Below are 141,582 nucleotides of genomic sequence, written 5' to 3'. Positions count from 1 at the left end.
GAGGTAGCCGATTGGCTGTGGGCGTCAGCAGGGAGAGACACGGTTGGCTGGCTGAGTTGATGGATAGTTATTATGCCGTTCTAATAAAAAGAAGATGCAACTTTGGGGCTTTTCAGTTCAATGATAGTTGTGGAGGGCTGTTCAACATTGTCAAATGGGATCCAGTTTGTGTGTGTGTATGTGTGTGTGTACTCATTTATGCATTTGTGCTGGAACATAAAGCACAATTGGAGCAAGGCTAGAAGACACAGTGAAAATGAGACAGCTGTAAGACCTGTGCATCCTGCAGCACTGATGTCGGCGAGCCCATCTCTGTTCTTGGATGACAGTGTGTGTGAGAGGCAATATTCAGGGTGTTCCCTGCGTCCCGTAGCACCACATCCATCAGGTCATAAGACCCCCTGACAGGGCGTAACTGGCACCCCCCTTCTCTCTCTCGCCCCACCCCAGAGGCCTGTGTCACTGACTGAATGGAGAGCTCCCTGGACATGGAATGATGGGATTCCTCGGTCTTGGCTGTCATCTCTAATCCAACACTCTCACCCACACAGCTGAATCTTCATCCCTTCCTCTCATGCTGTACAACACACACACACACACAGTGAACTTTCTCCCCACACTCTGGGCCACAAATAAATTTGCATTCACTGCCAATTCAGATGCTGTATCAACATCGCTAAATCTACATATCGTTGACGTGTCCAGGTGCTAAGTCACCATTATTTCTGCCTCCGACACACACACACACACACACACACACACACACACACACACACACACACACACACACACACGCGCACACGCGCACACGCGGGCAGGCAGGTCACTGTGGCCCCAGAGCACTGGACTGTGCTAAGCAGGTAAATATAGCGAGGACAGGCTTTATTAGAATAGAAAAAGCTCTGTTACTCTCAGGGGTAAGCATGACCGATCGGGATGGATCTTCCCTTCCATGCCAAGTCCAACAGTCGTCCTCGGCTAATCCAAGAAACCTTCACACCTCTTTTCTGTACTATTAACAAACCATTAGGATGTGGTGCTTCCCAATTTATTTCATCATAGTAATTTTATTTACAAAAGAATGTGTCTGAGGTGTTTGTGTGCACCCCTTTTAATTTACTACTAATGTCCTTGATCCATAAAAAACAAGATGGTGTGTGTCTGTCATGTCTTCCTAATGCAACTGCCCAGCAGATTACCACCTTATTGCCTCCAAATCAATACCCCCGAGTGGGTGAAAAATAAGGCTGATGTTTCATCTCAAGTCACCAGCAAAAAAACCCCCCAAAAAAAACGTAGAAATAGAGAGATGATGAGCGAGATGTGGAGCCCAGGTTGTGTAATCTCTCTGGCCTTGTCACCGCTAACAGAGCCTACACACAAGGAACCATCCATTCTGGATCCTCTAAAGCTCATTGATCCCCATCAACATCCAGATGGAGTAAAGACCCCCCCACCCCCACCCCACCACCTCCTGTCCCAACCTCTCCTTTCCCATCGCCCCACACTCACTCTATAACTGGGATCAATATTGATTATCATCTTTAAACTGCCTGTCTTTGACCATGTGCTCCAGGAGCTCCTCTACCCTGATAGTGTTGCGGAAGAGTGGAGGTTTGAGGATATGAAGAAACAACAAATAGGCTGCAGTGGGTTTTGTTCTGGGCTTATCATTTGAGGGTTTTGTGATTTAAAGGGGACGTGGACGTGTCAATGGAAATGATATAGAAAACACACGGGAAAGCGCCTGATATGGATATGTAGTCTTGTAGATTAGTTTTCCAGTTTGTAAAATGAGCCCTGAATCATGTGTATTTTCTCTCTCTGCTGCAGACACTCGCCACCAATGGCAGGTACATATCAGCATCAGCATCAGTGTCCAGCTCCCTCCTGTCCTCCTTCATCCCACTCTCCCGCCCCACACCTCCGACTCCATCCCGTCAATCATGCCTCTCAGATAGCCCCATGATCGCAATCGACACTCAAATGATGGAAGTGAATAAAACTCATTACTGACAGTCAGCGTGAGTCATGGTCGGGCTTTAAAAGTTGCGTCTGGCCCGCAGTCGTTCATCGCTCAGCCGTGCTTTATGATGGGAGACCTAGTCGGGTTCTCATCGCTTTTCTGCGCCAATCTCCATCAATCCACCCCCACCCTCTCCCTATAATGCACCTTGTGCTGTCAGACAACTGACCACTTTTATCCAAGTGGTGGGAAAGTTTTTAGTTGTGGGGTTTGGGCAAGTGGTGTCAAAGAAGTCTTGGTGTCTGGGGTTGCAAATGTGGTTATTGCAATAAAACAAATGAGCTACTACTTTTTTATTTTTAATGAAGCACCCTTTGGAAAGTGGGACCAATTATTCCCCACACTAGCAGGGGCAACGGTTGGACAAAAGAGACCTCTGGACAGCCCCACGCCTGCTTAACACCACAGCCATCAAGCCATTATACTGCTGCTGTCCATGTCGTCCACCTGTCTATACTAACCACTGCCTAAACAAGTCTTTACCTAATGTAAACTAAGTCAGAGCAGTGACTCACCCGTTGTCTTAGACCTCCTCTCCTCATAAAACCCAGTGCAGAGAGGGAGAGAGCAGTGTTTACAAAAACACAGGAGCGGCTCACCTCTGATCTGCCCTGCGATGGGGGGGGGGGGGGGGGGGGGGGGGACAGAGGGAGAGAGAGCGAGAGAGAAACAGAGGAAAGGAGACGCCAGGGGTTACATGATTGCAGGACAAACTCATAAAAGTTCCATTAACCCGCGAGGAGTTAAAGAGGCCCTGTTTTGATCCAGCAGACAGCCATCACAAACAGAGCATCACCATAAACCCTATCCTCCTTCCTTTCCTCCATCTTCCTCTTGATCTCCACAGCCCTCGCTCCCACAGTCTCTCTTGCCTTGTTCTTGCTCATCATTTACATGTCCTCCTTTCTTCTTCTCTTTCCTGGTCTTCAGTATTGCACTCGTGTTCCTCCCGCAGCACAGACATTACAAACTGGAATCTATAAAACAAGGATTCCCCATTCCCTCTTCTCCTTCAGCGTTTACACTCTCTTTCCCTCTATCCCCCCACCCCGATTGACTGACCAAAACAGGACTCCCTCGTTACGCCTTCTACCCCCTTAATCCGGGTTCCTGGTCTGTGAGTCACAACCTGAAGACGCCACAGGCCTATCTGTCAGCGTCAGTATGTCTGTCTTATTAAACTGGCTCACCATTCATCCACGTCTATTCACTAACGGCTTTCAGGCTGATCTAAAGAGAGAAAAATCTAAACTAGTCTGTTTACACAGTATAAGCTTTTGTGCTCAGTTTGCACACATACATTTAATTAATTAGTGACAAAATCAGTGTAGATGTGCACACACACTGAGGAGATTTCTTAGATTTAACAGTGGTAATCTGAGATTGCATTGTTTTTTTTTATCTCTGGTAATGAGCTCATCGCTTCACTTCACTGTAAACTCACAGTCCTGCTTTCTATTGTTCCAATATGCTGACTAAGCAGCTCTTCTTTGATTGAGCAGCAAACCACTGTGGCTTCTACCAGAAACAAAAGACCTCACTTCCTGTTCGCCAGGGGAACACTGGCTTTTCACTAAATGACGTAGGAAATGCAGATGTTTTCGTGAACAGGGTAAGAGCTGGAACATAACGGGGCTATAACAGTCAGTTACCAGCAAGAGTAATAAGTATAAACTGGTCATATTGTTACAATAGAAATCTGCAGAGTTTGACATCAAATTCAGTCATCTCATTGCGTTAGGAAGGGATCTCTCCATAGCCAGAATGAACAGGAGGAGCCGTCATAGCGACCAACAGAAAGATGAAAGAATGAATCCTAAAACCATAGAAATTAGTTAGCATTTTAGCACTTCTGGTTCCCTCGTCCTGAAGTCGATGGGTTTATGGAATGGCTCTTTGCTTAGATGACTAAAATAAGGTGTGTGGTTAACACAAGCTCAAGACATCTTCACATCTCATTCTATGACATAAAATAAGTCAGTAAATACCCCAGCCGTGATTTTTTTTTTAAAGCTTTTACATGCCTTTAAAAAAGGGCCAGTTGCTAACAAGTGGCTAAATGAATGGTTTTTGAGGAGGTTAAACGTCATCAGGCTGCACACAAAAACCGATCTACTAACCAGTCTGACTTTACAGCCTTGTTGTGTTTGTACTCACTTTTGCAAACTATTACTAACTTTGTAAGAGGAAATGCTTTTGTAAGAAGAGGTAAGCACTTGGTGTCCCGTTAGAGCGCGTACCATGTGCTAAGGCTGGGTCCTTACCGCAGCTGCCCGGGTTTGAGTCCAGCATGGGCCCTTTGCTGCACGTCATTCCCTCCTTCTCTCTCCTGACTTTCCTGTCTATCTCTATTGTCGCTATGAAATAAAGCAGAAATGCAAAAAACAATAGCTAATTTGCAATTTTTATTTCTGAAGATTGTATTTAGGCTTCAAAAATCTTAACGCTGTTCATTTCTGAAGATTATTGTGCTGAATGTGTAAGTATCAAACTGCTTTGTCACTGATCTTATTTTCTGCTTTTTGTTGAGAGAACCAGGGTAATGCTAACTTCTGGGTTGACCTACAAAAATACATCATCCTGCAGCAGTCTATAACTCTTTCAGTGTTTATATGGGTATTATATTAAGAAAGATTTTTAAAAAAATATCCTTCAAAGCCCCTCAGAGGGGATGAATGTCTCTGGCTGCTTTCTCTGGAAGATGTTTACTGTATACAAGATTCTGACATAAAACAGACACAGTAAAATTTGATCATAGTACATCATATCATCAAGCTTAGTAATTAGGCATCAAGCAACAAATCATGATCATTTCACCCTTAATCCTACAACCACACAATCTATCGACCTAACTTTAATCCTGCAGATAATGTTTCTTTTTTCATGGAATTGTCCTATGGAAAAAAAAAAAATCCTGGAAAGCCTGTTTGTGGAGACATGCGCACACACACACACACACACACACACACACACACACACACACACACACACACACACACACACACTCTGACCTCTACCTTTTCAATCACCAGAGTTTTTATAGTCTTGTGGAGGTCTGCTCCCGGCCAAACAGTGCGAGTGTTCTTTCAAATCATCCATTAAAGCACTAAGCACAGGCTCTTAGCTCCTCTTCTGATGCCCTCACTATCTGGTACCACTATCTCCCCTGCTCCCTTTCCCATGGTGTAACCTTACCTCCCAAACTTATCTTTCCTCAGGACACACACTCGTACACACTGGCACTTGCATCACAATGCACATCTTTAGTATGAGCTGCTCCTTTGGGAATTGACCATTTGCCAAGCCCTGATCCCTGAGTTGCTGTTGCTCCTACACCTGTCGAGCTTTCCGTTCTTGCACAATGCAGTTTACGATAATAGAAGGAGCTGTCTACATTTTTTGGTGGGCCTCTCATCTCTAGTTGGTGCCCATCGATTTTTGCCAACTAAAATGAAACTATCGCGGGCCATTAGCTCTGTGAGTTGGGCGACTTTTAAATGTCTCCAGTTGAGTTGTTTTGGTTTTAGAACATAAAGGTCTTTTGAATATCTGGATGGGTATAAACATACTTTATACTGTGCTTAAAGACTGAGGCTTAACAGATCCTAGGAAAAATGATTGATGATCTATGTACAGGGAAATGAACAGCATTTTTCCAGCAGCTTGTATGTTACTGACACTGACACTGCAGTTGAACCCATTGCCGCATTAGACTTTATTCTTCTTCTGCTCAAATCTTTATTGTGAAGTCACTACACATGACCCTCAGTTCAGCCCACAGTACGTTTGGACATTTAGGCTTTTTATGTACAGTTAACATCACCATACCACAGCTATTGGTCAGCAGTAACAGTCAGAGTTCAGCAGGACGACTCAGCATTTCACACTGAGTGCAGGTTGGGGGATGGAGGGGGTTCGGAGTCAGCAGGACAGATGGGGGTTGGGAGATGGAGGTGTGGATAGAAGGGGAAGCCCATGCAGACAGCCCAGTCCCCCAGGAGAGGACCAGTAGGCTGAGTGTGACGGTCATGGGACGGGGACATAATGAGGATACATCACTGCAGCAATGAGATGCTCCATCTCAGGCGCACGCACAAATACACACGCACACACACACACCAACAGGCAGGCATACACAAGCAGACACACACCTACGGTGCAGCCACATAACCAGTCGCCCACACAGACGTCACACTGCCATCAAACTTCAGCTCTAATCGTGGCAGAACACGTCAAATGAGTTTCAGTTGCAGCCTGTTCCCACTGTAAAAGACAACATGCTGCATTTTGAGTGATGCAAGTCCAGTAAGACTGTGGGAACGGGCTTTTTCTTACACTCTGCTCTGGAGTCTGTTTGATTCTCTGGGAAAGACAGGGCACAACTTTTTCCCGTCGCCCTCAGCCACCGCCATTGCCGAGCAGTAAAGCGGCCAGCGTGCAGTAAAATAAAATGAGGTGTGGAGAGAATTGGACTGATCTGCAAAGCCATTGGCTGCCGAGAGGGTCGTAAAATAATAACGCTGCGTCGTAAAACAAAGTGCTTATTAAATCATTTTAAACAATATCGCACAATGTGGCGTGCTCTGTGAGCGGTTCCTCAAAACAGAGAAGATCTCATGGGGAAAGCAGCTGAACAATCAAGTGACATTTAATAAGTTGATCATCATCACAACGCTGAGTAAGACTTTTGGGAGACCTTGGAGGCTTAGTTCCTACCAGCACTATCAAAGTGACACTTGGCCATTATGTGGCCATTACTTGGACTTTAAGTGACAACAGTACATCACACGTGCAGAGGCATATAGCCTTTTCTGTGTTTTTCTAAACCAAGTCTGTGATGGGTTTTTTTTCCCTGTGTGATGGTGGGAACTCCATACACAAAGAATGTACATGTACAATTACTGTGTACAATATATTATAGGCTATGTGATACTGAAGTTCGACAGACTTTTCTCCTGGTTGGTGGCCTATAGGGCATGGACACACAAAAAACACACGTCTTAATCTATATAATATCTACAATCTTTCTTTCACACTTGCTGCCTTGTGAATTAAAACTCCTCCTACATTGACCTGCAGTGATCTGATTTCTGCCACTATCAGTGCGGTGGAGGGCTGATAAAGGAGTGGGACCTCTTGAGTACTGTCACTCTGACAGCAGTTGTTACAACATGGATGTGAGCATCAGTACCAGCAGTGAGAGGCTTTAGAGTGGTGCTGTTCAGGAAGAGACAATATGAGCAGCATAATGGTTAGGAAAGCAGCACTGTCAACTACAGGGCGCCGCATGCAATTAGTTCATGATGGAAACTAAATTAAAAAAAAAAAAAAAAATTTGCTGCTTTCTCATGCTCTTTTACTTTGGTCACTGGACCCATAGTTTTCTTTTTCTTTTTTTTAGTTTTTATATTGCATATTAACCACTGTGTACTTCCATTTAAAAAGTCTACTTGTTTAATAATCAATTAAACCATCACTTGATGCTATAAAGTGAATATTTCTATTAGCCACTCAACAACAGTGTACTTTTGAGTTTCACTTGATTTTGGCAAAGGGAAACATTATATATTGTAGAGGCAGATGTACTGGGCTTATTATTCCAAAAAGTGTGCACTACTGCATAATAATTTCAAAAGTAAGATGGTGTTAGTTATGCATGTGGCTCAGCTGACTGAGGCACATGTCATTTACTTCTGGTATCACAGATTTAAATCTTGCTGTGAAACTTTTGTTTCCGGTCTGTTGACTTCTCAACGTAGGAATTTAAAAATAGAACCTCGCTCATTGCTCGTTGGGACTTTTCTATTCCACAACCAAAACTGAAAACTAGAAAAATTAGCATGTTCAGTTTTCTCATCTGTGGATTTTAGTATTAACGATCATAAGAATATGCAACATGGTGTCATAATAATAAACTCCTTTGTGTAGTTTAGTGAGACTGGACATGTAAACAAATATGAAGATGATCAATTTGTAGAAATAAATTGGGAAAAGTCTAAATTCCACCCCCACAAGTAATAAACTCTGAAAACACCTGCAGCATCACAGGATGCAGCATCTTCTCTCAACACAAAAACATATTAACACCCATTTGCATTCAAGAGTGTGCCCACATACAAAGGAGAAGTACTCTCCCTGACATGATGGATGAGCATGATTTCAATCCTTTGAAGTCACACCCTTGTGCTACAACAAAGGACGTCCAACCTTGCCTAGTTTTTTAAAACAACAAAAGCCATCCCCTAGCCCGAAATGGCTCCAAGGATGAGGATGGCAAAGAGGATAAAAATGAGGAGATATCAACACTGCAGCCCAAATTAGGTTCCCCAGGAGACTGTTCTGGTTCACTACCCATCACCCCAACAGCTGCTTAATAAGAGGTGACACTCTAACCAGCTCTCTTTACACCTTAAACATTTAATTTCAGTATAATCAACAGATAATTAAACTGTTTTCTCTGATATATTCATCATCTGCTTTACATGTCTGCACAAAGCCTTGCCACCATACCTGGTAATTCTCTGCCTCAGAAAGGGATATTTTCCTGTACTTACATTAGGAATCTCATTGTACTCTGTGTTCTGTCTTTGGGTTTTCTCGGTACATCAGTGGCCCACTGGACACTGATAGAAGATGGCGATCTGGAATATGTCACTCAGAGCTCCATTTCTGCTCAAATACAAAGGGAAAATAAAATGAGATAAAAATGTTCTCAGCACTTTTTAAATGTCTTAAATGTTTAAAAACCAGGGTGTGGGACCAAGGTAGAGCATTTCAGAAAAATCTAAAACATGCATAATAATAGCCTGAAAGGACTACAGCTCATCGTACAAATTTTAGCCAAAATCATGGAAAATAACTTGGGTTCAGTGTGGGTGTCTGGACAGGGTTCATTCCAGTGCCACCATGCAAGTGATACAAAAAGAAACACAATTACATCCTGTCAGTGCAGACAAGTGATTGTATGTCAACAACCTTAGGTGTTTCTGAACTTGCCAAAGGACTATTTCCCCCCACCTTTAAGAGGATAGCTAATGTCCGATATACAACATAAATCTGATGACATTATCTCATATATTTCCACATTCAAAAATAAATGTAAAAGGTGTTGATTATTTGTCACAACAGCAGCCTCATAATTTCAGTTGTTAACACTTCAATAGAGAATAAAATATGATTCAATGCAATATGTGTTGTGTACCTATATTGAGCTATAAACGGATTAACACAAAGATACTGATTTTCACTTATTTTAAATTTTACTTAACTACTACTATAAATATCACAATTTTTACATATTGATATTTGACTGTTTGAGGTCGCAGATTGTGAGTATTTGTCATTGTGAGAACTGAATGTAAAGCCTGCCATCTGTATTGTGAAAAACAGTGAACACCTATGGGTGTAGGCCAAATACATACCTCGGTCGTATCTTCAAGTAGCATGGCTTGGTGGCAAAATCCGTGCGCAGGTGCACACACCTGCTTAAAAAGCTCCTGGGGCAGACCATATTAATTAAAGAGGGGAGTATGTGGCAGAAATAGTATCGATTTGTGTGCCTAAATTGGTTAATTTATGTCACTGCATCACTTATCACATATGAATTTCTGTTTATGTAGGCTATTCATTTATTTATTTTAATCTGAAATATATATATATATATTTGAGTTGCTTTTAAGCAAATCTTTACTCTTTTTGTTTCTTTTGTTCCACCTGCGCTGTAATGTTTCCCGAATCATTACCTGCAACCAGGAAGTAGGCTATAAAAAGTATCACTCAGGTGACTTCTGTTTCGGTGTCTAAGTCAGTTTTGTCACAAAAGACGATAAAAATGTCGAAGTCGATCCGTTTCAGTTTCTATCGTGTAAAGTTGCAGCCGCCAAAGGTCAACCCAACAACCTCTGCATGTGTAAGCATATATTACTTTTTATTATGTTCGAGGGAAAAACTTGGGAAAGAGTTTGTTTCATGTAGCCGCCAAAAAACAGTTTTGGCGCCAGTGAGATTTTGGGTGTAGGCCTACCAAATGAACGTGTTGGCGTGTTGGTGTTGCCATATACTTAGCCTGGTGTGTAGCTAGCTATAGGCCTAGTGTATGCTATCTGCTCTGAAATAAGTTTGGTTTGTAGCCCAAATGAATCACTCCTCAAACACAAACAGCCTATACATTCAATTCTGAATGTGCGAGTATTTTTTGCCACCATTTCATTTTCAAATTCTACCTTTCCTTCAACGAGCTGCCATGTTCCACAGAACCTATGTTACAAAAACCCAACATTGTGAGTGTATTTGAATTTAAAGATATTAATTTTCAGTCCTCGTGGAGAATTTTTAGCATGGTTGTGCACAGAAACCTCTAGAAACACCTTCGGCTCTACTGAATTTTGAACAAGTAGGCCTAAATGAGAGGATTTAAGGGGGTCTCTTTATATCCTGAATCCATGCTGCTCTGTTTTTGCTGCTCTTGTATGTCACATACGCACGTAGCAGCCGGTCCATTTTCCTGCTGCATATAGCTGTCTCCGGTGCACCGTAAATAATGTTGATAAAGACGCAGCCGAAAACGACTTTCACGCGTCCCCCAATTGATTTAACGTGACCTCCGTTTCCAAATGATATTGGAAGCCTATTTAAACAGATGAAGGCTTAAATTGTCTTTCTTGTATGCGCATTAATCTCCCATTCATCATCATTACTGTGTGATTGGTCCGTCCACGCCTCCGCCAGCCCCTTGCGTTACGACAAGGGCCTGTAAATTAGGATGTAATCCAATTTAAACAGCAGTTGCAGCAGCCACAGATCCATTTGGTGTTTTTTTTTTTTTTTTTTGAATTTGCTGTCGGTGGACAGCTGCACTGCACCGCCCCTATCAAAATGCTTTGTGCTAGTTGTGGGAGCTGGAGAGCCCTGAGCCAATTCGCACTAATAGGATCTTACAAGCCTGATGTAATTGCTGTTATGCGCGCTGTCTATGAGCCCATCATATCTTAAAGCTCAGTCATACGCAGTCTTTTTGCGATTAAATGGCATGTTGGTACTGGATTAGGCCTGTGAGGATTGAGGGGAGATGGAGATCCATATGCGTGGCTGGGTAAATGTGGTTGTAATTTGCCTCACTTAAATGTGTCATTCTGGCACAGTGTGACGCTGGTTTAGAAGATGATCGTATAGTGCTGCTGCTCCTGTGTAACCAGATGAGAATCAGCTCCAAGCTTTTTCCAGCCTGTTAAAAATAACCCGCTATGAAAACAGAATTTTGGAGAGGCTGCGCCATTTGAGTGGCCTATTCAGCTATACCCGTTGATCCGTTCATCTTTATTTTATGGCACCATTTTATTATGCACAAACCAAAGCCATTTTCCTGCATGACCCGTGTCCCTATCAGGCTTAAAGACACCGCCTGATAGTTTACATAAATCTGCCTTGTGCTTTCGCCCCGACCCGGGTGGCTTAAACGGTGTATTATTCCAAACATATGCATTTTAATCAGCTCGGTCACACTTACAAGAACTCCAGTTAATAAGGCCATCAATCAAACGCCTGTGCGGGAGGGGGTGGGGGGTGCTGGCGTGTTTGTGGCGGTGTGTGTGGGTGCAGCACAGTCTGATTAGGATGAATCTTTTACCTCAGGAAGCATCAGAGGAGAATGAAAATCTACTGACTTTGTAAGACATTTTTTGTCTGGTTTTCGATTTTGTTCATGGAAGGGTCTAACTTGTGAGGATAAATGTGCGTTTGGGAATTATTCGTTAGTGCACAGGCTGAAGACAGTATTTCATCTAAAATGTCTTATTTTTGCATTCTTGCTCGTTAGATTATAGCTACAATTACGCAACTGGACTTGAGGGCCAATGCTAAATGCCAACCACTTTTCCGCACATTATTGTCCCCATCTACGACCTTATCTTGATTTGTGTGTGTCTCTGCGGGGCACAGCGCCTCGCCAATCCTATTACACTCGGAAAAACTCTTCTAATTTGCGCAGCCTCGGTCAAATGCGGCCAATTACGATCACCGCTTATTGGTTGGCGGACCCCTCTGAATCATCGATCTCTTTGCATTTCTAATATCTCCAGACAACTAATTCTGCCATGTCTATTAAGTGGTCGGAGAGAAAAATATGAGTGGCGTTAACGGAGCCCGGGGACCACTTAACTGTCACGGTCAATCTAGTGATCCCATGAGGAGGGATGGGGGCACACTCGGGTGTTTTGACACCGGCCACTTGAGAACAAAATTAGTGTTATTATTGGAGGGAGTGGTGGTGGTGGTGGTGGGGGGGTGTTTCTCCAGTCCAGATTATAGACAATCCATAACAGGCTACTTTTGCTGAACGAAATAACGAAATAAGATGACGTGGAACAAAGCTTGTTTGAATCTGATCTTTTATTTTGCTCTCTCTGATTAAAGTCACATTTCTTTATTTTATTATATTATTTTTTGTTTAATAAATCCTTATTGGCGGTTTAGACAAATCATAATGGTGTTTAGAAGACAGACAATCCAATGCTCTATTGATTCTTTGACAGTGTTTATTGCAAATTAGACGTTGAGGACAACCCAGACAAAAAAAATCAAAACGACCAATAAAATAAAATAGAATAAAATAAAATGGAACATAATCAGTTACTTGTTACTCCGCTTTCTCCACGAAATGCCACTAAACCGGTGCCACTGTAGCAGTGCAAAGCGAGACAAATATTTAAAGAGGCCTATAGGCAGAATTTAATCACATTTCATCCGCTTTAAGAACTGGCTCTTGTATCATCTGGGAGGAAACTGGAGGAGAGTGTGTTCGATGGCCTTAAGAATTTATTTTTTTCATTTTGATTGTCCCCTCTCTGTGTCTCTCCATCCTCTTCTGGGTCCTTCCTCCCCCTTCCTCCCTCCCTCCCTCCCTCCCTCGTCAAACAGTGCGGGTTGTAGTAGTAATCCGTTCCCTTGGCGCCTTGTTACCTTTTGGCAGCAACGATCCCTTCCTTCCTGCTATTGTCATTAATTCAACACTCAAAATTCACCGGGTCGTACATATACATCACTTACTAATTTCACTAGCATCTGCACATTTCGGCCCGGGCCGCCGTGGAGGGCCCCGGTGTGGAGAGCTGGTTATAATGAGACGGCCGCAGCCTGTTAACAAATCCCCTTGTTAAAAAGAGAGATGGAAAGCATCATTCTCGCGTAACTAACAATACATGTAGGTCGATTTGGACACGTAAAGAGACGACATGTAATGATAAAAACCTTAACGCCATCCATCACGGAGATTTAAACGTTTCTCTGGAACCCCTCCTCTTTCTCTCTCGCATCAAATTAATCTTCTAAAAATCAAATGTGGTTTTGTGTCCGTGGCATCATATTTCAGCCCACTGTCCTGGCTCTGCAATGGGATTATTATTTTTCAGTAATGGAAGATCTGTTGTGCGTCACATAGCTGAAGTTCTGGCTAATTGTCTTGTCCCAAGTTTAAGCTGGCTTTCACTGCTTACAGGCTACCTCTTCATGCTGTTTCAGTCCTGATCATATAATATGTTAGGTTAAAAAGCTTATGGGAAAGGCTTATATAGAACAAGAGTTGTTTTGGTTTTATCTGGTCAGAGGCACTTCTTCCCTCTGGTCTAATGTCACAGATGAGGATTTGCTGAGCACTGAAGGTGTGAAGGTGACAAAAGCGTCAGTCCTGCTAGTTGGGGAGCAAGCGAAGTCCGAGCCAGAGGGCCTGGTTGAGATACCGTTGGATTGACTGGAGTGACAGGCCAGGCAGGAGCAGGGGCTTCCTCCGGGACCGAGGCCGTGGGTCGGACCAGGGTAGAGGGAGGGGTGTCTGAAGGCGCACAGGAGCTCCGGTCTCTGGTAGGGATGAGACAGCATCCGGAAACTGTCGAGAGAGCGCAGGGGATTGGAGAAAGGTGTGGCGGCCGGAGCCGAGCCGGCTCCGACACCCAGGTGGGAGTAGTAAGGTAGCGGCAGGTGGGATGGAAAGGGGTAAGGCAGGTTCCCCGTGGCCGCCGCATGGCTCATCATGTAGGTGTAGAAGGCCGGGTCGGCTGGGTGAGGCCACGTCATGGCCAGACGCTGGCGCTTGTCTTTCATCCTGCGGTTCTGAAACCACACCTGGTACAGAGACACACCGGGTCAAATATTAACCACAACCCATATTTATAGACAGACAAACCACAGTAAAAAAAACAAAAAAACAACACATCTGTAGCTCATACAGTTTCGCTTTTACGCACAAAATTGCATTTGAGTTACAGTGGTGTTTTGCATGTTAAAGTAAAATTTTCCTAAATCCCATGACAAAATTAAATTAAAGCAGTTACAATTTGTACTTTTTATTGGTCCATTTAAAAAAAATTATGAAAAAAATTACTGCTCCCAGTAAATGTCAGTCTGCATGTTTTCTGCATGTCTCTTTTCAACATTTGATTTTAGATTATTCTTAGTCTCTGGATTATGTTTTGTTTCCCCCCTTCATATGATGTATAAAATTACCTCTCAGAATCAGTTATTTAAACACATGACCCTTTTTTTCTTTTTTTTTTTTTTTCTTTAACGAATACAAGCTCACACAATATGAGCTTGTATTCATGCCTCAGAGGCCTGAGTCAGCTCTGCTGCTTGGACATCATCCACTTATCTTACCTTGATGGTGGTTTCAGGTAGATTTAAGGCGGCCGCCAGTTCGCATCTCCGCGGCCTGGACACGTAGTTCTCCCGGTAAAACTCCTTCTCCAGCCGTGCAATCTGCTCCCGCGTGAACGCTGTCCGGTACCGGCGAATCTGGTCCGCTGCGTAGGATAGAGAGCTCTGACCTGGGACAGTCTTACCCGGGTCAGCACCAGTATCACTCGGGTGACCCGGAGAATCTCCATTTCTGCCTGAATCAGTGTACAGAATAATTCGTTATAGAATTAACATACAGTGTTCAGCAGAATAATATAGACAGAGCAAACACACACCGAGACGTTTCATATTAAATAAGCTATTTTCCTGAGAGTTGGCATGTGAAGTTGATCATTTCATTATTTCAAATGCTCTTAAAAAAAATTAAGGGCCTTCCTGACATTTAGCTCAGGAACCTCATGTCTTCATTTTGTGGAGTTTTAGTAGCCTACCTTTATGTATATAATATTTATTTATTATCATAAAAAATTTCAGAGTGTGTTGACGTGTTGAACCATAATATTAGTTCACTAAAATGCTGGTTTCATTCGTTAATCTTTTTGTCATCCTTTTTATTTTGGGGCAAACATCACCCACAAATTACTCAAATATTTAAATGTTTTTTTCATATGATTTCGTTACAGGATTTAACACATCTGCTGCAAGCAGTCTTCTGACTTTGCATCTTGGAAAACGCCAGAAAGACATCCCAGAAAATTCCCATGTGAGTGGCCTTTTTCTCTTCACGTTTTAGCTTGTGGTTTACATAAAATCCTGCATTCTTCCTCGCGCAGTAAATACACGTATAGGCACATTTGCTGTACGAGTGACTTCGGCAAACTCAGAGGGGAAAATGCCTGGTTAGACTGTGGGTGTCACCTCAGCGTGTTTCCAGCCACATTGGTCACTTGACAGAACAGCTGCGCAGCACCGACTGCAGTTATACTGTATTTCACTGAGGCTACACCGTATTTCATCGAGCACAGATTCTTATTTTCGATTCCCCTGTAAATTTTCAGATATGATGAATGTAATTTTTGAATGGTCCAGGCTGCATGTGACATTTTTGACTGGCATAATTCAGTCGTTGGCATTCAATCAACTTCATTACGCGCCACCATGCAATCACAGAAAACCTGCAGTGGCATGCAGTTCCCAGGCATAGCCTATACCTACCTTTTGCTGTTGGGTAGTCCATGCTTTCAGGCGTGCAGCTCACATCAATCTCCTCGTAGAAGTCCGACTCGGTGTCTGAGCTGCTGCCGTCTTTGTGGGGATGATCAGTCCGGTGCCTCTCTGCGGAGGAGGACGTGCCAACTGGCCTCATGTCGGCACACATATTCCTCCGTGCGCTCTCCTCCACCACCAGCTCGGTCCTGTCCCGGGAATAGGGCGCAGCGCCGGGGCTCAGACAGCTCCTGTGGCTCGGCTTCCCCTGCGGTTCTCGCACGGGGTTCCCGATAGCTTCCGACAAATTAGAGCCGCTCTTGCCAAGCTGACCTCCCTCCGTCAGCATCACCATTTCCTCTCTGCTTTCCATCACAAGCACGACTTAGAAATCTCGACTCCGCAGGAGAGTGCGAGTCGTCAAAACCAAGGCGATGATTTTCAGGTTGGAGGGGTGTGTGTATGTGTGTGTTGTGGTGGGTGTGGGGGGGCGGGGGGGATGAGTCCCAAGGAGAAGGAGAGGCTTCTCGAAAAGAGGGGATGCAATCCGGTCTGACCCTGAGAGAAGAGCGCTCCAGAGTGCGGAGAGGGAGCTCTGGGAGGGATCACCATTTACCCTCTCTCTCTCTTTCTTTCTCCAGAGCTGTCATTCTTAATAGGCCAGTCGTCATGATGGTCCCCCCCTGATGACGACACGCATTGATTGGATATATGGGTAAACAGAGGGTGCAATGCGTAGGGGAGGGGGTGTATCTGAGGGTACAACAAGCAGCAGCATATGTATCTATCTGTCTATCCATCTGCAGTTCAGTATCAATAGATTCCAGTATTTTTTTTTTTAAGAAAACAAATTCCACCAAAAACGAAGGGAAAAATTGCTAATAATAACAATAGACTAATAATCCAATTTCGATTTTCCAGGTAATACTTTTAAATACACTTTAATTGATTGCAACAACTGTGATGTGGAGATATGATAAGTTTTGACATTAACATTATAATAAAATAATAATAATAATGATGATAATAAAAGTGCATTTGGTGAATAACCCCGACCCCCATCCCATGCCTCCCTTATCTGTCCTGCCCCTCTCATTCTCGCCTTAAGTGGAGTCAAGTTAAGTTCTCAAAGGTCAAGCCTAGTGGTCAGAGTTTAGATAAAAAGCCATTTGACATGAAGTCTTAAAAGTTAACAGAGCATGGGCCAGAGCGACAGCTAGGCAGAAATCTCAATTCATTATTTCTGCCTCTGAAACAAGTTATAAAGCCTGTTATTATGTATGTAAATATAATATGTAAATGTATGAAGCCATATTTGGTATATTTTGACTTAATCTTTCAATTACAAGAAATAAATATGTTACGTATTTACATTTGTAAATGTTACATTTTAACAGTAAAAAATAAAATGTGGTTCGGTGCTGTGACAATGCTTCAGCAGGGAGCAGTGATGGGTGCTGCTTTGCAGTGGTTGAGGGTGGTGGCTGTTTTTTCTTTTAGCTCTTTGATGCAGTTTTATGCAGTCTTTAAGTAAAAAGTCAATGAAGACTGATAAAGGAAGACCTGCTATAGGCTATAAAGAGCTTGTATTTTGTCCCGAGGCCGGAGCAGGATGATTAACTTATTTGAAGTTAATGTGCTTCCAGGGAACAATGTGGATTTAACAGAGTTGTAGCAAATTTAATTTAATTAATGTTTGATTAACTGAAGGATGCAGTTTACACAGTGTGCACTGGATGTTTTTATGAAGCTTATGCCTCTTCAACTTGTGATTAAGTTCACTCCATCTGTATTCTAACTTGGCAACCTATAACAGAAATGAGTAGAGCAACTGACTGTGACAGGTGTTCACACATTTCTAAGTGACTCTATATTTTATACACCGTAGCCATAATCAGGAGTAGATATTAGAAAAGAGTTTAGCTTGGGAACTATAACTTAAAAAAAGTAACATCACACTGTTTTCCCTTTATTGGAAATATTTTGAATGTCTACACTTGTTAACACTAAGTTATTATAGGAATATTTCACCACTCTGTCCTCACATGTATTCAGTTAAAGCAAGGTTGCAGGTTTCGCTGAGAATGACCAGAGCCTGACATCCCCTGATGCGTCGACATAAAGACTTTTCATGTGATTTGTGAGGTCTGCAGCTACAGGGCATGGTGGCATGGCGGTGTTGACTTGGATTACGTTGATATTGTGTGGAGAGGTGGAGTCATGTGGTCTAACGGCGAGGAAAGGGAGGCAGGCTGCAGAGTGCGGAGCTCCAGCAGCCTCCGCTGTCCTTGTGCGCCCTCGCCTGTCCGAAAGAGGGAAAAGGCCCCGAGCAGCGGCCTCCCCCTCCCCCAGCCCGGCAACTGAGGAGTGAGGGAAATTCCTTTGGCTTTCTCCCCCGACTCTTTCATCTGGCCTGCCAAGGAAAAAAGTAAAAATCTCTCGCTCTCTCTCTCTCGCTCTCTCTCTCTCGCTCTCTCTCTCTCTCTCTCTCTCTCTCTCTCTCTCTCTCTCTCTCTCTCTCTGTTCCTGCTTTTGCCTCTATATCATTCTGAAAGTCTATCTGTCCATCCGTCTATCTGCTGATGTGAAGCTTAGTGAGTTATTAATGGAAATGTACTAGATCCATAAATATCATGTTGAGTCAGAAGGAAAAGGCAACTTTGAATTGTTTAATTGTGGTCTTTGTGGTCCAGACGCAAAAATAAAAGTGGCCCCTGTAACTTTTACATTTTAACTAACCCAGTAACTACTAGTGGGTTAGTTAGTGATGTATGCTATAGCCTATATAAACTGATGAGTTATGGTTAATCTTATACATTTAGCGTATTCAGTATTTGTTTGCCTGTTAAAATGTGCACAAGGAGGCTGTCGGAGTTAATCTGATCACATGCGAGGCTGCATGGGCAGAGCCTTTGGTCGACTGAAAATTGACTTTTTTCCCTTGGTTTTAGAGACGGGGTTGATTTAGCCTACTTCTACTTTCCAAATCATAAGGATGGGTTTCTATGCAGTATTTTAGAGGAACGCCCCAAGGTGGCAAAGATCCCATTGTTTTGCTACTTAAACAGGACTTGTGCAATGGGTCGTGACCAGGGCAGATGTGATCTTGTGATCATCAAGAGATAACACTTTTGCGCAACAGATGAATGACCTTGTGGGTTTACAGTAGTGTCACTTATATTGTGTGTGTTTTAGATAGTGAAGGCCAGTGGATGGGTTTGGAGAGCTGTTGACTGTGAAACCGTTTTTCCCCCTGTGCACATGAAAGAATGACCGTGCACAGTTTATCTTAAGATGTGTAAAACCTGCACATTCTTGGTGGCAGAAGAACAGAAAAGCGGTCTTGCAGTCACGGCTCTGCTTCAGTGTCTAGTTTTGCAAGGGGAGATCAAAGAGGGGGAGCTCCCCCCACGGCAGACACTGCAGAATGCGCCCCTCAGTTTTACTAGCCAGCCCAACTTGAACTTGACCATGGAGCCTGCGCAGTACGCATGTAATCCAATCCACGGCCCTGGCAGAGCAGACCTGCCAGAATACTTGCTTTTAACACAAAAAGTGTTTCAGTGTGTGATAGAATAGCGCATGAATGGGTCTGGTGGATGTTGAGTCTGCCGCTGGCTGAGGCGCACCGCGTTTCACAGAGGGAGTCAGAACCTGGAAGAAAATTAAAATCCAGCCTCTCCTTCATTACCGTGGCCCCTCCCGTCTCCGTTGCTTCAACTTGGCCTTGAAACAGGATGACGCAGCTACCAGAGAGTTAACTCGCTGACCTTGGGAGCGAAACATGTCCTGATGACTATACAGCTGTAAGTGCTGTAAGACCCGCTTTTATCGCTCTTCCCTGCTCCATTCTGGAAACTCCTGTTCTATTACACGAAGGGCTTACCAAGCCACTGAGATCAGGCCTGTATTACCCCATTAAGAGGGGGGAAACATCATGGGGTATGGCTTACCACCAATTCAGCAGTAGCAAGGCAACACACCAGGTGCAAAGCCCTGACGTTTCACAAGAGTGCATGTAATTCTTTAGACTGGTCTCTGCGTCCCTGGCATCTCTGGGGAAGGTGATATTTACAAGTCTGTCTGGTTGCAAATGGGTTTTTATTTTTAGAGTGTTGTTGTCATCAGTTCCACTGGAAGTACATGTCCCCATTTACTGTTTTTTCTATATGTTGTCTAGTAATTTTCAGCTGCTAATAACGGATTTCTAGAACTATCCTGTAATTTCATGGGTTTGTGCAATGAATGCAGTTCGGGTGCGGATGTTGTGTGGGTGCACTGCGGCATTCAGATGGCTTCCAGCTGATTCGCTTGTGATTGAAGGTGTTACAGATAAGCCCCGACAGTGAACTGAGCTCAGTGTTTCTGAATCATAGCTTTTCGGTATTTCATGTACATAGACTTACATGTTGAAGCATTTCCCACACCTAAGCTGACTAATATAAACAGTATGGCCCGCGGGAAATGGAGATAACGGACTTGAAAATGTGTTATTTTTTGAGTTTCTGTGAAACCGGCGAATGGTCGGATCTTTTTTTCTTTTCTTTTTTTTGCGTGTAATTTGGATTTAGTTTGTGTCCTGTGAAGCCCGCAAGGGTTTGAATCTTGAACGCATCATTGTATGCGCATTCAGTGTAAATGAATGAATCAGAATATACAGCCGCAATTTAATAAACAATTCTTTATTAAAATTATGAATCTCAAAACTTAATAAATCATAAATGCGTTTTATTAAGAAAAACATATGAAACCATGGATTATGTTTTTTTTTTTTAAAGGTAATCAAATCAAACAAATCATTCAAAAAATAATTTATTTGTTTAATTCTTCCACAAAAAAAAATCTTCAACAGCTAGTTGCAAAGTAAATGTTTCCAGTTGAGTTGCTTAGACTGATTAGAGCTGCCTTTTTCTCATATACATATTTTGATAATTGGTTGATCTTTAAATGTTGAATATGCTAATTAACTTTTGCGGCTATTTTCGTTTTGTTTTTGACTGTTTCCCTCGCAGAGCTAAAAGACAGCTAAACTGAACTCATTACAATATCTCTAAAGAAATGCAAGCGGCGCCATCACTTCACTGTATTCGCATCATTTTTTTCCTTAACTAAACAAAACGTCTGAAATGCAACAGTTCTGCTCGTTTAGCCTCAGCACACTGGTTTATTTGGTGCATAAAGTGATGAGATTTCATTTAGTTTCATTTGTAGCGTATGTTTGTGGAGCACGTGGCTACTAAAGCTCACAAATGTTATTTCACTTCGGCCTTGTTTAACAATACTGCCTGCACAAAGCCTTTTGTGCATTGGAAATAAAGGTAATTATCTAACCCAAAAAACAAACACAAAGAAAACAACAATAATGTTGATAATAATAATGATAATGATATTAATGATGATTATAATAATTATACTGTGACGATTAGTCTCATAGAACCACTTCCTCCAGAGAATAAATGAATGAAAGTGCTTATATGATGTTTTAGTGTTAATATGAATATAAAAGTCTCTTGCAGGCAGACCATTGGCTCAATGATGACATTTAAAAAAGTAGCCACTATGCTCCATCATAGGGGGATGCTCCATTACAGGCTACCTCCCAGCAGCTGCAAAAGCCAAAATACAACATATGTGGAACTGAGTACCGGCGGAACATTCAGTGAAACAAACTGCAGACCTTTATATTTACTGAGATTCTTGTATGCTAGTAAATGATTTCACGTGCAGCTTACAGGCTATGGCTTTAGCAGGCTGTTAACGCAACATTTAAGACTTCTGCCGGAGAAACTGAAACAGACCGAAAATTTGCAGCAAATGTGTCAGTCAAACAAAACACACATTAGGATCACACTGGGAGTGAAACCTTGCAGTTAAATGTAGACCTTTAGGTGGTTTCCAGTGTGTGTCCCAAAATGAAGTGTCTCAGTTTTTGTTGTGTTTTTTTTTTTTAATGCAATCCTTCATAATCACACCGCGGGCCAGCGTCCAGAAAATATGGAAAAGTCAAGTGTGTGACCGCCCTGTGGTTCACTGCTCTGACCACAAAAACATATTGGCTGTTATGTTTTGACAACTTTTTGACAGCCGTAAGCTTTAAACACGTGTCATCAACAAAACTGAAATTTGACTGCATGTACTTTGTCGCAGCAGTCCGTTTATAACACATTTTATGCTATTAACGATAGAAATTTATAGCTGTGCATAACTTTATATAGACCTTTGCTGACTTTACCCAGGCTTCAGGCGCTGAGGCCGCCGAATAAATGTGCTCTTTCTTTCTCCGGCTGCGTAATTTGGATGCCAATACAAACAGGGGGGGTTGAACCTTGATAATGACCTTAGAGAAAAGCCTCCAGGCCGTGCTGCCAAGTCCCAAAGTGGAGTCCTGGAACTTCCAATGATCCCTCAGATGGATCAGGGGAGGTACATATGAAAATGAGGAATAATTTCAGGATTACCTGGTGATTTCCATTGGAACGTAGATTACTTAGATAGTATTTAAATCATGCTTCCGCCTGATCACTGCCATGTTCTCTGGGGTTTCCATAGATGCTTTAACAAGAATTCAATGCTTAAGTGCATGAGTGTTTTCAAGGAAAATTTCTTCGCACACACAATGTTTAAGTGGAGGTCCATGGTGGAATGTGCGTCTATTTGGCGGGACAATTTGTGCGCCCCTCCTGTAGTGTGTGTGTGTGTGTGTGTGTGTGTGTGTGTTCATTGTACTTTGGGATGTCTCGTGTCTGGAATGACCACATGTGCGCGCCGGAGGCCACCTTGTCGGGGACACACGGTTGTTGTGACGGTAAAACTTACACAAAGACGCAAATGATCCACAATAGAAACACCTTGCTGCAGCATGTAAGAAACCAAAAGTGCTGATATGATGGTTATAATGCGGATAGATGTAAAAATCGAACTTGATTACATGACAGCTGCAACACATGGGCCGGTTATTGATTACCGCAGCTGTATTTAGGCCTATTTTAAAGCTTGATGCATCTACATCGAAGAAAACGCCACAGGGACAGTGTGCAACAGGCTAGGCCTCGTACAGTTACTCATGACTCATTGTTGTTGCTGCATGTTGTTACCCAATGATTTAATTACTTAACCTCTTATATGATAAGGTCAAATCCAGACTACTTTGCATAGCCTATTTCTAATACGTCCCTTTGCATTTTATCTTAGATTCCGCCGCATGAAGCTGTGAAAACAGAAACTCGGTCTCATTTTATTAAGAATGTTGCATATAATATTGATTATATATTGTACATGATATTGATTTGATTGAGTGCAAACTAGGGGATGGTCCCTGTAAAGTCCTTTAAAGCCTTAAATAAACAGACATTTTGAACGAGTATGGCCGCGTAATTCCAGTGTGGAAAGGAAAAAGATAGTTCTCATCCTGAACCCAGAACGACGAAACAATGGTCTTTGTTTACTAATCTTGCCTTTTTACGTGGTTATCATTCACTTGTTCCAATAAGGGACAATAATAAAACAGTACAAGTCGGTGTTTAATGAATGTTACTTTAAAAAAGCATTATCTTTGTTTTGTTTTTTTTATAACCATTTTAATTAAACTTTGAACATGATAAAAAACCTTTGAAGAAAAAAACACCAGGTTTCTCTTATTTGAATCAAAGGCGACACATTCCTTCAATAAAATGACACAAACAATCCAGTTAGTTCCATTTTATTCAACAGAAATGATGCACCTCCCCCATAATTTTTTGTTGTCGCATAGACTTTCATTGTTGAAAAGTATAGCCTAGTAAGTCCACCATTGTTTGCTCTTTTCGGCACTTTTTTTTTTTTAAATCAAAAGTTGCAAAGTATTGTTTTTCCTGCGCCACTATTCCAACAACGCAAAACCTAAACTGGTTCACATTATAAAGCTCAAGAGCCTATATCAATATCACAGTTAATTTGGGGCTTTGAAATCATTTCGTTTGTGATATATTTTTATAAAGAACCTGTGTAATTTAAAATGATTTGATGTGTTATTTAACTCAACATTGCGCTGAGATTTACTGCGTGGGAGTTTGGTATGTGATATATGCTATCAAAAGAAGCAGATGAGACCGAAGACGCCTTTTAGACTTAACATGAACATTATACGTGTATAGGCTGGAAATCAAACATCTGCATCCGCGTATTACGCACTTGAGTGGCAGCTTCTGTTTGGCTGATTTTTATTCTTTTATTGCAGATAACATACTAACACAGCTACACCAAGCCAGGCCAAAGCTCGTGCTGGATTTTGAAACTCTGGTAACAAATCTAGTGGAAGCTCGACCAGGTCCATTTCCTCCAACACAGAATAGAGAAAGAGCCACTGGTCGTAAACACAAAGCACCAGACCGGACACCCACACACGACACGTCTATCCCGTCCCCTCTTTTTAGAGATCAACATCATTTTCACACTTATCTGCCAAAAACACTCCCAAAGATCTGCAAAAAAAAACAAAAACAAAAAAAAAACCCCACTAGCATTCCTTTTATATTTCTGACGTCGGGTATGCACCACCCAACTGAAGCGGGTACAGACTAGCTCCTGAGACTGAACGGTGCAGAAAACAAAATGATAGTAAAAGTTAATGTCCTCCAATAGCTTTCATTGGGACAGGAATTCTCACCCCTCTTCCGCTCTTTTCAAGAGCTCAGACGGTTCCTTCAAAGCCTGAATAGCCCGACAGGCTGGATGGCTAGACAGCAACTTTCAACTTGACCTTGGCCTCCAGCCGCGTCTACCTCCTATGTAAAAACCACGCACGCACGGCCAAGTGGAGAGCTGCTTTCTGTCTTTGCATATTGTAAACATGTCGGAAGTCGAGCGCCTGGAGTATCCACTTTTAAACACGACGTTACGTTTGATTTTCCTTGGTTTTTACCTGAAACTGGTGAAGAGCTATTTTGAGGAGGCCGTTTGTATGAAAGTGTTGTGCAGAAATGTTTGCATGCATCTGAGTTACCAGGAATACACGGTCTCTCTATAGCTACTTCTTCATCCCATAGCCTATTGAATGCGCCGTTTGTGCAGAATACAGACGGACAAGTATAACATGCTACAGAGTATCCAGGCCTGTGCACCAGCGGGGAAAATAAGTGTTTAATTCCTTATAGATCATGTGCAACATCGGAATACAATACCTCAACATTATGTTTTTATAAATGGGGAATCTCTTTTGGTAAATGGCTGTGTAATGATACTTGGTTCTTACTGCGACGCAGACAAAGGCAGGTCAGTGTGCGTCCGTTAAGGCCACAGGCTGCATATCAGTTCATAGTGAATCATACCTGTCTTTAGAAATTCTCGACCATTATTGAATAATCAACCTTCTTTTAAACTTCACATATGAAAGCAGCCATGTAAAGCCATAATGGTCCTATTTTAAGCCTCTGGGATTCTGAAATGTAACCTTTTTATGAATTAAAAAATAAAATAAAATAAAACCTACACTAATATGGATCTTACTTTTTAAAAAATGAAGGTGCAATATCCATCTAAAAGGAAGTAGACACGATAAAAGCTAAATCTCTCGATAGGTTACGGTCACCTTACTTCGCCGCATTTTTCTCCATTTAATTATCTGTACTGGGTGATGTTTACCGTCCTCTTTGCATAGGCCGATCACGTGACAACATCTTGGCCAATGACGGCGCAATCTCGGCGCTCTTGTGCGCGTCAGAGTGGCTTTACTCTCTGGGAACCAGTATCTCCTTTTTTCAGTCTCTGGGCTTTTTAAAAAAGAGCCAGAAGCTTCAATGTTGGATGCCGTGCTATGACAACGTCACTGCTGCTCCGTCCTCGCTGGGTCGACCCGTCGGTGATGTTCCTCTACGACAACGGCGGAGGTTCCGATGAAGTGAGCAAGAACATGGAGGGTTTTGCTGGTGGCAACTTTGCTGCGAACCAGTGCAGGAATCTGATGGCGCACCCCGCGTCCCTGGCACCCAGCACGGCTTACTCCTCCAGCGACGTGCCCACCTCTGGTATGGGCGAGCCAGTCAAACAGTGCAGCCCTTGCTCTGCAGCTCAGAATTCATCCAGCGCGTCCCTGCCATATGGGTACTTCGGTAGCAGTTATTACCCGTGCAGAATGTCGCATCACAGCAGCATAAAATCGTGCGGAGCGCAGCCCCCCTCCGCGTATGGAGAAAAATACATGGACACGTCCGCCTCGGGCGACGACTTCACCTCTCGGGCAAAGGAATTCGCTTTTTATCCGACCTACTCTTCAGGCCCATACCAACCTGTTCCCAGTTACCTGGACGTTCCTGTGGTGCCAACTATCAGTGCCCCGTCAGAAGCCAGACATGACTCCCTGTTGCCCATGGAGAGCTACCAACCATGGACTCTCGCCGCCAACGGCTGGAACAGCCAGGTTTACTGCGCAAAGGAGCAGCCCCAGCCTGGACACATGTGGAAGTCCTCCATACCAGGTAGGATACATCCCTGTGAGTTCAGCCTTTACGGGACAGAGCTGTTTGACGTGCTTCACTGTTACTTCATAGCAAACAGGATACACATTCTATAGAATGGGGGTGAATGAAATGTTAGTTAGTGTGTCAACCTACAAAACAAACAGCCAACAGTATGATAATGTGTTTACAACAAAATAAGTGAAATAATGTAAGGAATAAAGTCAGCTTGAAAATTTCCAGTTTACTTAACAGAAGAAAAAGCACTACCCGCTGAGATGATTCATGATACAATAAAATATTCGAACACATTTCCTGGTAAATATTATCAGCTGTTATTATCACACAGTAGTCAGCACTTTTTCCTCTTGTTTTAGGGATTTAACTGTTTATTCTACACAGCAAACTTTGAAATATTTTAGTTTATTTGAAATCAAGTGGACACGTGTGAACATAATTTTATGTCTTGTAGATGAAGATCATTCTGAGTGGCTGTGGGGCAGAGCCACTTGTTGAGAAGTAGCTTATGACAGCTCCTTTTGTGTCTTATTTTTTGCCTCAGACGCAGTGTCTCACGCCGGTGGAGACTCCGGCTCTTATCGACGTGGAAGAAAGAAACGCGTGCCATACACCAAGGTGCAACTGAAGGAACTCGAGCGCGAGTACGCCGCCAATAAATTTATCACGAAGGACAAAAGGAGGAGGATATCTGCCCAGACCAACCTGTCCGAGAGGCAGGTTACAATATGGTTTCAAAACAGACGCGTAAAGGAGAAGAAAATTGTCAACAAATTGAAAACCATCAGCTAGTTTTTTTTTTTTTTTTTTTTTTTTTAAACGGACAATATCTGTTGGAGATAAAACTTCTACTACTACTTCACACACACACACACACACACACACACACACACGCACACGCACACGCACACGCACACACACACACACACACACACACTTGGACTCATGGATTGGAATAACAAAACTGAACATGATTTATTTGTATGTTGCCAAATGATTTCCCGGAGCTTCTGGAACAAAATTTCGGAGGCCCATGAAAGCTGGAGCCTCCATTTCCTGCCACTTGTTGTTAAATAATGTTTAAGGAGTCAAGTGGATTGAAAAGGGAAAATATATCTAGCTGCAGTATGTGTGACCTCTTTTTTTTTTTTTTTTCTGGCATGTTCACTCTCAACGCAGGAAAACTGACCCCAGTTCAGAAATGTGTGCGCCACCGAGCTACGCCTTTATCTGCAAGTTTAACGAGAGTGATAAAGACGAAGATTCACAGGAAGTGACGGTGATACGGATTTGGACCTTGGGAATGTTAAATATTAATCCTCTCCTGCCTTCCTTTTTAAAACCTACTCACATGCTTAGCTTGTCTTATCATATGAATCCGTGCTCTCTCATTCATTATCCAGCCCATGGTGCAATTCTTATTATAATGCTTAGATAATCGTCCCGGATATGTGTTCATATCAATCATAACTTTTATAATGTGTGCCTATTCATGTGGTTGTATATAAAGTAAATTCCGGCATGATATCCAGGTTATTTGTGTGTGAGTCCAATATGTCGGTGTTTAAAGTCCGTTCAAATAAAATATGGACTTGGTTGAATTATGTTGAAAATGGACCCGTTTGCTCCGTAGCTCAGTTTCAACCTCTTTATCTTTTGGAAGACATGACCCCTCCATTGTTGATGCACATGAATTTGAAATCCTCAAGGCCCACGCTCTCGCTGTATTTGACAAACTAGGTTTAAATAGAGAAGGTGTCTTGTAGTGGTGTTCACTGGGTTTGTAGTAGTTTTCTTTATCCAAAATTAGCCTGCTATATGGGCCTAAATATTTTATTTTGAAATTCAAACATTTGAAAGTATATTGTGAATCCCTGTGTGGCTCTGGGAGCAGAGGAAATAAGTCGGTCGAGGCTGGTCTGTGCTGAAATGTAGGCTGACATCGCCATCTAGCGACGACTTTGTGACATACTCACATGGATATACTCAGAGTTTAAACAATAATAATGAAAATTACAAAATAATAATAATACGATAGCCGTTATAAACAGACAAGGGAGCCAAGTTTTATAATTTTTAATAATTGTAATAATGAACATAAACACTCAAATTCCATCTTTTCCTCACTCTTGGTGCAACAGTACAGTGAAAACAATCGATTAAATATTAGTGATCACAAGGACATTTAATCTTGAGGGTCACACTAACATGAACATATGTATTTTTTTTGTGCTTTAATTTTGTGTAATTCATAATTGCACGTTAAATGTGAAATGCATACAGTCCGTTGTATCCATTCATTAAGTTACTGTAATATTTTACGTTGCCACAATATGTTGCGTTTTTACGCGTAAAACGTTGAAATATTAGAATAATTATAATCATACATTTATACATGTTGGTTGGTTGGTTGGTCTGTGGCTTTCAAACGGCGCAGGCGGTTGAATATCATTCTGTTTTGTGCTGCTGGTTTTTTTTTTTTCTTTTTTTTTTTTTAATTACTATCTTTTAAAGTGTAGGCATATATGTATAACGATATTAATAATCCCAGTAGGAATCGCTCTATCTTTTTGATTTTAGTTTTACAATTTCAGTTCACTTTCCCTGAAAACTAACGAGAACGAAGAAGCAAAACGTATCAACAGCCGAAAACGATTCTCGGGCAATGTAATGAGAAAATATAATTATTATAAAGGACAATGAATTTAATTCGAGCTTCCTCTGGTGGCTTCATAGACATGTGTGTTTGTCGTGGTAATGTCATATTTTAAAAACAAATATTGGGAAATCAATAGGCGGTTTTATTTAAGATGAATTGTAGCCTAGTTTTAATTTAAGAGATTTGAATGTGAATTGATTCTCCAAGTATCGTTGCAAGTTGTTTTGTTTGAAATGCGGTGCTTGTATGAGAGTGATTTGCTCCTGACGCAACGGTCAGTGTCGATAATTACTTGGTGGCAGAGTGTGAATGTTTACTTGTTTTTAAAAGATTTTCTTTTTGAGTGACTGTACAGCTGTAACGCAGCTGCAGCCAAAAACCCATCGTCTCAGCATGCTGGGTTTGGCTCCATTTAATGAATATGATTCAGTCTTACTGGCAGTCAAATGTCAGACATGAAACCAAATCCGTCCTTATTCAGAGCCCCGGCTCCTGTAGCTGGCCTTCCCAGCTGTTAGGCTGATATAACGGTTTTAGCCTGGTTTTGTGAAATGTGCCAGCTTTATGCATTTTATGTCTTGTCCCATTAATTTCAAGCACAGAGGCTTATACTGGACGTTACTCTCCCAGTAATTTGAAGCGCATAGATTTAGCCTATAGGTTAAGTAGTCTAAACGTGAATGGCCCTCGTCACTGAAATATTAAACGATTGATTTTCCGCGGTTTTCCGACTCTGGTTTGAATAATTTGGCAAATAACACAAGTGGAATTTGTTGAACCGATTCTCAGTATTTTACACACATGGTGTTCTCTCTTTCACCTTGCCTTTGCCATTGGGCCCCTGCCATGTCCTTTGTGCCCTGTCCCTCTCCGGGCCCTCTTCATATAAGCCTGAATTCATCTTTAACTGCCACGGTGGCAACTGCAGTGTTTATATAGTGTTTATATATTTGTTTATTATGACAGGATTACGCACACTCAAACAAAAATATTTAATTTCTATAAATCCTTATCCAGACCCTTGGCGCTACATTATTTTTGTCATTATTATTATATTGATTGCCGTTATTATTAGTATTAGTAGTAGTAATATTTATTATTATTATTTAGACTATTATTATCCTTCTATTATCATCATTAGGGCTGTTAGCAGCATCAGTAGCCAATAGTTGTAGTGGTGATGAATTAATAATGCTATTGTGGTTCTCAATCGTAGTTAAACAGTTTTATCATTTTCCGACTAAACTTGGTTTTATTTATTGGATTTATATTTTAAGGTCTAATAGCCTAATTTATCCTAATGGGAGTATTTTTAAAAGACATTTTAAAGCATATTTTTAGTAGTTACTCATTAAAGTGAGAGTTGCATTTACGACAGGATCGTTTGCAGTCAGCTAAAGGTTTGATTGTGGAGTAGCTATTTCTAAACAGTGAGTAGTCAGATATGTTGTGCTTATGACCCGCACGTGGCCAGCTGCTTGATTCAGAGAAATCTGATACAGTAGTCTATGTGCGCGCGCTCACGGAATCTTGCGTTGCCTTCTGACGTAGGGCAGAGCGCGGAGCGCGCACGTCTTATACAATAAGCTCAGAGATAGGAGGAAAGTGAGATGTGTGACTGCTCGGCGCATCCTGGAGTCCAAAAACACAGAAGAACGGAAGAGTTGAAGCTTTAAAGCGGAAGTTTTCTGCAGTGACGTGAAGTGAGCGGCAGCTGGTTGGCTTTCAGAGAGCACAGCAGCGTCTCATTGGTTTGCGCAGAAGCAAAACAAGCCTTTAAGTCCCGCCTCCAGCCCGAGGCATAAGGTGACAGTCCAAAGCTCACAGCGCTGTGCTCCGCCTATCCCTCTCTCCTATCATGAGCCATCTCTGATGGGACAGCCCAGCGGCTGGCAGGAAAACACAGGAGGCTGGACTCACTGCTCAAGAATTGAGTTCTGCTGCCACACTAAGGACAAACAGTGAATTACAGTTGATTTAATGCTTTAAAAAAAGGACGAATTAACCTATTTTTAAAGCAAAAAGGCACACCTGTACTTCCGTTATAATTTAATTTCCCTACTTTAATCACCAGCAGGTGAAGAAAATGAAGTAAAAAGGAAAAATATTACTACTATTACTATTATTCAAGTTTTCAAACAAAATATTGTAGTCTGTGCCGTTTTACAGTTCAATACCATGTTACACCAACACTAAAAATAGCCTGACTGATTTTAAAGAACAATCAGGTCAGGTGGTTTCTTTCCGTCGAGTTGATTGACAGGACTCGGCTCTTCGGGTCAATTTTCCACCCTCACAGACAGTAGCTGTCTCTATAACCGAGGAAGAAACTCCGAATCACTGAATAAACTGATACCATAGGCGGCTTTCGGATCAGTGAAGGGGTCAAACAGACCACATATCTAAGACGGAGCCTCGTCTGGTCTTGCATGTCTCTCGCCTGGCTGTCAGCCGCGGTTGAACACAGACAGGAGCATTGCTCTTTACATTGACCTTCGCTGTCTCCGTGCGTAATGGAGGCTAGGCCTACAACCTTCACTCATTCAGCAATATACCTCTGGTCAAGCCTGAAAAACACGAGTTTGGTTTGGAAGTTAATCTCGTAATACACCACAAAGACTGGAGCAGACATAAGCTTATCCAGGACCGTGACAGCGGTCAAATAGAAGCACTTGACCGAGATTATGTGAAAGCCTCCTCCATGTCCCAGTCGGCGCCTTATTCCCCCATAGTCCTGTCCTGATTTTCCTGTCCCGATTCCCCCCGTAGATCATCTCATTTGCTTTCAAATATAAATGCCACATAATTTACAGTGTTCATTTATGAAGGGTGTATAGACTGTTTTAAATGAGACGCACAAGGAGTTGGCTGTGTGTGCGTCGAATACGTGGCCTTTGTTTCGCATAGAAATTAAATCAATTCTCTCTACACAAAATAAACCTTCATAGTTCACGTTAAATTAAAGTTCAAGAATAAACCAGAATAAGAATAAACTTGCAGGTCATGTATCCGGGCCTATTTGTGGAGCAAACCTTTGTTAAATAGGTTGCACTTGGCCAGCACGCTAACCCATGCTTTTCTTTTGATTTTAAAAAGATTTTTAAAAAGCAAGATTGTAGAGTATATGGAAATATGTGTAAGTTTCAAAAACCACCTCATGTTAGTCGGATATGACAGGGTTACTAACCTATTTCAATCCAAAATAAACTTTTTAAAAGGCTAATTCCAAAAAATAATTTCACGTTTGGATCTTTTCAGATAACGGTTGTCTGATTATTTTGTGGCCATCCTCCATAAGAGTCTGGATCAGGTGGGATCGGTGATTCGCTCGTCATTGTTTGATCTTAGATGAAGCAAATGTGAGACACAATGGATTATGAAATATTACATGGTGCTCATGAGATGTACATCAAAGGAAAGAGCGAGACATTTAATTCAGTTGCGAAGTTTTCGTTCAATAAACTTGTTTATCCTGAGTACAAATAGACCTGATCTAAATGCTATATTTGGCGCAGTATCTGTGCTCGTTAACCGAGATTTTCGCATTTAAAATGAGACGAAAAAATGTCTCGGGAGTTATGAACACAATGCGAGTTTCTCAATTTCTAAGTTTCAAACTTTCTTATGTAAATAGTCTGCGAGCGTCGCACGGGTTTGACTTGAACATTTTCCAAATTTCATGTTGTCATCTACTGTTTAAATATTCTTTTGTATCTTGTTATATAAGATCAATCTAAAGCCGAATGTAGCATGAGATGATGAAAACTAAAGATCCAACAGTATATAGACTTTTCTTAATCAACGTATCCACTGGAGAAGACACCCTTAAAATTAAGTTTCTTTTCTTTTTAAAGTATTTGAAATTTGTTTTTTGGTTTATTTGTTTTTGAGCATCGGCACACAATTAGAAGACTTGGATCTAAGTGGAAATTCAATTTCTAATATTTTGTTAACGTAAAACACGGGTTTCTGACGCCATAGCCTAGTTTTTGCAGTGAGTTCCTTTTTTGTTGTTGTTTTAATTAAATTCAAAGCCATTCGCTACACTTGAATTGCGACCCATTTCTTTCTGTCATTGTTTCTCCTTTTTTCTCCTTTGTAAGATTTCATTTCTTCTCCCACTGAAGTCAATTTTATGTCCTTTTTTTTGTCCAGGCCCGCTCCTCCTGACGTCTTGTTTCCCAGGATACCCTCTGCAGGCTAATCCAGCATTGTGAGTCTCCACTGGTTTTTTCGGTGGCTGCTCCCGTTGACCGTGGAGTTGGTCAGTTTCCCTGCATGGCCCCTGTGTGGTCCGCCTGGGCCCCTCTGTCGTCGCCATCGCTGTCGGCCCACATTTCTGTCACCTGTGGATAAATCAACAGTTGTTCGCTGAATCAGGTTCAAATTTACTCAGATTATTCTTGCTCGTTCACTTCCTATTCAACTACAGTGCAAACTGTGATTGTTTCATGTTTCACTCTGATGGTTTTATAATCCTCAAGCAACTCCAGGCTTGTATCAGTGTATCCAGCAACATAGTAACGGCTGTGCCAAGACCGTTTAGCCTATCATTCAAGTTCAAAACCACTTTTTAAAAAAAACATCTTATCTGAAAACGGGCAGTCAAATAAAAACGCAACTAAACACGTAGCATATGTTTATATTTTTTTAACTAAATCGATTTTGGTTGAAAAATGATACATTTATTATTCAGCTCAGCCTGGTCTACATTTGTTGTGGTGATAGGACCACTGCTAACGTATCACAAAACTCCTGTGTGGCAAAGTTGTATTTTGTGACCTTTGAATGCATGTATAAGAACATGGCGCACACACAATTGGCACCATCTTCTTATAGTCTAATAAGAAGACTGCCCGTGTATCTTTTCCTCCTGCTCAGCACACTACAGTCGACTACACACAGTGTTCTCATTTTGATGCTTTGAGGCGCAGGTGTGGTGGCTGCTTTCTTTTTTTCTATACCATAAAATGAAAACAAAACAGCCTGTACTAAAACTCCGGGCTTTTTTTATTCCACTTAAAGACTCAAACTACAGGAGGTTTCTTTGCAAGACACTGAATGCGCCTATTTAGCCTCCTTTACAGCCTATAGGCCTACCTGACGTGGCGTTAAACTGTACTTTCAAATCCTCCGCAGGCTTGATTGTTTACTTGTTGTCTAACAAGGTTTTATGGCAGAAGGATGGGGCAATCTGTGTGTCGCATTCTCTTCCTGACTCAACCGCTGCACTTTTATCACTCTGGATTAGTAGTTCCTCTTCATTTAAAGTGAAATATATTGTGTTTATCAGTGAGGTCATATCATTTTCGATTCAAGTGCTTAATCCAAAAATGTAAATTTGTGTGTGTGTGTGTGTGTGTGTGTGTGTGTGTGTGTGTGTGTGTGTGTGTGTGTGTGTGTGTGTGTAAAACAACAAAACAATAAGACTTTAATTGGAAGAAAACCGTGTCAGTGTAAATACACTGCTTTGTCTACCTCGGTGCCACAATGTGAAAATATGAAGTGAATATTGACTTTGAGGTTTGATGAAAATTCTCCAAACTAAAATCATGAGTCGTCGGTGTCACTAGTTTACTATTTAGAGTTGAATCCTAACCCACAACAGAGAGAATACTGATGGCCCACATCTCTTATGATGCACTGTTAATGCGAAGATAGAGTTCATGTTACCTTTCCTCAGCCTACAGTCACAAGCGCACATTATCGACCAATCTTGTAACCTAAAGCCTGCGTTAATGCAACAGCAATTAAAGGAACTCCATCCGGGGCACAGTGGGCTCTTTGCTCTCTGTGAAGGACTCTCTCCCTCCCCCGAACTTGAAGTCGACCGTACAGACAAAGCTTTGGCTTTGAGGGCTTTTACGCAGCGCCAGACTGCAGTTTTGGTGAAGAAAAACCGCACAAGAAGCATAGTCAGAGAATGAGCAGAATGAATTCCTTTAATACAAAACACATTTGACCTAAAATAACCTTTTAATATTTGTTTCTATTTTTAGGACAATTATTATTATTTTTAAATTCAAGTAGTTTTTGCACAAATGATCAGAGATAGGGCTTAATTATTTATAAGTAGAAATCTTACCTTAGTTGTGTGCAGACATAATGTTTCTATGTTGTTGAAAATCCTCAGCTGCTGACTTTGAGTCCGTGTAGGTGGCGACTTCCTATCACGCTTGGCCAGTTTTGTGGTGTCTGTCTGGCCGGGGAGGAAAAAAAAGCCCTGCAGAATACTATAGCAGCTATAAAAACGCAGGTCTGTGCAGAGCTGGCTTTGGTTTTCCTGGGCATCCTGTGCTCAATTACAGCTTAAAAGCTTCAGCACAACTCGTAGAATTTGTCTGGATTGACCGAGAGGCGGAGCGTGTGGTCGCAGAGACACTAGAGTTGCTTGTGTCCCTGCAATTTATCCAAATAAAATGGCCTGCGAGCATAACAGTGGATAGCACAGAGGCTGCATGGTTTTTCCTGTTTTGATACACTCACGGGGTGTTAGTTGGTACTTGCACCGTCTTAGTGTGTGTGATATTTTAAGGTTGTGTTTCACATGTGCCATCAGGAGCCCCTTGGGTCCCAATGTGCACCAGCGGGCTGTGGGGCCAGGCCAGCCGCGACGGTCTTAATCCGAGCTCAGGTCTCTCATTCACAGCACATTAGAGTCAGGTTGCAGCCTCTCCAAAACCAGCTCCACGGTGGCCTCAGAGCAGAGAGCAGGGGAATGTGCACTGTGACTTGTTGACCAAATCAAATAGAAGAAATCTCTGCAATTCAAAATATTCAGCCTTCTGTATTTGTTGTCATAATTTACTTTAGCTTCTATGGAAAGTAAACTTTTGGTCCCCAATTATCTGCGTTTTCCTTTAGCCTATGTCCATTTATGGCCTCAAAATATTTGGATTATATTCACATTCAGGATTTAGAATAGATCTCTGGAGAAAGTGTTGCTAAGATATTTCAAATCACGACTGCAAAAGGCAGCTGCAGGCATTTCAAAATCCTACGCAGCATTATTCTTTTAAAACAATGTTTTGCCCTTTGAATTTTCTGTGTGTTGATTTTGATGGGATTTACAAATGTATCTATATATCAGTCATGGGAACAAATAGAAAAAAAACCCTGTGAACTGATGGAACTTATTATTCAACAGAACACAAAAGTGCCTGTAAATTTCTGAACGACGCACAAATGAATAGATATTTGCACCAAAACGTAAAGAAATAACCGTGCGTAAAAGTGGATCGAGCTTGAATATCGCGACTTTTTTGAGATGTTAGCGGAGCCATTAAATGTTAATATGGGGGGGAACAAGGGAAAGGGATCATTTTAAATATTATACGTTTATTTTTCTAAAGAGTCTCTAACATTTGACTATTGAGCAGACTGTTTTAATGATTGTAGGCGTCAGACTTTAACCCTCACTTCATGCGCTTTTTCCTCAATAAACCTGTGGTCTTTTCTGAGAAGAATCTGTCGGTTTCTTCTGTTGCTGGGACTAAAAACTAAATATTACAACAACAAAACGACAAACGACACTCTTAAAATTGCAATTCTGTGTTACTATAAAATTGAAGATTTTCTCCAATATTGATTTTGTAAAAAAAAAAAATTCAGTTTGGTCTTAGTTATACTGTCACTGAACACAAGGCTGTGGCCAGCTGAAACATTAGCCGCTACTTTGAACATGACCCTGATAACCAAATGCCCACTGGGCCAAATGCTCTGTTGTAAAACCACCAAATGATGATGACTAAGACATTTCTAAAGGAGACTTCAGAGATAAGCTGGCTGTCCCCATCCTCCAATTTAGGTCAGTGTTGTCTATGTACTGTTTAATACTAGTTTAGTTAATGTTATTGTCGGGTAGGGTTCGGACGAGTTAGCACGCAGAATCTTTTTATTTTCTTTTTCAAGCACTGTATATATCATTTAAAAACAAGCAAAACTAGAAAAGCTTAAAATACGCACACGTGTTATTCCAGGACAGACTGAGTGTGGACGCGCACAGAGCATCTGGGAAATAGTTATTGATATTTTTGCTAAAGCTTCGATAGAAATCCCTCTTCTCTATTTTAACTACCAGCATCCAGTTATAGTTCTCTCTTCTTCTGACTTCGTTGCATGTACAGGAATTCATTTTTAAGCCGACATGGCGATAAACCACCAATGTCAAGCTTTAGGGCACACAGCAGTCATGTCTCTTACACTCCGACACACACTCTTTCTCTTGCCTATACACACACACACACACACACACACACACACACACACACACACACACACACACACACACACACACAGAGGCAAGACAAGCACACACACAGCCTGAAAATCTGTCAATTTCTGCCGCGTGGTCACGTGACCTCCTCCTCCGTGGAGTGGATGGAGATGGCTCTCCACGTCAGCTTACGTCTCCAAATTTCTGTTTAGCGAACCTGCTTCAAAGAGGCAAGAGGCACGGCGCTTCAGAGCCATGTTCAGGGCGGTTATAGAAGAATCAAACCCCAACATAGAGTTATAGTAGAGGGTGAACTACGATGATGGATTTTGACGAGAGGGTCCCCGTCGGATCGAACATGTATTTGCCCAGTTGCACTTATTACGTGTCGGCGGGGGCTGATTTCTCCGGTCTTCCCTCGTTTTTGTCCCAGTCCCCGTCCACCCGCCCCATGACATACTCCTACTCCTCTAACCTGCCGCAGGTCCAACCCGTCAGAGAGGTGACGTTCAGGGACTATGCAGCCATTGACGCGTCCGGTAAATGGCCGCACCGAGGGAACTTGCCTCAGTGCTACCCCAGCGCAGAGGACATGGTGCACCGGGACTGTCTGTCGGCGCAAAGCGCCGTCGTAGGGGACATGTTCGGTAAAAACAGCCCTGCAGCCGCCGCTGCCGCCGCCGCTTATCACCACCACCACCACCACCACCATACGAGTGCCGGGTCCGCCGCCTCCAATTTCTACGGGAACGTGGGCAGAAATGGCGTGCTGCCACAAGCCTTCGATCAGTTTTACGAGACGGCGTACGGCAACGCGTCGGAGAGCTCCTCCACAAATGGCTACTCAGGGGACAAAACAGCGACCAAGCAGCCCGGCTCTGCGCCGGAGGAAGCTCCGTCGTGCCGGGACACCGAAGTAAAGGAGCCCCGGGATGAGACAAGCAGCCCGGAGTTGTCTTCCGGCAACAATGAGGAGAAATCCAGCAGCAGCAGTACGTATTAAAGTCAGCGCCTTGGTTATGAGAGAAAGTTTGCAATCTTGCGCGCTGCTGTTAAAAATTTTATATGCTGTTTTATAAGCATATAAGGTTTATAGAGGGCCTGTAGACCCCCCACTCCCAACAAAACTTTGTTATAAACTGCAGGATCACGTGTTTGGAATTGAAATTGGCCGTGAAAGACAACAGGCCGTGATTTTTCTGTAACACTCCCTGACGTTTCCAAAAAAGCACCCAGTTATAAATGTGAATTCCTACCGGCTGCAGACCTGCGTTAATTCCATCTATTATAAACGTGCTTGTTTCACGGTTTCTTAGCGTTAAAAGCGCATTTGCATGTAATGAGGGTGGCGCCTCTGGTTTAAGGTTTAGCACACACATGAGCTCTTGTGTTAAAGCTATCATGGAGGTTGTGTTCCCACTTGTACATTTTCCCCTTTATGTGTTCTATAAAACCAATATTTTCATATAAACTGTCTAATGTAGCACACTCTGCTTTTTCTGTAGCTAGGTAGGCGCTTGTATTTGAAAGTGAGCTTGTTGTTTTCATTTGCTAGAAAAGGTCAAAGCCCAAGTGTATTGTCTAGCGAACCAGCAGCGAATGGTTTGGTAATCTTTCCAGTGTAATATAATATCAGTATATATGACACTTGAAATGTTGAAATGGGAAATATGTTATTAATGCTTTATGTAGAGGAAATCCGCTCATGCGTAATCTGGGCAACATCCAGGGTGTATAAATCTTGTTGTTACATAGTCATGGCTTATTTGAAATGTTTATATTTTCTATGACCGATAATACTTTTTTTTTGTGGCTTCCAGATGGACAGAGGACCCGCAAGAAGAGATGTCCTTACTCCAAATATCAGATCAGAGAACTTGAAAGAGAATTCTTTTTCAGTGTGTACATTAACAAGGAGAAACGCCTGCAACTGTCTCGGATGCTCAACCTCACCGACCGGCAAGTGAAGATTTGGTTTCAGAATCGCCGCATGAAGGAGAAGAAACTGAACAGAGATAGATTACAGTATTATACGTCAAATCCTCTGCTTTAGAGGTCAAGACGACGTCGTCTCAGCTCAGATAGCACTCTGTTGTGGGACCGAGTGCGTTCACAGACTGACTCTCCGGCTGTGACTCTCCCTGTGTACATTGTGTACCACGATGGCTGCGGCAGCAGCAGCAGAAGCAACACTGCTCAATGGTTAATTTCAAGTTCGAGGACAACAGTATCCTGTGATCTGAATAACCTCAAGAGTGAGCATGAATTAAGACAGTCCGTGGACTTTGATATCGCTCTTCAGACTCTGATTTTTTTTTTTTGAGAGGGGGGGTGGGGGGTGTATAGAAACGGAAACTTTTTGTCCTAGCCAAGACTGTGCGTGCGAAGGCCCATGTTAATGTTATTGTGGCTCACAGACGCCTTGTTTGTTTGTTTTTTTCAAACGGGCAAAAAAAAAAAAAAAAATTTAAGTCACTAATTGACTGATTCAGTGTATTTTGTAATCAAAAGATTTATTTTGCTTTTTTCTGTTTTTAAAATCAGAAAAGTTGTGTATTTAGGATGATGGCGGATATGTGACTGAATCTATATTGGTGTGACCAAATGAGTCCGAACAGGATGAGAATGTAACGTGTTTGTTTTGTCAGCTTATTTATTTTGTAGCCACTCGTTTACTATCCCCTTTAATGCCACGTCTAATCAAGTCAAAGTCCATTATTACAGACAAGCCATTGGGATTCGTGGTGAGTCTGGGCTGACCTCAAAACAAGCTTTTGTCGTCTTTCCTGTGACCTGCAGAATATGAGGGCTGAGTATTTATATTTTGAGTACCCTTCAATGCCCAAATCCGTGTTGTCCTCTTCTTTTGATTTTTGGAGACTATCAGGCGAGTATTGATGATGCAGGCCAAACCAGAGAGATAAGCTCGTCCACTGGATCCGTGTGGAGTTGCACTGAGGTACACGCCCAACATGTTCACACAGGTATATATATATGCAGCGGCCCTCTTCGGTCTAATATCGATACGCATAACAGAATATTTTTCTTCATGACTTGTGATCCTTTGGTACTTGCAGTGTAAAGATTTAAAAGATACATTTTCAAGTGTGCAGTCAGGGCAAGGCTGGTCAGGGTCACCGCATTGAATCAACTGCTTGGTTTGCCCAATCTATTGTGTATTATACTATATTTCCAAATAAAAAAAACAAATGAAAAGGTTATTGAAAAAAAAAAATCAGTTCCTGCGTGGTCATTCGTTGTTTTTTTTTTCGCAACATTTTTTGTTTTATTTAATTTTTTTCTAAATGTAGGTCTGCTGAAGAATAATACGCACCTGACAATCATTTTACGCCAAACCAACACATTCAACTCACGCTTATGTGTAGAAAACAGTTAAGACATGACAGTGCGGCAGAGCTGAGTGGCTCGCATGCAAATTGTGAACAGTGCGACTTTACAGACGCGCGCACACACATACTCACTACTTCATGCAAATTAAACGTATATTTATTTTTTTGAAAATGAAAGTTCGTACAGTGACGAATTAATTATTAGAGCTGTCAGCTTTGTCAAACAATGATGTCACATAATCTTAAATGTTTAATTATGGTACTACACAAATGTAGATCAACATAAATATGCAAGATATTCTTTTTTTGTGCGGTGGTTAATTATGATTTTCAATAAAAAAAGAAAAAAAGAAATCCTGTTTTCATGCTCCCTTATTATGCTGCAGCTGCTGCGTTTCCAATGAATTTAACCATGTCCCACAATACTTTGAGCAATCTAAGATATTTTATTTTACAACTCTTCATTCCAGGTGAAGGAAATCTATTAGCCGTTTTAGCTATTGAACCAATGTGGGTAACTTATAGGCCCACACTTTGCCTATCTATCTCCATAACATTTAATGTTACCAAACATTCAACATTGCACTATCCACACTTTGTTTTCTATTTGTCTCGCGCTCTCTGTGTAGTGTGTGTATATATATATATGTGTGTGTGTGTGTGTGTGTGTGTGTGTGTGTGTGTGTGTGTGTGTGTGTGTGTGTGTGTGTGTGTAAACTGTCATTTCGCTGATTGGCTTTGGAAACACTGATCCAACAGCCTTTCTCCTTTGGCTAGGGTCGCCATATTTGCTGTTGTTATCACTGTGTTTATGGGAGCTAGCCGCAGCGCATTGGCGTTCATATATGACAGTCAAAAGGGCCATAAACGCGGGGAGAGAGGCTGAAGTTTATGGTTGCCTCTCTCTGCCATAGTCCGGCCTTGCCTTGCGCATCCTTTACTGCGCGCTGGAATTCCGTCCCTAATTACGGGACATCCTCCCCGTTGCCGCAGCAACGCGGCCATAAAAGCTGTCTGAGAGTCTGGAGCATTTGTACAATTGGAGTGCAGTGCAATAAACCGTCTGAGACCCAAGGTTATTAACTGTGTTACCAAGGAGGCGAGAGCAACGACAGGGAGAGGACGCACAGGAAAAGCTTCTGCTTGTTGGCTGCATCTACTTCATTTGAGAGGCTTTTCCCCCTCGTGTGGTTTATCCACCACGAATCGGTGTGGAGGCAACAGCTGCACCAGGATTAGACCCTCATCTACCACCAGGCGGCGCTATTGGGACCAATGTCATTGCCGTGGATCTTTTCGTCTCCAAGCTCACCTCAAATGCATGCAGGTAAAAGTTGTTGTCAACACAGTCTGGAGCTTGAATAGTTCGCTTTACTTTGCAGGAACCAAACTTCGGTAGATGTACGTGTTCAGTTCTTGGACTCTTCTCTTTGCTCGCGGGGTCTGATGGTTTGAGATAGGAACCGTTTTGTGTTTAGTTTCCACATTTCTAGCTCTCGTGCTCACTGGGCCGTGCGGTAGAGAAAGTCTTCCTGGGGGCCCTAATAAGGCAACACATCTGTGCCAAGCCTTCATGCTGCATGTGCTATTCATTTTGCTGAGCTTGAGCTTTTTAATGGGTGAAGTATAGCATGGCCGGCTTGTACCTGGAGAGATCCGCAACCCCTTCCAGTCCAACCACAAATGTTTTGGATTTGGGAAAGTCTGCCTCAATGTTTAAGAAAAAAAATGGATGCAGTTAGTATCTTGAAGATACAGCAGTATAAGCAATGGGTTCTGGGCACAAAACAAATGATTTCATTTTTTCAGCTCTTGGTAATGCAGCTCATCTTAAATCACAACAGCTGGCCTTGTATGCTCAATCTTCTTCGTCTTCCTCCTCCTCCATTCACAACATTTTGACGTCCTTCCAAAACACTTGATTCTCTGAACGTGCCAAGTGTCTAAAGGCAGTTATTAGAATAGTAGATTTGATTGTGATAAGGCAGCAATCCCTTCTCCCTTTTCCTTCCTGTCATAGACATAGATCTGCACTATGAGGCTATTCGGTGTCCAAGTGGCGAGTGGCTATTCTGGACCTTAATGCGTGTGGACCGAGTCTCTTTCTCTCCTTTGTCTCTCGTGAAAAATAAATGCTTCCGCTGGATGTAATAAAACGCCGCATTATTGTTCATAACTGCACTCGAGACGAACATGATACGACTCAAACTGCCTCTACGGCTACGATTATATGGGCCTGATCAAAGCCAGTGGTCAGAGTAAACTGTTTTGAGGATATGATAGCCGGGCAGCTGTGAAAATGAAGATTTAATAGCTACAATTAATAACTGTAACACAAAGATATCGATAGGCCTCCATGCCAGTACAAGACCATGGAGTGTGCAGGGCCAAAACACTTTAATACCGGGCGAACATAATTAATTGATGTATTTAGTTTCCTTACTGGATCATATGTCCCATAAGGAACAGGCCACTGTGGGGAAGAGTACACAGACTTTAGACTTATTGCTGTTAGTTTGTGTGTTCTTACTGGGCTGACATTGTAGTGAATTATTTTATGGTTTTTGGGAATTTCTTAAACAGGCACAAACGCTCGGCGTACGGCTTTTGTCTTTAAAACCCCTGCACTCCAGAAAATGCGCTTTATTTTATACATTTCTATAATATATCATTTTGCTATGGAAAATTGGTTATTGTGTTATATCCATATAGACGTAAATAACCTACGAGCAACTTGCAGTCATTTAAGTCATTTGAAATATGTGTGTTTTGAGCAGCAGTGATTGACAAATGTCCACCGTCGACGCGCTATCTAAGCCGGTGTACATAAATGAGCTGTCAATGACAGCAGCGGTTGAAAAACCTAAATGGGCTCAATTTATGAATTTTCCCCAAATTTGCTCATTTCAGTACAACAGGCTGCAAACAAACCCGGGGGGCTATGGCGGCCACCTGGGCCTGGTAATGGCAAAGCTGGCCGAGATTAACTTCAACCTGGAGAGAGCAATAGAGTGCACATGGCCAAGGACACTACGAGATGGAAGGAGAGTTTTATTGTGGCCCTTATTGCCCCAAATTGGACCGACAGGGTGACTTGTATGTGCAAGCTTTATGCCTGCTTTGCTCTGGCACACTGTGACTGTTCCTTCACAACACCGTGATCAATATTTTAGCAGTTGCACTAATTTAAATTTGTATACTGAGTGCAGTTTCTATTATCTGATGTTTGTATGAAATGCAGATTAATGCTGCAGTAAAACAAAACTATATGTTTGCTGTAATGGCCTTTGAACGAAAGTAAATGCAGATTTAACCTTTTCTTGCGTTGTGCGTAATGGCTCCGGATACAGATGATTTCCAGATAGACTACTGAGTTAGTGAAAATACACAGAAATACAACCACTAGGCTACTAATACAAATCATAATTTCAAATAGATAAATGAAAAACGATTTTCATGGTTTAATATGAAATGTAAAATTACATGCGCATAATTCTTTTTTTTTTTTTTTTTTTTATAAATCTTAAAGAGAACCAGTGTATAACACAGCCTCTAATAAGGTATGAATGTGCTGTCAGAGAATCTCTGTATTTCCTGTTAGGCAGGTTATTTAAGGCCATAATCCGTTCAACATTGACTGAATTATTTTTTGTATAAAGATTTTCCCCCTTTACTGTAACTTTAATTGCTTTTACTTGTGACAGGGAAATGTTCTGCCTTTTGTTTACGCGTGGGCATAGCTGTGCTAATCTTGGATTTTACATAATTCAATATTCGTCTAAATTGTTAAATTTAAATAGATTATGTTTGACGTAACACTGTATTTTTGGCAGCGCAGAAAAATAACTGTTAAATGGTGTAAACTTGATATTAGAGATTGAATTCCTTGTGGAAAATAAACAAACGAAAATCTTAAAATTGAACGAAGCAGTGTATTAGATATTACTCACTCAAACTCCAGACATCAGTCTTAACATATTTGTTTTTAGTGCGGAAGAACTCTGAATGTCTTCTGGCTAAAGGGTGCACCTTATAAAACGGCTTTTTTCCAAGGCTTTTTTGCCAAAGGCGAATTTTCCCCGCAGTTCAAAACACTTTATTACCACTAAGTTGCATGGCTTTGTTTTTTTATGTCTTTGTTGGTGGGTTTCAGCAGCCCTGTAGGCTACTTTTAAACTTGATTTGCCACCTTTAGACTATATCTGCCTAATGTAGGCTGTTTTTTTTAATCAATTTATTTTTTTGTATTGAAAAGGATTTGTTTTGTTTGTCATGTGTATGCAAATGTGAGGCCAGTCACTCATATGTCAACACATGGGTCTCAGGTTTTATAAATCTGATGCTTAACAGATATTTTTGTATGTGCTGTGATTGATTTGCACGTTGCAAAGGTACAATCAGGCATCATTTGGCAGTTTGCACAGTTGAGGTGTTTGTTTAAAGAATGCGTCCATGAATTGCAGATTTTTCACAAAAATGTATTTCTAAACTTTGTGTCGCGTTGGACCTTGCCCCTTGTCCGGAGTAGTGGTGGTGCATTAAGGCGAGGTGAGGGAACACACTGATTGCTGTGCTGTCCCCTTTCTCTGCCCCAGCTCCATGATGGATATCACTCCGTCTGCTACGTAGCCTCGGAGTGGGAGGGACTGCCCATCTTCCAGCATTTCCATTGGTTTTACAGTCCGCACGGCGGAGAGGGGGGCGCCTCTAATCATATCCAGCATGTTTTGTACAAGAAATGTCAGCCAGAAAGGGCTATCTTCTCCCTTCGCCAAAATACACCACAATAATGTCATGTTCGGACAGCCCGTCAGGAAATGCGTTTTTAGTGGATTCTCTGATCAGTGGCCGCACCGAGAGCGGCGGAGGTCACTACACAGGGAGCGCGGTGTGTGTGCCTCATAGCACCGCTACAGAAGTGCCTTACGGACTACACAACTATGGATACTTCCCAGGTATGGGTAAGCGGAGCGAGGTGGGTCCCCAGAACATGGTTTCCGCCTCAGGGGCGTACATGCCCAGCATGGAGATGTGGATGGACGCGCAGAGGTCATGTCGTATGGACCAAGAGCACCCGGTTGGTCCCCAGGTCGCGCCCTGCTCTTTCCCGCAGAACATTAAGGAAGAGAGCACCTACTGCCTGTATGAGCAGCCGAAGTGCCCTAAAGCCTCCACTGCCGAAGATCTTACATATTCGAGGTTAACAACGGCCGGCCTCGGGTCGAGTTCTTGTACAGTTACCGATGGCGGCGGCGGCGGGGGCTCAGTGCCTGTGCCGGGCTACTTCCGCTTGTCTCAGACGCACGCACATTCTCATAAACTTTACAACACCAACGGCCCCCAGCCGAACCCTTCCCATTCTCATTTTGGCCTACACCCCACTGCTCCTGCTCGCTTCCACACGCCACCAACCTCGACTTCTGCTCCAGCCACGGCGCAGGAAGGAAGGAACACCGAGGAGCCCGTGTCCTCGGCAAAAGCAGACGTGCAGCCTCACGCTGCACCGGGGGCCGAGGACACACGAGAGTCCTCGGATGCAGAAGCGTCCTCAGCTGACGAGGTGGAAGAGCATGACAAAGACAGGCCAGCAAAGACCAGTAAAGGTAATCACGGATCATCATAGGTGTGGTCCTGCACTGTTGTTTTGATTGCATGCAGGTAGAGTGGGGCTTTATTAATGACACCTGTCAAGTTTTATTTTACTGGTTTGGCTGCAGTGACAAGTCAAGAAACAGGTCTGAAAACTTTGTATTTACTTATCATTGTTTTCGCTCTAATAACACACGTTTCTATGGTATAAATGCATTAAAATAGTTTATTTGTGCACGAATAGGTCCGGACGTAGAATGCGTAAAATTTCAAAATGAGTCAAGGATTATACAGGGCTTTAGTTAGGGTTTAGTGGTCCATTCCTTTGACGTGATATGACACTAAGTAATTATTTTCAAATAATACAAAATAATAAATTTTAAATGTACTCTTAGCCAGTGTTTCTGTTGACCGCTGCGTAAAATATACTAGTACACAGGCCTATATGTAGCCTATTAATGTAGGCCTCCATATTTTTTCCGTGCCGTAACGTTTCTATAATTTGACTCCTTTTGTGACACTGAAATAATGTTTCACTGGACTATTGGTGTAAAATGTTAAATGCAGTGTTGTGTGATATTTTTGTAATTATTACTGACACGTTTCACTTATAAGTGTGGTGAGTCTGACAAAGAAAGCGTACTTTACGCATAAGACACACACACACACACACACACACACACACAATTAGTGTAATATGTACATAATAGATACACACACTCCCAGGTGACCTCTCCTTGTCTCTCCCTCACACATACACACAGCACAGTGAGTCATGTTGCAGTGCGTAAAACCATCTATCTGCCATTTTTTTCTTTAGGAGACACAAAAAGTGAAAACACAGCCAACTGGCTGACAGCAAAAAGCGGCCGGAAGAAACGCTGTCCATACACCAAGCACCAGACACTGGAGCTGGAGAAGGAGTTCCTCTTCAACATGTACCTGACCCGAGAGCGCCGCCTAGAGATCAGTAAAAGCGTCCACCTGACGGACAGACAGGTTAAAATCTGGTTCCAGAACCGCAGGATGAAACTGAAGAAAATGACGCGGGAAAACAGGATCCGGGAGCTCACCTCCAACTACGGATTTTCGTGATGAACGAGGTGATCACATTGAAATAGAAGAGAATTGGTGAAATCAATTACTGCACCCCCCTTTCCACTTCTCCAGCCAACCCTCCCCTCCACCCTCCCTCACCACTTTGTCCACATGACTCATTTCACTGTGGGGTCTACAACTTTCTTTTATTTCCAGACACGCTCAACGCCATCGTCCTCTGTGAGCTACGGAGAAAAGGAAAAAAAAGGCAAAAAATGAATGTTAGAGGTTCTATTTGATTGTTTTCTGATGTTGTGTTTTTGTATTGTCGACACGTTTCTGTCACGTCTGTCGTATGGTTGGATAGTGTCGTCAGTGGAGTTAAATCAATGCAGTTACACACACACACACACACACACACACACACACACACACACACACACACACACACACACACACACTATGCCCTAGAAGGTGGTTTAAAATGTCCACCCCCCCACCCCACCGCTGGAAAATAACCTTTTTTAAATTTAGTCAAACAAATATGAATCTATTTACTTTTAATTGGAATTGCATGATATAAAGTTTTCCTACATTTTGTTTTTTAGTAATTTGAAACCACCCTGGAATATAAATATAATGCCCATGTTTCACCAAGGGAGGAATAATTCATCTATGACCATTAGATGTAGTTCACCAACATATAGGTCTATTCTATGTATGAGCTAAATGTATAAATTGAGTCTTTATTCACGTTGAGGACGTTTACACGAAAACGGTGCGCAAAGTGTAGGGAGGAATGTTTTTATTGTATATTTCTGTGTATATATGACATTGTGTTTTTGTGTAATGCTTAATAAATTATCAGCTCGCATTAAGGACTAGCTCTTTGTATTTTTGTACCATGCGTTTATATATATTTTTTTTAGTCTTTTTAGTTTTTCAGTTAATATGACACAGAAACAGAAAAAGGCTTTGTTTGAAATTCAAAGTCCAAAATAATACATGCTCCTCCACTGGGGACTGGCTTGTTTTTTCATGGACCAGCTTAGAAATGTTTCTGGGGGCTAATGTAATGGCCATCGGAAATAATTAAGATATTAGGCTATAAGCCGTCTAGCTGCATGCCCAGCCGGCTATTGTAGAGTTTTATGACTGGCTGGTATATGAGGTTTCTCCCTCTCCTCTAAGAGCAGCTTCAGTCGTGGGAGAGCCTTTCAGACGGAGAGGAGGCCCGGCTCTCAGCTAGAAATCTGAACTGTACAGATACACTGTGGATAAAAGATTACCTTTGGCTTTAGTTTGGAATACTGGGATTAACATTTCTGGGATCGGGTAAGTCTATTCATCATTGTGAATTTGTCCATTTTGCGCCCTGTTGCAGCGGCTTCACTTTAGTGTGTACAACACACACTTGCACTTTCTCGGTACAGACGAATTTGTGGACACTTGATGACGGAACCGACGACCACGGTGCATTATGAATTGGCTGATTGTGTTTCACTTGAGGCCCGGATCGACTGTCGAGTGGTTTAGGTAGTTTCATGTTGTTGGGGTCCATTTCTAACTCTGCAACATGAAACTGTCTTAATTGCCCCAGTTACATACATCTAAACCAAACGGAAAGCAAATCGGGGACATAAAGATGATGGGATTTGTAGAAAATTGTGAAGAGGTGATTTGGAAGCATGTTCTAAACCTGCCTGGCTTATAAAGCGGGGAGGGGTTGGCTGGCTGGCTGGCTGGCTGTTATTGTGTATATTCTTCTCCTGTCTCCTGTGATGTTTTCTGTAGAATTCCACATTTGTTTTGTCTTCTGAGCCGGAGTGGGCATGTGTGCTGAATTTAAACATGATCAAAGCTGAGCTGCAGTATGCGTCGTGGACTTGGGATTAAGCCGTGAGTGTTTTCCGTGAGTAGTAGTGACGCAGACACGCCAGACAAGGCCTCGGTTACGACCACTGCAGTGGAGGGGAAGGGGAAGGTGAATGGGGCAACAGCGACCTCCGTGGGCAATGAGACCGGATGCTTCCGCTGCGCAATAGTAGGCTCAGACAAAAGGAGGGGAAGGGCTTTATGGCGATATTTAGATCCGCCAGACAGGCTGTTATCTGCAGAGGCAAAAGAAGTGAATAGCCCCTGCGGTAAACTGGGTGAAAAAACACCCTGATTTAGGTTTACAGCCTGAGAGCCATTGGCACAGTGGCGTCTTTTCCTGCTCTGAAGGTGTTTGCCTGTTCTAACTTTTAGTGCACAAATAGGAGCACAGCCGCCCCCCCCCCCCCCCCCCCCCTCGGCTTGTTTGATGTTTGTTGTCCAAATAATGTGCAAGTACCAGTGAGGTGATAGTCTGTCTGCAAGCAGAATGCACATTATGGACACCTTGTCTTTTTTTTTTCTCTGTGCTCCTTTGCTAAATGCTGAGAATAGCTGTGTGTTGAATTGCTTGTGGCCTTGTGGGGTGTTGGCCAAGCTCTCCGTTTATTTGCTGGTAATAAATAAAACACGCAGGGTAATATGTGAGAACTCAAGGTTGCTGCTTAGTGCATCTGCAACGTGGGTTCAGGTTTAGGATATAATGTGCATTTATACGCACTTAGCCTCCTCCCTTTCCCTTAAAATTCACATTGATTTTAAGTTATTGATGTTTTTCTCCCAGTGAATATACATTAAGTATCATCAGTGTGATTATTCTGTTCTCTGGTTGACAAAATACATTTTCGGCTGAATACATTTGTACTAATCGTGCTTCAGTTATAGGTTATCAAACATGCACCCTGTGTATTTATATATAAACCTTCTTATATTATACCGTATTAACGGGCAGTTTTCTTCTGTTAATTTATGCATTTATTTAATACATTTTAGAATCTAAAGCACCACCACATAGCCTACAGTAGCCTATGTTTAAAATGTGCTTGTTGTGTTTACCACTCCTCGCACCATTACATTTTAAAAGGAGGAAACCGCAAAGGCCACATTACGCTTATGTGTAGCAGTGTTTAGGTGTAACGTTAGACCAAAGCACTGGCTGCTGGCGGGCATTAGAGTTCATTTGTTAATGGCAGTGATGAAACCAACATATAGGCCTACACAAGTGATAACGGCTGTGCAAATTATAAACGGGTTAAACGGCAGGTCAGGCATCGAGAAACCGGGATCCGACATCAACATGTTATGTTGAAAATATTTAATAAATATTCGACTATGGCACTTCATGTGGATCAGTAACACACACAATTCATTCAGTTTCTTTGCTCGTTTTAAATTGATATTGTGCTATTTTCTATTGTGACAATTTTCTATCACACATGAGGCTACGTTATATTTCATATCACGCAGTCATAGGCTGTCCAATAAATGTTTAGTTATTTTATTTGTTATATTGAATCATGGTTTTTGAGCCGTAGTTAGAGCCACATTTAATAGTTTCAAACTGTAACAAACTTCAAAATAACAAACCTGTTTTTTTTTCTTTTTGTTAATCTGACTGAAATTTTCAGAATAAAAAAAAATTTCATAAAAAAAATCTCATGTTTATAGTTTTTTCGGATATAGGAAATGTATATAGTCCTGTTTTGTTTTAGATAAAACTGTATATATGCTGTAATGTGGATTTTCAGATCTTAGATATGTAGCCCAGTCCCAATTTATACGATGACGTGTAATATCTGTGTCTAAATCAAGAAGTTAGGTTATTGGAGAAAAATATTCCCATATGATAAACATTAGCATATGCTTTGTTTTTAACACAGTTTGCACAGGCCTACACATTAATGTGTTATTTATAAATATTGAACTGAAAATAACCATTTTAGCCTAAAACTATTATAAATATGACCTTTTGTCTTTATAAATTATGTTTGATATTTGAAGTTGAAAAGAGGAAAATATACGGTCTTTAGAAGATGTCTGATGCAGCAGAAACAGAGTAAAAATAAATACAAACGTAATTTGTACGGACGTGATTTGAGATCCAGATGTTGTTTGAGCTTTATGTTGCAAAGTTTTTTAGTATGGTGTTTAAAATGTGTTTTGGTGAGCAGCAGTGGTAGGGTGCTTACGTGTCCTATAAAGTAGCTCGTAAAATAAGACTTCCAAAAACATACTGTATCGTTTTGGATAACATAGGACGGATTTTAACAGCAACAACTGGCTGAGGCACTGTAAAAGTAAAAGTTTTTTTCTTCAGTCATTCATATTTCTCATCTCACAAACAGCAGATCTCGCTCATATCTTGATAATTCTTAGCTTTAAAAGTGGAGGTTGTTATAGGAGAGCGGGTGAGTATTTAATGACCAAAGGGATTGATTTATCCTTTATTGTTCAGCCTTTATGATCACGTGTGTCTGCTGCCCAATAGCATGGCAGCCTGTCTCCCCATTACTAGCCCACTGTAGTTCTCTGTGGGGCCAAGTTGCTACTTGATTTCTCCACATTGTTATTTTGTGAGGCTGGGTTTACTGCGTGTGTATGTGTGTGTGGTGTGTGTGCGCGTTTTTACTTTTGCATGCATCTGCTAAATGACTGCGTACATGTGAAAGTATAATTTTTCTGCCATGTCGACATCCGGAACACTGACTAGTTACTACGTCGATTCCCTCATTCTGCCCGAGAGCGAGGAGGTCTCCGTGCCGAGATACTCCTCTGGTCCTGGGCTCCAGCATGCCAGACAACCCGCCTCTATTAGCGACCACAGCGAGCTTGGGACTTGCACCTTCCCGTCCAAACCTCCGGTATTCGGGCCGTCATGGAGCCACGTCCCGACTCAGTTTCCAGGCACCGTCTCCTCTGTTTATCATCACCACTATGGGCATCCCCAAGGCGCGGTGGGTGCAGATACAGATGGCCGTTATCAGTCGTGGCTGCTGGAGCCCATGTCTGGTTCCCTGCCCATGACCGGATTACCGACGACCCATCACTACGGTATCAAACCGGAGGGTCTGGGGACGCGAGCTGACGGAGCGCTGCCGGGCTCCCACACGGCGCTGCTGCTCTCTGATTACGCCAACGGGACGGTGGCGACGACATCACCGGTTGAAAAGGACGCCCTGTCCGGCCAAGCAGGGGACATGAGCGGAGAGGGCGAAGAGAAACCGGGCCTGGATCCAAGTAAGTGGCTGCAGAATCCTTTATGTTTATAGTAGCCTATTTATACCGCATAAAGCTTTGAGGATTGGGGTGCGTGATGGGGGTGCGCGTCTGAACAGATGCCATTTACGTGCCATGAACGTGCCATTTCCTTATGGGGACTGTTAATGGCCCAGCTCTCCCATTGCTATATAAGATAACCTTTTGCAGCTTTTAAAGTGAACGTGAAGAGACAGAGAGAGAGGGAAATAGAAGTGAGTTTTATTTGGATGTAGCTGCCTTTACATTTGTAGCCATTTTCTTCTCACCAGTATAGGAAGTTATTTGGTTGTTTTTTTTGGTTTGAGCCAAATTATGAGTGATGCATGTTTTTTTTTTTTGTTTTGCTTTTTTGTTTTGTTTTTTTAAACAATTGGCCACTCAGCACCGGGCCCTCACACCAGTGTCGCACCCCACTCTTTTCAGATAACCCAGTGTCCAACTGGCTCCACGCGAGTGCCACGAGAAAAAAGCGCTGTCCGTACACCAAGCACCAGATCCTCGAGCTGGAGAAAGAGTTCCTCTTTAACACCTACCTGACCAGGGACCGTAGGTACGAGGTGGCGAGGCTGTTAAACCTCACCGAGAGACAGGTTAAAATCTGGTTCCAGAACCGCAGGATGAAGATGAAGAAGTTTAATAAAGACGGCGCACCGAAAGACGAGTGACTGAAACCGTAGATAAAGAGTATTTAGGCTGATGGCTGAGCTTTGTGTGTGAAAGCTCTGAATTCTGCTGGACCTTGTTTTTAAACTTCATTGTCTTATTGTTCTATATAACAGAAGCTACTAGGCTTAATTGTCTTGTTAAAAAAAAGCATGTTAGGCTTCAGTTTGATGCGACTACCTTTATATTGCACAATTTTAACAGTGCCCACTCGTTTTTTTTAATTTGTTCTTTTCTTATGTTGAGTTGAATTAATACCTCGTTAAAGTGTAGGCTGTTAGTTGGCCTGATCCCTGTGCTTGTTTGTGAATGGATGTTTCTAGCTGTGTGTGTTCTCTGGTTTGTAGCTCTATTTGTTGTCTATCTCTGGGTCACCTGAGCGTCTAGTTTGTAAACTGTGTTAATTTTATTGTTTCTCCCTTACTACTAGAACTATGACTGATGACCATGAGTTTGAATCTAACATTGGAACCGTAGAAAAACCGACTGATCGCATTTTGAAGTAGGTACATAAACCTCACACGCCTCTTGAAAATGCTTAGTGAATTAAAAGATGTTATAGAAGCTATATTACATGACATTGTTGACTACCTATATGTCTTTCAACTACCTACAATAACTTCTTTTTCCGTTGGCGGATTATATTAGATTTGCTTGCATTAGATACTGAACTATGTTTGAATTTCAGGGAGTAACATTTTGAAAGAACATAATGTTTGTTAGTGAGAGAAAATGATTTAAAACACTGTAGGCTACTTAATGAATACCTCACGGTCTGCTTGACCGTCTGACTTTTGGTTCACAAATGTAATTTGTACTTTATTTATTAAATAAAACAAATTATATCTGCGAATGCATGCACGTTACATCCTTATTTCATTTTGGCCTCATATCGAAATGTTTTCTTTTTAAATCACGAATTCTTGGTGCGCAAAAAGTCTTTATCGGTGCTAATTTGCATTGCAAAAATGATCAAGGTTACTGCTGTCAACCACACACACACACACACACACGAAAAAAATATGATATCTGGATACTTTACTAGGCATGAATAGTGCAAATTAACATTTCTTTTAATAGTTAAATAGTCGTTTAATAGTTTTTTTATAAATATAATATTATAACACACACACACACACACACACATATATCAAAATTCACACGCCTATAAGTGAATAATTGTGTGTGTGCGTTTGTGTTTGTTTGTTTGTGTGTGTGTGTGTGTGTGTGTGTGTGTGTGTGTGTGTGTGTGTGTGTGTGTGTGTGTGTGTGTGTGTGTGTGTGTGTTTCTGTTTCTGGATTGGGGACAGAGCTGCGTCTTGGCAGAGGATGTTGTTAGCTGTATACAGCCATAAAAGACAATTACCGCTATAACCTTTTATGGGGTGCAAAGCGCTGCGAGGCGAGAGGACACAAAACAAAAAAAGACACCGAGTGCTTCGACAGCTGAAGCCCAAAATAATGCAGCTGATGTGTTTCTGTTCAGCTCAGATATGACAAGGCCTCTGAGCCTAAAGCTCCGTCATTAGCGCCATCTTCACACAATTAACAATAACAACAAGCCCATTGTGACAGATTATGATGACATACAACTTTAGATTCAGTTAAAAGGTAAAAAAATAAATAAAACATGAGCTCAGATGGACAATCCAAAAGGTTTTTAGCGTAGATTTCGGTCAACTATGTCTAGTTTTAAAGTATGGTCTCCCTGCGTAAAACTGTTTCAAGTCTCTGCATGTTGGAGGAAATATTTGGCACAAAGATATGGAACATACGGCTTCAGAGCTGCAAATTCTCCTGCTCGACCAGAGACAGTCCCATCTCCGTCAAATGCAGCAGGTAGACCTAATTTAGTTCACATTAAGGGCTGTACAGAGACGGATACATTATTGTAATTAGAAGGTAGGCTAAGTCGGACTTTGGTCGAACTGGAGTGCTGTTGTGACGCGTTAAGGGACGCAGATGGACCCAAACTTCAAAGACTCGTACAGAGACAGTGCAATAAAACGCCTGGTCTGCTATACTGTCTGGCATTCCAGTTTTAATGGCTTTATGGCCGTCCAGACACAATTAGGCCGTTTCCAGAATGGCACCCATTTGTTTTTTCTTCTCTTTCTGTGGGACTGCGCTCTGGACAAAAGGCCGAGCGGAAATGATCAGCTTTATTGGATTCTCCCCGACGGGGACGCGCAGGACTCACGGTCATTTGGAGCGATCCTTTGTTCCTACCTGGGAACCTTCCGCCCTCTGCTCCTCTGCTGGGCTCGACCTAAAGGAGAAGGAGCAATAAAGCCTGCAGCAGAGTAGCAGGCCTTACTATATAGATGCTTATATCATAATCCATCTGGACAAGTCTGTTGGAGGACACCGTCGCCTTGCTTAAAAACAAACAAACAAACAAACAAACAAACAAACAAACACAAAGTTACCTTTGATAGTTATTTCTCTTACTTTTGAATTGTACCTTGTGTTTTCTCTCGGATTGCGACAGAAAGACAAAACACCCGCGCACTGCTGCCTCCCCATCCTGCAGTCCCTCTCAGTCACCAGAGAGTGGCGACACTGTTCCACAACATCACACACACATTACTTTTAACCAACACTCCTCCCTAATGAACCTGCACTGAGGAAAAACACTTTAGTAACATTTTAAGAGTCCAGCAGAATAAATTCACACCATTTACAGCCTCAGAGCAGAAGCTGCTTCTGCAGCCTGCGGCTCTGCAGAGAAGAGTGGAACAGCCAGCACACACCGTGACTGCTGCATCACTGCTTGTGCTCTCTAATAGTCGCTCTGTTCACCGCTGCCCCTCTCTTTGGGATGATTTCGTACGCTTTTATAGACGTAACAATTTTAAACTAGATTAATTTATTTGATAACAGAGTTATGACTAGCAGGAAATCTGGAGCATTTCCCCTCAATTTATCCACATAATCCACACGAATGAATGCATTATGTCCTATCGAGATATATTTTACAACAAACCACAATCGACACAGTCACTATCAATAATAGTTTTCCATGTTTACAAATAATTTAGTGAATTTAGGCAACAATAATAATGATGATGATGGTAATAATATTAATAATAGTTTTTTCTACGTATTTCGGACTATTCGCTTTTTCATCCTGCGTGTGTGTGCATTGCAGTCGCACTTTTTACTAGATTATTTCCCAATTATGGAGCAGTTAGCTAACACTGTAATACCAGAATGAACATTTTTTAGAGGATTTACTACTATTAACAGGCGGTTATTATTATTATTATTATTATTATTTATTTATTTATTTATTTATTAAAAATAATATATAGGCTTAATAAACCGTAGCCTATAGTTCTATAGAGCGTGGGTTAATTGCACTGTTGATGACTGAACTAGTTAAATATAATCCAAATACTGTTTGTATGTATATTTTATGACACGAAACTGGAGGTTTTGTTTTTAAAAGCAAGAGAAACGAACAAAATCACTTTCTGTTGGGACAGTATTTTTTATTTATTTATTTATTTATTTATAACTATTATAACCAATTATCATAGTAGTGTAATTGTGAGCTTATGATTATCATTATCATGTCGGTTAAAAATTCCATAAAGGTAGCTGCATGAAAATAAAAGAATGAAGCTCGATGATTAATTGTAAAACAGTTGTGGGCATGAAGTTAAATTACGCAAATTTGCTTTTTCAGTGGATTGTCTGAATTTCACTCGTGTGTGTTGTGTGTGAAGCGTTAGTCCCACTCTGCAGTCCTGCGCCATGATGAAATCTATGTCTGCCTGCTGATTGGATGAGAGCGGCCAGGCCTGTGTCACGTGGTGAGTTCTTTGGTCCAGAGGAAAAAATGGGGTTTGGTGTAAATCTAGGGTGTATTGCTGTCATATATCACACTACCTCGTAAAAACGACACTGAGGATTCTGGGCCAACAAATCAGAGAGGAAAAATATGAGTTCTTATTATGTGGACGGTCTTCTTAGCACATATACGGCGGGTAGTTCTCTGTTCCCAAACGGAGACCGGGCTTCTTGCGGTATTGGACCTAGTGGAGAGGACTATGGCTCGGCTCGGACTGCAGCGGCCATCGCGTTTTCACCGTCCCTGTCTGCAGTTTACAGCGTCAATAATGCAGTATTCCAGAGCCGCCCCGTGTTTACCTCGGGCTATAGCCAGGTGCAGGACGCACACACACTGCATTGCAACCCGTTTGACCAGAGCCGCCTGTTCACCGACAGCTGCTGCCATCCGGGGCCGGGGCCCCTCACCTCGCCGCCGGACAAACAACACCGGATGTACCCGTGGATGAGAGCATCAGGTATGTACTGATACTGTGTCTTATGTGCTATTTCTAAGCCCTCAGGTCAATGCTTTTACAAAACATTGGGATACTTACACTGACCGTTAGTGGTTCAATTAATTTCGTGAAGCCATTGGTGTTGCATGGAAAGAATCGTAAAACTTTTATTGCGCAACTAATGAGTTCTGCGGCCATAAATTCATTTGGCCAGCGCTTCTGTGTGTTCACTACGCAGAGACCTTGCTGCTGGGGGGGTTTCTCTGCACTCCTATTACTCTTATAGCCTCTTCTCCCCTTTGTGGTTGTAAAAAAAGCACCGGCCTGTTGTGTAAATCAGTTCTCTTGCAATCTTCAGCTACTTTCTAATTGGGTCGGCACAGCAGAGCCTCTGTTATTTTCTGAAACTCTTTCGCACACAATGCTGCATCAATATGCACCGGTATTGTAGGCTGCGTAAAAAAGTCAGGTGAATTTAGAATTCAAGCAGTAGACCTTAGTTATAATTTTGGAGGTGTTGGGAATTTAATTACTTATGGCTCCTTTGGTGCGCAAAACATTGCTGGCATTTAATTGGAAAGGCATGCAGAGTATAAAGGGGGGGCATGAGTCAAACCGGACTACTTTAAATAGACGCAGAGAACTTCCAAAAATAAAATAGAATTTGAAAAGATTTTTTTAAAAAAAGAAAAAAGAACTGTCTCTCCTACAGATTTGCGTGTGTGCCAGGGGAGTGTGTTCTGTGAATGAGTGTGTTGGGGTAGAAGGAAATGTAAAATATGAGCAAAAATTAATTGCGCAATCACAAATGAATGAATAAGACCCAGGATATTTCCTGCTGCAAGTTTTTATTGTAAGCACCACTGTAATTAAGGGTTTATACAGTATCATATTTCATGCACGAGGAAAAAAAGAAACAAAACAATTAATTTTCTGCATATAGCTCATGCATTGTATCTTCTCTCCAACAGATCCAACTCGAAAGCGTGGTCGGCAGACCTACTCCCGGTACCAGACCCTTGAGCTGGAGAAGGAGTTCCATTTCAACCGGTACCTGACACGCAGGAGGAGGATCGAGATAGCCCATGCCCTCTGCCTGTCAGAGAGACAGATCAAAATCTGGTTTCAGAACCGCAGGATGAAGTGGAAGAAAGACCACAAGGACGAACCGGTGTCAAACCCTGGGGAAAATGACGGTGACATCCAGGCGGTGTCTGAGGCCAGAGTGGGGGAAGCTGGAGGCACCGGCAGCTCCGGTTTGGAGTCAGAACCCGCTGCAAAGTAAAGCAAGGGAATTAAAACACTTAATTGTGGGTTTGTTATGATAAGTATGGGTTGGAATATAACTGACATACCATTCATGCACTACAGCTTGAATGACAGCTGAAGGCAGTTATAAACTAAGCATTTATCAGTATAGACTGTGAGATCTGCATTTCAAAATTAAAAACCCGAAATGCATTTTAAAAAAAAAAGCTCTGCATGAAAGAGCGATATTAACCCACCTATCCAAACTTTATTTTTATATACAACCACAGTATGTAATTTAACCTAATTATACTACTGAGCCAACATTCCTTTAACGAAAAGCTACCTAACTTTTTACCTGCTAACATCAAAAACACTGACGCAGCAAATTCAACATATGTTGAAATTGATTGTAAATGAATCTGCTCTACCTAGTTTTCTTTTTCTTTTTTTTTGTAGCCTTTTTCCAAAGGGAACAAACACCACATTCGTCGTAAATGTGCCTTATTTTGAAAATAGACTAATTAAAAGGGAATGTTTTGTTAGTTAAATGCCTCCAACTGTGTTTTAGGTGCTTATTTAGTTTTAATAGGCCTAAGTTTATCGTTATATTGTTTCTTTATAACCACTTTATTCATTAGAATAGCAATATCCCTGTTTTTATCTTATTGTTGGAAACCAGAGTGAACAGAATTATGTTTAATTTCGGATTGAATTTATGCAATCTACCTCAGACTCCCAGATGCTTCCACGTGCTTATTATACTGTAAACAGGAATACCCTAATGTAAATGTTATGAAGTCTTAGCTATATACTGTTATTGTATATTTCATGTTTCAAGAATTGCAGGCTCAGAATTTCCTGCGTGTTTGTGAACACCAATAGGCTAATAAATTAAATTTTATTTAGGCAGCATTACCTTTCAGTATCAGGTTCTTTCTTTTGACGGTGTAAAATGAGTAGGCTACTCCAATCCACGATGTGCAAATACTGTGATATATTTAGGCTCAGTGCCCACGTTTTCATTGTGAAGTAAAATGTGAACAAATGAATATAAACAAACCTTAAACCTTTTGAAATGTCTTAAATCTGTAAATGAAAATAAAATAATTGAATAAAATAGCTTTCACCTGCTGATTTGCTTGCATTTAATATTTGCGTTCAGTATTTGCGCACTTACTATTGTGTAACCTTCACAATCATGATGACAAACACTGTGATCAGGCGCCGGCTGATAATAATATGTTGTTCACAGTCAGCACTAAGTGCCGTTTGCCGTGTCCAGTATCAGGTTGCATGCAATGAAACATGTTGCGGTCCATTATGAGTGCTGTAGGTAAACACTGGAGTTGGGGAATGTGAACTATGAGGATGCGAGATGGGGCAGGCTACAGATGAAGGGAAATTACTGTTGAACTCTGCATTCCCTCTTCCCTCGGTAAGATGGCGCCTGACGGTGACCTGCCCCCTTTCCTTCTCTGCGCACCCCCCCACCCCCACCCCCCACACACACACCTCCTCCACCCCCCTCACCCCCTCCCTTCCAGCGCTGGGTCATAAATCCGTTGTTGTTTATGAAAATTTACAACATAGCAATACAACTTTACGACTCGACTCGGCCTCCTATTGGTCGCGGCTCGTCACGTGGCGGGGAGCCGTGAACATGAACTTTTTATATATAATTTCCAATAGCGGAATAGAGCAGCCTTCCATTTAACGGTGTCGAGCTTCCACGCGGCTGTTTTCACCAGCGACCTTCTACATTTTATCCCCCTCACTTCTCCCCCTTTTTCCCCTTATTTTATTATAGTTTTTCTTTGGAGTTTGGATTTCTTTTTCTTTGTCGTCGCACAGGAGCTTGTCTTATGTTATGGATATGACTGGATCGTTTGGATGCCCGGCTGTCTCACCCCTGACGCGTATTGGCAAGATGAGTGGAAAGAGCCCCGGTGCGTCACTGACCCCCGGGAGCCCCAGTTTCCGTCCTGGGACGCAGCTGGATACTTTTACCCCCGTCACTGCCCATCTGCACCTGCCAGCTCCCTCCCCTGTTTACAAGCAGAAACCTTAACAAGGTAAGACATCTGAAACTTGTTAGTAAGCTGCACGTGTTTGCTTTTTTATCCATTTCCATATTCGAAGCTCTTAAACAAATAATAACCAGCTCATTATTTAAACATTGGGCATCATTTGTTTCTGTTTAAATAGAGCGAGGTGGAAATCCTGTGGAGGAACTGGTTTCATGTTACAGATTATGTTGCTGTCATTTCAGGAGCTGCGTGGTAAATCTAACCTATGTGAATTAAAGAAATCATGAGTTTTTGTATACTGGTATTAATTTCGTGTCGGTCGTCCTTTTGGTTTTTGCATGTTGTCCAGACTTTTTTTTGTTTGTTGTTGGATTTAAATGAGGATGAGTTTTCGGCTGCATAATCCATTGGGCCGAATGATGTGCTCTTTGACGCCCTCATGTGGAGACACGGGGGTTATTGCTGTTGCAGCTCTGCCTGTTTTGCTGCAAATGTCTGTGGTGCAGATTAGTCATAAAACAACTCTGTTTTTGTACTTGTGTGACCATGCATAATGCTTTTGTGCTTCATATGTGTGAGTGCGGACTTTGACTCACTATACATTGCATTGATAAATGGGGTATTTGCGAGAGAACAAAAAGATTATTTCAGGGATTGAGTAACCATTAACTGTCGCTCAGGAAAGTGTCTGACATTGGAATTTAACAATTTCAAATATTTCTGTTTGTGTCACTCAGCGAAGCATAATTTACTGTGTTGTGACACTGTAGTTGTTTCATGTCATAAATTCTTAGTTGGTCAAGCAGGTTCTGTGAGGAGCTGTTCATTTTACTTATCCCATATCTGCTTATAGGATTAGTTCTTTTCATTTTTTTTCTTTGCTTAAAAAAAAAAAAAAGAAAAGTTGCACACTGACTGCGTTGACTGCTGTTGCCCCAGACACCGTGTTCTTTCTGTGGGAGCAGACTATGACTGTTGTTATATGGTTGACGTCGTATTTACACAGAATATCATAACTATCCTGAATGTGAGTGCTGTGAGTTTTAGTTGTGCAACAGCCGTGCGTAATGATATTTATGCAGAAAAGGAATAAAAAAAAATAACATGAGATTTTATCTGTATACTCTTGGACTCACGGGTGCTAGTGTGCGGGGATGCCTGCAGAGTGCACTGCCCTCCTTTTTCCTGCAGCAGTGACCCCCTCGCTCCCAGCCCGACATATTTGACACCACGCACACTCACTTCTTTCCTCTCCTTTCTTTTGGTCCGTATTTAGTTCCTGGGTGTGTCCCTTCCTTGGCTCGAGGAAATCATTTTCGTGGGAACTTTGTTGCCATTGGCCAGCCATAAATCAGCTGTTAGGAGCACGATTGTTAAGTCAACAGGGACTTCGTATAGGTCTTACTCTCCTCATTGTGGGCCCACTGGATGTAGTAGCCTGGTATTCACCCTTCCTCGCATCGTGCCTTCTGGGGGTCTGTGAGCGCAAAGGGCACACATACCTGGAACAGAATAAATAATCTCTATCTCAGTGTTTTTGTCAGTAACGCAGGATTGGGCTTGTATTGGGTGGATGTGCTGCTGTGGGGAAATTGCATGTGGGGGGAAACCAGAGGACAAGTCACTGCCTTCAAGAGAAGAAAGGTGCCATAAAAATTCCACAAGACGAAAAGCAAACGGAGAGCGCTGGAGGAGGCGACATTTTGAAGCTATGCAGAGTAGACGAGAGCTGATTTACACTTTTTCAATAAATGTATTGCCCAGGTTACAAAATTACGCAAAGCTGGACAGATGTCTGTCAAGGTTTTTGAATGTAGCAACGAACGACTTCTGAACGGGTTGCTTTTAACATTTGTTTTGCAAAATTTCTTATTTTTGCTTTTTTGTTTCTTGCTATGTAAATGACCGATTATACCATTGTTTTTGGAATCCTTCTCCAATATCACATATAATGTAATTTTATTCTTTTTAACAAGGGGAAAGGAGTAGAAAAATCACAGGGACGCTTCTACTTCTTTACAATGTTAACAAAGTTAAATACACAAAGAAAATGGCAAAATGCAATAAATATGCAGGTTTTTGTTGCTACATTTGCAACAAAAAAAAGAGAAAGTCAAACATATGAGCTACTAAAATATTGTAGTGTATTTTTCAGGCATTTCAAATACAATGGCTTTATTTTAACAAGTAATCGTTTCAAATATTTCCCTTTTCAATAATTTCAAATTTTATCTTTTGGCTTTCTTGTTTTGTTTTTTTTATTTCAAAGGGACATTAAAAAGCTCCAGGTCGTACAGCTGCTTGTCAAAAGAATGACATGTTATTCTCGATCAGAGTGCCTGTTTAAAAGTTAACATGACGGAGGATTCGCCGTTGAATCAGACCCGGAATAACGTCGGGTTACGTGCAAAAGAATTGCAATATCATCTAAATGCCTTGTTGTTTGGCATCGTTAAATTTTAACCATCTTATACAGGCAGTAAAGTGGGTGTATGTATGTTCATATATAGCCCATATTCGCAGTTATTAATTTTTAAAAGTGGCGTAGAGGAGCGGCCTTGAATGGCAGTCTCTGTGGCATCACTCGATAATGTGATGTTTAGCTTTTATCTTTCCCCCGAAACATTTATTCATTAGACTTCTTCCCACATGTGCGATTGTTCACTTGTTTTATGATTATAAGAAAAAAAACGTGAAAAAAAACGCAGCCCTCTTTTGAATGGGCTTTTATTCTATTAACTGCACAGACTATTTGCACTCATCGCCTATCATAACATGCATAACAGAGTCTGATCGAATTATTTCTGTACACTACCCTCGCAGAGATTGCACTCTCAGCATGTCACTTGTTGTATTGTTTAGGAGCCCGTTGGTTTTTGCCGCAATGGTCGTTAACCTCTGAATGACCCCGTGTTTGGAGCCCACGCCTCAGAAAGCGCCGCAGACGGGCAGTGCAACAGTTGAACCAGAGGATGGCGCACCACGACAATTCAAAACACCCGAGCCCCTACTCTGAGTTTGCCCGAGCCACGAGCGCATGGAGGCGCGCGCCCTTCTTATCCCACCCAGTATTTCCTGCGTGCACGAGTTTACCTCTGGAGGTCACCAAGCAGGATTTACGACTGGTCAACAAAAGCACGTGATTCTCCGCCGTACCCCATATTTGGGTGCCTACGTAAGAGAGAATCAAGTCCATGTCCCACTCATTTCCATAATTCATCATAAATTGTGCAAGGGTGCTATAGGACGCGCTAAACCATAAGAGCCACAAATCAAGCACACAGGTTTATGCTATTTTACCTCCAAAATAATAAAACAACAACAACAACACCTACAACGGGCAAACGGTGGAATTGTCAACAAATGAGCTCCTATTTTGTGAACTCATTCTGCGGTCGCTATCCCAATGGCGCGGACTTCCAGTTACATAATTATGGAGACCATAGTACGGCAAACGAGCAATACAGAGACTCAACAGCCATGCATTCCAGCAGGTACGGCTATGGCTACAACGGGATGGACTTAACAGTCGGGCGGGCTGGTACCGGACACTTTGTGGGCAGCGAGCGGACACCGGGCTACTCCCCGAGTCACTCAGCGGCGACGACACCCTCGGTGGAGCCGGTCAGGTACACTCAGTCCGCCAGCAGCACCGGGACCTCGTCTCTATCGCCACCACCTGACCCTCTACCGTGCTCCTCGGTCGCCAGCTCGTCCCCGGTCACCGAGAATCATTCTCAACAAAGAGCCGTGAAAAACTCCATAACGACCCCGTGCTCAACCCCGTGCTCGAGCTCGAACGGAGGCACGCTGCTGCTCGGCCGGGACTGTGTGTCCAAAGCTTCCCCCCTGGAGGACGAGAAGCCTGCGGGAAGTGCACCGACAACTCCTCAAAATGTCACCGACTCAGCACAGCCTCAGATATACCCGTGGATGAGAAAACTTCACATAAGTCATGGTAAACAGCTTTTCTTTCCATTTATTAATGATCCTGTATTGATTTTAGAAACCTGGCACTGTGTTATTGTTTAGAAAATGAATAATCGGATTTGTATCTTATCCTGGGACTTTGTTCCTGCAAGAAAAACAAAGCTAAATGTGACAATTTCGCCTCATATACTGAAAAGCTCAAAGTAAGTGTACTTTGCTATGCGCCTCTCACCTGTTTGGTGCTGTCAACATAGACCAGGTAGGCTACGGGATGATTTAGTAACATAACATATGATATTAAAGTTAGTTTAAAATCTATAGGATATACAGGGTGTTTGCATTTGCTTGTTTAATCTGTTACATTTTTGAGAGTCAAGTGTCCCACATTTTGCACCTTTTTACTGTCTTAATTCATTTTCGCAAGATGCAACTGAAATGATCAAAGGTGTGTATTTGACTTTGCTACTTGTTGTTTTGCATGATTTTGGATTCTGTTAGGCGCCATTTAAAACCTGTTTGAAATCATACCTGCAGAAATCACAGGCAATGTACAAAGAATTGCGAAATGTAATTTTTATTTTTTTATTTTTTTCAAGTAGCTGAACTGTATGTATTTCTAAATTAACATCTCCTGTATCTCACGTGTTTCTTGTTGTAAAAGATTTGTCAGGACCAGAGGGGAAGAGAGCCAGGACTGCTTACACTCGGTACCAGACCCTGGAGCTGGAGAAGGAGTTCCACTTCAACCGCTACCTGACCCGCAGGCGGAGGATCGAGATAGCCCATGCCCTCTGCCTCTCAGAGAGACAGATCAAAATCTGGTTTCAGAACCGCAGGATGAAGTGGAAGAAGGACAACAAGCTGAAGAGCATGAGCATGGCGGCTGCAGGCGGGGGAGGCTACAGGCCTTGATATTCACTCCTCTACCCTCCCTGATAACGAGCACTATGAAAATAAAAACAAAGATTGTCATATCAACTTCTCCTCGTTCTCCTCCTTCAAAAAGCGCAGAGACTTGTTCACGGGGCTGTGTGCGGGACAGGTGGACACCCCATGCAGCCCACTGTATGTCCAACAACAGTCCCATTATATTCCTTAATATTATTTCCTTTTTATTTCCACCGTGGTAATGCTTATGTGAGTAAAAAAAAATGCATTATGTACAGTTCATTCTAGATTTAGAGGAAAAAGATACAAAATAAATGTTTGTTTAAATTATTTCTTGTTCAGACGAAAAAAAAAAAACCCAAACAAACAACAACAAAAAAAAAAGTCAAAGCTTGAAATGCTTCCTAACTACCGCAAATAAATCCAGTCAAAGTTGTGTGATGCACTCGGAACAATAACAGCCTAACAAATAGAGGGTTGAGGTTGAGCTGCCTTTGTGTTTAGCCTTCGTTTTTTCTATGTATGTACTGTATATGTATGTATTTATTTGTTTGATGTATTGTACCAACTTGTCAGATAACTTGCTTCCAAAAGTAGAGTCAGCAGAGTATGTTTAAGCCTTGTGTGGTTATTGTGTGCGTTGTGAACACATGTATGGACAGCGGAGCCGACTCAGTCTTGTATGTACAGTAGCTGTGCCTTGTATCTTTTTTTTTTTATTCTTTTTTTTAAAAAATTTTTTAACTTTCTTTTGCAGGAGCTGCTGTTTGCGTTGTTCACCTGGGCGCAACATCTTAGTAAAAAAAAAACAAAAAAAACGTGTTTTGTCTTTGTTTTCTAGCTGTTTCTATGTGGAGGCTCCCACGGTAAATTCCATTGCCTATGTGTATAACTCCATCGTGATAAGCTTTTTGTAAATGTTTTTCAAAGACTGGAAGTCAAGAATATACTATAATAATGATAATAATAATGATGATGATGATGATGATGATGGACATAATAAACTTTCTACTGGAACGGCAACATCACAGCTGAGTTTACCTTTTTGTCAAATATCTAAGGTTTATTTGCGCTTTTGCCTCGACTGCTGCGTGGAAGAGAAGAGATGCAGTTTGCTCTTTTCTCCAAAATCTCTAAGCCCCACGTATGATCTGTCCAAAAAATGATCAGTGTCTCTTCAAGTTAAATCTTGAATTCAACAGGTCCCCCTTATATGAAAGCTTCTAGTTTTACTCACCTCTCTGTGGAGCTGGGGTTTTTTTTGGGGGGTCCTTGGCCACTACACAGGCTCCAGGGGCCGTCCCCTTGCGCACAGACTCCTGGGCTATTCCCGGGGAATCAGCTCGACTTTTTCAAGCTGTAAACTTTATTAGGGCCGATTCTGGCTCTCTGACATTTGGGTGCTAAATGAATGGGGGGTTTTGTCTATGAATTAGATCGTAAAAATCATCCGGAGCGCGGCCAGATAGGCTCACTGGCCATAAACGGTCACGTGGTAGCCATTAAAGTAAGTTTTATGGTTTTGGGGAGTTGACAGTATATTGCACATAACATATAATCGCACTGACGGCGAGGCTTCGTCTGACTCTCTCTTTGCAGGCTGTAAGTGTTACTTGACCGGTAGAGACCGTCTCTATTGCTCAGTCTGCCTCAGTATGGACCGGACGCTCTCCAGGATGAGGACCGCGTCTCTGGGTAAGTTTCTGCAGACTAGCCGGTAGCCTGAGAACAGTCAGCCTGTGTTAGACAGCCTTATTATTGTATTCGCTCCCTCTATCCGTCCCTATTAGTCCATTACACTAATTTGTCAGTTGTGCAGTGCTGAATACTGGTCTCGGCAGATGTTGCGCAGGGTTGGGTCCGGCTCATGGCTATTTAATTGCTTCCTTCCCCGTGTAACTTGTTTCCCTCCATCTGTGGTGTAACTCATAATCCATTTTTACATGTTGGATAATTATCTCTGTGTCCATTTCCACCCCCACAAACTTCTAGTTGTTGTCGTTTTATTACATTGGAGAATTCACAGACCGTGAGCCAGAAAGTTTCCAAGGGGTGTGTGGAGTGTGTAGATTTCCTTGATAAAGTTAAGCGCTAATGCAGGCCTACAGATTTACAGCTAGCTCCGTCTGATTGGATTCTGCATGTGCTGATGACTTTTGGAAGTTGTATGGGTCCATCTCTGGAAAAAAGTTGCAGTTGTTGTGTTGCTGCGCGCACGCGCTCGCGCTCGCTCGCTCCACACATTGGCACCACGTATGTGGCTCCAGGACAGGCTGTAAACAGTGTCAAGTAAACACAACATGGGAACAAACAACAGCAGGGAGACAGCTGAGAAGGAATTCCGTTTTGTGTCAGCCAAGTCGTTTTGTGTTTGGGGTTGAAAAGTTCAGATGACCTCTCAAAAAGTCACTCTCGCTTTGTGGTGACCTCTTGTCCGAGCAGAGCCGTGGTCAGAGCGGTCACCTCTGCCACAGGGTGCTGAACCCAAAAAATATCAACTGGAAATGGGACAAAAAAACAAAACCTCAGCTTTTGTTGGGACGCAATGGCCTTATCTTTTTCTTTTCCTGACCTTTTGCATGCGTGAAGAATTTGCATCAGTGGGTTTGTTTCTATAAGCGGAGAATTTCCAGACTAAATATGCTTGAAAATAACCAAATAATTTGACAGAGGACGAATATTTGTGTCTCACGAGTTTTGGCCTTCAATAACCCGCCTTTTGTAAACTTGCTGTTCCGTTGTCGGATTTGCAAAATTTGACGCTGCCATTTTAACCTAAATATAAACATTTCAGTTTTGGTGCGAAGACCTACATCACACAGTAAATATACCGGAACGAACTTTTCCAACCATTTAAAAAAAAAAAAAAAAGCAAAACAGGTTGTTTCTCACAACTGTGTGTCCCCATCACTGCGCAACTTTAAATAATTCATCAAGCCTTTTCCAGCTGCAGAGAAAATCTAACTGAGAGCTGATCACCTTTGACAATACATTCAAGGGAAACGGGGTTATTTTTTTTTATCTAACAGAAATAAAGTTGGCTGTTGAATTGATTGTCAAATTGTTTGGAGCGATACAAACCATTTTTCTGGCACCCCTCGCTTTTATTGCTGAACACATTTCGTGCATTGTTGTGTAAAGGAGTCACCAGTAAGACAAAATGCAGATTTATCCTCTTTCCAGTTTCATTTTAGACACATTCAAAATAAAATAAAGACACACTGAGGATGCAGATATTTGGAAATTAAACCCCTTTGCCAATATTTCAAAAGGAGAAATTTCGACAGGGCCCCATGTGCGGCATGCTACCAGGCAGAGAGAGAGCGAGAGGGAGAGAGAGGGAGAGAGAGGGAGAGGAGCGCTGTAGGTTCATCTGGAGGTCAGCCACAGCACCAAAGATAAATCTGCATCCTCTCAGAGCCACCAGCAGAGCTCGCTTTAGGCCAAGTTCACTGTCACCCTGCTGTATGGAGAGAGGAAAACCACTCACACATGCCCGCCACCGCGCACACACAAACACACACACATACGCCTTCACGTTAATGACACGTTTGCATGGCGTTGCCTATAAGCATAATGCATAGTAACAAATGAATTTACCAAAGGACGGAGCGCCTGTGGTAACACCCTGCACTGGAGGAGAAGACTGTGCAGCGCAGAGAGAGAGAGAGAGAGGCACAGTCTAACTTTAGGTGCTGCCTCCAACAAAGACTTTTGGCTGCTTTGGTTGCTCTATAAAGCTAATGAATGATTTGCATATTTTACGGCCCTATTAGTCTTGAGTGGGAGCCCGTTGGATTTGTCTTTTCACTCCCACGTTGGAAACATCACAAAGCCACAATTGCATTTTAGGTCCTGTGTTGGCATCTTTTCTAATTATGAAATTTGTGAAAATGATCATCTCGATGGCAAGAGGTGCACACTCTGTTACAATGATTTTTTTTTTTTTTTTCGTTTCAAGAGATAGAGATATCTCACTGGGCTGGGACTGATGAGAGCGAGGAAGCTGCAGAAGAGGAGGAAAAATTGGGGTCAAAAGTTTACGCGCTGAACAAGTCTCCGTCATCTGTTCACTCGGAGCTTGATGCCAGCCTTATAATAGCGATCTTGACTCTCCACACAAAAGAGAGAATAGCTTTGAATTACATATGTTGCACGGTGCACTCCAGGTGAACCCTGGAAGCGCGGTGACCTCGTGTTTGGAACCGGGGGGAGGGGACCCCCCACCCGTCCCCGGCAACAAGATTGAGTGGCTGGCGTTTTATTAGGGCGGTTGATTGGTGAATTTCTTTTGAATAAATTGCATTTGATATGTTTAGGGACGAGGGCAAAATTTGCATTTTGAGGATTGATACTCTCGACCCGGTCACAGGGTAATGGGAAGGCCCACAGCCCCCAAACTGCGCTCCCGGACCCCTTAAAAAACATTTAGCCCCTCTCTTCCTGATAAGCTGAATAGAAGCCTTTTAGGAAAACAGAGATGGCACAGATGTTTTTGTGACCCATAAAGAGAAAGTTTAAATGTATGTATTTTTGTGTCAACGTGTAGTCTATGTATTTCATTTTTCACCAGGCCTTTTAAAGCGCTACTGAAAAATAAAGTTATATCTTTTTGCGAGCTAAAATATTGAACCTTTAGTTGGAGGTGTAAAGGCGCACTGGAAAATAACTATAAATAAGAAAGAACCAAGAACAAAGTCATTTCGTCGACATTTTGCTTAAAAAACATAAAGTAAAACTGTGTCCCGTAAATCGTAAAACTCATACAATGGAAGCGGCAACACAGCAGACAAGATCCCAACAAGCTTTCTCTTTAAAAATCAAATGAAATATATTAATTTTACTTCCAACCAGAATGATAAAACTTTCCAGCTACATCTCCTCTGATGAAACGGACCAATAAAATCACAATATATTCACTTTCGTTTTTTAGAAACTTCTTTTTATTGTCATGTTGAAATGAAATCATTTGAAAAGAAACACTTTATTTCCCCAAATCACCACACACACACACACACACACCCCCAAAAAAAAAAAATCCAGGAAAATCAATTTGTATAGAAATTCAACACATTTTGTGGAAATTCACGTCACAGTGCGCGGCGTCCATGTGTGCAGAGTTTTCGGCGCTCTGCAAACGACACAAGTTTTAAACCAATCAAACAATGTTCAAAAAATTCAAAGAGAATAAATCACACGGTCGCTCAGTCACAACTTTGTTTGGTGGATTAAAAATTAAAGATAGTTAATGAAGATTAGAAGCGGCCGTATAAGCTGCTGAATAGCTCTGACTAAAGTCCCAGTGTTTCATATTATTTGTCTTATTTTTCTTTTAAATCGGTCACCAATAGTTCAGATGTTTTGACTTCTTTTAATGCAAATATTCAAATATTCTCCTCTTGAAATCCACAGTCCGAGTGATTTAACTTTCGGAAATGTACCTCATCCTTTAAACACAGCTTCTGCAGCAGCCAGGCGCGTATAGTTTTTAGTGTTTGGGGAACATTGGTTGTTTATGTTGCATCGCTATTGTCTGAAAATGTAAAAATTCAGCCTCAGCACTTTCAGTTGCGACGCTCTTCCCTCAGAGGAATAAGGACGTGGCTGCTCTTGTTCACCTCTTCACTCTCTGGCACTCTCTGAAGGTCACTGTATCATACGTCTGATCAAAGTCAGCAGCTGCAGGTCAGAGCTGGTGACCACTCTGTCTCAGCCTGGCTTCAGTAAGCAGGTGGTGTAAAGGACACTCACATGTGACACACTGTAAAAGAGAGAAAAAAATACTTTATTACCAGTGTTTACCTATATGAAAATATTTCCATAAAGCCATGAGAGGTGTTGTCTTGGCACATCTTGAATGCAGAGGGGATTTTTTATTCCGCCCGTCATGCAGGGCTCCGGATAGACAAGAGACCTTGTGAGAGCCATCTGCAATCTGTCACCATCGTCCCAGCACTTCTCTGATAATCTAAATTTACAGTAAACTGTCAGCATGATGTATATTGCTTAAATAGACCTTCACTTCACAGCACAGGCTATGAAAGGGAACACCATGGTCCGGCTTGTTAGCTGATTTCCCCTGAAATCAAAATGTCTAACACCATCCTGTAACGGTTTTTTTTTTCTTTCTTCAACATCAACAGTAAAATTGCTCTTTAAATTTTGTGGAAAATTACTCAGATAGAGCAAACTGGTTCAACATGGTTTCCAGATGCTGCCTCTTTTCTTTTTCTTTTTCTTTTTTTTTTCAAACCTAACGGTCAATTGGATGATTATGGTCCTATTATATTTTGCTATAAACGGAGGTGTTTGAGAGATTTCCAGATGTTTTATTACATCCAAACACACACAGCAGCACCTCCCAGGCCTCTGGTAGATAACATAGGTATTAGGCTTGTTATCTAAACCGCTTCCTATAGGTGTGAATCTTATTGATGTTTTAATAAAGTTATCCACAGTCGAATATGAAAGAAAAAAAAAAAAAAAAAAACTAGTCCACACAGCAACAAGTAGACTGACCTGTAAAAACAGAACCGTTATCCACGCTAGAATAACTTCCAGTAAGTGGATAATAGCCGAGATGACCTGGCCCATATTTATACAGGGACGATATATAATAGAATGGCAGCAGACTGTAAATTTAGATATCATGTGAAGTCGTCTTACCGCTGACATTATGTTGACATATTGCCTCTCAGGTGGTCTCTCGGCCATAGGGATACAGTGGATATATGGTAGACAGTACACCAGCTGCCATCTACAATGAGTCAGGCAGGCCTGTAAGATACACAGGACAGCAGCAGCTCTGCCTCACAGCAACAGTGTGCTAACATGGAAAAAAAAAAAACAAAACAAGAATGCATTTTTTTTTTCTTGAAGAGCAAAAGCAGAGGCCCTCCCTTCCTTCCTGTGGCTGCTGAGTAAAAGAAGAATTCACCTGTTTTAAGTCTCCTGCATCAGCATTTTCCCCCCCAAAAAAGTCGAATTTCAAAGACGAAGCTCGACGTAGTGAAAGAAAAAGAAAATGTTTTTAATATGAAATATATAGGCTGCCTCTGTAGCTGGTGAGATTTCCATTCTTCACAGATCTTCATAGTTTCACAGTTCGTGTGTTTTTATAGATAGTTGCAGGTTTTCTGCACATTTAAAAAAAAAAAAAAAAAAAAAATCCTCTGGGGACCTCCCTTGGATGCTGACCCCCGCACTATAAGTGTTCCCCAACAGACCCTGCAAAACTGAAGTCCAAGTCCGGGGTGAATCCCAGGTCACTGCGTCTAACAGATATGAAAATGTCGCCTCTTTGGAGAAGGGGCACGCCTTGTTGTTTAACAAAGACTGTCAATGGGCAAGATTAATCAGAAACAAAATGGAAACGGTGTCACTTTGGGGTCAGGCAGAAGTTATCTCTGTTTAGGGGAGAGAATAGAATAGAGGGGACCAGGGGGAGAAAAAAAAAGAGAAAAAAGAGTGCTTTCAATATTTCTGAAGTTTGGCCTCTTGTTTCTGCAGGCAGAGGCCTTGTTGACGTGGACAGTGTGGATCCGCTTTGTGAAGAGCTGCTGCATCTTCAAGGGACACAGATACAGTGAGCCACCTCGGACATGGAGAGGAAACAGGACCTGGACGTGACGGCTGGTGGCGAGGAGCACGGTCAGAGACTTTTATATTTATTCTACACCTTATAAACATGTAGTTCAAAAATGTAGTTTATTTAAAAAAATATATATATTTAAATATATGTGATTCTGACAAAGGATTATCCTGAATTTGCATAGTTTTCTCCCTAAAAAAATTCACGTTTATTATTATTATTATTACTTTATTACTTTATCGTTATTATCTCCAAAACATATTTTCACCGTTTCAGCACATGACAATGTTTCTGTGCAGCCTTTGCTGTTTACAGTAAAGTGATGGCTGCTGCAGGAAGCGCAGCAGAGACTCTCTTTACCAACATCTTGCAGATTTATATTGACATGTCGAGAGAGAAAAAATATTCATGGTAAAGGTTTTTGTGTTCTTCCAAATGTTTTCAAATTTGAAAAATTATTAGATGAAGTGATATGTATTTATTAGATGTGAGGTTATCTGTGCTGTACAGAGTAATTCTGACATCTCTTGCTAAATGAGCTGCTCTGGTTTCAAATCCCACTGTTTGTGTTGGCATCTGGTTTTAATGCAAAGTACATGTCTGCAAGTGTCTGTCCAGTTTTGTGTTTTTGGATGAGCCTTTCAAAGGCACTTAACACAAGAAAACTGATAATGCGTGATGACCGTGCGATCAGTGTCAGATAAGTTTCATGTGGTATCAGAAGACCAAAAAAAAAAAAGAAAAAGAGGCTTGAAATTGTTGCTGTATGTTCTGGTCGTTCTTTCATTTATATGCATGAAATGAACAGAGAATGGGCCATGTTCACGTGCACAGTGGTTCAACTTGAGAAGCAAATGGTTTGCGTTGTTCGTGTTGTTTGTGTGTTCGTGTGTGTGTGTGTGTGTGTGTGTGTCATGAGCGGGCGTGAAGCAGGTTTTTACTGATACACAGGTCATATGCTTTATATGCAGGCGTGGATGGCCGCAGAGCAGCGGCTCGTCAGTGCTTGGTTAGGAAGCTTTTCCTCTTCCACTATTTTCTTTTTCGACCATTTGAATAGGATCAATACAACCCACTACCTTACACTGTATTATCATATTAACCTATTTGTAGTTCTCTCATTGATCTCTTTATTAGAATTCAAACTCAGACAACATATTGATGTCACTGAGGGTCAGAAAACAGTCTTTTGTTTCTGGAAAATCAGTATTTTCTCAGGGCTGGATTTTCATATTCACTTTCTGTTTCAGAGCAGCATAATTTTTTTCCCTCACATGCAGGAAAGCCTCACCCACACAAGTTTGGCCTCATGCAGTAAACAAGTTAGTTGATTGGTTTTGCTTTATATACTGTGATTTAATAAGGAAAACACCAACGTAAGCCAGTCCGACCAGTGTTGGTGGTACCAGTGCCATGCTTTCCATTGGTTCCTGTTTACATGATGCCCACAGGACACGCGGTGATTGGTGGCGCTTCACACGTGACCAGGCAACTTTGTACATTTGACAGGGAGTAGGAGGGTTTTGTGGAGATCAGAAAAACGACAGCGCGATAAAAATTAGTATTGTTGCACTTCACAAATTAATGACCATGAGTTCCTACTTGATAAACTCCAACTATATCGAGCCTTCCTTTCCTCCATGCGACGAATATCAGCAGAGCGGATACATCCCCAACCCTGGTGATTACTACGAGCGGCCAAAAGATACGGGCTTCCCCCATCACGACGAACCATCCTATCCGAGGTCAAACTACACGGAATCGGGCTACGATTACGGTAACGTCCCCGCCACCGGACTCGATGATTTCGGCGATGGGCATCACGCACAGCCGCAGCCGGTTCCACAGAGCCACGGTCCTCGCCTCACCGCGGCCCCAGACGGTGGCGCAGGGGCAAATGCCAGTAAAGACTGCAGCCTTGCCAGTGAGGTATATCCCGGCGTAGCGAAGGGCAAGGAGCCGGTGGTCTATCCTTGGATGAAAAAGGTCCACGTTAGCACCGGTGAGTTATCGTCACGGTTAAATAGCAGAACCACTGAGAAACAACCACTGGAACACACGCAAGCCTATTGAGGCAGTACTAGTAGCAGCCCTTACAACAGCAATTTACGACTATCGAGCAGCAGGGTCGGTAATTAAGGACCCTCGTAAATTTTATTGCCTATGTTCGTCTGTCGGGGCCATGTGCCTTTGTTGCTTTTTAACCCAAACTACCTCCACCACTGGAGCCGAGCCAAACTGTAATATCCAACCCCGCTGTTTTGTTAATCATTTCTAAGCTTGATCTGTCCCTGGATGCGAGTGCTTGTTCACTCGGCATCTCCACATTAAGGTCATGTCCGTAAACTGAAACAAGACAGAGAATAAAACAAACAGAGCGGCTGCGATTTCCCACCAGATCCAGAAATGTTTTATAGTTTTCCAGCCATGTAATGTCCAGTGGAGGGACTATGTGGGTTTGGAATAAACGCTATCAGCCTGCATGTAACACCTGCTTGCTTGCCTGTGTATGGCTTTTTCCCCCCTCCAGTCAGTGCCAGTTACAATGGAGGAGTGCCCAAGAGGTCCCGCACTGCCTACACCCGCCAGCAGGCTCTGGAGCTGGAGAAGGAGTTCCACTTCAACCGGTACCTGACCCGGCGCAGGCGGGTGGAGATTGCACATACCATGTGTCTGTCCGAGCGCCAGGTCAAGATCTGGTTTCAGAACCGGAGGATGAAGTGGAAGAAGGAGCACAAGCTTCCCAACACCAAGATCCGCTCCTCCAGCTCGGCCTCGTCCTCAGCCTCGGGGGCCCAGCAGCAGCAGCAGATCAAAACAGGCCAGCAGCTTGTCCCCACGCCGTGCACCGCAGGTCTATAGTGCATGAACGAACCCCAACCCCATAAAAACCCCAATCCAGACTGAGATGGCAAATAACACAAGTGGAATTTGTTGGACCGATTCTCAGTATTTTACACACATGGTGTTCTCTCTTTCACCTTGCCTCTGCCATTGGGCCCCTGTCACGTCCTTTGTACCCTTTCCCTCTCCGGTCGTCCTCGCCCTCTTCATATAAGCTTGAAATTCACCTCTAATTGCCACGGTGGCAACTGAAGTGTTTATATATTTGTTTATTATTATGAAAGAAGGATTACGCACACTCAAAACGTAGGACTTGGATCAAAATGTATCATTACAGTTAAAATTGAGTGAGGTAAAAGTAAGTTTGAACTCATTTTTCTATGTTCTGTTTGATTATTGTTCTTCTGTTTTGTATTATTGCTCATGGAAAGTTCTAATATACTTGAAAGATATTTAGCGAGACTCTATAGATGCCTGTGTAGAAAACCAGACGGCTGTTTTAGAGGTATGGCATCAGTCAGAATAACAGTGTAGTTTGTGTGTTTGAGTGGGTTGGTTTACTGTTGAATGTAGTCCAGGTGACTTTCACATTTAATGTACATAGACAAATCATAATGAAGGCACAATAAGCAAAGCATTTCGTCAAGTAGAATTATGTTCGTTGGTGTTGTAAGGTCTAGTTTTATTTGTGCTATAGTGCGTCCCATGTTGTGCTGTGTTCTAAACTGTGAATATTTGTATGTGGTGTCTCAGTAATGACCGTTGTGATGTAGGCTAGTGTAGGATCAAATTGTCCCTGTGAAATAAATATGTACTTCACTTATAAGGCTGACATGGCTTTGGATATTTTCTCAATGCAAATACTGATTTGATTTGAGCGCAACATGTTTTCTTAAAGCCGTGCGTATTAACATGACCTTTATGTATTTATTATTTGATGCATTCCTGATTTTAGGAATTCCAATTTCAAACCCAAACGATATAATTTAGTGCTGTTTATTTTAATTTCATTAGTTGGTCTTTGAATTTTTTTTTATTTTCTTTTAGAACTTTTATTTGAAGCATTTGAATCACTTCCACATTTTTGGAGATGCGTGCGTAAAACCGTGATAACGTGTCTGACCAGTGGATAATTTACTGCGCTACACTTGAAAATGACTTCATAGATCTTTTTGACTTTATCTGAATAGGATAAAAGACAGTTTACAATATTTTATGGCATGTGTAGAGATGATTTGAACTTGTTAATCAGGGCGTAAAGTTGCGCAATTTCTCTTAAGATAAGATTTATACTGAGGGGAAACATTTCCAGCAATGATTATGTGCGATCTTTTCAGAATGAAGTTTTTTTTCTAAAAAATGTATCCCCATGTGCAATGCACTGCAGAAAGAGTGTTCATATGCTAGATTCCATTTTGTATTTCAGTTCTCAACTGGCTGAAATTCTCCGTAATCCGTAAAATGTGCATGAACGTCACGCGTATTTTCGTGGATTTAAATCAGAAGTTGTAGAAATATATGAGGCAGGGATCAGCTGTTGGCCTTAAATGTTGCAAGCCTTGCTACTGACACGGGAATTAGACCAAACCCAAATTGTTAAATGTATCCGGCCACACATATTGTTCTTACTTTCCATTGCAGGGAGATCTCTGCTAACCTCAGTGCACCAGAGTGTGAGTGTTGGTCACTACCTGCTACATCCAAACAATAGAGAGTTCAACCAGGGGACACCGTCGGCTCTGGCCAATCACCGGCTCAGAGCACTCCTTCTGACCCCTGACCTCTCGACACACACAATGTTCAGACCATACATCAGCTCTGAGACCTCCGCGAGCTTTTTTTTTTTCTTCTCATTTTAGAGATTTACCCAGAGACAGCACGGAAACAAAAACTGTGTTTAGGTGTGAATCCCAGCCACGAATTTCTCCCAAATTATTCTTAGAGACAGCTCCTCTGCAATTCATCACAGAAACACCCCTGTCAGAGCGCGTAGAGGGGGCAGATATGAACAGAAGCATGCTGCTATTGTGCACGTAATTCAGTGTGATTTTCAATATGCTTTGGCACGGATGTCTTCTTCACAATATTTATGCCAGTAATGGCGTAATAAATGGATTTACAATGCAGTTAATCGTAAATTAGATAAAGACTGACATTCACCAAAATCCCCAAAGTAAAATCCACAGACTGACACGACCCACATCTTGTGGTTTTGTAGTATTTTTTGGTGCATGTCAATAAATTTATTAACATATACCTGCATATCTAAAATGAAGATGACAGAATTTGCTGCAGAAACGTTAAAGCCAAAGCTCTTGAGCTCTGTGCAGCCCTCGCTGCAGACATGGCAGCTGTGCAGAAGATGGCGTTGAGGCTGATTGGCACCAGTTTTGCGCAGACTCCAAGAAGTCGAACTAGTTCAATTACAGATTTCAAGTCATTTGATTCGCGAATAGAGGTCACTTCCAATGTACTGAAATTTTAATTCGCCCGTTCACGTGACTTGTTGAATAATGAATGCCCCGGGGTCAGAAATAGATCTGAAAATCTGCCTTATTTTCATTTGAAGTGATCCTCTGCAGGGTGCGAGTCACATCTCTTCTCCCCTGACACAACTCTGTCTGCTGGACACAGACCGTCATGACTTGTGAGTAGATTTGGCTGATTTTCTCCTTTTATTTTTATTTTATTTTAAATGTATAAAATGTCCCAAAAGTGGAGTTGTATCATAATCCTGAGGCACATATTCATGGAAATTGTAACATTTATTGTAATATGATCTCTTTATTCGTTATTCTGAAGTTGCTGAAGTCATATTGAGTTTATTATTAAATTCAGATAATCTAGTTTCTCTATTTTATTGCCAAACATTTTAACTTTATTACACACGCGGATGTATTTTGTGCTGAAACATTGTGTCTTAAACATAATTTAACCTTATATCACAGAATAAATATGATGCATGACAGCAGCTGTAATTTCTTATAAATTCTTAAATCTTTGAAACCAAGACAACAATCAAGATGATAACACTCCACCTGCATTTATGAAACAAAGCAAGTGTGCAACTTAGTTTAAAACGAAGTGAAACTACACTACAGATGTGGCTGCAGTGGTGAAATGTAATAAATGTGCAGCTGGAATTATTGTAGTCACTTAAAACTGACATAAATAATAATCAAAAGAAACAGTGTGCAGCTATGTTGGCAGGGTTTATTTCCAAAATGACGAGGTTCTCAAAGATGCAAAAAAAAAAAAAGGAAAAAAAAGCTTAATAGCTGTCTCTATGAATTCTGTCAGTGAAAATTTGATTATTTATTTATTACCTGATATATTCATAAACGACAGACAATGTATTTAAACAACAGGAACAATGAAGAGGACTCATCTGTTGCTTCTAAAAGTTGTCAGGACAACTCAATGAAAGAGACTTTCAATGGGAGTGAACACAATGGCCAATCGACACAGGTTAAACATTAACATTAAGTTTTTAGGCTACGTAAAAATATGTATAATTATTGTTATTATTATTATTATGTTATCAATATTATATTGTTATTATTAGAGCTATTATAAGTAGTATTATTAATAGTGTTGTTGTTGTTATTATTAATTCCCTAATTTGCACTTACCTCCAAAATTCAGCTATTGCACAAAACCCTATTATAAATGATCTGGGAACAGTGACAAAGAGCCAGTAAATTCAACATGAAAATTCAAAATGTTTTTATTACAACCACCTATGTGAGCACAAATCCCCCAGTCTTAGTCCTCCGTCCCAGTGCTGCTCTGCGTCCATGAGAGATGGCTCCAGTCAGCTTAAGGCGTTGAATTTCGCATTAGCCTTGATGTTGGCCGGTGTAAACCTCGCAGAAAGAGTTATCTTCAGCTGAATGTATCGGTAACCGAAGCTTGGCTGTTAAGAGCTCCGAGTGTCAACAATGTGGGAAGATATGGACCCGCCGTCTGGCCAACATCCAGAGGTCTGCGCCTCTAACTCCTCCTCGCTGACAATGATAAGGAGCCTTGATTTGTGTAAATAACTGAAACAATTGTTTTATGCAAAAGCAGATGAGATTTAAAAACATGATCAATCAACTTCTACGTCTACCACTTTTGTGCAAAGGGCAAGTTTGGGGAAAAAAAACAGCAAAACGTGGAAAAAAATTAGGCTACCAGCTGAGGGCCTTCGATTTACGTCTTCTCCTTGTTTTTGTACGCAAAATGACATCCCACTCGACTCTGGATGCCTCTGCCCGGGTCAGGGAAAAGTTCAGGTGTGGTGGCGAAAGGCAAGGTTGGATCAGCCTCCAGTGCATGGTCATGTCGAGCTATATAATCCTGTGACAGCTCTGCATCTGTAGAAGCACAAAGAGAGAACAAAACAACATGTTAAAGACATTCCAACATTCTGTTTAAATAATTATAACCATGCGTCTAAAAGCTGTGCTTAAAAGTTCCCCTGTAGCCCTCAGCATTTATATTCCTCCTCTTCAGTTTTTGGAAGTGTTGAAGGTGAATTAATAAGAGCTGCTCTGCTTCTGTTCCTGTCTTTAAAAGTTTACCGCTCAAGTTGTAGTTTGAGAAGACAAAGGCTGGTGTGGGAGTGGGATGCTGTCCATGTCCGCCCCGAATGATTAATAGTCGTGGTGGGATTTTTCCACGCCCGCTGCTCGGTGTTGACGGAAAACAAGCGCCAAACGGTGCCGAGGAGAGAGAAGCTCTTCCGGGCTAGGGCTTTTGGCAATACCTGGAGTGGCTGAAGCCAGGAGTCTACCATGGCGCACGCGTGGCACACTCTATTAGATAGTGATTGGTTTATATTATTATGGTAAACCACTGTAAGATTATGTCTTAGTCGGCACTTTTGCCAGCCCACCCCCCCCACCCCTCTCCAAAAGCTCCAAAACTCTTCCTTTTGCACAAACCTGTAATTTCTGCCATCACTCAGTTGGTCATAGGAAACGCGTAAGCGCATGTAGGTCTAATGGGGGTCCATGTACTGATCAGTGGGGTCGAGCAGCCACTCTTAGGTTACCTCACCTCCACTTTCCGCTCACTGCTGACTGACACGCACCCCTCACGACCACCAGGACTCACACCCTCCGTGTGTAGGACAGGTAAATGCGTGACGTTTTGTTTCAGTTTAGCCAGCAGCAGCATGCAGGCTTTTGCTGATGGAGAATCAGAGGCTGAGTAAGTGGTACTACAGCCGAGGTCTGACAATGAGGACGGGGGGGCGATATTGAGTTGAGTTCTCTGTAATGCACTCCACAACCCCGGCTGTGCTGTGGAGAGAAAGGAGAGGAGGTTTATTGGTGTGATGAGTAACCATTATGTCACCATTAAGTGGTATTTTGTAGGGAAAGCTCTCTCATTCTCACATAGTGCAAATTGTCACGCTGCAGTGTGAAACACTCTGGTTTTAGCCTGGCTCAGAGCCGCGGCTGCACTTGAAACTCAGCATAATACAGCAGGATTAGCTCTTTCAGCCGCTAACAGGCTCCAAATATATGGCACTTTAAAACTGACAGAACAGTCTTTCCCTCTGAATGGGCGACACGTGGAAAAGCTGCTTCTCTGCGAGAGACTTGCTCCTCTGCCAGATACATTGCAGTGTCACATACCCCTCTTTTTTCTCCCTCCAAACTGATCTGTTTCTCCTCAGGGGCAATGACTGCCTCCATTAATGATTCACGGGCTCAAATAAAAGGGATTTAAGTTGACGTTGCGTGACGTGAGCGGGGCGCATAATACTGCGCGGTGTTATGGCACGGGGAAGAAAACCGGAGCCCCGGTCTGGCCATATGATGCTGATTATATGCGGGTTACCCCCACTTTCCGTGAGGGGAGTCCGGGCTGTGTAGTTTGTTTATCGAGGGGAGAAAAAAGAAAAGAGAGGCAGACTGAAAGACAGAGGATTCCGGGTTTGTGGATGTATTATACTGCTGTCACGGACGGATATGTTTTTCCACGCGGACAGAGTCAGAGCCCGAGCTTTGGGAGGATGGATTTTATTTTGAGGTATTTCCGCCGATTGTTCATTACTGTCGTGAGTTATTGCTGCGCGAGGCAGAGGTCAGTAAAAAGGGTCCAGGGTTTTCGCAGGGCAGAAATAGACAGGTAGAAAGAGGCTATCGATATTCTACTATCTGTTATTAGCCCAGATTCATCATAGTGAATGGAGCGAATCATAAATTGGCCTATATAGAATGTACACACACTATATATAGGTGAAGATTTAAGGTCTTGTCTGGGCCATTAAGAAGGAGGCATTGTTCCATTTCATGCTTCATATGCTATAGCATTACAATAAATCCATTATTAGTTTCTTATTTCTGTTGTGATCAAATATTTAATATCACGAGCAGCTGTTTGGATAAATAGGCCTAAGCGTTTGTAAATAAAGCGGCCATTTAAATATCGGCACCCAAGAAAAAAAAAAACCCAAACAGAGCGCGCTGCCGCTTCAAGGTGCAACCTGTCCTATAAAACAAACATCTTGTGTCTGAACGTGGGGGTTGTTTGTGCGCAAATGGTACATCAAGATGGGCTCCATAAAAAAAAGTAGGGGAAAGCGGTGGGGTTGTGTCGCTCCGCCAGGGAAACGAGGATATAATGGAAGACAGAGTGCCATCCAGGACCGCGCGGCCGCGCTGAGGTCACGGCGCTCCAGCTTGATTTATGGGCACGGGGACTTGGGGAAGATGGTGCGCGAGAGCTAATGACTATTCGATCCGTTTGTGGAGAAAATGCTCACCGGCCAGCAGGGAAACAACAAACACGTTATTTGCATAGGCCCATTTTAATGTTTTTAATGATATTACGCTGATAAGCCTCGATATTCGGCTGCGGTGTTGTTTTTCTGCCAGTATAATCTTTGCACCATGATATTAATTCATGGATTCTCTTCATTAGTGTTTGGCTTGTCTCGTGTTTTCTGAGGATTAATTTGTTGGGTGACATTTAGTTGCTAAATCTTAAAACGGATCTAGTTTGTTACGTTTCCTCGAAGCTGTGAATGTCAATTAAATACAAATACTTGCAGCATGTTGTTAAAATCTAAATTTTCATCCAAATTATTATATTAAAAATACTTGCATCGAATTTCACCTGATTTAGGTTAGCCTATTTTCTATAGACGTTTCTTTCTGCGCCATTTTAACACAAGGCCCAAACAATTACGCACAATAACAATAGCTTTGATTCGTATAATCACGTTTTCCAACTGCGGCTGTTTGAAAATAAAATTCACAATCATATGTTTTAAAGAACACTTTAAAAAAGGTTGTATTATCTTCTGAGAATTTGAAAAATATTTATTCCACTCCTCGTTGCAGAAATCCAGCCAAGTAAATTCAGGCCATCGCGAGGTCTCCGAGACACCTTGAACTGCCTTCGGTAAGTCCATACATCTTTATTGATTTGTGTTATGAATGCTTGATGGTGATATCCGTATTCAATTTCTAATAAGTACCACACACGCCCACCAAAGCACTCGCAGGGGTAGAGAAGCAGCCCGTGGCTTGTACATTTCCTCGCAGCAGCAATACGAGCAGCCCGTGAGCAATAATTCCTTCTCTTCCACTTGTCTTTGTGGTGTAATTTGTCACTATAAAAGTGACGAGGGGAATCGCAGCTCTTGGAGCGGTGCCTTACTCCTTTCAAAAAGCACTTTCTGTGGAAGCCATCTGCCTTGAGCCGCTGTAGTTTACTGCAATGAACTTTTCAAAATGTTTTTTTCTTTCATCAACATTTAAATTTTTTTTTTTCTTTCTTTCTCCCACATCATTTGTATGAAGCAGGGCAGCAGCACCAGCACCTCACTGACATTTAACCCCTCTGCACGGGGCCAAATTAAAGAGAGAGACGAATCAGCATTTTAGCAAAACACAAAGAAGTAAATAATTATACAAAGTGACTTCTCCAGTCTGGAAAAGAAAAAGCCGAGTTGGCTAAAAAAAAAATCCTCACGCGTGAATTTTTGTCCCACTCACCCTCCCACGCCGTCCGTGTCTTCCATCTTTTTTTTCTTTTTTTTAAATTGTCATTGAATTTTGTCTCAGAGCCTGGAACCAGCAGAGAAGCTGCAGCTCTGGACGTGTTTACAGCCCATAAGAAGCTGAGAGGACATTATATATTTTTTTTCATTCTTTCTTTTTGGCTGCAAACGCCAGTATTACCATGCAGAGGGATTCCCCTGCTGCCGGCTCCCCTCTCCCCTGCTCCTCGCTGCATGTCCTCCGCTTTGCCCTTTGGTGATGAAACTTCTTCCCATTTTGCACATCCTGCTCCTGGTGGGATTCTCCCTTGATATACTTCGAACACGGCTTTGATCTGAGGTTGTTGAGCTTTCTAATCTTTAAAGAAAAACAAAACAAAACAAAAAAAAAACATATGTTGTATTCTTCACACAAGAAGCCATGCAGGCAGTGGAGTAACAACCTGGAGCAGAAGTGCAAACGAATTGCGCGTCCTTGTGCCAAAAGATTGAGGAGCATATGCAAAAAATGCGGGTTAATGATTAAGCTGTGGATAGAAGCCCTTTATGTCCCATGGAAATAGAAAAGCAGCGTGCTCAGCGCCTGATTATTCCTTTGTATTCTCCCTTCTCTCCAACATCTCATCCACTGGGCTCATAATTCCACTGCAGGACGTGGAGTAAATAATAACAAAAAAAAAAAAAAAGATTTAAAACACTTTAGGGATGGACTTCCATGCTATTTGTAACGATGTATTTTTTTTTCTAGACACGCTGCCTCATTTGGTTGGGGGAGGAGGAGAGGCAGCCACTTGATTTGAACTGGCTTTCCAAGGCGCTACTTCATTTGCATAATTTTTCTTGTCTATGGTGACGCTCTGGTTCGGGGCAGTTCACTGGTGTCTGCATGGTACTGGTGAAGGATCACATAGTCCAGTATAGCCTTGGCTGAGTTTAATATTGGTATGAAGCCCTGGCTATTGCTCTATAGCATGACGATAAATTCAATCTTGGGGCCAGATAACTCTTATCTCGCTGACCTGACTGCTCACGCCTGCTTTCGTAATCTCGGTTTACCCATCCACGTCGAGTAGGAAAAAAAGAAAAGGAAAAAAGGAAAGGGGTTTCTCTCTGCTCTTCCTTTTTTTGTTGTGGCTGCTAATGCCTGGTTGTATGGCAGGGCGCAGTCTGCTGCTGCCTCTGCTGCTGCTTCACCCAGCCAGCCCTGCCTTTAAACTTTTCTCTGGATTACTGCTTTGATCGATTTCGTCGCTGAATGAGAAAATATTGCTCGGTGCTCTGCATTCGTCGTCAGAGGATAAGGTAAGCAGGCCAGAAATAGGCTCCCTCGGTTGTAAATGGCGGAGTTTGTGTGTCGCGCGGTGATTTATCACCGTATGACTTAGATCTCGGTTCAGGAAGAGTTCACACACACAGTCAGGCAGCCAGATTTCTCTAACGTGGAGCAGAGGGCTGCGCGCACAGCTCAAGTCTGTCTTTTGTCTCTCTTTCTCTGCCATTTATGACTTTCGCAATGGCTCGCCTGGAGATACACACCACACTGCTTTCTGATATCTTCTCCAGGTCATCATGAGAGCAGATACAGTGAAGACACCTTCTTTCAGTCTGCGGTTTAGCTGCGTTGAGATCAAGCTGAGGGCTCATTTTAGACTGATTTGCTTGCTTGTTTTGCCCGCCTGCACAGACCCAGTGTTATTTCGTCATTTATTTTCCTTTCACTTCACCTTCTGCTCATTTGATGAAAATACATAGTAGTTTAGCCCGTGTGTCTGCTCTTTGGCTTTCATACAACTATGGACCGTGAAATAAACAAGTAACATTTTTATTGCTGGCTACAGCCCTAACATCGTTATTGTTGGGCTCAGGTTTTACTATCAGACACAACGCCAGGGCCTTTTAGTTCCAGCAGTTAAAATGTGAAGTTATAGGTTTGCAGTCAGTTTAGATTGTATTTTTTATTTTTTATTTTTTATAAATGTTATTTTTCTATCTGCTCCCCTGTTTGGGGCGACGGGCAGTGCAGAGTGCAGACAAAAGAACTGCATGATTTCAGAAGCAAATGACTAATGAACAGGATGACCTTTCATTTGTACTGAGAATTATTTACTTTTATTTAAAACTATTGCTTATTATAATTGTTATTACTATTATTATCATAATTATTATTTTTATTATTACTACTATGCATTGAATTTTGCTATTTTTCGTGGCTTTGGTTAAAACACATTAATTATTTCATTGGTAAGGTCACATTATAAAAGATAAGCAAAGTGACCTGTGGCTCTGTGGCTACTATGGTTTATAGTTTCCCCAGTAATCTGTTAGAGGCGGATCCCCATGGTTACCTGCGTGAGTTATGGTGCTTTTAGCAGCAGGCTCTGGGTGTGCCATCCCCGGGTCTCTGTCCGCCTCGGCGTACAGCTCACCGGGTTTGGCTGCTCACCGGGTCGCTCACTCAGTGCAAGCCGTACCGGCCCACTGACCCTCCCCATATATCACCGCGACGGGCCGCCGCGCAGACAGCACCGACAGCAGTCATTATTATGGGGCCTGCAAGGAAAAGTTCACACTGTGGTCATGGAGATACACGAATGCCCGCCCGGTTTTTCAGGTTTCCTCTTGCCCCTTCCATTCATCTTGCAGCACGCAAAGAACAAAAAAAAAAAAAAAGAAGAGAATGCGGTTGTTTATGTTTTGCACCAGCTGGCTTTTACTGAAGGAGGCTGTTTTTTAAACTAATAATAAAAAAAAACAAAAATAGCGTTAAACTTTCGTGAGCCGCGGGGAATGTTTTCGTCTGCTACCAGGAAATCAGATCCACTGTTGACAGCCCTTTGGTAGAATAACAATGTAACAGAAATATTATATTCCTGTGTGGTAACCCGCTAATAAGCTTCTCCTACAGCTCCTTTTCTTACCCACAGCTTTTTTTCCACAAGTTTTGCTGTAACTGTGTATTCACTTTCATTGTTAATAGGCTCAGAGTTTTAAAATGTCATGCAGTTTCTTGTTAGGTCCTAAAATTGATTTGGCAATCTGAAATGCTTTTGAAAAGGTTTTTTTGTTTTGATGTTGTTTGGCACAGATGGTAATACAAGGTTAGTGCGTGCCTTTGTGCCCTTTGTAAGCCATAAGGTAAACGGTAATAGTCTACAGGACTGTTGGCCCTATCTTGCCTCCATAGTCTCCAGTGTCAGGCCTGTATTGAAAAGTAAGATGGATCGCCACCATTTCTTCTCCTCACAGTGCTTCTTGTAACCCTAGGTTCACCCGAGGAGGCCATTGGCGGAGAGGCGTCACGTGACCACGGGGTGCCAATGTTATTCTACAAGGGTGTCAAGACCCTGTCAGTTTCTGAAATAAATATTGGGAAACGGCGAGATGCAAAAGGCAACCTACTACGACAGCTCCGCAATTTACAGTGGCTACCCATATCAAAGCGCAAATGGCTTCAGTTATGATGCCAATCAGGTCCAATATCCCCGGGCCTCTCATGTGGAAAGTGAGTACCATCGACCTGCCTGCTCCCTGCAGTCTCCTGACGGCTCCGTGGCGCTGCAGAAGCCGGGGGAGATGGCGGAGAGCTGCGACAGGACCACAGCCATTCAGGCGGCGCAGTCTAAGGTTCATCCCGAAAGCAATCAACCGCAGGTGCCGGTGTCAGGCCCACCCCCTCCCTCACAATCCCCCGGTGCTATCAGCCAAAACACGAGCAACGGGTCCAACCAGCCCAGTGCCAAGAACGGCTCCCCGACCTCTGGCGCTCGCAAACACATCTTCCCCTGGATGAAGGAATCCCGTCAGAACACCAAGCAGAAACCCACCAGTAGCTCCAGTTCAGGTACCTCCAACCTAAACCTGCTGACACACACACACACACACACACACACACACACACACACACACACACACACACAAAACAAGATAGCCTCTGACCACAAAGTTACATAAGTTTTGTTGAGGGAGAACACACATACATAGAGGGTGTGGGTGGGTGTTCAGGTAAGGAGTTAAGATAGACGGGTGGGCAGAGTGCAACAGGACAATAATGTGCCTGGAAAGGTTATATTTTTTAGGTGCCAGTGTCAGAAAGGTGTTAATTTATCTTTAAATCAGTGGTTTCTGGTTTTATAATATTTTATTTATATTTTAGTTCACTTCGTAGGTTCCTAAGGTTATTCACAAAAAAACAAACCCAGAGTTTAATCAACTCCTCCACCACACATCTCAGGGTATAGAGTATCCACATTATATATTTAAAGGGAATGATTTCTCCTCTAAATGATACCCCATAACATGATTTACTGTAAATATACTATAAGGTTGTAGACTGTAGAAGAATCACGTGCCTCAACATTGGAAGTAGATTCCACCATTTGTTCCCTGTGCCCTGCAGCTGACCTGTCCCTACTGTAAACACGCATCTCCACTGATCACATAATGTTCCCGCAGGGACAACAAACAAACACGCACAACAGTTGTTCAGTTTGTCCTGCTGTTTTTATTAGAGCGAAGCTTGGTGGGTCCGAGTGTGGGGGGGTGGGGGTGGGGTGGTCGTGGGGTGTTTGGGTGTGTTTATTTACATAGAACAAAACCGAGCTAAATAAAAAATGTAGAAATGGTCATTTCCCATGACCTTCTTATTTTGTAAATGGTGTGGGTAATATTTCAATTAAGGTGCTGGTAGAAATGCAAAGTCATGTGGCTTCATTTTGATTTATGTTTGTGGAGGGCGTTTTCTTTAGTTTTTAACAACCCGTTAAAGTGCTAACATTTATGGAGGGCCATTTACGCACGTTTTACGCACGTATGCAAACCAGACCCTGCTGTTTTGAAGAGAGGAAAACTTGGTGGGTGAAGGTGGGGAGGTTGTGTTTTGGGGTTTTTATTAGAACCAACCTAAAAAATCAAGACATGCTCATCTTCCAGTTACCTTTTTGTTTTTTTGTTTTTTTTGTTTGTTTGTTGTTGTTTTTTTAAATAACTGAAGTTGGTAATTCTCTAATCATGTTACAGGTAGTTTCGTGCAGTAAAAGTTGAAACTCCAAAGAAAGGTGGCAACTTTCATTTAATTATTTCAAGAGTCGTGTTTAGGGAAGGTTTGGGTTACTTTTTGACAACAGGTCGAGTTGCTAACATGTATGGAAACCCTTTTACGCATGTTAGCAATCCACATCCTGCTGTTGAACTGGAGGAAAACTTTGTGTGTCAGGGTTTGGGGGGTATTTACTGACAAAAAAAATCACAGTTGACACATTATGTTTGTATTTTGTAAATTACTTTGGCATTTTAGGTAGTTGTGTAGAGTAAGAAATACAAATATGAAGCAAAATGGTGCCCCTTACTGTGATTTATGTTGAGACGGTGTTTTTAACAGTTTGAAAAGTGCTACCATTTATGAAAGGCCCTTTACGCACGTTTTACGCACATTCTGCTGTTTTGATTCGAGGAAAACTTGGACAGTTCAGATGAGTGGGAGTTGTGTTTATTTACACAGAGCCAATCCAAAGATTAACAGATGCTCATTTCCCATGTCCCTCTCATTTTGCTTAATATTAGTGTCCTAACTAAGTTATAGGTTAGTGCAGAAATGCAAAGCAGTGTCCGTGTGATTTATGTCTGGGAAAGTGTTTTCATTCGTTTTAACAACACATGTATGAAAAGACTTTTACGCACGTGCCAATAATCCTGCACTGAACACACGTTTCCCGATTCAGTCTATCTTATAAACCACAAAAATTAGAAAATGAATTCATAAATACAATAATTATTGTCATTACATATTGGTATCCCTCCCATGCCACGTGCTAACTCTTTCGTCTCTGTAATAACCTAATGGGGCTGGATATGTCATGCTGCATTCCTTTTGCTCCCTGTCTGGGCGGCAGGTAGTGAAATTTATTAAGTGTTGGCCGTGTGCCACGGCGGTAAATAGACCAACACCTTGCTATTCTGCAGCCAAGCTCCAGCTCCTCTTGGAAGGGGGGAGGCTTATCAGCGAGGTGAAGGCGAGCTGCTTTATACACTCCGAGGAATACATAATGCTTGTGTTTGCATTACGCGTGTGCTACTGTGTGACTACGGGTGAAGATGAGGGTCAAAATGTTTTAGTAGGAAATCTGAGGTTACCTGGTCGCATATCAGATATTGACCCAGTGTTCTCCAGTTACTTTTTCCCTTTGTGGTTAGTGTAGCGCGCACACAGGCGCAGTGTCCATACATTGATTGTTAATTGTCTTATGGAGCCCTGATGATAACCCTTGTGCTTGGTACTAGGGAGCAGATTTATCAAAATGTTGAGATGTTTGCAACACATACAGTACGCGCACACACACACGCGCACGTTAAGAAAAACAAGGGGGGTGGAGGTGGGGGTGCGGGGTGGATGAAAATTCCTCCTTAAGTGGTGGAGCAGGGCATATTTATCTAGTAAACTGTTCCCCACCCCCTCTTGATGGTGGAGAGTTTTGTTATCAGCTGTGTGCGTGTTGTCACGAGGTTTTGCTTCCACTCTCACTTTCCAGTCTCTGCCTCTGTACCTCTCTCTCTCTCCCTCTCTGTCTGTCTGTAATGGATTACTGATTGACATCCTCCTCTCCTCCTCTCTGACAGTGGAGAGTTGCCCCGGAGACAAGAGTCCACCGGGGTCAGCAGCATCGAAGAGGGCCCGGACAGCTTACACCAGCGCCCAGCTAGTGGAGCTGGAGAAGGAGTTCCACTTTAACCGGTACCTGTGCAGACCCCGGAGGGTGGAGATGGCCAACCTGCTCAACCTCACCGAGAGACAGATCAAAATCTGGTTCCAGAACCGCAGGATGAAATACAAGAAGGATCAGAAAGGCGTCGGAATGATGCCTTCCCCTGGCGGACAGTCCCCACGGAGTCCCGTGGGCCCAGCCTCCGGTGGTGGCAGCGGTGGAGGAGGCGGAGGATACCTCAACTCTATGCATTCTCTTGTAAACAGTGTACCTTATGAATCCCAGTCGCCGACGTCTTACAATAAACCTCATCAAAATGCATACGGTATGGCCACGTCATATCCCCCTCCTTTGAACAGCTCCCTCAACAACTGCCCGCCCTCCCAGAAGAGGTATCCCGGGACCGACTCGGCCACGCCCGAGTATGACGCGCATCCTCTCCAAGGCAATGGCAACTACGGGACGCACATGCAGGGCAGCCCCGTTTATGTCGGCGGAGGTTACATCGACTCAATGCCCAATTCTGGGGCCTCCGTTTTCGGTCTGACCCACCTCCCGCACCCGCCGCCCGCGAACATGGACTACAATGGAGCAATCACAATGGGCAACAGTCAGCATCACGGAGTGTGTGATCCGACACCGACGTACACAGACCTAACGCCGCACTACTCTCAGGGAAGAATCCAGGAAGCGCCTAAACTGACGCATCTGTAGCGGTGGCGCTGCCCGGATCACTCCGCCCATTGTCTTACCCACCTCCAGACACATTACTGCTTTGTTTCTGCGCCTCCTCACGGCTTCCACCTTCTCTCTGCTTTTGTTTATGTTTTCTATAGTTTGATGTGTGAAGTAGCGTAGGATAAATAATCACGACTTGCTTGAATTTTTCTCTATTTGCTCGTGTCATTGTCTCACAAAGACCTTTATCTGGGCTGTAGGACGTCTAGTGCGGGAGGGAGGGGGGCACAGTATATGCATAGGCCTATTTAATCTTTTTTTTTTTTTAATCTTGTTTTAATATTGAAACTCAAACAGGGTATTATGAACGTATGTTATTCATTTTAATGTGAATTTGTCCGTCTTTTATTTATCCGCAGTTGAAGAATTGTGTTTTGCATTTTGTTGCACTTGTGAAGCCACGAGCTTGGATTATGAGGGAAAAAAAATATTTTTCAAAAAACAAGGGTCATGAGCTAACACGCAACCTCCCTTGCTTGTGTTTTGTTCTATTGGACTTTCTGATGTTATTTATTTTTGTTTTGGTGTAAAGATAAAATAGTCCTTTAGTATTATTTGACACCCCTGCATCTTTGTGTGGGGAGAAGGTTGGTGCATATTAGCGTCTCGGCCCTTTTCCAGCCCCATACATGTAGTCTACTCTGCACAAGCTCCCAGCAGCAGCAGCAGCAGCAGCTCACCATGTTGCTATTATAGCCTATGTTTCCATATTTTTTCTTCTTCTTCTTCGAGGAGGTGTTTTATTTTCCCAGCGAATGTAAAGTCAATCAGTCATTGCAATAAGGGTGGAAAGAAGGACACACGTTAGCAGTTTCTTTATTGAAGAAAAAAAAAAGAAACAGACATCATCAATTTTTTTTTCTCGATGTCATACATTCCATGCTGCTCCAGTTCGAAGAAATAAATAAAAGAATTGAAATATAATTGTAGCACATCCTCCTTTTAATTTAGACACATCAGAGGCATTTCACAGAACTACATTAAATACATAAAGGCAGCTTCTTAAATAAAACAAATATGAAAAATTTACTTCTAGTTTTTCTATTATTACATTTTATTATTGTGATAAATTTCATGATGAGGAGGTGATAACATAAAAGTAAAAAAAAATGCATTTTAGACAACTGGCAGTATATTAGAAGCATAATAAAAATAATACTAATGAACCATGGGTGATAATTAGTAAATATATGTGTTTATTATCCATGCATACAAAATGATGAGGAATCATTGGCCATAATTAATATTCAACAACATAAAAAAAAGGAAATGGCCGCTGATGGAGTCAAATACACGGAAAAAACTACTTGATTTTTGTCTCCCTCCTCTTGACTCGACGTGAAGAAAACTCTCGGGTGGCCTCCTCTTCTCCTCTCATCCATAATAATAAAAAATGTCACACGGGCCCTTCTGGAGATTCTGCAGGAAAGACAAACAAGCTAAATGAGAAATCGTTTGAAAAATAATTCCCTGATATGTTCAGTCAGTCAAATGCGGTCAAAGAGGATACAGGCTGAACTGGAGTCATAACGGGGGTTTCATTTGTCTCATTATTCTGCAGATTTGCAGATGGCAGCGTTCAGCAGCAAGCAGCACCTCGGTTATGAGGATGGTTAAAGTAAAGAAATGATCAGAGGAGAGATGGAAAACCGACCGTGTGTGTGTTTGGATTCAATGAAAGGGTAGTACAGAAATTATGATACATTTTTTAAAGTGTATTTGTATTCATTATTTGCAGCAATTTCCTAGTATATAAATGAATTTTTCAAAATTCAATTCAAACAAACATGGAGCTTAAATATTGTTTTGTAATTTACTAAAATTTTCTCGAGGGAAAAAGCTTTTTCTTTTTTCTTTTTTTTTTTTTAAATTGAAGCATGCTCAGGGAGTTTTCTATCTCTCTTCTCAAATTAGCAAAAACCTTTTGTGCCATGTTCAGTATTTATGATTCTGTTATTATTTGTTCTCACTGATTTTGCAACAACAATTCATTTTCAGCCCGATATGATTGATATAAGAGGACGTGGACATTAGCAGCCCTGACATATGGTTAGCAGGGAAACCTAGAACAATTGAACCATGGTGTGTCAAAAAAAAAAAAAAAAAAAAAAAAAAGCTGATGCATTGAGCATTTCTGCATCCAACACAGACACACACACACAGACAGACAAATACACGCGCACACACGCACACGCATGCACAGCAAGGCACTGATTTGACCCATATGCGCCATACACAGGTAGCACATAAATAACGTTTTAACCGAAAAAAGGGGACGTGTATTTCTTTCACTGCGTTTCCATCCGTGGGAAAGTGCTCCTAAATCAATCCTGCTGTAAAGACAAGTGTGTAGGACAGGCTGGGGTCCACTAAATGCCGCCACCCACTCCTTTCCTTGCACACAAAGCCTGTGCGTAATTCCAAAAAAGCCATCCATCTCTTCCCCTAGCAACTCTGTCCTCCACCACACAGTCGGCTCCATGCACAGACCTGCATGTCCACCAAAAACTCACAAATACACGTCGGTGTGTAAATCGCACTCACAATTCAAAGATAAAAAAAAAATCCAGGTGGAGAAGCTGCTTCGCCATATACTCACCAATGGCGCATTATACACCTCCTCCTCAAAAAAAGAGAGGAAATGGTCGCATCTTGAGAAGCTGGATTCTTATTTATCTTTTAAAACATCCCTCCAGCGACAGCCCGGACACAACTGTGAGCAGAAACTGGTTCTAATCTGAGTGGCCAGTGTTTCTCGCCGCTTCCTGGCTGCATTTGATCCGGGGGAGAGTTAGAAACCTTAAATGTGTTGTGAGGGCACCGAGCTGTCAGACCTTTTGGCGAGTAAGATTGATCGCGCACAGGCTTCCAAGACTCTTTGTTTGGAATATAAGCAACAAACTGAGAGAGGCCTACCACTTCTCTTCTTCCTCTCTCTTACTCACTAAGCCATACATTTTTCTTTTTTTTTTTGAATGGAAATACAACATGTACACTGCTTGACGAAAAACATCCCAAATGGGGCTTTCACAGATTATTCTGGAAGAGCTATAAAACCAAACACTGCGGGGAAGAGCCATTCAATAACATTTCCATCTACATAATAACACTGCAAATGGATTCGTTGTAAATGGTCGATCGTAACCGTGTTGGTGTTCGCTTCATTGCAATTTCAGGTAGAAGGGGTCCAGCAGGAAGCCTTTCAGCAGTGTAGCTACTGTGCTCCCAGCAAACCCTGCCCCTGCCTCTTTACCATGAATATGAATATTAGGGTAGTTTAATTTAAAAAGGGGCAATAATTATGGCAATTTATGGTTATCGAATAATCCAACTATTAGCAATCACAAAACAAAGAGTGCCTGTGTGCTCAACCCGGTGTTTGTGGGTATGTGCACGCACATGGGCGCGCATGACCTCGTTATAAAATCGACCTTTTGTGGAATAAACGAAAATCTTTGTGTGTTTTAATATCATATCTACAGAGCCCTCATGAATAGCCTTTAATAATAACAAGCTAATAATAAAAATAAAAAAACAAACCCAGTGATTTTGAGTGCGCGTGTTTGCATGCTCGTGCGTCTATTTATAAGTTTGTGCAGTGCAGCTGTAAATGTTAAACTGCAGTTAGGGGATGAAATGGCCTGAACGTGTCATATCCGTCAGTATTAACCTAACGGATGGGCTTTTTATTGCAACACATGTCAATGGATGCACTGCATATTTCATTGTTATGCACCTTTTGAGGAATCACATCTATTCTGGAGTCAGCACCCTCACTGAACAGGCTGGACTGTTGGGGTTTGTTGCTGTCGAGAAGTCTCAATATCAGTTTTTGGGGTGTGTGTATGTGTGTGTGTGTGTGTGTGTGTGTGTGTGTGTGTGTGTGTGTATATGTGTATATGTGTGTGTTTTCACCTCTGAAGTCTGGCTCTTGCCTATATGAATAGCTACTGGCGTGAAATCTGTGTGTGTGTCTGTGTGTGTGTGTGTGTCTGTGTGAGGTGGGGGCGTTCTCGACTGACATCCTCAAACAATACGAGAAAGAGGAGTGCACGAATCCGCGCGCACCCTAGGCTGGGCTCCTTCCCTGTAATAGTGAGCGTCAGCCATTCTTAAAAAACAGATTTTGTAGCTTAGTGGACTGGACTGGAGGGTGCGAGAGGAGGATAAACTGAGCGGACAAAGATGTAAATAAAAACAGTCGTCCCCCAGCTGAGCGAGGCGTTCTTCATCTGAGTTTTTGGATCAATCAGGCAGACAGTGGCTTCTTTTGATTGAACCCCAAATTGTCATTGGGCAGAGGTAATCATGTGACAGGCAATTCGGTCCAATTTCAACCTTGTCTCCATGAATTCAATAGTTTAATACTAGCTCGGTCCCCATACGGCCGTAATCAGTGATATAGAAAAAAAACACCACCACGAGGTTTTTTTAATGATTTTTTCCTCCTCGTCCTCACTGAGCCGCAACATTTATAAAAATACGCGTGCAAACTTTCCTCGGCTCTCAGGGAGCGGAGATGAATTACGAATTCGAGCGAGAGAGCGGTTTTATCAATAGTCAGCCATCGCTTGCTGAGTGCCTGACATCTTTCCCCCCTGTCGCTGATTCATTTCAAAGTTCATCAATCAAGAGCTCGACGCTTTCACGCCCGACACTGATTCCTCCTCCCTTTGAGCAGACCATTCCCAGCCTGAACCCGGGCAGCCATCCGCGGCACGGCCGGCCCAGACACAGCCCCGACGGATGCAGCCAGCTGCCCACCGCCTCCTTACCCCCGGAGTACCCCTGGATGCGGGAGAAGAAAGCCTCCAAGAGGAACCACCTGCCAACCTCCACCGCGACCACCATTTCTAATGGACCCGTGTGCTTTTCTCCAAAAGGTGGGTGATTTCTGCAGCACTTTCTGCAAAAAGCTGTTTACTATCTGTTGCTAAATTAGAGCCCTGAACACAGGCCTTTCCTTAAAAACATAAATATCCTCCAGTCGCGTTGCTCTGATGGATTTATGGTCGTTGCTTTGCTGTGATTGTGTATGAAGCAAGAAGAAAAAAGTTTGGGTAAAGTTTGGTGATGTAAGATGATTTATTCCTGTAGCCGTAGCAGAGTTTTGATGTGTGACAGTAATGAAGAGTGATGGAGTGCCGTTGCCGAGGAGGGCAGCTGGAGCATTCATTAGTATCCCACACCAGCCTGGACCTCACTGCTTTTATATTGCACCGTGCTTGCTTCTCGTTCACGCTGAACATTTTTAGGTGTAAAACAATCCGATGTGTATCTTTATATAATAATGATTTTTAGATAAAGGCTGCACAGGCTGAGCTCGGGTCAGTAGCTCCAGCGGCCATTTTGCTGCAGCGTGTTGAGAGCCACTCTCTGGTGGTTTGTGAAAGCCTTAATGTTAGATTTACGGGCTGCGGGGTTATGTAACTGTTGTGTCCTGCGTTTTAATCCCACGCTACCGTGGTGCTTGTTTTCCAGGCTCGCCTGAGATTGTGGAGAGCGGTGGGGGAGGAGGGGGCTCTCGTCGGCTGAGGACAGCGTACACCAACACACAGCTGCTGGAGCTGGAGAAGGAGTTCCACTTCAACAAGTATCTGTGCCGGCCGAGGAGAGTGGAGATAGCGGCTCTGCTGGACCTGACCGAGAGGCAGGTCAAAGTCTGGTTCCAAAACCGGCGCATGAAGCACAAACGGCAGACCCAGAGCAAGGAGAACCACAACGGGGAGGGGAAAGGGCCGGGCGCCGAGGACGGCATCCACAGCGACGAGGAGGACGAGGCCCCCCTGTACGAGCGGAGCGGGGCCCTGCTGGAGAGAGATACCTGCTCCTTTCAGAATAACTCTCTTAGCTCCGCACAGCAGCTCCACAATGGAGAGTCCATGAGCTTTGCTGCTGCGCCGCTGAACAGCAATGACAAAAATCTGAAACATTTTCCCAACCCGTCACCCACTGTTCCGGGCTGCATGTCAACAATGGGCCCCGGCTCGGCATCTGGCCCGGACAATGGCGACAGTCCCCCGGCCCTGGATGTTTCTATACACGACTTTCAGCCTTTCTCCTCGGATTCCTGCCTACAGCTCTCCGATGCGGCCTCGCCGAGCTTGTCAGAGTCTCTGGACAGCCCCGTGGACATTTCTACGGACAGTTTTTATTTTTTCTCGGAGTCTCTGACAACAATCGACCTGCAGCATCTGAACTATTAACTCAAATCAATCACAGTAACTTTTTTTTCTTTCTTTCTTTTTTTTCTCGGGACAATAAATATCAGGCTACCATGGTATTAACTTTGATGTTATTTGTATATTCGGCACATTTATTCTGTTGATATTTGACTTGACGATTAATTCAAGGTAAGGATGAAATGAAATCACTGAAGTAGCTCTACTCAACCGTGGCTTGTAATTACCATAACAAAATGATCTCTTGGAATGGAAATTATGAGTGTATGTGAATAATTATACAATATTAGGCCTATGGAACCTGGTCATTTTTATTTTTGTATAGCTTCCAACGTCTTGGATATTTTTGTTAGAATACAATTAACTTGCTACAATCTTTTTTTTCCCTGGTGTTTTTGAGTCGTTTCTTTTTCTACTTACACTCCGAATGTTTGTGTTTGAATTATTCATGTATAAAATATGCAACAAAAAAAAAAGAAAGAAAATAAGTAGGGCACAGGAAGATAGAGACGGTATGCAAATTTTAACAACAGGTTGGCAATGAATATAAATAGTCTAGACCGCACTGAGCTGTGAAGGCACAAACACGTTTGAATTTAACTTTTATTATATAATTCAATTTCAACATAGTCTGCATTACTTTCAAATGTTTCCTGAAAGATAAAATAACCTGTCTCTTTATAAAATGAAAGAAAAGGCAGTTTATTTTCTTATGTTAAACTTTAGTCATAAACTTTTATTATTATCATTATTATTAGAAAATTGACTATAAAATAGGCCCGTTTGAAAATAAGCAGTTAATAACTAAATTATTGATGCCAATAATTTAGAGAAATACGTTTAGAGAATATTTAATTATATATTTATTTAATTTATGCTGCCTGAAGTCAAACTAATATAAGTAATTTCTGTGTTCACTTTCAAACTTCATACTTTGTAGAGAAGGGAGAAAGAAAAAAAAAGCAAATACGCCAGCAAGGATCTTAGCATGACAGGGCTCTTAACATTGTGTGCATGTTGCAGGCAAATACCCGAGCCATGTTTGCCTTCAGGAGCTCATAAATCACTCCGTGGCATGAATGAGACGGACATTAAGGAGACCAATTGTGGCGTAATGTGCACAAATAAAACCCCACTTACATTTTCATATGGGACTCCCCAATTCCTGAGCTAAAAAAAGGGGGCTGAGTCTCTGCATGCGTTTGGTAATAATTCATTTTTATAGCTTTTTTAAACACGGCTCTGGCTCGGCCACAGCGGCGGCAGCAGCAGCAGCAGCAGCAGCAGCAGCAGCAGCAGCAGCAGCAGCAGCAGCAGCAGCCTTGTTCAGGTTATGAGGCTGCACTCTTTGCCCGTGTGTTAAAAGTAGCCAACACTCAACACAGACTACTTGTGGACTCGATTTGATTTATCAGACACATTTACTAAGAATAGCTCGCTTATGCTGCACAGAGAAGATCATTCTGCAACATTATGCAACACTTTATCAGTAGAGTTTGTGTTTGTTTTTTTTTGCAACATTACTGGAGCAGCAGTAATAGTGTTGCACTGCTACACAGTCTTGCAGTTCAACATAGGGATTATGAATACTCTTGCTCTATCTTTTTGCGCTTGAGTTGACTTGTGGGAATCAGCTATTGGATATTCCCCTTTAACAGATTTGTGTGTGAGAACAGTAAAAAAAAACAAAACATCGGTTGCGACTACGGCCCGCGCGGATCGATCCAATCCAACAAACTCATCTTGCACGTGCGAATTTCACAAACTGGAGCGTTCAGCGGTTTATCGAATAATCTGGAAGCTATAAACAGCCCATCGACTGGCTGAACACTAGACCACTGGGCAACAGGAGTGTGTGTGTGTGTGTGTGTGTGTGTGTGTGTGTGTGTGTGTGTGTGTGTGTGTGTGTGTGGGAGGGGGTATAGGGGTAAGAGCAGAGGCTGTCCCTGTACTCCTGCACTCTAACCACAAGGCCCGTGTGGGCTATAACCAAATCATTCCAAGACAGCGCGCCTTTTCTGTGCACATGTGTTCACACAAAGAGCCAAGAGAGCTCCCGAGGCCTGGCGAAGTTTCCATAGGCAAGGCAAGGCAGGTCCACTGCGCCCACTCACTACTGTTGCAGAGGCAGCTGGGAAGACAGGGGGGGCTGTATTGACCCCACTGCGCTTTTTTTGACTGGTGGGAACTTTGCGCCACCTCCTCACTTTCTGTAAAATCCCATAAGATGCAAAGATGAAAACTTTTAATCTATCTATCTATCTATCTATCTATCTATCTATCTATCTATCTATCTATCTATCTATCTATCTATCTATCTATCTATCTATCTATCTATCCTCAATAATGTAGGCTAATATCAATAATCACAGTGAACATTTTTCGTGTTTAACTACATACCGCCGGTGGGGGCGCTCATCTCTCCATCTGAGCCTCTCATCCTCCCACCCTCCCTCCTCCCCTCCCCTCTCTTTTCCTTCCTCAGTGAGAGGTTGGCCTGGACTCTTGCTATCGCTGCCGCAGGTCTCCCACGCATACACCCCCTCCCTCCCCACTCTCTCTCTCCGATTCCCAACGCTACTTCTCGTGGCCATTAATTTCTCCAACAGCTTTATTTGATGAACTTAACAGGATAATCAGCCCACACTCGCACCTCGGGCTATATATATATGGGCGCATTAGCTCCACGACGGGCCTCGCATTATCAGATCATTTGATCACCATACATGCATAATGAATACATGTGGGAGTGAAATCAGAGTAGATAGCGGACCCCATGACCCCGGGAGAGAAAGAATTAATACCACATCATCTTAATGTTTAATGTGTTGTCTTGTCGTTACATCACCTGTGACCTCCTACAAACATCTCTAATGCAACCTTGATGGGGGAACAAAGTTAGAGAGGAGCCCTGAACTGAAATAGTTTGTGTCTGTCAGGAGTGAAATCTTCCTGCCTCTCCCTCACTGTCAAACTGTGACAATATTTGCTGAGCAAATCTCTCACAGTGTTAAAGCGTGAAACACTTCGCATTGGAATGGGACACTGATAGCCCACAGATAGCCTGTGGCAGTGGCACACACACACCGAGCCATCCATCCATCCAGCAGAGAATGACACTATTGTACATATGACAGCAGAATGGCTGCAGAATACAGACGCGCACGGAGAACACAAGCACAGCCGCCTACACACACACGCAGGCACGCACGCACGGACGCGCGCACACACACACACACACACACAAACACTCTTACACGCACGCCCGCACGCACGCAAGCACACACACACACCTATTCTCCTCTCTGTTCCAAAAATAGCATACCTGAGGTCAGAGTGCTAGGTCGTCCTCATGGAGAGGTTGCAGAGGGTGAAACGTTAATCTTTCCCCGGGCGGGAGAGTGCACAGTGGGGGGTGGGGTGGGGATAGAAGACGCAGTATTTGCCGTTCCCCAGCTCTTCATGCGACCCCGGAGCTGTCCACCGCCGTCTGCCTCCCAGCTCATTGTTTGCTTGGCCAATACATTAGTGGCGACGCGCGTCACCTTGATCGACGAGCGCCTGGAATTTAAATAGCCACTCAAACACCAATCTGTCACCGGCTTTACGGGGATAAGGACAAGTGCCTCACTGGCTGACCCGGGCCCACGTGACAGCACCCGTTCATTGAAATCGGCCCGTGCTCCCCCCCTCCCTCCTCTGATAAGGACAGAGTATAGGTAAAGGTTGGCACGGTCACTCAGGGTAAGAGGGGAGAGAGGAAGAGATCAGAGGGTGTCTGTAGAGCGGACGGTCCCTCGGTCCCGGTAGAACAATGCTACAATGAGCAGCTTCCTAGACTACTCGGTGATGAGCGGTGAAGGTGGCTCGTGCTCTGTCAGGGCTTTCCACTCGGACCACGGGATAACAACTTTCCAGTCCTGCGCGGTTACTGTCAACAACTGCGGGGCAGATGACCGCTTCATGGCGAACAGGGCTTCCCCTGACGGCATTCCTCACCAGCCGGGGTCATATCAGTCTACTGCCAGCTCTCTGGGTCTCGCCTATGGGGCCCACCCGGCCTGCAGCTCCAGCTATGGACCCCAAAGTTTCTGTGCTACGTACAACCATTACGCGCTCAACCAGGAAGTAGACTCCACAGCTGGATTCCCTCAGTGCGGCCCACTGATGTACTCGGGGAACATTTCCTCCTCTATGGTCTCTCAGCATCGCCAGGGTTACAGTGCCGCCCCCCTGGGCCAGCTGCAGTATGCCCACGCTGCCTACGGTGGCGGGCACGAGCAAGCAACCCCTTTTCCTGGGTGCTCAAACCCGCTGTCACCTCTGCACGCAGCTCACCTGGAGGCTTGTTGCTCACCTCTGTCTGAGGGTGCATCTTCTGCACAGACCTTCGACTGGATGAAAGTCAAGAGGAATCCACCCAAAACAGGTAGGTGCCAAGTGGTGCCTGTGGCAATGGCACAAAGTCTAATATCTGTAAATAGCATTGGCTTAGAACTCTTTAAACTGAAGTGATGTCAGATGAGCATGAGTGTAGCCAAAGACAAATTGTTGAATTCAAATTTGACACTTTAAATTTGACACTTCCTGGCTGAATGTGCCAACTTCATAATTGTGCCAGGAGAAGACAGAAGGCTGGGAACACCTCATGTTGCACAAAGTAGAAGCAGGGATTATTGTTTGTATTATTTTAGACCTGTGACACTATTATTACATCATGTTTCAAAGTATCTGACATTAATGGACCTCTGCGTAAAAGTTGCTCCCAGCCAAGAGTTGTAAGGCAGTGTGTGTTGTGAGCAGAGAACACGCAGGGTCTCTCTCTTTTTCCTTTTGGGAGTTCACAGTGATTGGTTTCTCTGTCTCTCTAGGCAGGTCAGGGGAGTACGGCTACGGGGGTCAGCCGAACACGGTCCGGACCAACTTCACCACTAAGCAACTAACGGAGCTGGAGAAGGAGTTCCACTTCAACAAGTACCTGACCCGGGCGCGGCGCGTTGAGATTGCTGCTGCGCTGCAGCTGAATGAGACTCAGGTGAAAATCTGGTTCCAGAACCGGAGGATGAAGCAGAAGAAGCGGGAGAAGGAGGGGCTGCTGCCGGCCAAAGCTCCAGCCTCCGAGGCGGGAGAGAGCATTCAAGAGAAACTGGACGATGCAACATCTGAGAAGTCGATCTCAGCCCCTTCTACTCCTTCTCCCACATCCTCTACGGTGTCTTCCACAGGGGCTGATCCTTATTCTTCCAATTAAGAATCAACTGCCTCTTTATCTCCTCGGGCCACAGGCGGCCTGTATATACCAAAGCTCATGCCCAGTATATCAAAACCAAAGTTCTGGTTGATGGATAACTTGTGTGAACGTTTAGAAAGGGTTAATGCACTATTTGGAACTTTGGACAATAATATGGACCAATTCTGGGTTATAGATTTGTTTTATATCGTGTATTGTGTTCGGAAGAACAAGATAATTGCTGTCCAAACAAATGTTGGTCTTGGTTTAAAATGTGTCAACTTTCCTTTGTAATTTGACGTTAAATAAGCGTTACGATAGGACCACGATGGTGCAAAAGATATCCAGTACTTTCCTTATTCCTGCCCCTCACCAGGGCTGCTGAATGTGCCAATGTATCGTCACAAAGACGCACACACACACACACACACACACACACACACACACACACACACACACACACACACACACACACACACACAAACAAATACCTCAAATGTGCCAAAGTTGTGCGTCATGGCCACGGCCATGTGGCTGATTGCACTGGATGTCGTCAATTAGGCATCACACAATCAACGAGATGACCTCGTTAATTAATCGCTATAGAGTGCATTGTTATAGTAGCTCCTTAATCACTGTCACTTCTGTGTTTCAGGCCTGTGAGTCTGTGTGTCGCGACTGTCTGAATGTCTATTGTGTGAGATTTGCATGATGCGTAATGCTTTCATGTTTTATTAGCAGGGCGCTGAGTTTTATCAGTTGGGGAACCGGTCATTGATGGCCATGTGTGTTCCAGGCTTTTATCTATTATCTATTTAATCCAGTGAGGCACATACAAAATGTTTTGTCCAGAGAGACGTTTACGGGTCAATCATGTGTATTAAAGTGCGTTTACCTCTAAAAACTCCTCCTGTATCATTGCTGAGGGGAAAGTCTTGGGAGAGACAGAATTAAAGAGACTTTTCAGATTATTTTAACACAAATCTTCCACTTAAATCCACCCATCAGACCTTCATTTTAAGATCTACAGCTCTGTCCATTCCCCCCACCCTCTGAATAGCCGCACGCGTCTCTTTTACGCACCGCAGAGTCTCTCAATGTATGCGGCCGTGCGCGCTCCCGTCCCCTGGGGTAAAGAGTTATTGGCATACTAAAGGCATGTTTATCCACGGAGGAGATGAGAGCGCGGACGTCCGCGTCATTTGTGATGACAACCTCATCGAGATCTCGGCTTACTGATGGGACAAAAAAAAGAAACACTTATCGATTAAAACATCGAGGTTAGGCTATCGACAAGGATGGGGCCCCACTGGCCCTGTCAGCGTAAACTCCTCAGTTCCCCCAAGTTACATGCAAGTGTCATCATCCACACCTGATGACAAGACGAACAGTGAAAACTTGCAGCAGTGCATGTCACACAGTCAACTAGGCCTACATCAAACATCCCTTTAACAAGAGCAATTATTTCGAGCTATAAGGAATATTTACGCCCATTGTAAACCTGCTCGTCAAAAACTTTAGGTAAATATCATATTCATATTTACAATAAAAACACAATGATATGTATTCATACCACTCCATAAAAACATACAATTGTGTCTAAACTGGAACTTTTGTTTTATCTGCCATTTTCAACGTAGCCTACATCCTCTGTCCCCTGTTCAAACTGAAGAAAAGCTGTTTCCTGATCCAGTTGCTGTTTTAATTCCTGGTGTGCAGGATGCGAGTCCATCCTTCCATAAAAGGGCAAAAAACCGCCGAAAGAGCCATGATTAATGAGCGACGTTCACCTTTACCTGGGATCCACCTGCGGGAGCGGCTCTATTGGAGTTGTGGAGACCTGAGGCTGCAGCACAGGCTGCTCTGTCTCCTTCACTGGAACAGGAGAGTAAGTTATGTAGACGGCCTGTCTTTTATTAATATCACCTTTAGTCGCTTTATTTTCGATGCTGTTAATTCTGTTGTTTCTGTTGGTGCTGGATGAAACCTGGGACAAGGTTAGCCGGGTAACTGCAGTCACCCTCATTTTGTTGTTTCGCTGTAAATAGTGAAGAGTGCACATAGACTTGTTGCTCAGGAGCCTGTTTGTGTTTTTCAGGACAATCTGGAAGAGACTGAGGTGAAAGAGTCGCTATCTCTTATTTCCGGAAAAAAGACAAAGTTAGCCTCATATCCTCTCTCTGTATGTAAAGCGAATTATTATATTTTAGAAAATAAATCATCTATAATCTTAATTTTCATCAAAAGGTCTGTAGTAATTTAAATAAACGTTAGTGTAATTATATATATATATATGTATGTAATGTATATATGTATATGTATGTATATATGTAATGATCATTTTTAAGGTGATTGTAAATAGGTTAGTGTTAGGCCCACCTGTTTTAACATTTTAAGCCAAAACGAAAATAGTTCTAGTTGTTGTTCTTGACTATATCAGTATCTCTGCTTCTTTGTGAAATCATTTAACACATGTTAAAATGATCATTCTGCCTCGCTGCTTATAAAGTTTAGACTGATAGGCTGACGAAATGGATTAGATTTTCAAAGCAGCATGAAAATAATGTTGTTAATTAACATTATTTTGAACAAAGGAATATATATTTTTAAATGCTATTATTAGAGTATATAATAGTCAAAGAAGAGTTCAGAAACATTTTGTTTAAAACTTTTTAAAACGTAAATTATCTCTTTAGTTGTTTTTTGACAAATTAATTCTCCACAATTTTTTTTAAACATGACAGTGGCTTTGGAAAATATTTATTTCACTGTCTAATATACACATTTCTATTTCTATGGTATAATACGTTTTTAATTCATTTTGATTTTGTTTACGACCCTTGACAAAAATTTTAATCAGCAGCCAAACCTATATCATATTTCCACAGCCGTCCCTCTATTCTGCCTCTAAGTACAAGTTCCCCTCTGTGCAACAAAGACTGACACAAATTTGGCCGCAGATTCCAGATTCATTTTTGTGTGTGTGTCCAAAGATACAAGATTTTAAATGTTTAAATTTAAATAAAATAGCAGATGTAATAGAAACTAACACGATGAAGAAAGTTATTTTCTTCTTACACGCTTTCAGTTATTACTTCATTTGTGTAGGTTATTACTGGATAAAATAAATAGTAGCTAATTTAAAAGCTTTATGTGTGTTTCTGGCGACCCGCTTCAAACAACCTAATGGACCCTTGGGTGTCCCCGCAACCCGTTCTTTGGGAAGTTTAAACTCCTTGATTCTCCCTCCAGGCCCCTGCGCGCTTTGCAGGAACCGCACAGACTCGATTAGAGACGCAGCTGATCCTCAAAAGAAACCCCGGGGTCATTCCTCGGTCACAGTTTGAGTTTGTTGTCACAGCACCACCCAAACCTAAACAACAGTTTACAGACCACACTGGGCAAACAAGTATCTCAACAAGGCAGCCACAGTCCAGGCTGTTTGACCAAAACACACTCAGACTAAACGCTGAAATGACCTCAGTCCTGTGAAATTAGGACGTTGTTACTGGTCCCGTCGCCAGAATCTGGTCCTGCGCGGCTGCTGGTTCCCATTAAGGCTTTCAGATAAACACATGGACGATGACAGACGCTTGACACAAACCATTAAGGCTTTGTGAAAAGACGGACAGACGTTTAAACCGTTTGACTCAAGAAGGTGAAGCAGAAATTAGATGAAGAATTCATTTGCGCGTCCTTGATGTGGCCTAAAAGAGACGTGCGCCTTGTGCCAAGCACACATTTGTGCCATGGTTGTGATCGGGAAGCTGCAGATGAAACAAATGACTTTCTGACATTGATCGGTGAAAAAGTTCAGTTCGTATAATAGTTCCAGCAACTGAAAGAGGTTTTACACTGTTCTTCAGAAACGAAGGGAAACAGTGAATGTCTATTTCCAATACAGGAACCTAGATTTTAATTTGAACATTCCTCTAAAAAACAGAGGAAATACACGACAACAACTTTTTCAAATTTGCAAATTATGAATTTAGTTTACTTACATAAAATTAAATGTAGTAGTCTGTTACATTTTTTTTAATGAATTGAAGATTTGAGCTCAAATAAGAAAAAAGGGTTATATCCAGCAAAATATTATTTCTAATGTAGCAGAACGTCTTTAATGAGTTATAGTTAAAACAGTTAATAGTTTAAAATATTTTTTAATGTAAGTTTTTTTGAAATTATTATTTTTTTGTTCGAAGTTTGTGCACAAATTGGACCTGATTTAAATATTCATACGGGATTTAGCATTTTTCAAGAACTACAATGACAACAAAGTATTAATAATATTATTCTTCATCAGTATCTAACATCACATTTATATCTGATTGTAATACATTTTGTTTTATTTACATTTTCTTCTCTACTTAATAAAAATCTTTAATGAGCGTCCATTTGTAATAAATAGTTTATCACAATAGTAATATCTTAATTATAAGACTTTTGTATTTTGAATGGTGTCAGGAAGCATTTAACCTCCTGAAATCCTTTTGCCCTAAACCTGCATCCGAGCTGTAAAAGAAGCCGTTTTAACACAGTGCTTCACTGGATTAAAGTTTTCTGTCTGAGGCTAAATGATAAAAACTTTGGAAATCCTCTGCAAATCCTTCATTAAGATGCCATGCATTCGCTCCTCAAGACGGAATAAAAGCAGGTAAAGAATGAGCAGCTCGCTATAATGTGACTCATTTTCTCCAACAGTGTCAGTGGACACAGAAAGATGACTTGTGAGACACGAAAAGGAAGCAGAGTTGACAACAGGACTCACAGGTCACCACCTGAAAAGCTGCAGGTATTTATATCCCAGAACCACACACACACACACACACACACACACACACACACTTTCACACACAGACATGCACAACGAGATTTTTACTAATTTTGTTAGTAAACAAATGCAAGTACATGTGCTTGAGGAAATTTAAGTCAGGGATGAGTTTGCCTAGGCATGCGCTGGCACACACACACACACACACACACACACACACACACACACACACACACACACAAAGACAGAGAGACACAGAGAGAGAGCACGAGAGAAACAGAGAGGAAATACATTTGAAAAGCTGTCACTCCTGCAGTGTCAAACCGAGGTCTCTGCCGCTGAAGTCTCTCCTTGTTGATTTAATTTTCTCATTTCTCTCAGAGGCTGATATGTGTGTGTCTGTGTGCAAAAGACAAAAGAAAGGACCATAAAGTTCAACTATCAAGTATGAAGAAAATAGAGGGATTTAAAAGCGCGGGAGAATGCTTGTACAGGGAGACGTAAGTTCAGAAGCCCATGTCATTGCACCACCCATGGTAAATATCCATTTGGCACTGCCATCAGACCTTATTGACCAACGCTTTTATGGTTAAGCCTCATTTCCCCATTGTAATAGAGAAATCCTTGGTGTCCTCAGACATTATGCAAATGAAAGGGGCAGAGGTATGAACACAAACACAGTCTGCGTGTCCTGGAGGCCTCAGCGGTGACACCTGCACTGATCAGACTGTGCCTCAGCACATGAATCTGAGCTGTGGTTTGTTTATGTTCAGTCATGCTGCTCTGCCCTTAGATACACAATAAAAAATCAGAACAAGAGGGTGAGACAAACAGTTTCTGCTCTCAGTCAGACTGACTCTCGGTCCACTAGTGAACCCACGACAGCGGACAGAAAGTGCTGGAAGGCCAGTGAGAGACAGAGCGGCAGACAGACAGAAGTCACTCATCAGGGTAGTCGAGGTATTGGCACGTCTGCGATCATTGACCACTCCCCTGCTGTGATTGGCAGCCAAAATGAATTCTTCCATCGACAGATGTGCGTCTCCATGTGCCGATAAAAGCGACGGCGCCGATGGAGGGATTGACAGTATGATGGAGGAAGAGAAGGAGGGGAAGGATAGGAGAGATGACGTCATGTGGTCAGCGGCGGTCTGTCCCGCTGCTTCTACATATTTCTGTGATGCTGGTTAGAACGACATTAGCTGGGATGTGAGAGAGTTAACCAAAGTAGAAGCAGGGATTAAGTGGTAGGTTAGAAGCTGACTGCAGTGCTGCTCATCCACACAACAGAACTCACCTCATAGAGTTGTCTGCAGTTTTCTTTGAGCTCTTTTTTGTCTGTCGACGCAGTCCCACTAGGCCGAAAGGAGCGACACAAAGAGACGTGAAAAGAGCAGAGCACAGCCAGGACGCTTCAGCAGGTCTGAGGCCCAGAGGAGGAGAGAGGACTAGGAGAAGGGCCGTGGTCTAGAGACAGAGGTCCATCCATCACACATGTCCTGACCTCTGCTTGACCCCAGCATGGCAGCCAATGAGGCGCCCTCACCCCCTAAAGAAAGGAGCCCCCCACCACACACACATAGACACCCACACACACTTATCTACCCACACACACACACAGACACACACACACACACACACACACAGAAGAGATCGGGTGACACTGAGTGGAGTCTGGATGCTCTTTGTGTTGGCCATTGTCGCTTCCCAGAATCCTTTGTTTTTTACGTGACTAATGTGAGTACCAACACCTGACAGACAGGCTGTTCCTCCTCTCTCTGTCTCTCTCTCTCACACACACACATACACACACACACACACACACACACACACACACACACACACACACACCAGACAAGAATAACCATCATGGAACATCCTGGCTCCAAAAAATACGTGGGTCAGAATAGCTTCAAACGAATGAGACAGAGCAGGACTGAGGACGCTGAATGGAAAACATATTTGTTTCCACTGGAAAAAAAATCAGCAATTTTTCAATCCTTAACATGAACTAGAAAGGAGAATAATTTTATAAAAATAAGTGAAAGTGTGAGTCAGTGAAATTTAGATTGTAAGACATAACAGTTGCAACTCTGCATTCAAATTGATCAAAAGAGAAATTCAATTATGTTTAACCAGCATTTTATCTACATGTTTCAGTGCTCGTTTTAGGCATTAGGTATGTCTTTGAGTTTTACCTATTTTAATCACAAAAAGTCAGTCTATTACTCTTAAAAAAAAACATTTCCATGTCATGTTGTCCATTTCTATCACTGGACATAATCAAATGATTCAAGTACCATTTTCTGCAAATACATTTCTACATTGTTCAATTAACTACAAATACAGTGTTCTGGCTTTTATTCAGTATTTGGGGAGTGCAGATGTCAGCACTTAGGCAACGCCAAAGCAATTTCACCACAAGCAAAGATCAAAAAGAATTTTATTTTAGACTTAATGAACTTGGTCAATCTTTACCGTCTTCTCTTAGACAGTAGAGTAGAAGACTAATAATGGAAGAAATTCGTTTTTGCAAAATAATGAATAACATCTGTTGAAAACACATGATATCAGTAACTCTACTGCTGGGGCAAGTTATTGGAAAAATGTTGTCAATTATTCATTGAAAAAGTCATTATATCACTTTATTAACTTGGCAAAAGCGGTTGGTTACTCTACTTGCTACTTAAGTTACTCACCACAGCTCCAACCGTGTCTCTGAAAAACACATATCACATTTTATGTATTTAATGTGAAGAAATAAAAAACGAGACATTGTGGTTCAACAAGCAGCCAGCCTACAATAGGAGGTATTTACTGACCATAAAGGCTGTCATTAGCTTAGCCTCTGTCACTGACTGCACATAGCAGTCTGGAGTAGTCCTATCCTCAACCAAATGCAGGCTAAGCTACCGCCAAGCTAACATGTGCTGCATACTGCATCCAAACTCCTGATGAGACACTTGACCCTGCAGTTGTCAAACTAACTAAGCATTACTGAGAAAACTAACTGTGATCTGATTACTAAACTGTATTAGAAATTGTAATCCCTTACACCACTCAGTGCTGAAAACAGTGATTACATTCCTGCCAAACACTGTTCTACATTGTGCAAGGTTAGCCATCCAGCTAGCCGGTTTGTCTCAATGCATGTCAACAGATACTGAAGCCATAATTCGATCGAGTATAATGATTTGCGAGTAAACAATGTGCATTTACCTCTCATAGTCTCTTATTTTGTAACAGGCAATCAGACAGTTTATACGTGTTTGCAATTGAACCTTAAACCATCATGACTATCTACAAAAACAGGCTCTAAACGGCCTCCATAGTTGTGAATTTTGTTTCTGCTTGTTGTAATTTTCCTCTTGAGCCAAAGATGTAAGATTAACACACAAAGCCAAAACATAATCCCTAACTCTGAACTGCACAGGCAGCAACACACCCAGCAGCCTTTCCTGAGTGCTTGTCAATAAGCAAGAAGGGCCTGAGCCAAACCTTTGATATCAAGGACCTGAGTCTTTGAATAACTAGAATGAATAACTAGACAGGTGAAGTAGCACGTGTTAAAATGGCCTCAAGGAGATAATTGCTACATATCACAAAACACAGAACCACAGTTCCTACTTTCACACACACCCACAGCTCCAGGGCGGAGGAAAGGTTTCAGCACCTCAGATTTAACATCTCCACGTCCAGGGAGGGTTGTGTGAGCGCTGGATTCTGCCGGAGGCGACGTGCAGCGATTGTCGGGATATTTGAGCTCACCTGACACCATTTTACCTGAGAGCCACCTGTCAGTCCTCCTCATAAAGAAGAGCAATGGTGCTCACGTGCGCTGTGACAGAAGACCAACTGAAACACAATCTGGGAGGGATTAGGGAGCAATTTGTGTGTTAACTGATACAAAATGGAGCGCTCAACCTCTTTGATGGTCGCTGGCATGAGTTCGGAGGCCAGGTCACATCAGGTAGTTTAGATCATTTTCAGGTAAATTTAACACAATTGTTGCAGTTTTCTAGATATCTTCTTGTTCAAGTAGTTTGACTGACGTGTTAGAGCATTTCTTATGTTAATAGCGCTTAATGAAATTAACATTTTTGAACCAGCCCGCTCAGAAGCAAAGTCTAGTTTACTGATGCCAAATACTTCACTGCTTCAGCGCATTTGCAATGCTAAAAAGTACAGGAACAGCTGTAAAGCCAGCATGTGTGTTAAAACAGACAGTGCTAATACAGCAGCTTGTTATTGTAAAGAACGACAGAGATGTTTCAGTGACAGATGTAAGGCTTAGTGTAACTCTAAGCCTCTCGTTTGTACACGCCCTGAAGCACATCACACTGTGGGAGTCTGGGAGGCAGAGTGAAACTATGCACTGATAGGCTGCCTGTCCCCTTCAGGCAAAGAACAGTCTAGATTTGAATCTCCAACCATCGCAACATCGGGCTTAGCAAGACAAATTGATTCCGAGTTAAATCTGTGAGATGCTGTGTGTTTATGGCTGTGTAAACATACATAGATAAAAAGCCTCTTATCACACAGTTGGAGCTGAGATGCTGACAGAGCAGCAGTAGCCATCAGAAAACATTACCCAATGTAAACCAAGTGAAAGTGGAAGACTTCCTCGTTTTTGTTTTCTTTCAGTATCACTGTGATGTTTCAGTGCTGTGCTACTCTGAGGTGATCAAGGTCTTCTTATACAGTGTATCGGAGATACAAAAGATGCTCTAGAAATGTTCACATTAAAGTCTTCTGCCCATGTAGCAGTCAGCATCGAACAACAGCAAGTACATTATTTGAAGATTTTGTTTTTGTTTACCTAATGCAATCTCTTATACTTTTAATGCAGCTCAAACATGCTCTTTTACAAAGCCTCAGAGAGCTCAATGCACACAAACAAACAGACTAAACATTAGCGGACATCTTTGGCACATTAAAAACAGATAAGGTGCACTGAGAATTAAAGCTACAATTACTTTAAACAAAGGGAAATTAACAAACACATTCAACAGCAAAAGCAAGTACAGAAATGCTGCAAGTCGCACACAACAAAACTAAAAACAAACTGATGAACAGGCATGTAATTAGCAGAAGGCTAAAGCTATGTGTTGCAAATATTTCCAGTAATATTGGAATTAGGCAATCAGGATGTTAAAGGTAAAAATTAATACCATTAGCTCAACATCACTGATCAGCATCAGTGATTTGCAGAGGTAAAGTTTTTCAGTTTTTTTCCTTGATATTTCTGTTTTGTTCATGTTGAGAAACTTTCAGTAACTTGTTAAAAAGCTCCTTAACTGACTCGCTAACATTTAAAAGTCGTCCCTTTCCACTTCCTCCGCCTCCAGCTGCTTGATCACCTGTACCAGAGAGTATGTTATGTGGCACAGCCATGACAGTGATGACTGCACAGCATTTTGATGGAGAGACACTTACTGCAGTTATTTTGCTGGCAATAGCATCCCATACATTCACTTTATCCTTACCTGACAGTGCACCCTTGACTCTAGTTGACTCAACAAGATTAGTTTATTTTGTGTCTATACGTTCTCTGAGGTCATCTGGCTGAGACAAATTTTTGCTTTGAGCTTCCATTTCCTTTTTTTAAAGTGTGCATTTATTATTATTTTTGTTTTGTTTTGTTTTGAACTTTCCTGTTAAATAATTTCTCATTCCTGACGGATAGGGGTACATACTGTATATAGGAGTGTCACTCTGATGACAGAGACAACACCTGCACGAAATGCTGATGCCACTCACTCATCTAAGAAGCTCATGTGAACTGTCAGCACTGGATCTGAGGCTAGTTCTTACTCTGTGCTCAAGGTAATATCTGTGTCAAGTAGCAACTAAACTGATCAAAGCAAAACAAGTGTACTTTCCCACACCCACTTTCACCTGGAAACTTTCTGTGGTCATCATACTGAATGTTTTCGTCCAGTTTTTTTGAAGACAGTCAATTACCTGCAAGGTCCCACTTTGAAACTCCCCCGTGCTGTTGTCACTTCAAACAGGAAGAATTCAAAATGTAATATAATTAAAAAAAAATGTAATACTAAAATAAAAAAAAGTCAACATTACAAAAGTTAAGAGGCTTTTATTGCTCTATTTCCCTGTTTTGGGGAGGAGCTACTTGGACCAATCAATAGCAATAATCTGGGCTAACCTGGGCAAATGCTAACTTCAAAGTGTGAGTGTAGATGTAAGAGGTAAATATGAGATTTTGTGATCATAGTTAAGAAAAAAAGGTTAGACTCCCCAGAAAACCAAAGGAGTTTTCTAACATCAGTCAGTAAAGGAGAAGAAACTGCAAAACAGATACGTGCTTTTTTTGACTCGTGTCCATTGTATGTGGGGGAGTAATCTGTGTATGTGTGTGTGTGTGCATGTGTTAAAGGGAGCTGACCTCTCCAACGCCACATGCTCACCTGCAGACAGCCGGACAGTCACCCTCGTCAACGCCCCCCTCCTCCTCCTCCCCCTCGCTCGTTATCATTTGAGCTCCACAGAGACTCTTCTAATGACAGCGCTTGTCTATAACGTCGTCGTCACGGCTCGTGTACGTGTGTGTGTGTGTGTGTGTTACACTGTGTTTGTGTGTGAGCTTGTGCACTCGAACCAGTGCATGTTTGCCCTGTAATGACAGCGGCTGTCTATAACGGCTCGTCCTGGCAGGGATCATTCGGTCCTCCCTCTGTCCCACGTCCGCTGTCTGGTGTCACCCGTGTCCGGGTAGACGATGATGTGATCTTTAGTCCCCTCTGCGATCTATAGACTGGCATTTGGCTCAGGGAGCGTCCCCCGGCCCTGACATGCATGCTAAAGCTTAACGCTGTTCTGCCAATATCTCTCCTGCCCGCCTAACCTCCCCCAACAGGAAGTTAACGCTAGCCAGCGCAATATTCCCACAGACAGCATTAGATAGTGGAGTGGCAGCTAGCCACTGAAGTTCGAGCCCCTGTACGAAAAAGTATAGATGGTTTGTGTGTATGCATGAACCTGTGGTGCAGTGCAAGGGCATAGGTTTGGTCTCAACATTGTTAAGGACGCAACAACCCCGCCACCCCTCCAAAACAAAGAGATTGACTTTTTAATGCCGTCAGCCAAATGGTTTATTAACATAGGCTATAAGATTTGAATTTACATTATGAAATGCCTATACGCATGTGTTGAATTTCCATATATGAAATATGCCATATGTATATATGAAGTAAAATCATGTTTGTATTTAAAGTATTTATCTAAAAATTACATATGAACCTGTTAGAAATCGGAACAAATTAATATATTGACATATATTTCAGACCAAAACAAACATGTATTTTAGTCTGTTTATATTATAGACATACTGTATGTTATATAAATATATGTCCATCCCAAAGCGTGTCAGTATATGTTCATATTATATATGTAAATGTAAAAGATAGACATGTATGTTTAGATTTAATAAGAAATTATAAAGAAAATTTTATACAAATATATAGAATTTTAATAGGTATTTGGTTTTAATAAAGTTGCATTTTAGTATGAGTATTTCATATATGTTATAAACGTATATCTTCATCTATCCAGAGGATGTACTGTATGTATGTCATAATAATAATATATCCTTTTACAAATAACACATATGATAATAGCACTCTTGATATAGGGACATATATGTCACATGTATGTAATAAGTCATAGTATAGTAAGGCATAAAAATGTCATGGTATAGTAAGGCATAAAGATGTTATTGTGAGGGACCCCTGGCCTGTCTTTGTGATTACTGCTTGACTTATTGTCCCCTCTTTCTCATTTGTACAGCAGGTGTCTGGAGGGTGGAGCCTTATCCAGATCACCTAGTTGGAAGCACCTGGGTCCAGTGTTTCTGTTTCTAACCCTCTCCCTTTGTGCTGTCCAATTTGCTCCTGTGACGCTGAAAATCTCCAGAGAATGGGACTAATAAAGGAAGATCTTATCCTATTTATTATTCTTTTCTGTTAGTTATATCATTTTGTTGTTAATAAATCTATTATTGCTTGCCCCAACATGTGTGCCTTGCTTTTTGTGAAGGTTTTAGAGCTGGGTCATGACAAGCATAGTATGGGCAGAAAGTAGTCTGACTTTTTATTTTATTTTATGTCTTCAATAAATAAAAAAAAGTCATAAAAAGGACATAGTATTGTAAGGCATGGAAATGTTACAAAACGTCATAGTATATAGTAAGGCATAAAATGTCATAAAAACGTCATAGTATACTAAGGCATAAAAAGTCATAGTATAGTAAGGCATAAAAAGTCATAGTACAGTGAGGCATAAAAAGTCATAGTACAGTAAGACATAAAAACATCAAAAAACGTCATAGTATAGTAAGGCACAAAAAGTAATCAAAAAGTCAAATTATGGTGAGGCATAAAAAGTCATATTATAGTAAGCCATAAAAACATCAAAAAACGTCATAGTATAGTAAGGCATAAAAAGTCATAAAAAAGACATAGTATTTTAAGGCATGAAAACGTCAATAAACGTCATAGTATGGTAAGGCATATAAATGTCAATGATGACGTACTATAGTAAGGGATAAAAACGTCATAGTATAGTAAAGCATTTAAATGTAAAAAATGACATAGTATAGTAAGGCATAAAAACTTCAAAAAACGTCATAGTATGGTAAGGCATAAAAACGTCAAGGTACGTCATAGTATAGTAAGGCATATAAATGTCACAAAATGACATACTATAGTAAGGCATAAAAACGTCAAGGTATGTCATAGTATAGTAAGGCATTTAAATGTCAATGATGACATACTATATAGTAAGGCATAAAAACGTCATAGTATAGTAAGGCATATAAATGTCACAAAATGACATACTATAGTAAGGCATAAAAACGTCATAGTATAGTAAAGCATTTAAATGTAAAAAATGACATAGTATAGTAAGGCATAAAAACTTCAAGGTACGTCATAGTATAGTAAGGCATATAAATGTCAATGATGACATACTATAGTAATGCATAAAAACGTCATAGTATAGTAAGGCATATAAATGTCAAAAAATGACATACTATAGTAAGGCATAAAAACCTCAGAAAACGTCTTAGTAAACTAAGGCATAAAAAGTAAGAAAAACGTCATAGTATAATAATGCATAAAAATTCATAGTACAATAAGGCATAAAAACATCAAAAAACGTCATAGTATAGTAAAGCATTTAAATGTAAAAAATGACATAGTATAGTAAGGCATAAAAACTTCAAGGTACGTCATAGTATAGAAAGGCATAAAAATTCATAAAAATGTCATAGTATAGTAAGGCATTAGAAGTAATTAAAACGTCAAAGTATACTGAGGCATAAAATGTCATAGTATAATAAGGCATAAAAACATCAAAAAACGTCATAGTATAGTAAGGTATAAAAAGTCATAAAAATATTGTAGTATAGTAAGGCATAAAAAGTAATTAAAACATCATAGTATATTAAGGCATAAAATGTCATAAATAATCATAGTATAGTAAGGCTTATAAATGTTAAAAAACGTCATAGAATAGTAAGGCATAAAAACCTCAGAAAAAGTCATAGTAAACTGAGGCATAAAAAGTCATAAAAACGTAATAGTATAGTAAAGCATAAAAAGTCATAGTACAGTAAGGCATAAAAACCTCTAAAAAAATCATAGTATAGTAAGGCATAAAAAGTAATTAAAATGTCATATTATGGCAAGGCATAAAAAGTCATACTACAGTAAGGCATAAAAACATAAAAAAAAACGTCATATTGAAGTTAGGCATTAAAAGTCATAAAAAGATCATAGTATAGTAAGGCATAAAAAGTAATTAAAACGTGAGATTATGGTATGGCATAAAAAGTCATAGTATCGTAAAGCATAAAAATACCAAAAAACGTCATAGTATACTAAGTCAAGCAATATCATGAAAATGTCATAGTATAGTAAGGCATAAAAACCTCAGAAAACGTCATGATATAGTAAAGCTTACTATAACTTACTATATTTTATGCTGTAAAGCATAAAAAGTAATAAAAACGTCATAGTATAGTACGGCATAAAAAGTCATAGTATAGTAACACATAAAAACCTCAAAACGTTATGATATGGTAAAGCTTAAAAACTCATAAAAATGTCATAGTATAATAAGATATAAAAACATCAAAAAACGTCATAGTACAGCAAGGCATAAAAACATTAAAAAATGTCATAGTGTAGTAAGGCATAAAAAGTATTTAAAATGTCATATTATGGTAAGGCATAAAAAATCATAGTACAGTAAGGCATAAAAACATCAAAAAACATCATAGTATATTAAGGCATAAAAAGTAATTAAAACGTGAAATTATGGTATGGCATAAAAAGTCATAGTATAGTAAGGCATAAAAACATGAAAAAACGTCATAGTATAGTAAGGCATGAAAGTCATAAAAACGTCATAGTATAATAAGGTATAAAATGTCATAGTATAAGTAAGGCCTAAAAACATCAAAAAACATTATAGTACACTCAGTCATAAAATACCATTAAAATGTCATAGTATAGTAAGGCATAAAAACCTCAGAAAACGTCATGTTATATTAGGGCATAAAAACATAAAAAAACATCATAGTATAATAAGGCATAAAAACTTCAGAAAATGTCATAGTATACTAAGGCATAAAAACTCATAAAAATATCATAGTATAGAAAGGCATAAAAATGTCAAAAAAAACATCAGTATAGTAAAGCATAAAACAGTCAGTAAGGTAATGCATAAAATGTTATGAAAACATCATAGTATATCAAAAATTATGGTATGGCATAAAAAGTCATAGTATAGTAAGGCATAAAAACATCAAAAAACATTATAGTACACTAAGTCATAAAATACCATTAAAATGTCATAGTATAGTAAGGCATAAAAACCTCAGAAAACATCATGTTATATTAGTGCACGAAAACATCAAAAAATGTCATAGTATCAAAAAGCATAGAATCTCAAAAAACGTCATAGTATACTAAGGCATAAAAAGTCATAAAAACATGAAAAAACAACATAGTAAAATAAGGCATATAATGTCAACAAACATCATAGTATAGTAAAGCATATAAACAGTCACAGTAAGGTAAGGCAAAAAATGTCATGAAAATGTCATAGTATGGTAAGGCATAAAACTTCAGGAAACATAATGTTATATCAAGGCATAAAACGTCAAAAAACGTCATAGTATAGTAAGGCATAAAAAGTCATAAAAACGACATAGTATAGTAAGGCATAAGAACATAGTATAGTAAGGCATATAATGTCAAAAAACGTCATAGTATAGAAAGGGATAAAAATGTCAACAAACATCATAGTATAGTAAAGCATATAAACAGTCACAGTAAGGGAAGGCAAAAAATGTCATGAAAACGTCATAGTAAGGTAAGGCAAAAAATGTCATGAAAACGTCATAGTATAGTAAGTCATAAAAAAGCCAAAAAACGTAAAAAAAAACAATATAGTATAGTAAGGCATAAAAATGTAGAAAAACTTCATAGTATAGTAAGGCATAAAAAGTCATAGTACAGCAAGGCATAAAAACATTAAAAAATGTCATAGTATAGTAAGGTATAAAAATCTCAGAAAATGTTATCGTATACTAAGGAATTAAAAATCATAAAAACGTCATAGTATAGTAAGGCATAAAAACGTCATAGTATAGAAAGGCATAAAAAGTCATAGTATAGAAAGGCATAAAAATGTAAAAAAAAACATCAATTATAGTAAAGCATAAAACAGTCAGTAAGGTGAGGCATAAAATGTTATGAAAACATCATAGTATACTCAAATTATGGTGTGGCATGGCATAAAATCCTCAGAAAACGTCATGGTATACTAAGGCATGAAAACATAAAAAAATTTCATAGTAAGGCATGAAAGTCATAAAAACGTCATAGTATAATAAGGTATAAAATGTCATAGTATAAGTAAGGCCTAAAAACATCAAAAAACATTATAGTACACTAAGTCATAAAATACCATTAAAATGTCATAGTATAGTAAGGCATAAAAACCTCAGAAAACGTCATGTTATATTAGTGCATGAAAACATCAAAAAATGTCATAGTATCGTATGGTATAAAAAGTCATTAAAATATCATAGTATAGTAAAGCATAAAAAGTAATAAAAATGTCATATTATGGTAACGCATAAAAAGTCATAGTACAGCAAGGCATAAAAACATTAAAAAATGTCATAGTGTAGTAAGGCATAAAAAGTATTTAAAATGTCATATTATGGTAAGGCATAAAAAATCATAGTACAGTAAGGCATAAAAACATGAAAAAACGTCATAGTATAGTAAGGCATAAAAAGTAATTAAAACGTGAAATTATGGTATGGCATAAAAAGTCATAGTACAGTAAGGCATAAAAACCTCAAAAAACATCATAGTATACTAAGGCATAAAAAGTCATAGTATAGTAAGGCATAAAAAGTAATTAAAACGTCATATTATAGTAAAGCATATAAACAGTCACAGTAAGGGAAGGCAAAAAATGTCATGAAAACGTCATAGTAAGGTAAGGCATAAAAAGTCATAAAAACGTCATAGTATAGTAAGAGCATAAAAAGTCATAGTACAGTAAGGCATAAAACCTCAAAAAACATCATAGTATAGTAAGGCATAAAAAGTAATTAAAACGTCATAGTATAGTAAGGCATAAAAAGTCATAGTATAGTAAGGCATAAAAACATTAAAAAATGTCATAGTATAGTAAGGTATAAAAGGTCATAAAAATATTGTAGTATAGTAAGGCATAAAAAGTAATTAAAACGTCATAGTATATTAAGGCATAAAATGTCATAAATAATCATAGTATAGTAAGGCTTATAAATGTTAAAAAACGTCATAGTATAGTAAGGCATAAAAACCTCTAAAAAAAATCATAGTAGAGTAAGGCATAAAAACCTCTAAAAAAAATCATAGTATAGTAAGGCATAAAAAGTAATTAAAACGTCATAGTATTGTAAGGCATGAAATGTCATAAAAACGTAATAGTATAGTAAGGCATAAAAAGTCATAAAAACATCATAGTATAGATAGGCATAAAAATGTCAAAAAAAACATCAGTATAGTAAAGCATAAAACAGTCAGTAAGGTAATGCATAAAATGTTATGAAAACGTCATAGTATATCAAAAATTATGGTATGGCATAAAAAGTCATAGTATGGTAAGGCATAAAAACATCAAAAAACATTATAGTACACTAAGTCATAAAATACCATTAAAATGTCATAGTATAGTAAGGCATAAAAACCTCAGAAAACGTCATGTTATATTAGTGCATGAAAACATCAAAAAATGTCATAGTATCGAAAAGCATAGAATGTCAAAAAATGTCATAGTATATACTAAGGCATAAAAAGTCATAAAAACATGAAAAAAAAAACATAGTATAGTAAGGCATATAATGTCAAAAAACGTCATAGTATAGAAAGGGATAAAAATGTCAACAAACATCATAGTATAGTAAAGCATATAAACAGTCACAGTAAGGTAAGGCAAAAAATGTCATGAAAACGTCATAGTATTGTAAGTCATAAAAAAGCCAAAAAACGTTAAAAAAACAATATAGTATAGTAAGGTATAAAAACGTAGAAAAACGTCATAGTATAGTAAGGCACAAAAAGTCATAGTATAGTAACACATAAAAACCTCAAAACGTCATGGTATAGTAAAGCTTGAAAAGTCATAAAAATGTCATAGTATAATAAGATATAAAAACATCAAAAAACGTCATAGTATAGTAAGGTATAAAAAGTCGTAAAAACGTCATAGCATAGTAAGGCATAAAAAGTAATTAAAATGTCATATTATGGTAAGGCATAAAAAGTCATAGTACAGCAAGGCATAAAAACATTTAAAAAATGTCATAGTGTAGTAAGGCATAAAAAGTATTTAAAATGTCATATTATGGTAAGGCATAAAAAATCATAGTACAGTAAGGCATAAAAACATCAAAAAACGGCATAGTAAAATGAGGCATAAAAAGTCATAAAAACGTCATAGTATAGTAAAGCATAAAAAGTCATAGTACAGTAAGGCATAAAAACCTCAAAAAACATCATAGTATAGTAAGGCATAAAAAGTAATTAAAATGTGATATTATGGTATGGCATAAAAAGTCATAGTACAGTAAGGCATAAAAACATCAAAAACGTCATAGTACAGTAAGGCCTTAAAAGTCATAAAAACATCATAGTATAGTAAGCCATTAAAAGTAATTAAAACGTCATAGTATTGTAAGGCATGAAATGTCATAAAAACGTCATAGTATAGTAAGGCATAAAAAGTCATAAAAACATCATAGTATAGTAAGGCATTAAAAGTGATAAAAACATCATAGTATAGTAAGGTATAAAAACCTCAGAAAATGTTATCGTATACTAAGGCATTAAAAATCATAAAAACGTCATAGTATAGTAAGGCATAAAAAGTCATAGTATAGAAAGGCATAAAAATGTAAAAAAAAAACATCATATTATAGTAAAGCATAAAACAGTCAGTAAGGTGAGGCATAAAATGTTATGAAAACATCATAGTATATTCAAATTATGGTGTGGCATGGCATAAAAACCTCAGAAAACGTCATGGTATACTAAGGCATGAAAACATCAAAAAATGTCATAGTATTGAAAAGCAAAGAATGTTAAAAAAACGTCATAGTATAGTAAGGCATAAAAACGTGGAAAAACATCATAGTACAGTAATGCATTAAAAGTCATAAAAACGTCGTAGTATAGTCAGGCATAAAAAGTAATTACAACCTCATATTATGGTTAGGCATGAAAAGTCACAGTAAAGTAAGGCAAAAAAACATGAAAAAACGTCATAGTATAGTAAGGCATGAAAGTCATAAAAACGTCATAGTATAATAAGGTATAAAATGTCATAGTATAAGTAAGGCATAAAAACCTAAAAAAAAACGACATAGTATAGCAAGGCATAAAAAGTCATAGTATAATAAGGCATGAAAACCTCAAAAAAACGACATAGTATAGCAAGGCATAAAAATTCATAGTATAGTAAGGCATTAAAAGTCATAAAAACGTCATAGTATAGTAAGGCATAAAAACATAAAAAAACATCATAGTATAATAAGGCATAAAAACTTCAGAAAATGTCATAGTATACTAAGGCATAAAAAGTCATAAAAACATCATAGTATAGAAAGGCATAAAAATGTTAAAAAAAACATCAGTATAGTAACGCATAAAACAGTCAGTAAGGTAATGCATAAAATGTTATGAAAACGTCATAGTATATCAAAAATTATGGTATGGCATAAAAAGTCATAGTACAGCAAGGCATAGAAACATTAAAAAATGTCATAGTGTAGTAAGGCATAAAAAGTATTTAAAATGTCATATTATGGTAAGGCATAAAAAATCATAGTACAGTAAGGCATAAAAACATCAAAAAACGTCATAGTATAGTAAGGCATAAGAAGTAATTAAAACGTGAAATTATGGTATGGCATAAAAAGTCATAGTATAGTAAGGCATAAAAACATAAAAAAAAACGTCATAGTAAAATGAGGCATAAAAAGTCATAAAAACGTCATAGTATAGTAAAGCATAAAAAGTCATAGTACAGTAAGGCATAAAAACCTCAAAAAACATCATAGTATAGTAAGGCATAAAAAGTAATTAAAATGTCATATTATGGTAAGGCATAAAAAGTCATAGTACAGTAAGGCATAAAAAGCTCAAAAAACATCATAGTATACTGAGGCATAAAAAGTCATAGTATAGTAAGGCATAAAAACATCAAAAAACGTCATAGTATAGTATGGTATAAAAAGTCATTAAAATATCATAGTATAGTAAAGAATAAAAAGTAATGAAAATGTCATATTATGGTAACGCATAAAAAGTCATAGTACAGCAAGGCATAAAAACATTAAAAAATGTCATAGTGTAGTAAGGCATAAAAAGTATTTAAAATGTCATATTATGGTAAGGCATAAAAAATCATAGTACAGTAAGGCATAAAAACCTCAAAAAACATCATAGTATACTAAGGCATAAAAAGTCATAGTATAGTAAGGCATAAAAAGTAATTAAAACGTGAAATTATGGTATGGCATAAAAAGTCATAGTACAGTAAGGCATAAAAACCTCAAAAAACATCATAGTATACTAAGGCATAAAAAGTCATAGTATAGTAAGGCATAAAAGTATTAAAACGTCATAGTATTGTAAGGCATTAAATGTCATAAAAACGTCATAGTATAGTAAGGCATAAAAAGTCATAGTATAGTAAGGCATAAAAACATTAAAAAACGTCATAGTACAGCAAGGCATTAAAAGTCATAAAAACATCATAGTATACTAAGGCATAAAAAGTCATAGTATAGTAAGGCATAAAAACATTAAAAAATGTCATAGTATCAAAAAGCATAGAATCTCAAAAAACGTCATAGTATACTAAGGCATAAAAAGTCATAAAAACATGAAAAAACAACATAGTAAAATAAGGCATATAATGTCAACAAACATCATAGTATAGTAAAGCATATAAACAGTCACAGTAAGGTAAGGCAAAAAATGTCATGAAAACTACATAGTAAGGTAAGGCAAAAAATGTCATGAAAACGTCATGGTATAGTAAGGCATAAAAAAGCTAAAAAACGTTAAAAAAACAATATAGTATAGTAAGGCATAAAAACGTAGAAAAACGTCATAGTATAGTAAGGCATAAAAATAGTGTTTCAGTTTCTGTGATTTAACAGTCAGGTTTACAGTGGAGATGCATTTGTAAGATGTTTGTAATTAAAACAAGAAGAAAACTTAACTGAACTGAAAACTTTTTCGCTTTCACCTACAGTGGCCTCTCCATGTCAGCTGAGAAAATAAAAGCCATGTGTAAAACTGTTCTCTCTGTTTACAAATCCATGAGCACAATCTATATACCATGCACTCTGATTTCTGATCTGTGCACATTGATTATGAATTGAAGAGCACAGATCTGCAAACTGTACACATAGATGTGCAAACAAGTTCTTTCCTCAGACAACAAGGAATGGAACATTTCAACAGCGCCTAGATCTGCTGAGTAAGTGCAATTTAACTAGATTTAAAGGCATATTTGATGCTATATTGTGTTTTTCATTGAATGTTTCATTGGTTTCATCAAGTATCATTGTATTTATTTTGGTTTTTACTCATCTTTGCACACAGTTTACAAATCTGTGGCCACGGCTTGCAAGAAGATTACAAATGTGAGAGCATGGTTTATAAACCATGCGCACGGATTTGTAAACTAAAAAATGATTTACACATGGTTTTCTCCCTCAGCTGACATGTGGATCTCTGTACTCACCAATCTCTACAAGCAGAAACTTGCGTGAGGAAACACCAGCAGCCCACGTTGACCTATCAATGTTCTTTGGTCCCCACTTCGTATATCTGTAGCTGCTGTTCCCCACCGTGTAATTTTTTGAACATCAGCTACACCACAGCCAAGGATTCATGGCTTTTGGCATAACTCCTTAAACTAAAGCTATAAATGAAGCTTTACTTTCAAAGTACACAAACAGTAGCAGTTTGATATTTTAATCTTAAGTCAAATTAAGTCAAGGTATGTGCTAGTTTCACCCGTTGTTTTAGAATTACGTTAGCTTCAAGCTAACAGGAAGGTGGAATTTGGTGGTTGTTTGGTTTTGGATACACCTCCTACCTAAAATTAAGCATTGTATTAGGTCTGGCAGAGCATTTCAGTTGAATAATCACCAATGACATTCATTAAGATGAGCCTCACACCACTGCTACTTATACTTTCCTCCAACCTGCTTACGTTGATTATAATCATGCTCCTCATGGCTGTGGTAACTTATTTCTCCCCCAACTTTTACAGACTTCTCCTATTTTAGTTTGTAATTATGATTCCTGCCAATAGCATCTCTTGACTGCAGCATCTTTGCATGTTTAATATTGGAGTGATACTATATGCGTCTGCTTGGTTCTGGTACATGTAGCACAGATGTTATTTTACTCCTGCTGAAGCCCCTGTTCTGATCGTATTAATCAGCGAGCGCCCTCAGGAGCTAAGCCTATTACACATAAAACTGCATATTCAGTTGTGCAATAAAAGTTCCTGCATCTTCTGATGTGTCTCTAATAAATATGGGAAACAACAGGCTGCCGTTCAAGTCAGATTGTTGTCATCCAGTAGTCTAGCAGAGACACAAGGGGATGTTGGAGTGAGGCTATCGCATCAGGAGTGGCGAGAGCTAGATTACTAATCTACTTATCTTTTATGTAAATAATTTGTCTAGTGCTATCTACCTCTCACGCTGGATCCTATCCCAGCATGCCCTGGGGGTAAGCCAAGGGATACAAGTCACCAGATTAAACGGGTGCAAAAACAACATATCACTGAACCCTTAGCAGTAAAGACTATGCTGTTTAAATCAAAATACAGAAGTAGATGATCACTTAACTGTGTTCTTCTAAATGTGATCATCAGGTTTCTCTCTAGTCTCATGTGTGTGTCCACAGAAAGACTCTATCTCAGCCCTTATTATCTTATTGTATTGACAAATGTGTCCTGTTTATGCGTCCGTGTTTTCTGCCTCAAATGTAGGCTTATATGTTCTTTGGTCTGCCATCCGGTGTGTGTGCTCTGGCTGGTGTGTGTGGTCCTGAGGGACTGACTGTGTCCACTCTAGCACTGGTGCCATCACACTGTCAGCTGCATACCTGACAGCACAGACCTTCTTCCTTCTTCCAACCACCTCTCCTCCCTCTTTCCCCTCCTCCAGTGTCACATTTTAAAGTCATTTCCTCTTATTTCTCTCTGACTTTTCCTCTTTTCTTTCTTCACTTTTTTTGATTGTCTTTTCTTACTTACTCTCTCTCTCATTTGCCCTCTCACCCCCCTTGCTATTTTTCTCTCTGGGTCAATACTGTGTGTGTTGGGGATTCAGCGGTTGCAGTTTCTAGATAAACACCCTGTTAGCAGGATTATCCCTGTTGTCCTAACAATGTAAACCTGGGATTAGATCTGACTCTCCAGGGATATATGTGTGTGCATGTTTGTGTGTGTGTGTGTTGTCCTAACTGAGTAAGCTCACCATCTGAGAAGGCTGAGAAGGTCCCGGTAGCTCACTGCACATAGGAGCAAGTCAGTGGACAATTATGTGAACACATGATTCATGTGTGTATAAAGTGTCAAAATGTGTTTGTTTATGTTGTATCTTGACTAAGTGTATTTTTACTTAATAAAATGTCTGGTGTGGAATCTCCCGTACCGTGCTCCTTGCCATAGCTGTAGAACAGGCCAGGTTAAGTGCTGTTCAGACTGAAAACACAACAGCGTGTTGCTTCAAATACCATCCATCCATTTTCTACCGCTTATCTCTAGTGGGGTCGCAGGGGGGATGGAGCCTATCCCAGCATCTTTTTGGGCAAGAGGCAGGGTACACACTTACACAGGGAGGACATGCAAACTCCACACAGAAGGATCCCACGGCTGAGCCCGGACTCGAACCCGGAACCTTCTTGCTGTGAGGCGACAGCGCTAACCACTGCACCACCGTGCAGCTGTTTCAAATACGAGATGATGAAATACTATTCAGGAGGCTAGTGTGAGAAATAGATCCATTAGTTTGAAAGCCTATCAAACACTAGGAACATTGCACAGCAGTTTATAATACTATCAGCAAGAAGTTTACAGTTTCAAAAAGGTTGTGATACGTTTTTTAGAGCCAGGTAGGTCAGAAAGTGATATTCATCAAAACAACATGCTGGGGCGTCGTGTGGCGTAGTGGTCTAAGCAGGCGCCCCATGTGTAGAGGCTACAGTCCTTGCTGCAGTTGGCCCTGGTTCGAATCCCACATTGGATGGCCTTTTGCTGCATGTCATTCCCCCTCTCTCCACCTCCCCGTTTCCTGTCTCTCTCCACTATACTGTCAAATAAAGGCATAAAAAGCCCAAAAAATATACTTTAAAAAAAAAAAAAAAACACATGCTGGCCTGGTCCAGTAACTTCCTGAGTCTTGCTGTGTCAGTGAGGTTTCCAGGCAGTGTAGATGTGACTGTAAATAGTTTTAATGTTTTGGTTTTGAATAGATTAATACACACATAATGTGTTAATTAGTGAGCTTAGTAGGTGCTTCGGACAAAGCCAGGCTAGCATTTTACACACTTTTTCCAGTATTTGTGCTAAACTAAGCTAATGGGCTTCTGGCTATAGTTTCATTTATTATTGTACAGACATGAGAGTTGTATTGATCTTCTTATTTAATTCTCAGCAAGGAAGCAAATATGCATATTTCCCCAAATGTAAAAGTATTCCCTTAAAACTCTACCTCCGCTCTGCTCTGCCCTATTTTCCCAACATTGTCGTTTGACAGTATGATTTCCCTGTGGGTAATCACAGTTACCTTTGGTTGCCTGAGCTCCCTATCATCCACGAAATCAATGCCTATGGGGCTTATGTCTGTCTGAACATGGTCTTGGTGAAATCGTATATTGTATGAATAAAATATTTTTCCAAAGATGAAAAAGAACATTGTGTTATATTTTACTGGAAAGTGTTTTTAAAATCTGTTTTGATTTTAGAGACCAGAATCAAACTGTACCAATTTACCGTACATTACGAGTAGGTAAATGATCAGCAAAGCGCTGTGGTTTTGGTAACCAAACTGCTTGTGAAGGGGCGGAGGAGTAAGGGGGTGCTTGAGAAGGCATGGCTAGGGCTGTGCTGGCGATGAGGAGGTGAGAAGTCAAAGGTCAGCCCCCCTAGTGATATCTCCTGTGCCAGAGAGGCAGTCACGACCCGGTCAGCGGAGGTTCAGGTGTCAGAGAGAGACGGCTGACTGACGAGACCAAGCAGGACCTCTCCTGCGCTCTGTCCCGGTTGGACCTTTCATCCTTCCCTCCCTCCCTCTCTCCACCACTCCCCCATGACCCATCCGTCCCTCCCTTCAACCGCTAGCCCTCTTCGCTCTCTTCACTTGCCATCTACCCACAGAACCCTAACCCTGTCAGCCTCTCATCCTTCCCTCCTTCCTTTCCCCCCACTCACCTTCTTTTTCACCCCTTAAGCTAAACATTACCACAGGGTTCACTCAGCAGGCCGTGCTGACTGGGGCAGCTCTCTGTGGAGCTACATGTCTTCAGTCCACCATCATATGTCCACACGTGCACGTACTGCACATATATGCACACAGGCTGCTAGCAGGGACACATGTATGACTATATGCTGCATTGCCAATCTTACACAGGAAAAGTTTTAGTATTTGAGTTTGAAGGAATTTTCCAGTTTTCTACATACAGGCTCTCATTTTTCCAGTTGTTGCTATCGTGCCTGTCAGCTATGAAAACACTTTATTCACTGACTTCATTGTGGAGATTTTGCACACATGGACACCACTAGACAAAGACATCTACTTCAGGAAAAAAACATCACCCTGAATATGGAAGAAAATGTGTAATATAATGGTCTGTTTTATTGCAGAGCTTCTAGGACCGGCCCACCATACTGGACTGGTTTACACCTGTGCAAGGTATGTTGTCCCAGTATACAATGTTACAAGACAAAGGAGCCTCCATGTTGTATAAAACTGCATTTTATTTTAAAGGGTCAATAATAAAGTCGTGACTTTAATTGACCACTATCACCAACTAAGGACCTGCAACATCCACATGATTGAGACTGCATGTTATGCTATGTTGGACAATGAGTTTTTGAAAGACAGAAATTAGTATCCAGAAAGCAATTGTTGGGTCATTACTATTGATTCTATTAACCTCCATGTATATATATTATGGTAATTTGGTGTTGTGGGACAATAAACATTTTATTTATTGCACCTTTAACACATATAGGACACTCATTTCCATCTTCTGATGCATTCAATAAATCAATAATCCACCTATTACTGGGAGAGGATGGCTTTATAAATTTAATACCTAACATTAAATTAGGAAGGATCGAGTTGTCCATTTCATCATCAGTGACTATTAAAATTACAACTCAGAGAAACAATGTACGTCAATATACTTTTAAAATAGGATATGCAATTTCATAACAGTGGATACGTATAAGTTATTGACTCACTCTGACCCGGTCGCCAGCCACAGCTCATAGATTAACCACATCTGACTGCAGGTCACAGTGATGGTGTCATTTCATCAACCACTGGTGATGGACGAACACAATGCACCGTTGCTATTAGTTATTGAGAAAGCAACTATGATAGTTATTGCTTGTTCCGCACTTAAATTAACATTATTCAGTGTGTGATACCTAAGAGAATGATCACCGTTTGATGAACACAGTAGCAAATAAATAAATAAATAAGAATGAAATAGAATAAAATAGTTACCACTGTTCAATTAATTTCCTTTCTGAAATACAGAATTGTCTGATTAGTGATAGTTCTGTGATGGGAGGTGGCTGTCTTTATCACATACAGTATTGCTTTTTTGCCTGGAATCTGGACCCAGAAGTTTTTACCTTTCACTGTAGTTTTTTTCCCACATTCTTATACTGTAGGAAGCCACCATCAGTTTTCTCGTACCTCATTCTGGACCATAAACCACAGCGTAAAAAAAAACAAACCCTGTAATATTATTGCTTGCAAAAACACAGATGGATGTTTGTGCAAAACCCTGGAATAAGTTCAGTGACGATTCTTTGGATGAAATCTTAGGGAAAGATGACTGTTATGGCAAATAAATGATGGTTAAGGCATGGTTATGGTTAGATAACTAAAACATTTGGTCAAGGTTAGGCAAACATTGTGGTAATGGTTTATTGCAGGATTGTTACGGGACATAAACTCCATAAATAACCTGCATGAAAGTCAGATACACAGTGGCACACACCCGTACACCACTCTGGCCTCCGCAACCATTCGTTTCTGCTACATTAACGGTACACTCCTTCCTGGCACTTGATGTAAACTGTGACATCCAGGATCGTCCGGTATTTGCCGGGCCTAAGACACATGTCATGCACAAGTATGCATGAAACCACATAGATTGCCTTGTTGTGACTCCATGTTTCTTAGATTTGAAGCAGTTTGCGCATATTTCATTTTCTTAATAAGATGGCATGCAATGTGCCTGCAGCTCTATCAAAAACACAAATAGTTTAAACTTTGTTGATGGACTGGTATGCAAAATTTTGACACACTGGGCTCATTCATTTGCATAATTCCGCAAGTCATTTTAAAATACATTGAGTATTGTCACTTTGCTTTTACTACGGTACATGATAATGGGATCTCAAATACAGCACGATGTTTTTATTCATTTAAGCATAATTCCCCTCCCAGCTTTCACACAGCATCGAGTGTCAGTGGTTTATATTCATAACCATTTCACGTCTGCAGATCGGACCCCACCCTGAAGGTATGGACGAGCTTCTCATCACTCTCTTACTGTCTCATCATCGTGTTGACTGGCTGGCACGCCTGAGGACATGAGACAGCCAAGACACAGACACCGACAGGTATGCACACACAGACATACACTCTGGCAGGTGCAGGCTGCACGAAGATCCGCCAGTCGTCTCTTCTGTGTTGCTTTTCATTAACTTGTCTAATACAATCAAAGACTGTCAGCAGGAGTGACAGAAGGAGAAAGAAAGAGAAGAAAAGAAGGAGGGAGAGGAGCGAGAGATTGCTCTTTTCACAGATATGACTCCGTTCTTGCAGCTGCATCTAAAATTAAACTTCCTTTTTCTTTCTGATAACATTGTGTCTGGCCTTTTGTTGCTCTTGAAATGTCCTCGGGCACTTTTACGCAAACAGATGCATCTCTCTCTCTCACACACACACACGCACATACACGCACACACACACACACAAACACACACAGAAAGTGAGAAAATGTAGCGATAAAAAACAGGAGTGCTCTGGGCAGCATACATTCTACACTGTCAGGTCATCATATAGTATATCCCCAGAAGCGAACACCTGCATGTTCCAAAAAAGACAAAATGACAAGGCAAGTATTATTATTGAAAAGCAACAGCAACACAGTCAGGATGTTGAGTGAAATGCCACAGCTTAATGAAATAACGACAGAATACATTTACCTCTCTGCATAAACCGATGGCTTATTTCTTTGATTTCGAGAGGCGCATCACTCTGCTAAAGGTTAAAGGGAAGATATTCTAATCAGGGACTCTTTACACAACAGCAGCTCAATAAGGTCAACTGGTGTCACAACATTCAGGTTGGAGGGAGGAATGTGTGTATGTACAAGTGTGCGTGTGTGTGTGTGTGTGTGTGCGTGTGTGTGTGTATGGCTACTTTGCAGTCATCCTCTGTTTCTTTTTCTGTCTTTGGTTGCTTATTTCTCACACTATCCCAGTTTCCATGAAAGTGCCATCATTATATCACTCTAACACACACACACACACACACACACACTAACATATATATATATATATATATATACACTGAGTCACATATAAAGCGCTGGTGTCTGACGGGGTGATCCGCTGGCCAATCGGCTGTATTGATTATTGGGCCAGGGGCGGTTGGTGGAGCGGCAGCAGTAATTAGGGCTTTTTGGTGTGGATTAGCCGAGAGAAAAGGTCACCCGCTCAACATCAGTGGCAGGACCACAGGCAGGGAGGGGATGGGCAGCTGTGTGACAGGACTGTCCCCAAACATGATGACCACTTTGGCAGGGCCATGTACATATAGATAGGTAAGCAGATGTAGAAAGAGTGAACAACAGCGTGAAGGATGATTTTGGCCATCATTTTTTATTGGTTGCGATAACTTAGTACTCACCAAAGTAACTGAAGAGATGTTTGCTCTTCTTAAAGAAAAAAAAAGAAAAAAAAGATCTAACTGTGTAATGGGCGAGAGACTCGAAGTGTCAAGTTAGCATCTTAGCCAGATTATGTATCCAGTATTGGAAGGAAATCCAAAAGTGAGCCCATAAATAAAAGTTATAATCCCTCATTGCACAGAAAATCTGTGTGTGTGTGTGATTAGACTACAGCAAGTAGGACAGGTAACTCTGTACTGACTTTAGATGGTAATTTTACTGTTCATTTTAATTTTCCCTTCTAAATAAGATTTTCAAAAGCCTGTAGGAACATCTGAGCACACCTCAAGTCAAGTCAATTTTATCTACAGTATTTAGGGCAAATTTGCCTGAGGGCTTTGCAACTGGTACAACATACAACACCCTCTGTCCTTAGACCCTCTATTCAGATAAGCAAATATTACAAATAGAGTTCAAAATGTTTAGCTATGTTGTGCGGTTCCCAGATTTAGCAATTGAATTGGTGAGTATATGAGTTATAAAACAATGGCCAAGTGGTTTTATAGGATTTATCCTTCAATAAAAGGGATATATAAAATGCTGAATATATGTGATTGTGTGTATTTAAAACATGCAAAGACATACAAACATTATTTAGGTGCATGAATGTCATTGCAGTCCCTCTCTTACTCTGTGCAGTGCTGCATGTGTCGTGTGACAGGTTTAATTCTGCTACAACTTTTCTCTTCTCTCTCTCTCTCTCTCTCTCCAGACCTGCAGGTTGACTTCTCAGTGGTATGGCAGGTCTCAGTGTATCTTACGGGGTCGTGACCCTCCCGGACTGTGACCTGGACAAACAGGACTGAGGAGATGCAACAGGGCATGGAATGTCCTTTTCTGTCTTTGTTTTGTTTCACTTTTTTCCATTGAAAAGAAAATTCCTCCTTCTGCACTTGCTGGAGAAAAGGAAAACATTTTCTTGGCAACAAATGAGGAAGAGTTTATGTAAGAAACATTATGTGACTTTATAAAATTTATAAAAGCTCTGGCAGCTCTCTGTGTTGTAACTGAGGAGGGATTATTCTTTCTTTTCCCTTTGTGATTGTCGTCTTCTAAGCCACTGAAAATGTGATTTATTTTTAGGGCAGCACTTTTTCTTTGTGAACATATTTTTGGAGTTAGCACAGCCACTTGTCTGCATTATCTCTATGTCCCACATTATATATGTTCACTATACGTCTGCTTCCATGTGGAACCAATTGTTTTTTAATAAAAAAAAGCCAATGTGAATGATTAAGAAGGTGTCCGCTTGTCTGCATTTACTGGGTGTCAGCTTGCCTTCTTCTGCTCCACAGCAGCTCAGTGTGAAGCAGCAGCAGCTGTGGCAGATTTGAGAGTGCTGGTTTTGTGCAAAGCTGCAGCACTCCTAGTGGTGGAAACACAGAAGAGTTGCCACATTTCTGCAAAACCAACCAGACAGGAGGAGGCAAGTGCTGATTGAGAGAACCTGTGTGCATGAGTATTGCTTTGTATTGCACCACCTTGTTTTTGTGTGTTGTGTTTTTGCAATGGCAGTGAGATGTGTGTTTGTGTGTGTATGTGTGTTTGGTGGTGGAGGGCGGTGGGAGGGGTGCAGAAGGATACGTGACTTTTCTGTGTGTCTGTCTCATCACATAACAATGGATATGTTCCTGAATGTGTGTATGTACATCACTGGAAGAAAATATCTGTGGTACTTTCTGTTCACTTGCACGTGTGTGTGCGTGTGTGTGTGTGTGTCTGCTTTTGACCCTTTCTATGTATGAAACAGTGTGTATGATTTGTAAAGGTCAGTGGAAATGGCATGCCAACAGAGGTTCTGAAGTGTTGTGTTGTGTGACAATAAAGGACATACATGACTGACAGGCGAGTCGGAAACAGACACGTGAGCGCCAAACAAACCTTGAATCCTAAAAACAGACAGGTTTTACCCTTCTGATTAATGTGGACAGTCAGCGTGGCAGATATTCGTCTGTATTTGATGCCTTTTTTCTCTCATGAAATGTTTACATTTTCATTTACCATGACTGAGAAAGATTAAAAGGATTATCCAAAGATCAGCAATGAGTGTTTTAACACCTGCAGTTGAAAACACTTACCACAAAACATATAATCCCTGTAATATTAGGTTTTGCTGTTGTCACAGCAAACTGGTGTTGATTAAGACTTTGTTGAGATTTTATTTTGTTTCCATGACAAAGGCATGCAGCCCTGATCCTGTCTGGCTGGGTCAGAATCTGTTGCCATGGTGCCCTAGGCATATAAAACTAACAGGACCTATATAGTACACTATAGTGGCAGGATAGGCAGGGCAGCCAGGGTCTATCTGGACTCTGCACGGCTCCTGCATTATAGAGTTCACCAGAGGGTCAAAAGTGTCACCACATACATCACAGCTGTAGCAGAACGGCACACACCGTTGCCATGGTGATCGGCCATTTTTTTCCCCTGCTGTGCTAAGCCAAACAGTGGTGGGTGGGTGCCGAGATACGAGAAAAGACAAAAAGGATTGTGTGCCCGTTCTTATGTATGTTTCAGAGTGTATGTACGTGAAGAGAGTGTGTTTATTTGACCAGGCGTATTTCAATTACCGCAGGAGAGACACGTGTGCCTTCCTTGTTTGGTCTGACTATCTGTGGTCTCAGCTGTACTCATCAGGATCGCTGTGCAACAATAGCTAAGGTGCCCGTGGTGGGAGCTGCACAGCGTGATAAAACTGGCAAAATGACGGTGTCAGAAGCTCCATTGAACATAATCAGGCTGTGGTAGATGGGCTCGGCTGTTGGGTTCGGGACTATAAGTCTGGCGATTAAACATGCATGGGGAGAATCCTTCATCACGGGCGAAACAAAGCCGCCCTGCCCTTCCCACGTGTTCCAACATCGCCATGGAAAAAGCCTGTTTCCTTGGCAACCAAACTGGCTCTCTTTGTCACAGGAATGGGGAAGGAGGGAAAGGAGAAGAAGGGAGGGGAGGGAGCGAGGGGGAAGAGAGGGTGTTGAGTGGAGGCATGACACTCCACACTGACCTCCACCTGACCTCTAGGTGAACATACTGGTTTCCTGCTTTCCTGGGGGGCAAAATGTGATCGGTCGTTTTGATGAAACAAAGACGAGTTCAATCGCTTGATTTAAAAATCCTACGACTGAATTTCTATTTTTTCGTTTGACGCGTACTCAGTGTTTACACAGCCATCATAGACACTTATGTTTCTGATGGTGATTCTAAATATCATACAGGTTTATGCAGTAAAGAGGACTAGCAAACATAATGCCAACAGACAAGTACTGCCGAAAATGCTTTTCCTAAAAGCCGACATCTTTTCTTCTGCTGCCCCCAGTGGCAGAGTGTAGGGCCGCTGAAGGTGAAACAGGGAGAGGCAGAGAAAGGGCTGGGCGAAAGAGAAATGACTCAAGGCGAGGAAATGGAGGATGCAGTTCAGAAAGCGTAGTGGTGAGAAAAAGACAATGGCTTGTTAATACAGGCAGCCAGACAAAGAGAGGAAGGGAGAGGAAAGGAGACAAAGTGAGACGCCGCTTTTATGTCGACCCACGGCTGCTCCCATAGCAAAGGCTGGCACTCCGGTTGTAATGCTAACCTAGTGTTTCCCTAATGGGCTTAATGACATATGGAGCACAGATTGTAGCAGGAGCCGTCTCACTTTGAAACCACTGTCGCCTCCCTCAGGGCATTGCCAGCAGTACATTATGAAGACGTGGTGACTAAGGACACAGGTCAAGTCTGGTGAACTTTAATGGTGTTCAGATGATAACTGAAAGGATCTTTTCATGACCTGAAACGTCTTTTACATCTGACACGACACGTCTCTCAACAGGTGTATTACTTTCTTTTTCAATTCCCAACATAAATAACATGCAGAGGATAACTTCCTTAATCGATTATTATCTATGACACCACATGATTATGATATGCCTTCTTCTGTAAATTCTTGCCACTGGCCTGTATGACATCTCCCTAAGCATGTCCCAGTGGCATATCACCCGCCATTTTGTTCCAATTTGTTCCCATCACCGATATCTCTTCCTCCTCTCAGCTCCTTTAGTCTGTCCACATCTCACTTGTCGTCTGGACGTCATCTTCTCACGGACTGTTACTGATGATATCAGATTGCTGTTGGCTTTACGGCGCTGGAAAGTGCAGCTAATGGGCTTTCAAATGCTTTATTGTGAATGCAAGCTGTCAAGAGGGGAGAGATAGGATCAGATTTGATTAGCAGGCGACAGCAGCAGAATAAAACATGTTTAAATAGAGAGGGAATATTGTTTGTTTTACCGCATGTCTGTGAGTATGAGACAAAGAAAAAGAGAAACTTCATAAAGTATTTTTGCTATAATTTACCAGGCTTATTGGATGCCCTTGGATCATCCTTATCTCTGCGAGTCTTTTCATCCCTTCTCCCATTCTCCTTTCCAGGTTCCCTTTTTCCATATGCATGCCTCCCCAGCGGAGGAGAGAGTAACACTGCCTCTTTTGGCTGGATACGGTAAATGTGCTCCTCTCTGGCAGATGAATGATGTCAAACAGACATATTTATATTCATTTAGGACTGAGGAGGAGGAGAACCCATCTGTAACGGATGTGATAGGAACCGCCACGTGTGAGTGTGCGTGCATTTAGGTGTGTGTCTATGTGTGAGCGTATGCACGTGCATGTTTGAGCATGTGTTCCAAGGTATCCATCGTTTGTGATAAATGAATCATGCTTTTGTGCGAGTTGATACCGTGTTTGTGGATTTGTGTGTGTGTGTGTGTGTGTGTGTGTACAAAGTGTTTTGTGTGTGCGTGCAAGCGAGGTCATTCCCCGGTCACTTGCTCAGGCTGTGTGATGAATGAAGAGGAGAGGTGCCTGCAAAGCTGGAGAGATTTGGGAGAAACATTGTTCCACAGGGTTAAAAATGGTCTTGTGTTGTGCCAGAGGCTGAGGGAACGTGGCTTAAAAAAAAAAGGGGAAAAAAAGGCTGCAATTTAAGTGGATGTTCATCATATCCGATGTTTAATATCAAACCTCGGCAAAGTAATAAACTAATAAAATATTAATATCAGTTATTTGATTGTGCAGATTTGCTCAGGGAGAGATTTTGCAAGTAAATGTAGTACCCAAATTTTCCTCTACCACTATGTCCATTTCTTCTTTCCTACAGGAGAAGAGAGGTGGAAATGGCTGTGTTTGGTTTGAACAGCAGACCGGTGGGGTCAAAGACATCTGACTCAACCAGGACGTATCAGCTTGCAGTAGACAGGAAGTTAGTTGACCAAACAGGAAGGACTTTACGCAGAGAAGGCTACTGAAAACCAGCAGCATTCACAGCCGTTGTTTGTCAGCACACGGCCAAAAAATACATCGTGTAGCGATGTGTGTTTGAAAGTATTTGTCTATTTTCAGTCATAAATATTTATAAGTTGTTGGTTTTTGTCTCCATGATGTTTTTTTTTTTTTTTTTTTTTTTAAATGATGAAAAAATGAATCAAGTACTTAGACAAAAATAAACCCGTCTCACTGATCAGCTCTGATCTGAGGAACTGCTGAGGATGAGTGTGTATGTGCGTACATCCATGTGCTTGGGACAGCGTGGTCAGGCAGAAGTGCATTGTGGGATCGATGTCCACACCTCATCCTAAATTATTCATCCTGTCAGCTGGCCTGTCCACCATCGTCGTGGAAACCGCTGACCAAGAGCTTTAGCCCCATCCCTACGGATTCACCTCTTCATCCCCTCCTCGGCCCTCACTTCCTCCTCTCTCTCTCTCTCATTATCTCTTCCCTAATTCATTCATTTACAGCCTCTCTCGCCCTCACTCCCACTTTCAAGTCTACCTCACTTCTCCAATCTTTTCATCTGTCTTTCTTCTACTCCCATTATTCAGTATATCTGTCTTCCTCATTAGTCCTGAACTCCCACTGACTCACTTTCTCTTTGTTTTTCTCTTCCTCTCCCCGTATTTCCCCATGCTGACATTCTCTCCTCTGCTACCTCTGTGTTGCTGACTAAGATTATAATGTGTTGGCTTTGTAGTATGTTTATGTTTGTGTCTTTGAAGTCTGCCCCAGTGGCCTCCTGGAAGACAGCCATAATCCTAGTAAGCCGCCAGAGGTTGTTCAGCGTGCCGTGTGTGTGTGTGTCTATTCATCCTCATACATGTGTGAATGCATGTGTGCACATGATCAACTCTGGGTGCAGTGCGTGCGTGCGTGCGTGCGTGCGTGCGTGCGTGCGTGCGTGAGCGTGCGGCTGTGAGTCAGTAATTGTGACATGGCTCATACATCATGGCCAGAGCCCGTTTGATTACAAGCGGAGGGGCCCAGTGATTAATCGTTGGATTCAGCTTCCTGGCCCGAGTTGTGACACCCGGTCACAGAGCATCTGTACTGACACACCCCCTAGCCCCACCGCCCTGTTCCAGTATACCCCCATACCGCATACACCCCTATACACACACACACCCAAGTACCCCCTGCCTCCATCTCACTTCCTCCCCAGCACTCCATTACCTTCTGCCCTTCTCTTGCCTCCAACAACACACACCTTACCCTTTCCATTCCTTCCTCACCAGTCTTGACCTCCTTGTACTCCACTGCCTCCTATTTTATCTTAGCCCTACCCTCCCACTCTATTCCCCCTCTCCAGTCCTCCTTATCCCCCACTGTATATCTTGTCTTTACTGCTTTGCACTCCCCACCTCTGCTCTCCCTCATCTTGCTTCTGTTCCCTAACCTTTCCTTTTTAAGCTATTCTGTGCAACTCGCGGCTTCATATTTACCAAAGCCTCACTGTTATGATCTTATCACCTTTAGCCTTGCAGCTTTTTCCCCTTTCCCACAAGCCATGACCCCTCAATTCCCTCTTTTTTTATATATATATTTATATACTAGCCATACTAACCCCTTCCGCTAATCTGATTCTGCTCCACCTCTAAATGTATCTTAACTCCCTCATGCACACACAAGCAATCAGTATATCCATCCTTGCATGTGAGTCTACAAAAGGTGCACACACACACTTTACTGCCGAGCCAACAGCCTCTTCTGTACATCTGTTTCAGCATCTAAAAGCATCTCCACCTGCCGGTTAAGGTCATGAAATTGAGGTCTCCGTGGCCCAAAGCAGCCCTTAATCCTAGAAGCAGGCAGCCTTGAGGCCAAACAACTGCCCTTTTGTGCCTCAGACATGGTACCATCAACTAAAATACCTGGAATTAATTTCATGAAGGTTTTTATTTATTTATTTTTAACCAGGACTTGTGCCAACACCTTTAGCCAAGTCAAACTGTCATTTTTAAAATGAGGGTCTATTTTGTTAAATCAACATTTCTATAGTTCTTTGTATGCACATCATGAGGTCATGTTTTTTTTATTATGAATTATTGTTAGTACTGTTTTCTCTGCTGCCGAATTTGGTTTCTTACCTAGATTGGGTAGTGGTGAAGAGCTGCGACCATTGTCACAAGACAAGAGGTTATAGTACGCCCTTTGAGCAGCACTACTTCTTCAGGGCAGATTGGAGGTGACAGTGAGTCGCTGGGGCTAGCTAGTTAGCATGTGGGAGAAAAGACAAGACAGAGACAAGAGTTAACATTGGTGTTGCGTTCCACCGTTGGAGACAGCTCTTGGTGAGTAAAGGAATGAAGTTTGATGCTGAACTTGCAACATTTCTTCTAGACTAGTAAATAACCAGCTGTTAATGCTAACATTGGTTTTGGAGCAATAGCAAAACTTACAAATAGTTCATTTAACAAATGGCATGAAAAGACCAATATCAACATTTCCTTAGTTCTGGTTCCTGGGAAAACATAAATCTTTAAACACAGGTTATGAACATATAGTTTTCATTTTGAACAAAAACTAAATCAGTTCCTGAAACAGCTGGGCTCCGTAGATTTTAGCAAACCTCACTTAAATAGGAGTTAGTAGTGTATTTGTTAGGGACTATTTTCACTCACGGATTAATACATATTTGGTGGGCTAGCTACTTATTTATGATGACGTTTGTTGGATCGACTGAAAATAAACCATAGTGTCTATGCTCATCATAACTGAAGAATATGTTACTCAGTGTAACTGAGTTGCTGATTTTGACAAAAATGGAGCTCTACAACAGAGGAATAAGCTATATCAAGCTTTAGCTACACAGACTATACTTCTGAGTGGGATCAGTTTACTGTTGGGTTTGGTCTTTTCATTTGTTGACAAAAAGAAAACAGAACAGATGTGAGAGAGATCTGATACTGTGAAGAAGATGAGGAGACAGAACGTGAGGAAGCAAGAAATTCAGGGTGGAAGTCAATAGGAAACAAAGGAGGAGAATCTGTAAGTGCGAGCAGGCAAGCTGGTAAGAAGTACAGACAGTTTGTGTGTGTGTGCATTCCCCTGGCTCTCACCTCCATGCGGTATCAGGATGAGGGATGGTCCTGCCAGCGATCAGCCCCAGCCTGGACTCAAGCTCCACACAAGGATTCCCTGCTGAAACCATTAGTCTGGGCATTAAACACCATTAGAGCGCACGCGCACGCGCACGCGCACACGCACACACACACACACACACACACACACACACACACACACACACACACACACACACAGTGTAAGTGCTTTACCACAACCCTATGCTCACAAATGTACATCCATGGTATGAATGTGTAGCTGGATGCTCTAACGCACGAGCACGCACACACACACACACACACACACACAGTAGAGAGAGTGCAGGAGAGTGCCAGTCAGATTGGCTGAAGGGACTAGAGAACTTCAAATAGAAAGAACCATGAAAAAAAGAAGGGATGGGAGATACAGAATGGAGTGTGGAAAGGGCGTTGAAAATCCACTTTTCCTTTAATGTCTCATTTCTCTCGCTATCATCTACTCTATTTGCTTTTTCTAATGCATAATTAATTAACGACATGTAAGAAATTAATTTCCTGGAAGTCAGTTTTTTTTTGGTATAGGCTTACCTCATCTTTCCCCAACACTGCACATGAATGCTTCTTTCATATCTACATGTATTTATTACCTGTTTCTGCATGTATGTGTGTGGTTGTGTGTGTCTGTGCTCTCATGTTGCACGCTGGAACAAGCGTGTCCCTGGCGATCCAGGTGTAATTGGGTTAGTGACAACCAGGACAATGTGACACCTGCAGGTCTCAGCTGTGCTTCTCCCCGCTGAACTGGCCTGGAGTCAGCTGGAGCTCTGTCATCTGGACTGCCTCAGCTGAAATGGCCATTCTGGGACTGATCCAGGGTTAGAGGCTCTGCTGTGCACAACACAAATATTATAAATCCTAACTTTATGTCTTTAAGCTTGACAGAAGCAACAATAAAAGACAGAGAAATAGACTATATGACATCCATCTAACTGACAAATGTGGCTGAGTA

The 141,582-nt window shown here is 41.4% G+C and overlaps 11 protein-coding genes and 5 long non-coding RNA genes across 20 annotated transcripts; 11 read left to right on the top strand and 5 right to left on the bottom strand.

Moving 5' to 3' along the window:
- Positions 1 to 12,947: 12,947 nt before the first annotated feature.
- On the bottom strand, positions 12,948 to 16,392 carry evx1 (even-skipped homeobox 1). The gene is made up of 3 exons (XM_023431102.2): positions 15,869 to 16,392; positions 14,672 to 14,907; positions 12,948 to 14,140 (listed from the first exon to the last, which is right to left on the bottom strand). Exons 1-3 carry the CDS (start codon positions 16,230 to 16,232, stop codon positions 13,613 to 13,615), a joined length of 1,128 nt encoding a protein of 375 aa, XP_023286870.1. The 5' UTR covers positions 16,233 to 16,392; the 3' UTR covers positions 12,948 to 13,612.
- Positions 16,393 to 25,583: 9,191 nt separating this feature from the next.
- Positions 25,584 to 27,920, top strand: LOC111673346 (homeobox protein Hox-A13a). Its single transcript, XM_023431101.2, has 2 exons — positions 25,584 to 26,310; positions 26,852 to 27,920. Exons 1-2 carry the CDS (start codon positions 25,650 to 25,652, stop codon positions 27,097 to 27,099), a joined length of 909 nt encoding a protein of 302 aa, XP_023286869.1. The 5' UTR covers positions 25,584 to 25,649; the 3' UTR covers positions 27,100 to 27,920.
- Positions 27,921 to 32,948: 5,028 nt separating this feature from the next.
- LOC147817690 (uncharacterized) lies at positions 32,949 to 36,288 on the bottom strand. Its single transcript, XR_015436139.1, has 2 exons — positions 35,052 to 36,288; positions 32,949 to 33,312 (listed from the first exon to the last, which is right to left on the bottom strand). It is a non-coding gene; the product is annotated as an uncharacterized LOC147817690 (long non-coding RNA).
- Positions 36,289 to 37,419: 1,131 nt separating this feature from the next.
- On the top strand, positions 37,420 to 40,397 carry hoxa11a (homeobox A11a). The gene is made up of 2 exons (XM_023431046.2): positions 37,420 to 38,173; positions 39,002 to 40,397. The coding sequence occupies exons 1-2, from the start codon at positions 37,501 to 37,503 to the stop codon at positions 39,232 to 39,234; spliced, it is 906 nt and encodes a 301-aa protein (XP_023286814.1). The 5' UTR covers positions 37,420 to 37,500; the 3' UTR covers positions 39,235 to 40,397.
- Positions 40,398 to 45,179: 4,782 nt separating this feature from the next.
- On the top strand, positions 45,180 to 48,032 carry LOC111673305 (homeobox protein Hox-A10). Of its 2 annotated transcripts, XM_023431045.2 has the most exons (3): positions 45,180 to 46,134; positions 46,941 to 47,223; positions 47,375 to 48,032. In XM_023431045.2, exons 1-2 carry the CDS (start codon positions 45,270 to 45,272, stop codon positions 47,213 to 47,215), a joined length of 1,140 nt encoding a protein of 379 aa, XP_023286813.1. In that variant the 5' UTR covers positions 45,180 to 45,269; the 3' UTR covers positions 47,216 to 47,223; positions 47,375 to 48,032. The 2 variants fall into 2 exon arrangements, with proteins under 2 accessions (XP_023286813.1, XP_023286812.1); XM_023431044.2 differs by having other exon boundaries at positions 46,941 to 48,032.
- Positions 48,033 to 48,772: 740 nt separating this feature from the next.
- Positions 48,773 to 53,811, top strand: hoxa9a (homeobox A9a). The gene is made up of 2 exons (XM_023431047.2): positions 48,773 to 52,270; positions 52,715 to 53,811. Exons 1-2 carry the CDS (start codon positions 51,718 to 51,720, stop codon positions 52,954 to 52,956), a joined length of 795 nt encoding a protein of 264 aa, XP_023286815.1. The 5' UTR covers positions 48,773 to 51,717; the 3' UTR covers positions 52,957 to 53,811.
- Positions 53,812 to 56,620: 2,809 nt separating this feature from the next.
- LOC111673291 (homeobox protein Hox-A7) lies at positions 56,621 to 59,631 on the top strand. Its single transcript, XM_023431028.2, has 2 exons — positions 56,621 to 57,267; positions 58,218 to 59,631. Exons 1-2 carry the CDS (start codon positions 56,901 to 56,903, stop codon positions 58,529 to 58,531), a joined length of 681 nt encoding a protein of 226 aa, XP_023286796.1. The 5' UTR covers positions 56,621 to 56,900; the 3' UTR covers positions 58,532 to 59,631.
- A 582-nt stretch (positions 59,632 to 60,213) lies between these two features.
- On the top strand, positions 60,214 to 92,139 carry hoxa3a (homeobox A3a). 3 transcript variants are annotated; one of them, XM_023431013.2, is made up of 5 exons: positions 60,214 to 60,569; positions 72,852 to 72,992; positions 83,118 to 83,178; positions 87,044 to 87,620; positions 90,392 to 92,139. In XM_023431013.2, the coding sequence occupies exons 4-5, from the start codon at positions 87,161 to 87,163 to the stop codon at positions 91,189 to 91,191; spliced, it is 1,260 nt and encodes a 419-aa protein (XP_023286781.1). In that variant the 5' UTR covers positions 60,214 to 60,569; positions 72,852 to 72,992; positions 83,118 to 83,178; positions 87,044 to 87,160; the 3' UTR covers positions 91,192 to 92,139. The 3 variants fall into 3 exon arrangements, with proteins under 3 accessions (XP_023286781.1, XP_023286785.1, XP_023286789.1); XM_023431017.2 differs by lacking the exons at positions 60,214 to 60,569; positions 72,852 to 72,992 and adding an exon at positions 78,333 to 78,424; XM_023431021.2 differs by lacking the exons at positions 60,214 to 60,569; positions 72,852 to 72,992; positions 83,118 to 83,178 and adding an exon at positions 84,715 to 85,081.
- hoxa5a (homeobox A5a) lies at positions 62,601 to 66,370 on the top strand. The gene is made up of 2 exons (XM_023431025.2): positions 62,601 to 64,482; positions 65,116 to 66,370. Exons 1-2 carry the CDS (start codon positions 63,813 to 63,815, stop codon positions 65,364 to 65,366), a joined length of 921 nt encoding a protein of 306 aa, XP_023286793.1. The 5' UTR covers positions 62,601 to 63,812; the 3' UTR covers positions 65,367 to 66,370.
- On the bottom strand, positions 70,263 to 72,344 carry LOC147817689 (uncharacterized). Its single transcript, XR_015436143.1, has 2 exons — positions 72,009 to 72,344; positions 70,263 to 71,103 (listed from the first exon to the last, which is right to left on the bottom strand). It is a non-coding gene; the product is annotated as an uncharacterized LOC147817689 (long non-coding RNA).
- hoxa4a (homeobox A4a) lies at positions 73,028 to 76,603 on the top strand. Its single transcript, XM_023431027.2, has 2 exons — positions 73,028 to 74,935; positions 75,464 to 76,603. The coding sequence occupies exons 1-2, from the start codon at positions 74,518 to 74,520 to the stop codon at positions 75,793 to 75,795; spliced, it is 750 nt and encodes a 249-aa protein (XP_023286795.1). The 5' UTR covers positions 73,028 to 74,517; the 3' UTR covers positions 75,796 to 76,603.
- LOC111673294 (uncharacterized) lies at positions 79,489 to 84,505 on the bottom strand. 2 transcript variants are annotated; one of them, XR_002762081.2, is made up of 4 exons: positions 83,961 to 84,505; positions 80,706 to 81,065; positions 80,343 to 80,576; positions 79,489 to 80,135 (listed from the first exon to the last, which is right to left on the bottom strand). It is a non-coding gene; the product is annotated as an uncharacterized LOC111673294 (long non-coding RNA). The 2 variants fall into 2 exon arrangements; XR_015436140.1 differs by lacking the exons at positions 80,343 to 80,576; positions 80,706 to 81,065.
- Positions 92,016 to 94,734, bottom strand: LOC147817688 (uncharacterized). Its single transcript, XR_015436142.1, has 2 exons — positions 93,815 to 94,734; positions 92,016 to 92,634 (listed from the first exon to the last, which is right to left on the bottom strand). It is a non-coding gene; the product is annotated as an uncharacterized LOC147817688 (long non-coding RNA).
- A 9-nt stretch (positions 94,735 to 94,743) lies between these two features.
- On the top strand, positions 94,744 to 97,771 carry LOC111673288 (homeobox protein Hox-A2a). Its single transcript, XM_023431022.2, has 2 exons — positions 94,744 to 96,098; positions 96,697 to 97,771. Exons 1-2 carry the CDS (start codon positions 95,735 to 95,737, stop codon positions 97,419 to 97,421), a joined length of 1,089 nt encoding a protein of 362 aa, XP_023286790.1. The 5' UTR covers positions 94,744 to 95,734; the 3' UTR covers positions 97,422 to 97,771.
- Positions 97,772 to 100,961: 3,190 nt separating this feature from the next.
- hoxa1a (homeobox A1a) lies at positions 100,962 to 103,115 on the top strand. The gene is made up of 2 exons (XM_023431029.2): positions 100,962 to 101,826; positions 102,269 to 103,115. Exons 1-2 carry the CDS (start codon positions 101,220 to 101,222, stop codon positions 102,646 to 102,648), a joined length of 987 nt encoding a protein of 328 aa, XP_023286797.1. The 5' UTR covers positions 100,962 to 101,219; the 3' UTR covers positions 102,649 to 103,115.
- A 1,408-nt stretch (positions 103,116 to 104,523) lies between these two features.
- Positions 104,524 to 115,428, top strand: LOC111673295 (uncharacterized). Its single transcript, XR_015436141.1, has 3 exons — positions 104,524 to 104,809; positions 107,329 to 107,419; positions 115,205 to 115,428. It is a non-coding gene; the product is annotated as an uncharacterized LOC111673295 (long non-coding RNA).
- Positions 115,429 to 141,582: the final 26,154 nt, after the last annotated feature.

This window comes from Seriola lalandi, unplaced genomic scaffold (genome assembly GCF_002814215.2).
Source record: "Seriola lalandi dorsalis isolate HSWRI2012SDOR001 ecotype SW California unplaced genomic scaffold, Sedor1 jcf7180002054916, whole genome shotgun sequence".
NCBI classification, from domain to species: Eukaryota; Metazoa; Chordata; class Actinopteri; order Carangiformes; family Carangidae; genus Seriola; species Seriola lalandi.
The sequence above is the reverse complement of the archived record's forward strand: the minus strand, read 5'-3'. Positions and strand labels throughout refer to the sequence as shown.

What these genes read in the sequence shown, in the direction of transcription:
- LOC111673288 (XM_023431022.2), top strand. Translation starts at nt 95,735, where the DNA reads ATGAATTACGAATTCGAGCGAGAGAGCGGTTTTATCAATAGTCAGCCA. An exon ending in CGTGTGCTTTTCTCCAAAAG is followed by an intron (nt 96,099 to 96,696) that starts GTGGGTGATTTC and finishes CTTGTTTTCCAG; the next exon opens with GCTCGCCTGAGATTGTGGAG.
- hoxa4a (XM_023431027.2), top strand. Translation starts at nt 74,518, where the DNA reads ATGACCATGAGTTCCTACTTGATAAACTCCAACTATATCGAGCCTTCC. An exon ending in AAAGGTCCACGTTAGCACCG is followed by an intron (nt 74,936 to 75,463) that starts GTGAGTTATCGT and finishes TCCCCCCTCCAG; the next exon opens with TCAGTGCCAGTTACAATGGA.
- hoxa5a (XM_023431025.2), top strand. Translation starts at nt 63,813, where the DNA reads ATGCTATTTTACCTCCAAAATAATAAAACAACAACAACAACACCTACA. An exon ending in AAAACTTCACATAAGTCATG is followed by an intron (nt 64,483 to 65,115) that starts GTAAACAGCTTT and finishes TTGTTGTAAAAG; the next exon opens with ATTTGTCAGGACCAGAGGGG.
- hoxa11a (XM_023431046.2), top strand. Translation starts at nt 37,501, where the DNA reads ATGATGGATTTTGACGAGAGGGTCCCCGTCGGATCGAACATGTATTTG. An exon ending in GGAGAAATCCAGCAGCAGCA is followed by an intron (nt 38,174 to 39,001) that starts GTACGTATTAAA and finishes TGTGGCTTCCAG; the next exon opens with ATGGACAGAGGACCCGCAAG.
- LOC111673291 (XM_023431028.2), top strand. Translation starts at nt 56,901, where the DNA reads ATGAGTTCTTATTATGTGGACGGTCTTCTTAGCACATATACGGCGGGT. An exon ending in CCCGTGGATGAGAGCATCAG is followed by an intron (nt 57,268 to 58,217) that starts GTATGTACTGAT and finishes TCTCTCCAACAG; the next exon opens with ATCCAACTCGAAAGCGTGGT.
- evx1 (XM_023431102.2), bottom strand. Translation starts at nt 16,232, where the DNA reads ATGGAAAGCAGAGAGGAAATGGTGATGCTGACGGAGGGAGGTCAGCTT. An exon ending in GGACTACCCAACAGCAAAAG is followed by an intron (nt 14,908 to 15,868) that starts GTAGGTATAGGC and finishes ACACTGATTCAG; the next exon opens with GCAGAAATGGAGATTCTCCG. An exon ending in TACCTGAAACCACCATCAAG is followed by an intron (nt 14,141 to 14,671) that starts GTAAGATAAGTG and finishes TCTCTGTACCAG; the next exon opens with GTGTGGTTTCAGAACCGCAG.
- hoxa9a (XM_023431047.2), top strand. Translation starts at nt 51,718, where the DNA reads ATGTCGACATCCGGAACACTGACTAGTTACTACGTCGATTCCCTCATT. An exon ending in GAAACCGGGCCTGGATCCAA is followed by an intron (nt 52,271 to 52,714) that starts GTAAGTGGCTGC and finishes CACTCTTTTCAG; the next exon opens with ATAACCCAGTGTCCAACTGG.
- hoxa3a (XM_023431013.2), top strand. Translation starts at nt 87,161, where the DNA reads ATGCAAAAGGCAACCTACTACGACAGCTCCGCAATTTACAGTGGCTAC. An exon ending in CACCAGTAGCTCCAGTTCAG is followed by an intron (nt 87,621 to 90,391) that starts GTACCTCCAACC and finishes CCTCTCTGACAG; the next exon opens with TGGAGAGTTGCCCCGGAGAC.
- LOC111673346 (XM_023431101.2), top strand. Translation starts at nt 25,650, where the DNA reads ATGACAACGTCACTGCTGCTCCGTCCTCGCTGGGTCGACCCGTCGGTG. An exon ending in GTGGAAGTCCTCCATACCAG is followed by an intron (nt 26,311 to 26,851) that starts GTAGGATACATC and finishes TTTTTGCCTCAG; the next exon opens with ACGCAGTGTCTCACGCCGGT.
- hoxa1a (XM_023431029.2), top strand. Translation starts at nt 101,220, where the DNA reads ATGAGCAGCTTCCTAGACTACTCGGTGATGAGCGGTGAAGGTGGCTCG. An exon ending in GAGGAATCCACCCAAAACAG is followed by an intron (nt 101,827 to 102,268) that starts GTAGGTGCCAAG and finishes CTGTCTCTCTAG; the next exon opens with GCAGGTCAGGGGAGTACGGC.
- LOC111673305 (XM_023431045.2), top strand. Translation starts at nt 45,270, where the DNA reads ATGTCAGCCAGAAAGGGCTATCTTCTCCCTTCGCCAAAATACACCACA. An exon ending in GCCAGCAAAGACCAGTAAAG is followed by an intron (nt 46,135 to 46,940) that starts GTAATCACGGAT and finishes TTTTTTCTTTAG; the next exon opens with GAGACACAAAAAGTGAAAAC.